The following is a 102,332-nucleotide window of genomic DNA, read 5'->3' on the forward strand; positions in this document are numbered from 1 at the left end:
AAGAAACAATTTTCACGTTCTTCATATTACATGTGCCCTATGATCTGTTCCTACGGTGAATCACCACATTCTTCCAAGAAGCACACAGTGGACTGGGGGCATGCTTGGTGTTCATTCCTTTAACAGATTTACCGGGTACCTACTATATTACAACCTCTGTTCTAAGCACCTTATAACAGGGAATAAACAAGTCTCCCTTGTCATGTAGCATGCATTCTGGTGGTACAAGACAGAAAAAAAAAAAATAAGCAACTGACATTTAGCAAGTCAGATAAACGTTACAGAGAAAAACAAGCAGTTGCTAGCTATGACAAGATTCAAAATGTGAGTGTGGGAATTAGTAGCTGAGGTAGAGTGGAAAAAAATCATCTATTAGGGAGGAAAGTAGAAACTAGGCTACTGAAATGGCTATCGGCATCCAAATGAATGAGAAAGTTGTTAAGAGTAGAAAGTAGAAAGTTGTAAGAGTCCAGATGGAAGGGAAGACTGTCAACCAGAAAATAAATCCTTAATAAATAAGAATATTTATAAAGTCAGAAGACGAATGCTAGACCAGTAGAAGAAAAGGATGATACAGCTAGTGGACTTACGTTCAAAGGAAGGTATGTTTTGATTTGTTTGTATTTTGGAAGAATTGTTTTAAGGTTTTACCAACCTCGGATGTGGTGATACGGAGTCAGAATCAAAACACCAGACCCGTCCACACGCCTGACACTGATATATTTGAGGTTAGAAATGAACAGCCTCCACTTAAGCAGGCTTCAAGGGAAATGATTCCTCCAGGGGCTTATCTGGTTCAAGTGTAGTATGATAGAAAAGGTTTCTCTTGACGAGGTAGGGCAAGCAGGTCTAGAGCTTCTGCCTGCTGGGTACATACTTAGGAAACACAGCTTAAAATATATGATTATAAGGTTCTTCAGGCAGAAGCGTGGAAAACAAACAGCAAGTGACCCCTTCTACCCACACACTTCCCCAGCCGGGCAACCCAAAGGGTTCTCATAAGCTCTTTATTTTTTTTTAAATAAATTTATTTATTTTATTTATTTTTGGCTTCATTGGGTCTTCATTGCTGCACGCGGGCTTTCTCTAGTTGTGATGAGCAGGGGCTACTCTTCGTTGCGGTGTGTAGACTTCTCATTGCGGTGGCTTCTCTTGTTGCGGAGCACAGGCTCTAGGAGCACAGGCTCTAGGCGCACAGGCTTCAGTAGTTGTGCACACGGGCTCAGTAGTTGTGGCTAGTGGGCTCTAGAGCACAGGCTCAGTAATTGTGGTGCACGGGCTTAGTTGCTCCACAGCCTGTGGGATCTTCCCGGACCAGGGTTCTAACCCGTGTCCCCTGCATTGGCAGGCGGATTCTTAACCACTGCGCCACCAGGGAAGCCCCTCATAAGCTCTTATTAGGATCATAATAATTGCTAAAATTTGTCAGATTAATTTAGTAATATTATCTAATAGTAGTGACAAAATATTTGCTCCAGAATAAAAACAACAAAAAATTATTGTCTAACTCAGAAGGTAAGTCCAATATCATTGGTTTCCCTTCCATTTGCCTCTGTTTCTATTTTTGGTTTGCACAATGTCTTGGGATTAGTTGCCTGTTATAGTTGTTCATTATACAAAGCAGAATTTCTCTTTATTTATGTCAGATATCTTATTTAAACTTTAAAATATTTGATATTTTTAAGTTTGTTAACTTTATATTATGTTATTTATATTATGTTTGTACAGAAAGATGCATAGAATTTTACTGGGTGTGAAGGAATGCTCCAAGAAAAGTCCAATGCACTAGACAATCCACTTGTAGGGTTACCTCAAAGTGTGAGCAAGAGAAGCTGGAAATCCACACATTGTCTATTAAAAATAGATCAAGGAGGGGCTTCTCTGATAGTGCAGTAGTTAAGAATCTGCTTGCCAATGCAGGGGACACAGGTTCGAGCCCTGGTCCGGGAAGATCCCACATGCTGTGGAGCAACTAAGCCCGTGCACCACAGCTACTGAGCCTGTGCTCTAGAGCCTGCAAGCCACAACTACTGAGCCCGCATGCCACAACTACTGAAGCCCGTGCGCCTAGAGCCCATGCTCCGCAACAAAGAGAAGCCACTGCAATGAGAAGCCCGCACACCACAACAAAGAGTAGCCCGCGCTCACCACAACTAGAGAAAGCCTGCACACAGCAATGAAGACACAACACAGCCAAAAATAAAAATAAATAAATTTATAAAAAAAAATAGATCAAATGGATGTCTGACTACAAAATAGCGATTAATTTTTAGGTATGATAATTGTATTGGGTTGTATTTTTTAGAAGTTCTTATCATTCAGAGACACATATGCTGATTTTTTTTGGTTAAAATGATATGATATCTGGACTACTTTTAAATTAATCTAAGGTGAGAGGGTGGGTATAGACAAAATAAAATTGGCTACATGTTGACAATAGTTGAGGCTGAGTGATGAGTACACAGGAGTTTATTATAGTTTCTTTGTATTTTTGTATATTTTTGAAATTTTTCATAACAAATGTTATGATTTAAACAAACAAACAAAATACATGTAACAAGACCTTTTCTGTGAATCATGGATGAAACATGCTGTTTCTGACATGGTTTGCACAGAACTAATGTTAGCTTAGTTCTACTTTATTCTTCTGTCCGATGCCTTGGAATGTAAAATTTGAGCCTCTTATAAATATACATGATTTCTTTTCCCTTTTCCTCATTTTTATTGTCTTTCTGACATGTGTTGTAGGGATCCTTTTTTTTTTTAAAGGAAAAGTCACTATTTTGAACAAGATCGGGTTATAAAATGAATGTTCTATGATGTAACAAAATTTTCCAAACTCCCTTTGGGAAAGAAGGTCAAACACTTCCTTCTTTCACCCCCAAACCACCCTGTCGTGCACTAGTTTTCCAAGATATGCATAACTGTTCCTCTGTCTTTGTGTCTCAAATCGCCAGAGTGGGCAAGAAATCTCGAGTGAGAAGGTATAGTGGCTCCAATCCGTTCTTTCCTAAACATCTGCGCGCACGCACACACACACACACACACACATACACACCCCTACGGCACTGTCCAGATTTGAATGCTGCAGGCTAATAATTGCCTCTCACGGCCTCCATGGGGGCAACTAGGCAAGGAGAGAGAGCAAGCTCCTAGACCTAAAGACCTGAGTTTGCCGCCTTCTCTTCCCCTCCCGCTCCTGTCCCTCCTGTTTACGACTCTTCCCCCACCCTCAGCTGCATCCCAGCTGCATCCCCGCTCTTCCTCTATTCTCCATTCCTTCCCGCTCTTGCAGTCCTCTCCCCGCTCCCCCTCCTCACCCATCCCGCTCCTCTCGCCCCCTCCCTTCCCAGGCAGCTGGTAGACGAGACACCGCAGCCGCCGCTGTCTCTGTCAACATCACCCCGCCCTCGCCCGGTCTGGAGGCCGAAGTCGTGCACCATCCTGGGGATGCGGGCGGGGGCCAGGGTGGCGTGGCTGGGAGAGGGGAGGGAGGAGTGAGAAGGACTCAAAAACAGCTTCCAGGCGGCGGGCGGAGCTCCACTGCGCATCTGGGCGGGAGGGGTCTTCGGGTCAGCGGCTGGGCAGCCGCCCCAGAAACTCTTTGCAGCCGACAGTTCGGTGGGGTCCGTTTACTGCTGAGCTGTCGTGGCCTGGGTGGCATCCGCTGGTGAGGGCCGACGCCAGCCTAGCAACACCTCCTGAGCAACCAGAGCTCAGGAAACCAGAGATCCTGGAGGAAAGAGAAGCCCAGGAGGAGAAAGGGGCTCCAAGGAGCCCAACTTCTCAGAGTTCCCTTTAGGTGCTGGTGGAGACCCGTCACCTGGTAGCAAGTAAGTGCCTTTCTCTTGCTGAGTGCCCAGTCCCGGGATAGTGATAGCTGCCATCTGCTGCCAGCCTTTCCCACCCACCCTGCCTGCCCCACCCCATACACACCCTTAGGGTCCCCAGTAGGAGATTCTGGACTTGAATTACGAGAGCTACTTCAAGAGCAGCAACTGTCTGTGCATGTTTGCTCTGCACTGTATGTATGTGTGGTCAGTTTTCTCATCCCACCAGGTAAGCTTCTGAAACCAGGATGCTCTGTTAGTGTAAAATTTCTAAAAACTCTACATGGCAATGACTTTTAGGTTACATGACACAATGATAGAACAGAAGGAATAAAAGCTTATGCAAGGTGGAGTATACTTCTTCTAAGGAATCTTATCTTCTACGCCAAGTAACTTAGTGATTTCACGATTGATGCTTTTCATGTAAGAATCAACAGATAAAATTAGCAGCACGGATGTGATGGGAAATGGTGTGCCAGTTTAAACAGTTGGGCATTTTGGTATTGTTTGGATCAACAGGTTTATGTTTTTGTTTTTGTTTTTCCATTGTTTAGTTCTGTAATATGCATACCTTCTGAAGGTTTTCTTTTAAAAGTGATGATGATGTGTTCATTGTGACTGTGGTTATATGTTGCTTCCAATACTTAGGATATCGGTCTAAGAAGGACAAATGATGAACACATGTGGAATGACACACTGATGGGTTCCTTTCATTAATGGAAATGATGGAGTCAAGTTTGGATATTGGCCAGAAAAATCTCTTGAAATGAGGAGGAGTTTGGGTGGTGCTTTTTGTGGATATTTTTCTTCCTGGCTATCGGGTACTCTATAGCAAAATGTAAGGAAGCTGGGCCCTATAATAAACAGAGTCCTGAGCACCATACCTGCTATAACCAGCCCTAATTAAAGTTTCTATAATCCAGCCTCTAGTTTTACAAGTAAAGAAGATAAGGCCCACGAGGAATAATTTGATGATGTTACCTGGCTAATCAATGATGAGCTGGAATTCCAATGAAGAAAACTTTGAATTTTATATGATAAAATGATTTCTGTTTTTGTGAAATTGAAGTTATTTAACTTTTGATTAAGCTTTATTTTTCTTATCTGTAAATGACATAAAAAACTTACAGATCCTGACAAGGACCAAATGACAGAGATTACATGAAGGGTTTTGTAAAGGTAATACCATGTGTAACTATTGCTTATATAAGGAATTGTTCTGCATTTTTATCCACTTCACTCTCTAGCTCTCATTTAAAGTCCAGTTCATTATAAGAATAAAAGGGGTTTTGACAGACCTCACTAGAATGCACTAGAGGAAGTGAAATTCAAATCCAGGTCACGATCTACTGCCACCAGTACAGTTTAAAGTATATTCTAACCTGTGAGCCTCCATCCTCACAAAATTGTGTACTTTGGCTAACAATTCATATTTAAACCTTTTGAATATTCTCAAAATATACTGTACTCTCTTTCTCTTTTTAGTTTTAAATTTTGTTTTAGGTATATGCTCTTACTTCCTTGGGATGAAACCATCAGTATATTGGGTATTGCTGAATTTATTTGATCCACTAATTAACATAGGAGAAATCAAAGTTTAGGCATAAATACGCTACTCCTGACTGCTGGGATTTATGAAAATTCTGCACTGAGAGGAGAGGTACTGTGAGCTCCCTTTTTACCATCAATGTATATAAAACAATAAGAGAAGAACCTAAAATTGGACATAGGCTCAGGAAAAGGAACCAACAGATTCCAAACATGATACACATGTTGCTGTGTGTCAGTCTCTACTGCAGAGGGGGCCGAAGAGCTAAGCCCCTAGGAACTGGGCATTCTGTCTCACAGCCTCCTGTGGAAAAGCCTCTGGGAGGGTAGTTGATTTACACTCCCACTAATTTTGCCCAGGTAGGATGAATACAGGTCTAAAGCACAATGAAAATGGAAACAACAGTATTTTGCTCAATCCCTCACTTAGGGAAGAAGTATCCCAGTATGCCCCAGGCCTAGATCTCATTATGACAGTATCTGTAACACAACTGGGGTATTCAGAGACTGACCCACAACCCTAAACCTACCACCATAGACTCTTTCTTGAAAGCTTATGGTAGAGGCATTAGCATAAGAGAGACAGTCTTGATACCTGGAAGTCTGGTCCCATTATTTCCACTAACCCATATCACGATTGGTCCATTGTGAGAGGACATCTGTAAACTCTGCCCACCCTGACTAGCTATCAGCAATGCACAGTCACCCACCATCATATGACACTAACTTGTACGGACAGATCTCATTTTTCCCTGAGTTGGTCCCCTTCTCTTCTATTAATGTGGGCTAACCAAGGCCATGCAAGCAAGGTCTCACCTCTGCAACACTGAAAAAGGGAACCTTTAAGGCTGAAGAGAAAGTTTTCATTGGAGAGCTTCTAGAGATGTTTCTTTAGCTGGTCTGTATCTCTTTGCCCAGCTGGGATCATGATTTCCGTGTGTTTGTTCATTTATTGTTATTTATAAACCAGGCTTATTCTGGTTATGCTCTATGCTGATAGGGGAACCCCCATGTCTGGCTAACAGATATCCCTGTTGTATACACAGCATTTCTGAGTGGATTGACTCAGCTTTTGCTGACTGAGGATAGCCAACTTTGTTGACAGTTTTGATTGTGGTGACAGCCAGGTGCCAGACTGACTGTATAAGCATCAAGCAGGAGCTTGACGAAAATGTTGAAGCCCCACCCAAGGAAATTCTGATTTTAAAAGTCAGAGATTAGTCCAGGGCACTTGGTTTTAAACTGGAACATAAGAGGATGCTGATTTGAGGGCCATAGTCCCTGGTTGAATATATAGTGTTGGATGGAATATCCCTTCCCTTCTGCTTTAAATGCCAGAGTGAGGCTCCCCATCCACCAGCTTCTCATTCTCTGAGTTCTCCCAGAGGCTGCATGGTCTAAGAACCTAATTATAGGCTATAATTTTGGCACTTCCATATCCTGCCTCACCCTAATATGTTTAAAGGCTCCTCTCTAGTTGCTGTTACTCTCCAATTTGAGAAAAACTTGGTGTCTATGTATTTAGTTCCACATTTGAAAAGCTAGAGTAGTTTTGGGGGTGGTACAAGTAGATCCTGGAAAAACAGACCACCTGTTTCAGATGATCAGGAGCAGAGGTAAATAGCCAATTCTAAGAGGCATCTAGGGTTCCGGTGAATATGCCAGTCCTGGAATTTTTTTAAAATTTAGCATTCCACAGATTCAGTGGTGTCTAAAGCCATAGGCCAGAAGGTCTCAGGGTTACTGATGAGTATAGAAGTTACATGCATAACAAGCTCCCTTTTGTATTATTCTAGCAGAGGCAAGAATACATTCCTCCCTCTTGAGCTCTTACATGGCTTCTGGCCAGATTCCTCTGGTCAAGGGTCTGACTGACTAGGGTCACAAGAACAGTTAGTTCTGGGAAGATTCTGGCCTTTCCCCAACATGCTTATTTTGGTGGGCTGGACAGGCACAGCTTGGAAGTTATTATCCTATCCATAGAAACAAGGGACCCTGCTTGTGAACCATGAGGTTGCCATAGAGAAGCTCAAGTGGGCATACTTAAAACCCAGGCAACTTTCCTTCATGTTCTAGAACCCTTCTCTGCCTCCATTGCCAGTCATAATGGTTCACCCTAGTGAGACTCCATCTCCCATAGACACTTACCGTCCTGCATCCTGTCAAGGCATTCAAACATGCACTGACCTTTCCTTGGGCTCATTCTTCGAAATGAATGTGAAAAGAGACCAGGTGCTAAGACTTTGTCACATGACACTCTTGTCCAGATTTATTCTCCTCAGTATAAGTCATACTACTCTGAATGTGTGACCTGAGCTCCTCCTCCCTAGAAATATGACACAAAGACCTCAGATCCTAATTATGTTAATGAACCATCACTAGAATTCAAGTTCACCAGATTTGGGGGGAGTTCAGTTCTCAAAAGACAACTTTTTACTTGGGGAAAGATAGCACCTGTCCCTTTGGATTTTTGCTGGTACTTGTTTATTTCAAAGGCTGCTTTCTGAGTTTTTGAATATAGAAGAATGCCTGGAATAAAAAAATTATTAAGAAATAAAATCAAAGTAAAATGGCAATGTATACTTATGTTTTTGAGGAAATTACTTATGTACAGTTTTCTTCTGCAGAATGACATATTCTAGGAACGTGTTGGCTGAAATTGTCACAGTGAGGGAGTTGAGTCCAGAATTAAGTGGATATATTGAAGCCAAAATTGGCTGACCTGGTTGCAGAACACAGCTGCAGGCAGAATCCAGGTCCAGGGACAAAGGAGAAAAAGTCAATTAAGCCAGGTGAGATAAACTGTATACCAGAGAGAAGTAAAAGTGTAGGAGTCAGATAATCAAAGCTAAACAGGAAGTAAACCGTTGAAGTGAAAAAATAATCCCAAAGCAGAAAACCAGGTAGGTTGAAGTCAAGGGGAGCAGACAGCTGCAAAATTCCAGGTGGATTGGCGTTATTCTGGTTAATCTGTCCTTTATTCCCAAGCCTTCAGTATGTAAATTTTCCATTTTTGGATTTTAGTAATACATGTACATGGTAAATTATGTTCAAGTGGTATAGAAATACTAAGCAGAAAGCAGCAGAGTCCTCTGACACCTTTTCAGTCCCTCTGCCTAGATATAGCAGTTTACTTCCTTTCAGAGGGAAAACACCATGCATGTGCTAGCATATAGGCTACTGTGTGTATAATCTTCATAAAACATTTTATTCAAAGCCGTTCTTTGAATGCAATGCAAGCTGTTCTCAACATTTTGTTTTTCACTAAATAATTTATTTGGAGAGTCATTCCATATGAACACAGAACTCAAACTTTAACAAAATATTCATAGGGCAGTTTAATTGCTGGGCAAAAGAGTTCATGAAACTTTATTTTAGGAAGTATTGCCAAGCAGTCCTTCAGAAAAAATGCACTTATTTACACTCTTTCCTGAACTATGAGAGAGGGCCCATTACTTCCATATCCTAGCCTGCCAAAGATTGCACCCACTGAGAAGAGTCTGAAGTATGTCTCTAGAGATTTACTGTTAAGATTATTGATTGTTTTAAACTTATTTATATCTTTCAAAATTTCGTGAGACATCTTTCCTTATGCTTCCTAAAAGAAAATGATAATATTTTTGTATCCTTCATAAGAAAAAAGCGATACGTGTAATATCATTTGAGTTCTAACCCCTGGAGAAGAAAAAATTATAGAGAACTCTTGGTGAAAAGGCTTTGCATCAGAGAATTTAGCTGTGAGTCATTACAGAATTGGGAAAGATGAAATATAAGCCATAATATATCTATGTAGTGCAGTCAAGAGGCTCCAATGAACAAAAATATAATCTAAATTGGTTACTTCACTAAAGCAGGTATGGTTCCTACATTCTCAACAATATAGATTCCAGTTAATCATCACATTAACTCTGTCTCTGTCAGTTATACATGCAGTACCTTCTAGTCTCCAAGTGTTTATCAGCCTTGTTATTACTATCATTACTTTTTTTTTTTTTTTTACAATTATCTGAATGTAATTGGTACAAGAGGCTTGTTGCATTGTCCATGTCCGATAGAGAGCATAATTGTTTCAAAATAGCTTGGAAACTAAGTGAGAAGTCATTTTACCCTTTATTTCCTATTTCCTGTCAGAGTGAAATTGACATTTGCTAAGTTATCCTTACTCTATGGATCTACTGTCCTAATTTTTGCTTCATTTTTCTTAATTTATGTTATCTTGCTCTATGGCCTACACCTTTGTAAACAACCCTAAATCTTTTGGTAAATATATTAAGAGAATAAATAAATATTTATTATCTGTTATAATAAGTGAACATGTCATAATTCTCTTTGGCAAAGCTACTCTAGCATCTGTTTCTCACACCTAAGATCAACTCCAGCTTCCCAGAAAGCATATAGGTTGATTATTTAGATGCTGTAGTTTTAATTCCTTAAGGTGGGAAAAATGAAAGTGAGAAGGCTGTGACCGCTCTGGGCAGTCACCTCCTACATGTGCAGAATCTATCTGCACAGCTTGACTGCATTACTGGCAGGCTGTGCTCTGGGAATCAAACTGAGGGACAAGGGAAGCAATAAGGAATGGGAGAAGGTGGGAGAGGAAAAACATCGACTTCCTGCATCCCCTTTCTTCCCTGCCCTTCGTTATCTCTAAGAAATGCAGCTGCAGTTGCTGATAGAGAATGCTATCTATACACACAGCCTCTTCCCGGGAACTAAATTACAGAGAGGCCGAGCGCTGGCCCACTGATTGAGTGGCTATGTCATTCATCATCTAACTCAGAGACTTTTGAAAAGGAAAGAGAATGTGGTTAATAATTAATTCTCAGCAACAGACATAAACCCAAACTGTCCCCAGAATGCTGTGACTTATGGTCCTGCTACTTAACGATGAGATTGAGTGGATTGGAAACAAAAGGTAAGAGTGGAAGGAAAAAGCTAGATTCATTATCTTGAGGGAACTGGGAGCAACAAGATAAGGTGCATATCCCAGTTGCATTTTTCATTTCAAACTTTAGACCTGTTTTGCACCAGAACCTCTGTGGCAGAATGGCAACATCTGGTAAGGTCAAGGCACCCACAGAATAAGGAAAATTCTAGAGCTGAGGGAGATAAGTTGCCCAGAGAGGTGAAAAGCATGTGATCTTTTGGAGAAGTGATATTCTAAAGCGAGTATTTGCCTCAGCAATTCCGGTATAAGCTTCGTCTCTCATACTTAGGATATCAGATAAGAAAAACAACCAAAGAAAATGTAATGATGTCTTTGCTTGCTTTTTGAAGATGGTTGAATGAAACATGGCTATCAGCCAAAGGAATCTTTCTGTCTAGCAGGCTGCATTAGATTTATCCCAAGGGACCCCAGCCGAACATACTCTGAAATTGTCTGTCTGGGTTGGGCTGCTGACTCCTAGATATTCAACATTAGTGCCAGGAGATTTCTAATATGCAGTCAAGAGCTGGTATAATTCAAATCAGGTGTACTGAGAGGGTTTTCTTTCCCTACAACTCTCAGTACCAGGATATTGATCAGGGGCCACCATCCTCTTCCCTTCTCCCTCCTCTCAGAGGCCCCAGCAAATCATAAACTGCTGATTTGACAATATCACATCTAGTCAGCTGCCCAAGGTCTGGTACAATGTTGAAGGTTTTGTGCCCATCTCAAGCTAACCCAGAGCCAGAGTAGGTGCTAATGGTTGGTCTTTTATGACAACTGGTTCAGAGCTCTTCCATCTGACTGCAGATTTAGGAAATGGTTTGTGGTTCTATGAGCTTAGTTCCACTGCTCAGAAGCTGGGCAACAGTGAAGGTCTGAGAAAATCCACAGTCTCTCTGCAGATTAAGAGGATGCTTAAGGAGGTCACCTGGTTGTGAATGGTCCCCAAGAGCTGCAAGATATAGTTCCAGTTCTGGACTTTTTAAACAGATGTTGAGATCAGGTCTTACATCTCAGGGGAACCAGTTGCATCAAGGACATTAGGACTGAAGATAACTTGTAGAATCTCATTGCGTGACAGAGCCCCTTTGCATTCCTCTGGGAAGTGGCAAAGAGTACTTTTCTTTAACTTGTTAACGCCGAATGAGGCCCCTGGCCAGAAATTTTTGGCCAATGATCTGACAGATTCTTGGGTTCACGAGAAATACAGTTCTAGGAAGATCCTTGCGCCTTTAAAACTTGTTCATGTTTTTCGGAGTAACAGGGATAATTCAGAAATCCTAGAGGCCAATTTCACAAAGCAGTAGAAGTTTTGAGAACATCTAGAGAAACTGGGAACATTGAGAGGTTTGGAATGTTGAGTTAGACCAATTTCCCAGACTCACCAGTAGGGAATCAACACATTTGTTGTCTTAGAAGATTCAAGTAGGACTATTTAAGGCAGGATCAGCTTTATCTTTTGTGTTCCTGGCAACCTGACTTTCTGCTGCCTTTATCACTGTCATAGTGGCATTTGTTAGTGAGGCGGGAGACCCTCATTGGGATCCTATCCCCAGTGATCTGCATCCCTTCTTGATATTTCAACTGCCACTAAGCTTCCTGTTCATTGTTCTTAGAAAATTTGCAATCAGATGCAGATAGACTTTGTTATCTGACACTGGTTATGATCTTCTAATCCTATTGTGTATGTTGACTGTGTCATTCTGAATCTTAATGTCCTAGACTCCTCCCTCCCTCAAGAAGAGGAGGGAAAATTTGACTAACACTGTAGAATCCAGGCCCACCAGTGTTGGAAATGATTTTAATTTCAGTCTCTGTTGCTCTTGAAACTTAATAATTTTCAGAGATGACCAAGATAACTTGGTTCTTATTTGTTTACAAGTCTGTCTTCCATTGTCCTTAAATCCAGTGACTATATTTTATTAATATTTCCAGCACTGATACCTAGCACAGTGCTTGGCACTTAATATATGCTCCACAAATGATTGCTAAATAAATGAATGTCAAAAGCAAAAACCATGGTTAAACTTATTGCCCTATATTATATATCAGACTGCAATATTTATATATATTTTAAAAATGTATCTGAAATTAAAATGCTAAAATATAGAATTATAAATAAAAATAAGTGTATATGATTATAAATAGATTTTTGAGAGACTCACTTATTTTATAACCACTTTCTGCTAGATAACATATTCCAGTAATGTGTTCCACGGGGTCTCAGATGGGTTAGGACATCTTAGGAAGGATAGAGTTGAGCAATCAGGAAATCTGAAGCCACCAGAAAGTCCAGAACAGGGACCCAAAGTAGGTCAATCCTAAGTTAGGCACACATAGTGAGGAGCGTTAGCCAAAACTGGCTAAACCCTGGGCAGAATACAATTGCAGAGAATGTAAAGACAAGAGCCAAAAATCAAAAGTCATTTAAGTCAGGAAAGAGTAAAACAATCTCAGGAGCAAGAAAAAGGGTTGGAATAAAGAAAATGTTAGCACACTGGAGTAAAGAGATGCAAATACAAGAAGAATCCAAGAATATAAATTAGTTATGTAGTAAATGGAGTGAAGCCTGAGCCAGTTTTTGGAGGCTAGAACTTATATACCCACAGGAGTACGATGGCTATTTTCATCAGATGTTTGATCTGTCCCGATAGCTGCCTTTCAATCAGTCCTTCCACATAGAAATATTTCTACCTGTGGGACTTTAAATCGTCAGGCGATAAATGTGACTTGTTTTGGATTATACTTATAATAAAGAGAAATATCATCAGCTTCTTCTAAACCTGACAGGAATCTTGGAATCTAAGAGAAGTACATTCTGCCTATTAACCCGGGAGTCATCATTCATCAATCTCAACCCTTTAAGGTATATCTCAGGACAAGAAAATAATGGTTGATTTTTTTTTTTCATTGGAGGTCTTGGACTGCCACTCGTGGCGTATTATTATAGTGTTTACACTTAGCAAGTTAGAGGCAGTTGTTAGAAGAAGAAGCAGATAGAAGCAAGCAACTTGAAAGCAGTACAAATAAAATCTAAAAGTCTGATGATATCATGGACATTTTACAAATGTGACAATCAACAAAAGCTTCTCAAGGGGGGAACTCTTTATAGATCCCTTTGTGGAATGAACTTGCACTTTGGCTCAGAAGATCCCTGGGTCCTGCAGTGCCTGTCCAGGACTCTTGTGCCCATGAGAAAACTATGCCAGGCATTTTCTCAAAGCATCAGACCTCTGCATGCTCTTCTCAGCAAGTTTCATGGCAATCACTGCAGTCCTTACCAAATATCTCTGATATGACATTGTAAATTATAAGGAATCAATATACTGGGTACATGTAAAATTTTTTTTTCCCGGGAATCAAGGTGGATGTGTGGGACAAAAATTGAGGCAATGCAAAGGTGGGTTTCACTGTAATTATTGCAGTAATGATTTTCATATTATTCAATTTCAATAAACTATCCTGTTTTAGAGAGTGGAAAAAAATAAATAAGTCTGATGATAAATGATGATATTGAAGCAAGATATTTGAAAAATAAGTAAATTTTATGATGAGCAATTGTTAGTTTTTATTAGTCTGGAAAGAGGGTTCCAAGTAGATATATGCTGACATTCCTATTCCATATTTCTCTCTTTAAAACTGCTTCACACCTATCCTTGCAACATCTCTTCAGGGTCTTGGGCATAAACTGCCATTGCTGTTGTGAAAATGTCCCTCTCTCTGGTCACAAATAGCTGAACCAAGAGGAAATAAATCCATAGGCTGGGCTAGTCAATTAGAGTATCTTTTAATTTACATTTTTGGAGGTAGAGGTTATAGGCATATGGTGGGAACTTAAACTGATCAAAGTTGAGGCAGGCGATGGCGTTTTGTTCTACGTGCATTCTTAGAAGTCAGCATAGGAAGCCATTCTTTAGATAGAATGCAGTAGAAATTAAAAGAAAAGAAAAGCCGAGAAAACTGTGATGCCATGAATGGCATAAGGAGTTATCCCAGTAATTATTTTCCATTTTTATTTTTCAGGGTACAGAAATGGACTATGTGTCCTCTCCTTGGATGTCTATGAGATTGCCATTTGTGTATTTTAAATATCTCTCACACACCTCTTATTTAACCTAGTAGGAGTCTGATTCTCACAATGATTGGTACTCCATTATGATTAACATATTTTTTCTTACTTTCCATTAATAGCAAGTAATGGATTCAACTATTAAACAACTCAATTTTACCCAGTAGTGGAAAATTCTGGATTAGCATATATGTGTGTGTACATATGTGTGTGATTTCTGTCTTAGGAAAATATTATAGAAGAAATTCAGCTAAGGCCAGCACTATTACAGACAAAATATACATATAGAAAATGCTACAGTATCAAGTACAAAATTTCTTATCCTTAATTGCAATAATAAAATTACAGAGGGGGTTAAGGAGAATGTATAAAGAATAATCAGTCAGTTGTCACTGAGCAGGATCATTTGAAGGGTAGGTTTTGACAGAAATTGGGCTGGAAAAAATCAGCAAAAGAACATAATTTTATATGAGAGGAAAGAACCAGGTTCATAAATGGAGAATTGATACATGAAATTATATTTAATGAAGACTAATTTAAGTGACCCGTAGGATGACTTGAAGTAGATAAAGACTGGAATTGAGAGAGACCTGTAAAGACTACTAGAGCAATCCAGAGATAGAATTACAAAGATGACTATCTTGATGTAAGTATATGAACAGTGGATAATGTTTAAATACCTGATGGAAAATAATTGTAAGAAAATTATTTTTTTCAGAGGAATTAATGATGAAGAAAAACATTTCATGAGTAATTTTCAAGGTAATAAGTTTATATGTGTGTTTTTGTTTTTACAATGGCTAGAAGGTAAAAGAGTGATTCTAGTCTTGGGGGAAAACAACAAACTTTGTTTTTACTTGTTAAGTTGCTGTTATTGGTGGATTGCCACATAGATGACTGAGGGAAGGGAGTGTTTTGGGAAATGTACTTGGTAAATACCCTTGTATGGTAGTTAAAACTCTGTGTTTCCCTAAGTATTTACCAAAAAGATGGATATAACTAGGGGAAAAGCAGAACTTTAAAGGATATCAAAGTTAAAATTTTGGAGGAAAAACTAAGTCAAAGGAATTAATCAGAGCTATAGGAAGAGATAAAGAAGAGGGGGGTCCCAGAGCCAATGAAAACTGAGTTTAGAGAAGGAAAGTCTAGTCAGTGGTTAAATACAGCTGAGAGTGAAATAATTAGATTTGGCCTTCCAGCAATCTCTAGCCACTTTAGAACTCTTTCATTACAAGGGAGAAACTGAAAGGCAGATTTCAGTAAAAGAAAGAGGATTCAATGGATGAATAAATGAAATAGAATGAGTTATTCATGAAATTATAAATTAAGTCTAATATTAAGTGAAACAAAACCAAGTTTAATGACTCAGATTTCTCTAAAACTCAGGAATTTTCTTTGAATGATTTTATTCAGTTTGCTATTCTCTTTTATTCATATCCTAGACTTTTATAATTTAAAATTTTTCTTTATATACACAAATCTTATCTAGAACTGAAGAAAATACTTTTCAGGTGCAAAATTGGAAATGGCTTCCCCAGAACCTAAGGGCCTTGTCCCCTTCACCAGAGAGTCTCTTGAAGTTATGGAACAGCATAATGCTAAAAAACACAGTGAAGAACACAAAGAAGATTTAAAGCCGAACACTGACTTGGAAGTTGGAAAAGAGCTGCCATTTGTTTATGGAAATCTTCCTAGAGCAATGGTGTCTGAGCCATTGGAAGATGTGGACCCATACTACAAGAATAAAATGGTAAGGATTAATTAAACTTATTATGACTATATTTTTATTCATTTTCCAGACATGTGAAAAATGTAATTGAGATAGGATGAAAGAAGATAGAAGAATAAGTGAAGAGGTAATTTTAAGTTATAGAAAACTGGGTAAGAAATTTCACACATATTTGAGATTTTTATCAAAACTGAATATTTGCCTGGTAGGTTAGTTTGTTTAGGGTTACTTTACTTTGTATGTAACAGGCTATACTATAATGCCTTAATGTAAATGATTTCTTTTATGTGAGCATAATGATTGGCTACTTAAGATTATTGATTTTAAAATAACTATCATATAAAATTTCCATGCTATGTACAGCAATTTCAACTGTTCAATTTGATGATTTTACTCAGTAGTTAGGAAAATAAAGCCAATCTATATTTCATTCATAAATTTTATTCATTCATACAGTCACAGCCTATCTATCCAGAGAATGATTTGAGGAACTTACTAAATATTTAAACAATCCAAAAAATAAGCACAAAATGATAAAAATAAAAATAATTATGCTTAGAAAAGACAGAGATCTGTGTAGACTGACAAAGCTGGAAGAGTCTCTACTAAGGAAATAGAATTTGAGTTATAGCTTGGAGAACACTTCAAATTTTTACAAGGCAAAGGGAAGATCTTCAATGAACAGTCAGTCAATAGCAGATATTAATTCTGGAATAGGGAAGAGACAGGCTGATGATAGAACTAGAACCCTGTAGATGTGTTGCAAATTGTGGGAAATAAGATGAGATAACAGAGATGACAACATGGCTTTAATGTGGTGGCCAAAGTACTGGTGTAATGAATGCAGTGTTTAAGTAAGGTTAATCTAGAGATTTCTAAATTACTATTGCATGGAAGAGATAGGGTCAGAAAGATGAAATTAGAGAGAAAACAATTGAGGCCTGAAGTCAAGAGGTCTGGATTATAGGAGTGTCTTGGAGAGAGAGGTAACACACCCGAGATGAAATAGCAGGATTTGAAGACTGATTAATAATGCCAAGGTTTCCAGCTTGAAAGAATAGAAGTGCTTCTGACAAAAATGAAGTAACTATAAAGAAAGATCAAATTTGGGAGATATGAGGATTAGTGCCGTTGTAGACAAATGTAATTTAATATTCTTGTAGAGTGTTCAGTGATTTTACCAAATGGGTGAAATGGAAATGAATCACTTTCTGGACAGAAGGCAAAGTGAGCATTATGTATAATCACAACTCTTTTGAACACTTTGCATGGTGGCAGCGTATTGACAATTTACAGTATAAATGTATATATTAACAAAAGACTCCAGTATCTCTGGTAGCCTCCATGGGCATTATGCATCATTCGCTATAAAACACCTATAAAACCTTAAGAACATTTTAGTGAAAATGTAAGTCCTCATCTCAATTATCTCTGCTTTCACTTTTGCTATGCTTAAGTCGTTAACAGTTGATATAACACAGTAACCTTAGAGGTAACTCTATTATAGCAGAGTTCTGGGTTCTTTGTAGTATTTACAAACATGGCAGACAAATCTAGGTGTGTTACTGAAGACAAAATCAAAGATTTTGAAAAAAACCCAAAAACGGTAAGGATACCTTAGTATAAAAAGTATTGTTATTAGTGATAACACAAAGATATTAAAAATTTGAATTATATTTAGTTTACTCTGTTAAAGATGGCATACAAATAAATAATTCTAAAATTAAATGAACAATTTCAGCACTTAAACATTAACTAGAAAATTATTCTATCTGGAACTTCTCATTCCTTCACAAAGAAATAAGCTGGTTGGCTAATCCTGTGTGAAGTTTGAAATTGTTTTGGAAAATACATGGAAAGCACATTTTAAACAATCAGATTTATTTTATTTGGCCCTTTTTATTTTCTTTTTGCTTTTAAAATGGAAAGAGGGACAATAACTACAATCAGGCCAAAATACACACAAATTGTATGTTGGAAAAGTGTTCCATTGAGGAGAATCAGAGCACGGTTTGTTTTCCATTTAGAATAGGTATTCATAAAATATCAATGAATATATATTTGTATATATAGACAAATATAAATACCAATGTATAGTCACATATACACCTCTGTATAATTATATATTAAATATAATATATATTTTAGTATATTTTAATATATTTTATCACATTGCATTATACACTATACATTATATACTGTTACATTATACTCTATATAATGTTTACTATGTGTAATATAGTTATGCACACACCACAACAAATGAATTTTCCAAATGGGTATGTATATATAATAAAAGTGCACATATGTATGTGTGTATATACTTATGTGTGTGTGTATATATATATAGACATACACACATACATATACACTTTTACTGTGTATCCATATTTTACACACGTATACATATACACACATATACATAAGTCCTTTTTAAAATGTTTCTGATTTTTCCCTTTTTTGGTTTAATGCTTCTATATGCCAACATATTAGTTTTACATGATATAAACTTCTGTTTTAAATATGTTTATGTCATTGATAACATACAAGTGGGGTTTTATACCGTAGGTAATTACTAATGATTAATGTAATGTTTGAGTGCATTCGGTCACTTTTACTACTATAATCCCATACCTTATTTGCTTCAAAATAAAATTAACTTATTTTACATTCATTGAATTTTAGTATGCTTAAATGCATACCCATGAGCCATCTGGATATAGATTTCTTTCTATCACATTAGTTCTACAGGAAGACTTGAGGATTGGTGTGTGGCACACGGTTTTCTTAGGTAGAACACTGGTAAAAGAAAAACTGGTAGATAAGGCTAAATATAAGTAAAAATAGTTTTAAAAAACCTTTCCATTTGATTTAGTCTGTAAAATGATATCAAAATGTAAGAAGTATAACTGTTAGACTTCATGACTGAAATGATCATTGGCAATATGCTTCATAATTGATGAGATCATAATTATCAGTTCTAATTTCACTTGATGTTCTTTTTTTTCATTTCACTTGATGTTCTTTTTTTCCTCTTACAGACTTTCATAGTATTAAATAAAAAGAGAACAATATTCAGATTCAGTGCCACCTGGTGTACATTGTCTCCTTTCAATTCAGTTAGAAGGACAACCATTAAGATTTTGGTACATCCATATCCTTTTCTGTTGGTTTTAGACTGTACTAATATCAAATGCAACTATTCTATTCAGATATTGCTGCAGTCTTTTTCTCTTTTTAATTAATATTCATTTTAGGTCATACTGAAATCTTGATTATAACTGCACTGTGTTCCATATTTGAAAGTACATTTAAAATATATTTTCTAGGGACTTCCCTGGTGGACCAGCAGTTAAGACTCCACACTTCCACTGCAGGGGGCTCAGGTTTGATCACTGGTCAGGGAACTAAGATCCCACATGCCTCGTGGCCAAAAATATATATATATATATATTTTTCTTTTCTAGTACACACAACAGTAGTAAATGTTAACAAATCTTAGTAATCCTCATTGTTTTCAATATGAGCAGTACATTTTTTTGACATTTAAGAAACTATGTGATCTCATATGTGTAAATACATATAAACAGATTATAGAAACATGTATTTCCAATATTATTTTTATTACCATTATTCCTTGACGATAACTTACCTTTTTCCGACTGTTAATTTTAATTAGCATCCTGATTGACTGCATATTTATGTCCATGACTGATTTGCCAAAATGGGGGCCAGCATTACAGTAAGTTATATAATTTTATTATGTATAATTGCATATATGATTATATTTTATATTTAATACATTGTGTTACAGTACATTATATATTACATATTATAACAAATTAATATTTTTAGTATATAATATACATCGTATGTAATATAATATTTATACACATTCCACAATTAATTGGTAGTCAAATTTCATGGTTAATGCTGTAAGACATAGCCCACTCTAGAAGCCCTAACTAAAGCCCTATCCTATGGTTGTCTGGTTGATTGGTTGGTTGCTTGCTTGGTTGCCAGATAATTATCCTCAACATAGTACTTCAGAGATGATGATGTATTAGTCTCACTTTTAATATGAAAACTTTTCTGCAGGAATACTTTGCTTGGAATTTATACATTTGAAATACTTGTAAAACTCATTGCAAGAGGCATCTGGGCAGGATCTTTTTATTTCTTTGGTGATCCATGGAACTGGCTCGATTTCAGTGTAACTTTGTTTGAGTGAGTATTTAAGTTGCAAACATCTTAATACCTTGCTAAGAAAATGCTTTTCATAAAGAAACATTGAGGATGATAAAGTTTTCTGCCTACAAAAATTCTGTGAGTAAAGAATAATTCATAAATCATAGCCATAATGAGTTCTCTCAGGCAGCTCCAACTGAACTAGTCCTCAGAATATGCATTCAGAATGAAAGGAATGGGATATTATCTCCGTAATCTACCTGAAGCAAAAACAATAGAGATTGAATTTTTGCATTTGAAGTGATTATTTTTAGTGAGCAGAAAATTTCCTGAGAGCTTAAGAGAGCATCCTGGCATATTTGATTCTTCTCTAATCTACATTGCTTAAAACCAGTAAATATTCTAGTTATCAGAATAAGATATTTTATACACACACATTTTTCTAGAATGGTACATTAAATTCTAATAATTTACACGTGTATTGATTTTTTTAATCCTTCTACTTAGTGTACTCTATTTTATGGCTAAAGAAATTGTCACTGGCATCAAACTTCTGTTAAAAATAATTTAAAATAATACTCTATTTGTGGACTTGGGGTCAATTTTTTAAAAAAAGCAATAATCTTTATAAAGAACATAATTAGTTTCTGCCATGTTGTAAGCTGTCAAAAAATAGTAGCTAATATCATTGAAATTATTATCACTACTACTTCTACTATTACTATTATTATTTCTGCTCTTGCCATTGCAATTAGCTAACACTTAGGTAACACAGCTAACATTTAGCCCTTAGTATGTGTCAGGTGCTTTGTTATGAACTTTACATATATTAACTTATTTAATCCCCCCCAAATCCTCAGAATTAGGAAGTATTATTATCCTTACTTTACATTTGAGGAAACTAAGGCAAGAAAGATTAAGTAATTTAAATAGTGGAGCCTGTATTTCTACATGGTCAGTCTGGCTACAGAGTCTATGTCCTTAACCACTATTCACCTTTACTTCTGCTGTCATCACCATCACCATTGTCATCATCATCACCACCTCATCACCATCACTATCATCACCAGAAGTTTAAATACTTAAATTTTATTCCTTTAAAAAACTATGGATTTCCTTATTTTTAACTATCTCTTCACCAATTAGATTCAAAATATTTATGAACATAATATAGAGTATTTGATATGGAATTATGACTACTCAGAGTGTCAAGCTTTTATAAACTCTCATAATTTGTTTGTAGATTAATATTTACTTGGATACCTTGCACTATAGCAGTCTTTCCCTTCCAATCAATAATAAAACTATTTGCAAAATGCAATAATGAAAGCAAGTGAAACATTTGGATATATGGTTTTAAAAATAAGTTTCAAATAGTATGAAGAGCCAAAGATAAGTAACATAAACTCAATATGACTTCTAAATGACTCCAATTTAATCCCACAGGCATATATCAAGATATTCACCTCCAAACTTCATTTCAATATTTCGAATTACAAGAAATTTGAGAATTTTGAAAATTATTCCTTTAAACCAAGGTAAGAAAAGGCATTGAGTTCTTCATTTTGTTTTATGTACTTCCGTGTATTCATCTGAACACCCCTATTATTGCTTGAAGAAATGTTAGATTGAACAGTGTTTCAGCTTTGGAATAAATGAATTATCTGATTTTCAGATTTATTTCAGTCACTCCTGGAATGGCAAGAAAAAAATATCACATTTTTTACTTATTTGAAGTGGGTTCAATGCTTTTGATAATAAAATATAGAGCTCAATCAAAATATATTATTTTTCTATTTTTTTCTTTTTTACTTATTCTTATGTCTTGAATATGAACTTATAAAATTGTCCTTAGACTTCTGAGAGACATAGCAGTTTAGACAGATATCTAATCTATCCTCTTCTTTTCCTCATTGTGTCTAAAAACCAGTTGAAATGAACAAAGCAATATAAAATAAGATAAATTCCCTTTTGCTGTCAGTGCTTGGATAGGATGCATTCCACATGCCACAAAGTTTAAGAAGGTTCTGTTAAATAAAGTAGAGCTGTGACCACACTGATGGAAGAAGCTGACAACTATTTTACACCTCTCATTCCTGAAAGTGTCTTAGAGAAGCCTACCAATACCTTCTGATTTGTTGTTCTGAATGAATAAAAACAATCAGCTAGGAAAACTTGACCCAGAGTTTTTTTGGCTGCTATGAGTCAGAAGTATTATGAAATATTTGAATGAATAAACCCACAGGCAAGTGTGATAATACCAAAAGTAAGATCTATAGGCAACTTTCATCCACTGGAACATCATGAAAAAGGCCAGATATATTGCATACTCTGTACTTGGAGAACAGGCTGGGCAAAATAGCAAAAAAAGATTGGAGAAATATGGTAATGGATGCCTAACCTTGTGGATATACTGAAACATTAAATAGTACACATTAAACAGGTGAATTGTATGGTTTATAAATTATATCTCAGTAAAGCTGTTTGATAAAAATGGTCTGTGGCATGGCAGCTTCACCAAACACAGTGAAGAAACCAGCAGTGAGAACTGCCTTGGCAGGAATTTTCACAGTCCTAGCTCTTTTACTACTCTCCGTAAATTACTAGAACATAAAATTGTATCACTTTCATCTTCATCTTAGAATCAGAGGTAAAGATTGTAGAAGAATTCAGGTAAATCCAAGTTAATACAAGAAGAATACAGTAACTAGAATTGGGAGCACACAGGCTGATAGGAACTGCTGTTTGTTTCAAAGGAGAAAATAATCAAGGCACATACCAGCAATATAGAGTGTATGAAAATATTTTGCAATACAGAAGGAAAAACATACTACTCAACAGAATGAAAATAATCCTTTTTTTTCTTTTAAAAATATGCTCTAAGGAATAGAAGCAAGCATAAGAAATCATCTGTTTTGTAGTTTTGTAGTCCCAATAGAAAAAAACCTAGACTCTCAAGTAGAAGATGAAAATGAGATCATAAAATAGACAATAAAAATACCTTTAAGACAAAAAAATAGTAAAAATTATAATATCCTTGGTGACCTTTTGATGGTAATAGAAGTAGTAAAATATACAGCATTATCTGTATAATATTATGGTGTAGTAAATAAACCACTCGTGTGAAGAAAAACTAGAGACCTAGTAGAACCAAAAATGGAATGGGTTAATGAAGGAAGACAAAACCAAGTTCCATTATATGGATAATTGGTGATCCTAAAAAAAGAGACCAGATTAAATATAAAAGACAAATTATTCAAAAATACATTAGAAATTTTCAAGTCCCTTAACCTGAGAAAGACCTTAGTCACAAATGGAAAAGGCTCATCTTATACTAGATTAAAAAAAAGTAACAGATACACTTAGACATATTATAAAATTTTGTAAATTTAAAGTATTAAAGAGAAAAAGCATTATAAAACCTACAAGCAAAAGAGCGAAGAAAAAGAGCCTATGGAAAGGTTATGCACACCTCTTGATAATATTAAACATGAGTAGGCAGTGGAGCTTCAGAGTTTAGGGGAAGTATAGATGGGAAGGTTGTGACACCAGAATTCTATACCTGTCTGCCATTCATATGGGAAATCTACACAATAATATCCTCAGCCATCCAAGAATTCTGAAATTTTACACGGATCGTTCCTGAGTATCTGCTGAAAATCGAAACTATGAAAATAAAATATTCAACAATGGGAAGATTTAGTACCAAAAGAATGGAATGAACTCTGAAATCGTTTCAACAGAGAATGAATTCCAAATTACTGTTGTTAGTGGGTTGCAAAACAGAATGCAAATATTATAAATCAGAAGTTATAACATGGACGTCTGTGGTTTATTCTTCAACTAGAGAGGTATTTTGCTTTTTTTAGAAAAATTTGAAATAGATTATAAAAATCTAATGATTTTAACATTAAATTCTAAATTAACTTGGATGAATTATCAGCATTCTTGCGTGGCAACTGCCAGCTGCAGTTGAGGAGCAGCTGCCTCTTTAAGTCAGGCATATTCATTCAAGTATCCTCCACTCCCTATTTGCATGAATTTATGTTTCCTGACAAGTCTTTGTGATGATTTGAATGTTATCTTTCCTATAAATCATGAAAGATAAGATATAATGCAAAATACATAAAATTCAACAATTATAACTAGGTTAAAAGTCCTAAATTATATAAATAAACAAAAACTGAGAAGTAGGAATAGAGAAATGTGAGGAAGTAAATATGGTTATTTCCTTATCTTATACGGTGAGACTATAGTAGATACAGTTTTATTTTAGATGTAGAGAGTACATGCTTTTTCAAAATAAGAACCTAAGTTTGATCAGGTTCTCAAAATAGATATACTTTATCTAAAATACTAGAGGGAAAAAAGAAATTAAAGTTTATTCAGAAAGGATAGGACACATAGTAAATCATAAGGGGAATATAAAAATTAAAAAAAAGTAATGATAAAGGCCAATCCAACAATAAAGCCAATTTATAAAAATGAATATAACTGGGTAAAAATTGTCTGTCAAGATGTAGAGACTTTAAAATTAAATTAAAAATAAGTTAAACTCCACAAGAGATATACCTAAACTAAAACAAAATGAAAGTTTAAAAGTAAAATAAAGGAAAAAGTTATACCAGGAAATCAAAATCAAAATTGGCATATGGCTCAGAACTTTGAATGGTAGGTAACAATGAATTGCAGATAACAATGAAAATTACTAATAAATTTGATTCTGTAAAATTTGATGCTGACTTTTTTACCTTTAATCAAAATTTCACCACTAAAATTAAAGCTCCACAAGAGACTTGGCTTTATATATATTTATAAATTATGTTAGTATTAATATTTTATATTCATATATTTATAAATATATTTTAATTTATATATTTGTAAAAATATTTTATATAATATTACTATCATTAATAAAACATATTTGCATGAATTTATACACATATACTTATTTAAGAATGTCTATTCTTAAAGATAATTTCAACAAAACAATATGAAAAAATTTTTTCAGTAAAAAATATACAGAGGACTCATGACAGTTATCAAACAAAAATACACAGTGCAACTCTACATATTTTAAAAGTTTATTATGGTGATCATGGAAATTACATCAAAGTAAAATGATCCTATTTTTCTTCTAATACATTGGCAATGATATTTTTTAAAATGTCCTAGCTTTAGTGAAGGCCTGACTATATATTGATAGTCTTTGATTTATGCATTGGTTCAACATCTCAACAATTTGAACGTATGAATCGATACTTAAATATGGTCATATATTTTGACACAGAAATTCCATTTCTAATGTAATACTTTAAAAAGACTTGCATATAGCAAAAAAAAATTAACAGTAGTATTCCAGGTGGCAAAAGTAGCTATAAATATGTATTTTGGTATGATAGCAATTAAAATTGTATATTTACTCTAGATATCACATTTCTTTAACCACAGGAATAACTTTATTTCAACCCTATTCTATTACACTCAAGAAATCTAATCTGAGGAGGTCATTTAAAAAATAGATTTTCAATTCTCACAATGATATATGAAATAGGTATCATTATACCCATTTAAAAAATAATAAAACAAGCATAGAAATGTTGGTAACTTGCTCAACGTCACAGAGCTAGTATATTCTCATCCATTGTTGAGCTGAGCAGTTATTAGGATCATAAATTTAAACAGACCAACAAATAAAAAAGGAGCAAGGGAAAAAGAGAAGAATGAAGAAAGGAGGGAACTAACGAAGGAAGGATGGAAAGAAGGAAGGAAGCAAGGGAGGAAGGAAGGCTTATAGTAGTTTCATCTATGAAATTTACTTATGGGGTTTTTGTTGTTGTATCTTCTTGTTTTCTATGTTTTCAATATTGAGCATGTATTATTTAATAATTAGAAAAATGAATGTCCTTAAATAAATCTAGCTTTAAAATTGAATTCTCGATTAGTAAGTATTCTGATATAAATACAGCCACATATAATCACAGTTATGTGTTATTCTCATTTCTAATCATTAAAAGTTTTTCATGTTTTACTTAATCAGCTCCAAATATTGAGTTCTTAAAAAGTTAATGAAAGAATGTATAGAATTCTGCTATTTCAAACTACTTCTTGTTTCAACAACATTTGCAACCCATGTTGATTTTTAACTCTACGCCTTTACCTATGCTTATAAATAATGGTGATTAGTATGAACAGCAATAGCCAAGAGAGAAGGCCTGTTCTTTATGTAGTAAAGAGAAACAAACAAATAACTAATTTAAAAACACTAAGTTATATCTAAATTATTGCCAGGTGTAATAAATTAGCAATAATACAGAAACCTCAAAGTTAAGGGTTTTATTCATTTTAGTCATTGGACCTAGATAATGGTGAATTAAATCATAAAACACAAAGCTATTGATTTCGATGGCATCTGCATTTGCCATGGGAGAAGTTTGCTAATCCTGCTTTACTAAGATATTTTATTTCATCAAAAATAAACCTTTCTCTTTTCAGGTCTGAAGTCTTTTGTAGGGATCCTGATCCATTGTTTGAAGAAACTCACTGGGGTCATTATCCTAACTCTCTTCTTTCTGAGCATATTTTCTCTAATTGGGATGGAGCTCTTCATGGGCAACCTGAAGCATAAGTGTTTGCGATGGCCCCAAGAAAATGAAACTGAAACGCTGCACAACAGAACTGGAAACCCATATTATATTCGAGGTAAGAATCCTGTGCATCTATATCAAAAAAATTAAAACTTTTCTTACTGGCAAAACATTCTTCACAGAAATGTTGAACATTCAATTTCAGAACAAATTCGACTTCAGAACAACCTTCATGTCAATGCCATAACTATGCTCAAGTACTAATTTGGATCAGTTTCCTTTATCAGGATAATAAAGTTCCAAGTCTTCAGACAGTTAAATCAGGGAAACCTAAGTTTGGAATTGCTAAAACTTGCAAATTTTATCCTTTCAAAAATAAATAAATATGACCAAAGTCTTAATTGCAATTTTATCAGAGTACAATCCTTATGATACTACCTTTCTTCGATAAAGTTGTTTAAAATTTAAATGTAAGGGTACACATTAGAAACTTTGGGATGATCATATAAATCAAAAAATGACCTACAATATAGAAATTCTAACTATTGTTTTATTTCAATTGCTGCTGCTCATTTTAAATGATTTGAGTTATACTTTGATGAATAATGAAAATATTTTAGGCTAACAGAAATAATGTCAAACAAGTATTGCTTAGCCCTTATACATAACTAATTCACATGCCTGATCACATATCTTCACCATAATCCTGCAGAGAAGACATGAATAACCCCTGTTACCAACAGGGAAACAGAAGTAAAGAGAAATTCTGTGAATGTTCTAGCGTACTATAACCACTCGGTGCAAAACTAGGATTCTAGCCAAGCTCCATCTGGCTTTAAAACCCATTCCCTTTTCACCAGACCATACTCTCTTATTAGATTTTTCCCTCATATTAAAATCATCAGTTCCTTTCTGACAGTATTTAGAAAAAATCAAAAGTATATTGTTCAACTAATAAAAATAAAATATTGATAAACCTTAAGTAGTCCTTCTACCTTAACTTTATTTATACTTTGGATTTAATAAGTTCTAAAACAAATCTTAATAAATTTTACTCTTTGGTTTACCCCATAATATGATTATGATGCAAGTAATGCAAAATTATTAGTATATATGTGAAATGTTTCCTTATTATGTAGGTCTATTTCATGGTCTTAATTCTATTGATAAGAACAATAGGAGATGGATGTTAAATCTTAGATTCCAATTGAAATCCCCTTTAGTTTCTTTGGTGTTGTAATAAAAATATGCTAATTACTAAAAAGTAAACAAATTTTGCTACTTCACTGGTTATTGCTAAGAAAACAGAGTCCAAGTTCTTTTCTTTGTTAAAGTATGTATATTATAATGAAATCATTTTAAAGATTATCACTTTAATATTTGTCCAATTATAGTCATTCTATTTTCTCAAATAACGTGTTAGGAATTGCTGGAAATATATTTGCAAAATATTATTTAACCTAATTTCCGTGTCATAGTCCTTGTATTTAGAAGAGCACTTGGGACTGCCCAGTTCTAATGTCAAATTTCATTTGGTTTTTGACTGTCACTCAAAAGTGTTGATCAATGGTTCCTAACTATGATTTTTAAATTCTTCTAAAATTATTTTAGGTGACAAAGTGACATTTTCTGAGATTGGTGTAATTCAATTTTGTATACACGCAACACACACACACACACACACACACACACACACACACACACACACTCACCAGGGCTGATCTCATGGGTTTGATTTTTGTGATTTGAATTCAGAACCTAAAAAGCAATGCTACTAAGCATGTATGTTCCCAACCCTGGTAACTGATATCTATAGATACACAATTTACATTTTGATTGATAGCAGATAAAAATACCTGTATGAATTCTATGGGCTATGACTCAGATTAGCTCAGATTATGATTGAAACTAGGTGATATCAGGACAAGTAATTAAGCGGCACTGGACGCTCATTGTAGAAAAATAAGCTGCAAAGTGAGAAGAGAATGGAAATTAAACCCAGAGACAGAAAACTCTGATCTTCTGTTCAGGAAGATCATCAGGAATAAACCCTGGAAGGAATAATCCTCAATTTTCAAATAGATTAGTCTTGGGAATTTTTCTTTCAGGGTCTGGTCATACCTGGCTGGAGTAGGTGGATTGCCAGAGGTCTTTTGGCCTGTACACTGGATGCTAGGACAGCCTCCTAGATTTGAAAAAAAAGGGGAAGAGGCAGGCTCTGTGCTCCTTCCTTCTCACTGTACAGAAGGATGCTCATCTGTACAGATTTAATTGGGTTTCAGATATGCTGTTCACTCAAGATTAGATATGGAATATCATTTCTTTCTTATTTTTCAGAAACAGAAAACTTTTATTATTTGGAAGGAGAAAGATATGCTCTTCTTTGTGGCAACAGAACAGATGCTGGGTAAGTGGTATTAATGTTTTCTTCTATTGTAACCAAAAGTGAGGTCTGGCAGTTCAACGCTCAAAAGCCGGTAAAGAGGCCAGGTTGGTGGAAAGGAAAGTTTGCTTTATTTTCGGTGCCGGCAACTGGGAGCAGCGGGGTGGGTGGGGAGAGGGCAGCAGCCTGTGTCCAAAGGCCGACTCTGACCCCACCGCCCTGACGATCAGGGAGCAAGAGCTTTTATAGACAGAGGGAGGGGGCTACAGGCAGAAACAGCGCAGTCAGCTCTGACAGTCATCTTGATATTGGTCATCGGTGGTCTGACCAGCATCATCTCGATTGTTTTAAGTGCGGTTAATCTTCAGTTCCAGGGTCAGTTTGTTCCCATTTCCTTGAGGCCAATTCTCGGAATTATGGCAGCTTATGTCATGGCTACAGTCTGGTCTTCATATACAATGGAATATTACTCAGCCATAAAAAGAAACAAAATTGAGTTATTTGTAGTGAGGTGGATGGACCTAGAGTCTGTCATACGGAGTGAAGTAAGTCAGAAAGAGAAAAACAAATACCATATGCTAACACATATATATGGAATCTAAAAAAAAAAAAAAAGGTCATGAAGAACCGAGGGGCAAGACGGGAATAAAGACACACAGACCTACTAGAGAATGGACTTAAGGATATGGGGAGGGGGAAGGGTAAGCTGTGACAAAGTGAGAGAGTGGCATGGACATATATACACTACCAAATGTAAAATAGATAGCTAGTGGGAAGCAGCCGCATAGCACAGGGAGATCAGCTCGGTGCTTTGTGACCATCTAGAGGGGTGGGATAGGGAGGGTGGGAGGGAGGGAGACACAAGAGGGAAGAGATATGGGAACATATGTGTATATGTATATGAATAACTGATTCACTTTGTTATAAAGCAGAAACTAACGCACCATTGTAAAGCAATTTACTCCAATAAAGATGTTAAAAAAAAAGGTTAATGAAAGAATGTATAGAATACTGCTATTTCAAACTATTTCTTGTTTCAACAACATTTGCAACCCATGTTGATTTTTAACTCTACGCATTTACCTATGCTTATAAATAATGGTGATTAGTATGAACAGCAGTAGCCAAGAGAGAAGGCCTGTTCTTTATGTAGTAAAAAGAAACAAACAAATAACTAATTTAAAAATACTGTTATGTCTAAATTATTGCCAGGTGTAATAAATTAGCAATAATACAGAAACCTCAAAGTTAAGGGTTTTATTCATTTTAGTCATTGGACCTAGATAATGGTGAATTAAATCATAAAACACAAAGCTATTGATTTCGATGGCATCTGCATTTGCCATGGGAGAAGTTTGCTAATCCTGCTTTACTAAGATATTTTATTTTATCTAAAACAAACCTTCTTCCACCTGCTGGGGATTTCAGTATCTATAGACAGTTCACAGGATATGGCTCAGAATATTATCTGTAGCCCTTGAGAAGGAACTAAAGGTCCTTGGCTATGTTTAATGACTAAACTATTATTATTTGGTCTCCTTTGACTGTTTTCCTCTGTTTCTACTTTTTCTCACTTCTCTGATTAAACTTATTCTTTGGTTAAAGTTTTTCCACAGACAAAAGGCAGGCTGAGGACATGGGAGAGCAAGGACCATAGCGTCCTGCTCCGTTTCAGTATCCCTGATCAATAGTATTTATTTAATGATTATTGCTTTTATTAATGGTTCCCATTTGATTACATAATCTCATTTACCATCAAAACCATGCTGAGAAGTGTACAATATGGAATACTATTAATCTGATTTTACAGAAAAAAGTATAATGGATAGACTAGCTAAATGATTTATTCAAGGTCAAGAAGTTAGTAAATGGAAGAGCTGGGACTTAAATAAGAATCTAATTTTCTGTTTTCAGTGTGCCCCAGAGCTAATAGGACTTATCAAGAAAGACAATATAATCTGTTCTTCAGCCAGAAGATTTTGAAGAAAAAAAAATTAAAGATATGATGTTATTTCACTTATTTTATGGCTTGTATGTCTTTAATGAATATAATTTACATTAATAACAAGCTGATTGCTCTTAAAAACAGTACTTATAAATAATTCTTCAGTGAGATGACAAAACTCTCAAGTTTTATTGTCCTATAATTTCAGATGAAGAGATAAGAAGGTAGAAATAGAGTGCTTCTCAGCAGTACTACGACTCAGTTCCTTATGTTACTTCCCTAAGCCGGGATGACTTGACACCCATGTGTAAACTCAGCTCTTTCTTAGAAGCTCTGGGCACAGACTGACAAAAAAGCACACGGGAGAGGGGAACATGAGTTATGCAGTTTAGTTGTATTAAGGTGATTTAGACATATTGTTGCTTACTCAACTCTTTTGCCACCCTACTGCTGGGCTTCCTTTCTGTTTTCAAGTCCAGATTGTGATTTCATCTCATCGTGTCTGCCCCATCCCACTCGAGCTAACCCTTTCAATGGACATTCCAAATTAAATTTGACCTGAAATGCATGTTGAAGATATCTGGTCATGGATAGACAGAATCACAATGATATAGTATGTCAAGGCCAGAAGAGAAAGTCATACAGCGTTTCACCTGCAACCATCATACTTTGCTGCATGGTAAACTATGCCAAAAGTTGGTGCTTTAAGACAAGAACAGAAATTCATTTGTTCAGATTCTGTAGGTCAGCAATTTAACAAGCCTCAACATACAAGTACTTTTTAAACCTCTGCATCACAATTGTTAACCATTAACAAGTATGCAAAACAAGTCACATGGCCAAAGTTCCAATAATGTAGGAGGAACTACAGAAAGGTGTGGATGGAGGAAGCATGATTTATTGGGCCACTACTGTCATAATGGACTACAACACCCAAGCCCCAGTAGGTAAAAGTATGAAGACTCCATGAAAGGAAATGAAATAAATATTTAATCATCTTTCTACCAAACTGCCAGTTCTGCTTATAAGTTATTGATAATAAATTTTTTCTCACTCTTAAATAATGGGATGTAAGGGTTTGAGGTGAGATCATTTAAAAATTAAACCCTAAACTACTACAGTTTTATTTTTATCAGCGTTATTTTCCATCAGTTATACTTTCACTTTGATACTGGGTAGTAAAGAAATCTTTAACAAAAGGCTTGGCAAAAACCATTTGTGAGGCCCTGTTGTCTTTTAATTTAATTAACACTGTTCACTTATATCAACTTAAAGTCTAACTCATATTCAGCTTTTTCCGCTGGGAATTGTTTGGAAGAAGACTACTCCCTGTGGAAGAGGGAGCCCTTTATTATTCATGGGCAGATGTTCTATATTTATGATTTGACCATAATCTGAAAGTCACCTAAGAGTAAGCAGTTTTTCTTTTCTGTGTCTTAATTAGTCAGTGTCCTGAAGGATATGTGTGTGTAAAAGCTGGTGTAAATCCTGATTATGGCTACACAAATTTTGACAGTTTTGGCTGGACCTTATTAGCCCTATTTCGGTTAATGATGCAAGATTACCCTGAAGCACTTTATCACCAGGTAAGAACACAGAGAATCTGCACTGCATGGAAAAATGGTGCCATGCTCCTCCTTTCTGAAATAATGATCAAATATAATACACTGTATTAAATTTTTATGTGAAGAAGAATTTGAGGACAGAAGAAAAGAGGACGAGAATTACCTAATGTCAAACTGTGTGTTAAAACTGAGCCCAAGTCTGTGTTCTTATGTATGGTATTGATATCTTATTTAATCTTTGAAACAATCCTACAAGGATATAAATATGTATATGAGCTTTTTTATGAAGACCCTAAGATCAGAGCATTTAGGTAATCTCCCCAAAGTTAAAACACATGTATCTGCCAGAGATCACTATACTGCTCTGTGGTCTCAGACGTTTGACATTAGCTAAGTAAAGAGCATTTCTAAGTACTAATTCTTTAGACAAAAAAATTGAACCTATGAGATTACCATGTATTAAGAAATTATTTGTTGAATGCCCACAATGTACTCTTTCTCTTTAATTCTCTATTTCTTCTCATTCTCCTTTAATATTCAATCAGGCTCCAGTTGTAATAGCAGAAAGCCTGCTGTTATGAGACTTGAAATCAAAATGCTGAGAGTCCTCCTTTATAACTGATGATTTGTGTGCCATAGTGTCTCAGAAGGATATAATACGTGCTCACTAAAATAGAGATTCAATTTTCCTTTTAAGAAAAGTTCCAGCACAGTGGAATACGCAGTGTCATTTCAGCAGCATAGTTAATATCGAAAGATATTAGATAAAATAAATAAATTACTTTAAATTCCAGAAGTATTTACAGTTGAAGAAGAACACTCTTTTTAAACACACACACACCATACTTTTTTTTTTTTACACCATACTTTTTATGATTGAATAAATTATGGTGTGTGTGTATGTGTGTTTACAGGCCATTAATAATGATAAGGGTAATATAATATATTTTTGGCACGAAGGTTCATAATATATTATTAAATGAAAATCAAGTAAACCAAACATGCTTGTAGTATAATTATATTTCCGGAAGAAGTACATAAAAATATTACAAGTGATTTTTTCTTTATGCAAACTATATTTTTCTAATTTTGTAAGAGTAGTTATATTGTTATTTCCCAAAATTTTGACAAGCATCAATGCCTGCTCCACAACACTATAAACTTCTTATTTCTAAAATGATCTCATCATGTTATTCTCCTTCTAACAATCCTTCAGTGATTTCCAAATTTCTATGGGATGAAGTTCAAAGTCCATATGCATTGTCCATAGTGCCCTTTAAAATCTAGTCTCTGCATTTGTTGCCAGATTCATTTCCCAACAATATCCCAATTATATACTCTCTGCTTTATTTGAGTCAAAAAGACTTGCTGTTTCCTAAATGACCTTTTCCCATAATTTCTTGTTTCAGTGTGTGCAAATTCAAGTTTCTTCCATCTTCTGTCTCATGCCTCAGATTTATGCCTCCAAGCTATATTTCTTGTTTGAGCTTTCCCCCAACCTCTTCTTTTAGAGCTGGACATATTCTACATCAGAATTCCATGGTACCCTGTAATTGCCTCAGGTAGTGGTTATTTTAATTGCTTGTTCAGCATTTCCTCCCATTAGGAGATACACTACCTAAGAAGAAGTATTTTGTCTTATTTTAATTTTTGTATTCTCAGCATCTAACACATAGAAATGCTTGATGAAATTTTAATAAACAAAAATATAAGTGAATATTTATGGGTTATGTTACTTTATATAATAGTGAATGTCTTGCCTTTTTTTTACAGCTTTCAAAGTACGTTAGCTAATTTTCTTGGTAACATTGGTCTAAAGGCAATCCTCTCATACAACCAGTGAAATGAGAAATCAGTCTGGGAGTGCCCTGGTGCTGGAGTCTTACAGGACCTTCATCATTATTGTACTCTAAATTTTTATTGACTAGTGTAGATAAGGTTTGCTTTGATTTGGACTGGATTTTTACTCTGAGCATTGCCCTACTGAATTAAACTGACTATGGCTAGGGAAATTTGGCAATTATTCCCAAAGAGTACAGCTCATGTTTTAGAGAATATCATTCCCCGTTAATTCAACAAATATTTATTTGACCCAAGTACTCTTTGATACAGCATCAGTACGGAAATGAACAAAGCAGATTGTCAATCCTCATGGAATGGAGTTATGTTTAGCAATGGTTAATGTTTACTGCATACTTGCCATGAGCTAAGATCTTCTCATACATTGTTTCATTTGATTTTCACAACAAATCTATGACAAAGGGGTATAATTAGCACCTATTTCCTGCTAAAATATAATAGAACTAGAATTTGTATACTTTTCCATTCTAATAAGATTGTATACTTTTATTCTCCATCAGCTTCATATAGGGGAAAGAGCAAAAGTTTTGAATTCAGGCATTCCCCCACAGTTGTGAGATCTTTGTCTATCTAATTTTCATCTCTTTTCTGTGGTAAATACCACATGAATGTTTTGCCCAGAATTAATAAAATAATAACCATAAAGTATTTATTAATGTACATGTCCTGCAGTGTACTCCATGATATCTATTACTAACTCCTGAATATACTGTAAATGACAGCCATTTAGTAGGAAAAATATTTAACCACATCCTAAATAGCTGACTCACTGGGATAATCGAGTTTATTAAAAATACCTTTAAAGAAAAACATACTATAGATTAATAAGAAATTATTTCTGACTAAATGTTAGAAGATCGTATTAATTTGTAAACATTCTTAACTCTGTTATATCAACACAGTATTTTCTGTAAATACCTGTCTATTGGTTCAAATGAATACTTAAAAATTAAAACTATTCCCATTTGTTTTCTTGAAATTTGTTCATATACTTTTAATTAATGACGATAAATCAGTGGACTATATTTTGGATTTGTAATATCTACTTATAAATTTAAAATTTTTCTGATATATCTTAGGTAATTATTATGAAATAAAAGCTAGTCAATGCGCAGTTTGGAAATCTACAGTTTTGTATTTTTCTATCCACAAATGACTTCATATAAGTGAATGATATGACTTTCCTTTGTGATTTGTCTAGAGGTTCATCAACAAAGCAGGTATTCTGACAGATATAGACATATTCCTGTTCCTCACCCCTTTGAATAGACCTGATTTTGTACCTCGTTGCGATGTTTCCATAAAGTAAAGTTCAGAGGAAAGTAATCTCCAAACAGTCATTCTTTGACTTTATTACACTTCGTATAGTTAAAGATTCTACTGCAAAGTAAATAATCTTTCATATTCAGACTGTCCAGCTTTCTTTATTGAAAGATGACAGTTTTTTCCTTTCAACATGTTTACTCTGTTAATGAAGACATAAAAGTCAGATGTTCAGCCTGAATTAATTAAATTACTAAGTTCTTCCCTGGTTTTGTACCATATATTTTGTACCTTACATATATGTCTAAATTGAAGAGCTTTAATTTACTTCTCCAGGTAGAGCCAGTACTTAAACTGTCTTGTGATTACATTCCACTTATAACTAAATTATTTTCATAACAAAATTTCATTTTTCACTTTAAAATAACAGATTGCAGGAAGACAAATAACGTTTCCTCTCTGTCTTGTTTTCCACCTCTCCTTAGGTCCTTTATGCTTCTGGGAAGGTCTACATGATATTTTTTGTTGTGATAAGTTTTTGGTTTGCCTTTTATATGGCAAGTTTGTTCTTAGGCATACTTGCTATCTCCTGTGAAGAAGAAAAGCAGAGAGCTGCTGAAAAAGCTAAGAAGATTGAGCCGGAACTTCAGCAGGCTTTAACGGAACTTCAAGAAGGAAATAAAGCAGCAGAGGTATAGCTTTTTTAAATGCTTTTTTGGAGTCAGAGTTTATCTTCTTGGAGCATATTGTCTTCTAATAGATGCTCAATATCTGTGTGTGATACATAAGATCATATGTGATTTTAATAGGAGGGCTCATTTTTGCTACATAACATTCTTTCCTGAGTGTGGTGTGGTAAGAGTGACCAACATTTTTACGATTTTGTTTTTGCTCCAAAATGCATATTACTACTGCTGATAAACTATGGATATATTATATATTTTTTTGAACTTGACTTCTCTTAATGCAGGTATAATTTATTAATTTAAACTTGCTTCAGATAGCACATAAGAATTAGCTTTGGAAAATTTCGGTGTTCAACTCAAAAGTGACAGTGCCTTCCATAATTTACAAATCAGCAAGTACTAAAAGCATGGATCGAAGTATAGTACTGAAGTTGTAAAAAGAGGAAAAAAATTTTACTTTATTGACTTTCTTACTCGTTCAAGAGGAAATGCACTGTGCATCCTGACCTAAGGAGTTATTTTACCTGTGGAATAATTAAATCCATGATCAGTAAAACTTAATACAGTTTTACTCTAATTTTCAATGACCTTAGTGTTGTGTTTGAATATATTTTCAGATGTTTAGCCTCATAGCAAAAGATTTGGCCCATGAATCTAAAAGTATTGACAGAAGTAACATTAAAGAAGTTGTAGAAAATTATCTTTAAAAATCTAAATTGTGCCATAAGTGTGCAGAAAAGAAGAACAGGACCTAGAAAAGCAACCAGAAGTAACTTTCTTATATTCCACAGGACCTAGCTATCTCACACCTCCTCTTAGGTTTAGAGAGGGATAGGTTTAGCTCAGTGTCCTAATACCCCTACCCAGAAGCTGTCAAGGTGTGCAGTGGGCAGAAGCCAAAGCAGCCTAAGGGGGACGGAACCCATGCCTCTTCTGAGGTGTTGCTCCCTTCTTCTGTTTTGGGAGGAGCCCCCCTGCCAAGGAGCTTGTTCTTTGGAGGGTGCTTGGCCCAAAGTGATCACAAGCAAGTCCAGTGCTCCCACCCCACTGGCCTAGTTACAGGACCCTCACTTGTGGGAGGGGAACCATGCCCTGCCTTCTTTTCTGTCCTTCTGGAATATTTATTTTTGCACTCTTAACACTTGCTAATAAAGATTGTCTACACGGGAAAAATACTCGAACTATATTTTCTAGTAGATGTAAAAAGGACAGATTGGGGAGCAAACAAAAGATAGAAAGGAGCTATATCCAGGGTCCTCTCATATAAAAAAGATAAAAAGAGCTGAGGAAAAGTAAAGGGCAAAAGATTCACTCTGGCACGTGTAGTATGGCTGGCTAAGAAGTTCATTAATACCGAAGGCCCTTGCTGGGCCAAAAAGGGGAAAATGTTAACTTCCCTTTTATATAACCCTTTCATTAAGTTGTCATCAGTAGAGAAGCTCTAGAAAAGTCATTCCACTAAAAAGTGGGGCCTGAATGATATGATATAGGATCATACCAAATGACAAGTTATTGATAGATATGTGTATCTATGAGGTTTCAATGCATACAATTGAAAAATGAAGCAATTACAGACCGTATGAAGAAAACATGTATAAAAAGAAGCTGTCAAATATAGCCATCATATCACCCATGAGGAAGTCACAGAAAAACAAATTACAAAAGCTTTCTGTCTCTAGAAATGAGTCTGAGGTCCTTCATGTTGAATGATTGTAGTCTGAATGATATGTTGAATGTGTAATTTGTTTTCAAGTGGCATTTCAAATGTCAAGAGCTACACACAAATGCATTCAAGAGCACAATACTTCTCTTATTCCAGATGAGATGCCCTATTAGCTCTGCTTATGAAGAACTTAGATTATTTCCTAATTTCCCAATATCTCCATTCATTTGGCTATTTGGATCACATAAAGCCTTTCTGGTTTTAATTAAAATCTTTCAATTATAAAAGATTTCTGTTCCTGGAAGAGTACTAGAACATTTTGTCATGCAAAAGTTTTCTGGGAAAATGAGAATAAAAGTTATTTTCACAAGATGTATTTTCTTTTCCTTTTTTATTTATACATAAGAAAACACTGGACAGTGAAGAATTTAAAATGGAACATACTGAGGACCCTCTAGGTGACCAACCTGATTTAACCCTAGACAGATTCTAATTCCAATGTTGGAATTACTGGGAAATTACATATGTGTTTCATATTCTCACATTATAAGAAAACAGTACATCATATTGGCTAAAATCAGAGTTTTGCAGTCAGATAAATATAGATTTAAGTCCATTTTAGCCACTTAATAGATGTATGATATTTGCCAAGTCTGTTAACCTTTCTAAACTTCAGCTTCTTCATCTGTAAGGTGTGTATTATAATATCTGTGTCATAGGTTGTTGTGAGATTCAAATTAAATAAACGTTTATAAAGCACTTAGCACTGCTTAGAATATACTAAGCAACTGAAAAAATGGTAATGTCTAATTATAGGAAAGACAAGAACACAACTGCAAGAAGGCACTGCCGTCCATATGGAGAATACTTGTCAATATAAAATTCTTTAAGTCTTTGACTATGTCTCCCTTTTAGGGATAATTAAAGTAATAATGATGGTAATAATAGTATATAATGTTTATTGAGTGTCAACTATGTGCCAGACACATAATTAGTGTCTTCACAAATTCTCAAATTTAATCTTTATTGAGAAGTTCCAGTTACAAAGTTTGATCTATATTTATTGGTAATTGATTTCTCAACACTGAGAAAGAGAACCCATTTTTCATCACTTTACCATCATTGTTCTGGAGAATCAACACTGAAACAATATTATTTCATCAGTTACACAGTTTGTAGGTGAAACTTTCCTATGAATTGTCAGTTATTGGCAAAACCTTAGAAAAGAATGATTTATACAACTGTAGGAATATAAATATTAAAAAAAAATTTGCCCATCTAAACTGACATCCTTATAGTTCACCTGTATAATTAAACATTATTGACAATATTCTGTATGTTAGACATTGTATTAAGCATTGGAGATTTTAAAATTAATAAATACAAATACAGTGTCTATCATCATGAAGCTAATGGTCTAATGGGGAGATAAACTATAAAATTACTATAAAAATAAATTGTAACTTTAGGACCACCAGACATTATGTTTCCTGATGTTATGAAATAGGAAACATAAAACACCACAATATATTCTTGCCAAAATCCACGCTAAGTCTAATATGCCTCTAGATCTAACCATCTTTTTCCAGAGACTATAGGAAAGAGAAGAATGCATTAAATTAAACTAAAAACACATAATCTGCCAAATTAAGAATGTGGAAAATTCTACAATATAAGTGATTCAGTGTCTTTAACAAATCACATAGGCTAAATAAATTTAAAATCATGATAATCAGTAGAACTGCAAACCAAAAAAAATGCATATCATTTTGTATTTTGATTGGAACAAGTCAACTATAATAGAATGTTTCTGAGCAATGAACGAAAATTGAGCATGGTCTGGGTCTTGGATAATATTAAGGAATTACTAATTTTGCTGATTGTGGTAATGGTGTTGTGACTATCTTTTTAAAAAAGCTTATTCTGAAATTTTATGATATCTGAAATTTGATTTAAAATACTTCAGGAAAAAAGTAGGGTGAGTAATACATGAAAAGTGGAAAGTATAACATCATTGATGGTTGAAGCAACCTATTGGGTACCTGGTGAGTATTATTCTCCACTAAAAAAATTAAATGAAAATACGGGAAGTGTTAAAAAAGTGAGAAACATAGTGCTTTGAAAGCCTGTAATAAAGGATTTCTCTGAGTCAGAAAGGTTTTTATTGAGGACTTGGCACTTGAACTGAGATCTGAAGAATGAGTCCATTCTCTCTGGCAGGAGGGAACAGGATGAGTCAGAGGATTAAAAAGGCCAGTGGGGTTGCAGTAGAGAGAGGAAGTCTGGGTACAAGACGAACACTTCAGGTGTTCATTGCTAAATGCCAGAAATATGACTGGGTTCTTCCTTTTTCATATCTCCCCTCCAGAGAAAATTGAAACCAGCGGTGAAAAGAATCCTAGCCCCTTCTTCCAGTTTAATTTTAATGCTGGATTGTCTAAAATTCAGGCATATGTCCTTATTAGCTCTTAAACTTCCAAAAAGGAGATTTTTGAGTCATAATCCTTTCAATTTACGTTGTAAACTAGCTATATCCTTAGGAGTTGGCCAACGTATGGGCACTTATTGAGAAGTTCAACTGAGAGAAATATATTACTAGACTGATATGTGGTTTGTTCATTTTGTATCCTAAAACATGTCCATAGTTCAAGCCAAATCACTAATGAGCACTGACTGTCTCAACAATAACGTTATTACTCTCCCCACTCCACTGCTCCCCCCATCACAGCTGATGAACTTTACTGGATTGCTCTTTGTTGTAAATTCATCAAACATTGTCACCGTCACTACCAGAAGCAGCTCTATGAGAAGTAATTCCTCGGTATTAAGAATATAGTGGAGGATATTGTTCACGATATGACAAAGTATCATCTTTATGAAGAAACACCTGGGAAATTTCTATCAGACTTTAATAACAGAAAAATTATAGTTCTGTTGGTTTTTAACTCTTAGAAATTTGGAATTATATAAATTATCACATATTTTATGTAGCCTTGTAAGTCAGCCAAGAAAATACTTTCTGGAATAAGCATTGGTTTAAATAAATAAATTAGCTTCACATCCTGAGCTTTTGCGTACTTTTTCAGTTAAAAAAAAAAAAAGTGAGGCAACAGAGATCTGTAGATAAAAAGAATCTGTCATTTTCCTGATGGAACTCAGTATGTAGTACAGTTGGTTTTTACCTCCTCTAGCTCTAGTATTTAAATTAGAAGGACTTGACTCCTATGGAGTGAGATGAATGTGATGATTCCCTTGATATCTACTCTGGGACTTCAGATAGACCTCAGCAGAACCTGCCAACTAGGGTGCTCTGGGTATGGGTTATCAGTGAGCCTCAACCACGAATCTCCTCAGTGTTAGGGCAGCAGCAGGCCCATGCCAGTTATCTCTATTCAAAAGCTGCCTCACCTATTAAAATTTATTTACTATTTATTTCACCTATTAGGCTCACCTATTTACCAAATTAATAAGCATACAAATATTATTATTCTCTGTGTGTACCAAGTGTAAAAACTGTCGGGAGCTCTATGGTGCAATATCATCTACCCATTGCCAGTTTCTTACAGTTTAAATTCAAATACAAAATTTATACATGGTCACTAGAAACATCTGGGGCCATACTTGTGATAATCATGAATGTGTAGAACTTGTAACATCTGCATCGAAGCCGAGGAGTTTTGAGTGCCTTTCCACTGCAAGGGTTCTTTTTAACTCTGTAGCCACATCAGCAAAACAGAGGATGTCTTAAAACCATTACTCAAGAGTTATGAGGGACGGAAAGATGTGATTCCTTTTTGGAATTATCAAATATGTTCGAACCAAAAATATCCTTTAAAATTCATTTTATTACCTGATATTACATGGGACATATTTCATCATCTCAACACCAAATAATTGATTTTATCAAGAGAGTTTACAAAGTCATAGTTAACATATCCCCAAGTAAAAAATGTAAGGTGTTAGAGAAATGTAAGGTGTTATTGTTCAGTAGCATGTTTGCCAACTGGATATTCCACAATAATTCTAAACTGTACACTGAATTCTTTGTCAAATATGGGTAATACCACTATCATTCTCTGGTTTTCTCCTTTTATAGTTGACCTCATAATATAAAATGATTTTGTTGAGTTGCAAGTAATACGCATTCATTTTCCAAATAATCCTAAGTCAGTTTAATAATACCTATAGTGTAAAGAGTGCCAAATTATGGAACACAGAAAGGCTTTTGGAAGTAAGAATCAGCATTTTAAAGAAGGCTATAAGCCTTCTTATAGTTATAGTCTTAGATCTACAAAGGGGAGAAGCCAGTATTAGACTCATCAAATTTCTTTTTAGACCAAGACTACAGAAATAGAAATGAAGAAAAGATCATCAACTTCTATGATTACTTCTTTGGATATGTTGGATGATACTACTATCAGACATAAAGAAGGTAAAGTAAAAAATATTTAGACACTATGGAAGGTACCATTCATATGATTCACTTTTTAAAAAATTAATTAATTAATTAATTAATTAATTAATTAATTTATTTATTTATTGGCTGTGTTGGTTCTTTGTTGCTGCCCGCGGGCTTTCTCTAGTTGCGGCGAGTGGGGGCTACTCTTCGTTGTGGTGTGTGAGCTTCTCATTGTGGTGGCTTCTCTTTGTTGCGGAGCATGGGCTCTAGGTGCGTGGGCTTCAGTAGTTGTGGCACGCGGGCTCAGTAGTTGTGGCACGCGGGCTCAGTAGTTGTGGCTCGTGGGCTCTAGGTGCGCAGGCTTCAGTAGTTTTGGCACACGGGCTTAGTTGCTCCGCGGCATGTGGGATCTTCCGAGACCAGGGCTCAAACCCGTGTCCCTGCATTGGTAGGTGGATTCTTAACCACTGCGCCACCAGGGAAGTCCCCATATGATTCACTTTTAAGGAAATCCTCCAATTTCTTCAGAATTTTAGATGATGATAACTAAAATTTAAGGAATAGCATGAGACTATTAGGATAAACAATACTTTAAAATTTCATAAGCATAGTGTTTTAAACACTGGAAAAGGAACCAAAGAGTGCCAAGGAATTTTCTTTGTTTAACACTGAAAACAACATGAAGTATTACCTTGTAACTAAAAATACAGTTTGGTGTATATAACATTAACCTATTAAGGTCCTTTTTATACTTGTCTCTGCTTTTTAAATATATATAACTAGTAATCATAGACAATATGACATATAATCATATTATAATATGATACTATAATATATACTATTATATATTACATACTATAATATATAATATTATTATATTATATAGTATTATTATATTAATACTATTATATATTACATACTATAATATAATCATAGACAATAGACAATATTGAAAGACATTATTTTGTAAAGCATGTAAATCTAAAATTATAAATATACTCTCAGTTATATTCCATATTTGTTTTTCTTGAGAGGTACTCCTATGTTTTGATTCTAATACATAATTTGTCTCATTTTCATTTGTCTAACTCGCAAGCATGAACAAAATAGAAGAAATTTACTTTACTCTGATTTTTATTAATACAAAATATTTCTATATGCTAATTCAAAATCAGAAGTCTAGTTTCAAACCTCCCTTTGCATGCAAAAGTCAAAAATTTCTACTAGTTAGAGCTTAAATAAACAATTAGCTAATACATAACTTTTCTATTCTTTCATTTCAGAACTTAGAAAATCCAGGAAGAGATGCCCATTTTGTTGGTATAGATTTGCTAAAACTTTCTTGATCTGGAATTGTTCTCCCTGTTGGTTAAAGTTGAAAGAGTTTGTCCATATGATTATACGGGACCCATTTACCGATCTTTTCCTTACCATATGCATAATTCTAAACATACATTTTTTGGCCTTAGAACACTACCCAATGAGTTTAGAAACCAACAACATTCTCAACATTGAAAACCAGGTAAGAATCTCATTGTACATTATTTTCTTTTGCAATTTCAACTTTTCTTTAGTCATCATTATCCCCGTTATTTTATTTTATAACTCCAAAATGTTGCAAATGCATTATATGAGTATTAGATGAAGTACTGTGTTCATGCTTTCTCACCTCACCGCCCCCAGCCCTGCTTTGTAAATATTCTTATCATTGAATAGATTTATAGCTAGAGTCCATTTAAATTTAATACTTCTAGCTAACTGCATGGCAGTCAGGTTAAGTAGATATTATTTATTTCCTCTCCCTTCTCAAATATCCCATCTTTTGGTAGGGTAACCCCTAGATCAAGGTAGGGCAGAGGTGAAATAACAGACACAAGTGCTTCACTGACACCTGAATTTTGAATTCTGTTACAACTGCACCTAATCTTAGACTGGAGCTTATCCTTTTGGCAAGGTATTTTTGAGATTCACCCATCTTTTTTTTCCACGTACAATACAAAAGACAAAGATTTCTATGAGTTTAAAAACAAGTCACATTCAAGCAAATATATATTGTTTAATTTCGTTTGCTTTTATTGTTGTTTAGTTGCTTGATACTAATACAAACAGCCAACTGCTGCCAATTTTGAACTGTACATTTACTTGATACCAAAACAGTAATTTAGTTATTTCTGCCAGTGTAGTTTTCAAAGGACAATTTCCATAGGTTTGCTTTTTTTCTGGATCATATATACTTTTGAAAAATTTCTTTTACAGTTTTAAAAATTAAATATCTTAATGTGTACTCTTTATCCCAAAAGGAACTATTCAAAATGAAAAGATTTTCACTCTCAAATATTCTTTTGTTTTCTTCTAGGATGACTTTTATTAAAGTAATTGAAGATTACACAATGTTTGACATTAGATTGTCAAACAAAACCTATGAGCCTGTACTTGTAATACAGACTCTGAAACTAATCAGATCTTGACAGAGGAAATACGAAGAAGGTGGCAGTGAAAATTTACAGTTTCTGCGTGTGAGGGTTCTGATAGAGCTACTGGAATCATATTCTCATCTCTATGTTTTGTTTTATTTAGGTGTTTATTGGAATTTTCACAGCAGAAATGATTTTTAAAATAATTGCCATGCATCCGTATGGGTATTTCCAAGTAGGCTGGAACATTTATGATAGCCTAATTGTGTTCCATGGTTTAGTAGAACTTTATGTAACACATTTTCATGGACTGGCTGTTTTTCGATCATTCAGGGTGGTAAGTAGAATCCAAGACCTAAATTTTATTTTATAAAAATTCATCTCAGTTTCCTCAGACATGAAGTGGGAAGAATAGTAATACCTATACTTTTGGTATATTGGAGGTAGTAAATGAATTAATTCATATGTAACAAGCTTAGAAAGTAACCCAGAAAAGAGTAAGTAGTCTCCAATGCTGTTGTTTGGCCCAGGCATTAAAGGAAATATGCCATATATACAGCAAATTTGAGATACTGTTTTAGAAAGCAGAGTCAGGGATACTGGGTCAGTTTTGAGAAGCAGGATAATAAGGAGTCCCAGAAGCTGAATGTAAGCCAGTGTGTAACTGAAGAATCAGGTGAGTATTTCTAAATGTAGGGTAGAAAACTTTGTAAAAGAAGAATGGTCAGGCCAATAAAATGTTATTAGAAAATTATCAAGTCAGAATCACTATATGCCTGCAATGTAGGTGGTGGTAAAAGCATCAGAAAACTAGGCAAAGAAATAATGTTATTAGAATGATATTTATAGAAATGTTGGGCATTTGATAAATAATATATTGTCTCATTCTTGGTAACAAGTTGAAGGAATGTAGCAGATATCAAGAACAATTAAGTAGATTTGATCTTATCCAAATAATTCTTCAGAATCCTATCTTAAATCTTTATCCATAGGCTTGTCTAATGAGTAAGAGAAAAATATAAAAGCTGTATTTTTCAAATCTATGGATGAAACAAGACTGGGAAATACAGACAATGTAATAAAAGGTAGTATCAAAATATCTGAAAGGCTAGTAAAGGACTGAATCTAAGATGATTAAGTTTTACATGGATAAATGTTAAGTCCTACCCCTGAGTCCAGAAAGCCAACTATATACCAGAAAAAGTTGAGGAAGGTATAGCACATATAAAAATAATATATGGATTTTAGATGACCCAAATATTAAGGTGATTTTGTGCCATATAAATAAAAATTTTTTAACCTGGTGAAAAGAAGTGAAATATTCGGACTAAACCTAGAATGTTATGTTTGGTCTTCCATGTTATTTTTAAAGGTAAATACACAATAGAACTGTCAATGGAATTCAGTGGAAACTGAAGACTTTTCCAGCATCATCTATATGTCAAAATGTGGGAAAATATTCAATACACTGTGAAAAACAAAACAAAGAATGGATACTTGCTTTACCAGATATTAAATCATAAAACTGGAATAATTATAATAGTGTAATATTGAATGGGAATTGACAGATCAATAGAAGAAAATATACATGGATTTACAGTAAAAAACTATAGAATATGTAAGATGTATTAACCATTGTACATAAACTGAATTTTCAGTGCTTAGTATTAATAATTCTCAAAACTGAATATTACATTAAAGACTACATATGTATACGTGTATAATGCTGATAAAAATTTTTAATGTACATTGTAATGAATAGTGACCAGATTTTTTGTTGTTTTTTTCTTATTCTGGTTTTTACATTGCTCTATCAGTTACGAATTTTCAAATTGGGGAGATATTGGCCAACTTTCAAGATTTTGATGCTGACTCTTGGTAACTCAATGATGGCCCTGAAAGACTTGGTCCTGCTGTTGTTCACATTCATATTCTTTTCTGCTGTGCTTGGCCTGAAGCTGTTTGGTTCAAATTACAAAATATACGTCTGCAACATAGATGAAGACTGTCAACTTCCACGCTGGCACATGCATGATTTCCTCCACTCCTTCCTGAATGTATTCCGGATTCTCTGTGGAGAGTGGATAGAGACTTTATGGGATTGCTTTAAGGTAGCAGGCCAATTCAGTTGTATTCCTTTTTACATGATGGTGATTTTAGTTGGAAACTTATTGGTAAGTAATCCATGCTTTAAAATTTTCCTTGAAAAACTGATGTATTGTAGTCTGGCATTTTCACAATGTGGACTTATGGAAGCCAGTGGTCTATAACTGTGCTGTCTGATATGGTGGCCTCTAGCCACATGTGGCCATTGATCAGTTAAAATACGAGTGGTCCACTTTGAGATGTGTCATAAGTGTAAAATACCCACTGAATTTGAAGTCTTACCTCCCAAAAAAGAACGTAAATGATTTCATTAATAATTTTTATATCGAATGCATTTTAATTATAATATTTTTGATACATTTAGTTGAATAAAATATATTAGTAAAATTAATTTCACCTGTTTTTGTTTACACTTTTAGTGTGCCTACTGGAAAATTGCATATGTGATATGCATCATATCTCCATTGGATAGCACTGCTTATAACCTGCTACTCAAAATAGCTTTGGCTTTATGGGAGATAGTTATTAATGACGACTCTCAGATCCCATCCCAGACCTGTGGAATCAGAATCTATATTTTAACAATATCCCCAAGTGATCTGTATGCACATTAAATTTTAAGAAGCACTTAAATGTAGCACTGGTTGTCAAATTTGACTGCACATTGGAATTACCTGGGGAACTAATAAAAATAAACTAATGTCTTGGATTCATTCCCAGAGATTCTGATTTTACTGGTATGTGGACATAGCCTGGTCATCAGGATTTTTCTTTTTAAATCCTCATTTGATTAAATTGTGCAGCAAAGTTGGAAAACCACTGATCTATAAAACTGTTATGCATTCACTAAAAGGAAATGCTTTCACTTTTAAATTTCCAGTAATTGGAGTGATATTACCTTTTACTTCTTCTAAGAAAAAAATGGCTTATAAGACAAAATTGTTCTTTTGGAAAAGAAATAGGAAAAAAGAGAGACTCAATATTTACTTTTTATTCCTAAGTCATAGAGGTCAAGCACATCTCCCAAAAGGTGGGGAAAAAAATCACAGGTTAGACTCCATTGTATCAGCACATTTCCTCATTGCTTCTATTTACCCTGGGCATACTCCTGTCATATGCACACATTGGCATTATGTTTAATTGTTCATGTACTTGTCTATCTTCCTTATTAAACTGTAAGCTCCATGAAGGAAGGGATCATGAGTCCTCCTATTAATCTTTTAAGAGACTAGGCTATTTTTAATTCAGAGCGCACTTAAACAAAGCAGTAGCATTTTACAGTGTTATAAAGTTCTTTCTTTATATCACGGTTCCAGAGCATTTTGAACTTAATTTTCAGCCTTTTAACGCTCTTATTGTATATGTATATATGCATATATATATATATATATATATATATATATATATATATATATATATATATATGGGGGAAGTGTGTGTGTCTAAGATATAAGAAATCTTACATTGTAAGCTCTTAAATATACAGTTGCTGTAGCATAATTTTTCCTTCTTCAAATCCTGGCACAAAAATCTATTCTTTCATTCATTCCATAATTAACTAATTTTTCAACAAATATTTTTTTATCATGTACTTTGTGCCTAGCATTGTGCTGGTTGTCTATTTAAGAGAAAACATGGTTTCTACTCATATGAAGCTTATAGTCATGAAATTCTTACTAAACACCCTTTTCATTTTTCTCACCGTGGACAATACTTAACCAAACAAAGGACAAAGAAACAACCAACTACCTTAAATTACACTTGGTCTTTTCCTTTGTCCTTTGAGAATGATAGAGATGCTAATAGTCTAGTTCCTACAAGGGCCATGGAGCCCCTGCCCAGATTATCTGTAAATAAGCCTTAATGTCAAAATGGGACACTAGTGGGAGAACAATCAAACTATTCTGGGGGTATTGGCATTCAATTACTGTCTTTTTAGTTTTGTTTTTTTTTTCCATTGAGATTCTGTCATTGTAGTTTATAGAAAATATATGTTAGTTGTTCAGATGCTCTTACCTGCAAGAAATTTCCAATGCTGAGCCATCTTATACCCTCCGTTTTATTGCTACACCAAAACTATGGTTACGATTATGATGATTTATTTGATGACTTTATTATCTGCAAAAATATTTTGATTTTTCCATGAGTGAGTCTCATTTGAGCTTTCTCTATTCCTAAGTGTTAAAAAGATCTGGGTATTGAGAAGTAAAAGTAATTCATTAGACATGAACACGATTTGGTGGGTACTTCATAATATTTTAGGTGTATATGTGCATGAGAAACAGTAATTATCAGAGTGCTTGAGAATTCACCTCTTCACATAGATCCAAAATTCTGAAAGATATTTTAACAAATGAATGCTGCAGATCTTCATATACTTAGCTATTTTATTTTATGTACACATAAATTGTCAGTATAAGTATTTTTAAGAGTAGATCTTAATATATGAAGAAATCAGAAATACAAGCAGGAAAATGTTATGTAAGTTAAATACATGTTATTACACATAATGTATAACATTTGAACCTTTCCCTTTAAAAATAATATGTAAAGCATAAAGTAAATTAAATCTTCAAAAGCTCAAATATCTGAAGAGAAGAGAGAAAACTGCCAGAATAGACAAAATGCTCAAATTACTACTTTAAGTCTAAGAGAATAATCAATATAAATCTCCAACACTAGAATCTAAAATTATAATCTATACCCTACAACAACAAACAAAATAAAAATCAGATTCTCTGGAAAATGTACATGCCTTGATCTTATTTCTCAGTGATAGTAAAAGTCGAAATACACACTATCCTCGAATTCAAAATAACTTGCAAATATTAGGAATGATTCTTCCATCACTCATCTCCTTCTTATTTGACCAAATTTATTATCACAGAGAATCAATTAACCTACCCAATCCCTGTGCTTGCACATCACAAGGAAAGTTAGATGTGGGCTTCAGAACCAGGGATAGCTCTCTCCCCATGAGATTCCTCATGGGTTTGCAGAACCCGTGAAGATGTCATTACACATCTTCCTGGGCTAGGGCTAAAGTGAAGTCAGCCACCTGGAGTAGCAATTCATTTTCTCACCTTGGGAAAGTTAACCTGGCTTAGTGAAAAAAAACAAACTTGGGAATAAGACAGACTTATGTTCAACCTGTGTGATCTTTGATACTTAGCATCTGTAAGCTTTGTGGTTTTCATCTGTAAAAGAGAAACAAATGATATTTCATAGAATATTGTGACCTTGAGATGAGTTCTGGCTATACAAACCACTAACACAGCACCTGGCCCACTGTAGATGAACAAAAACTGAATAGCCTAAATAGCATTGTAGTGTGTATGCTGTTTTCAAATCTCAGGTCAGCTTTTTTAACAGATTATTTTGTTGCTGTTGTTTGAAAGGAAACAAAAAAATGAGATGCATTTAACCTCATTTACTTCCTCATTCAGATACTTTACCTGTTTCTGGCATTGGTCAGCTCATTTAGTTCATACAAGGCTACAACAACTGAAGAGAATGATGAAGCAAAAAATCTCCAGCGTGCAATGGCAAGGATTAAAAAAGGAATAAATTATGTGCTTTCTAAAATATTATGCAAAAACCAAAATGTTCTAGAGGAAACAATGGACAATGTAAGTGATATATATGTTAAAGGGAATATTTCTGACCATACTCTCTCTGAATTGAGTAACACCCAAGATTTCCTCAAGGATAAGGATAAAAGCAGTGGCACAGAGAAAAACACAATGACCGAAAATGGGAGTCAGTCACTTATCCCCAGTCCCAGTGTCTCAGAAACTGTACCGATTGCGTCAGAAGAATCTGATATAGAAAATCTGGACAATAAGGAGATTCAGAGCAAGTCAGGTGATGGAAGCAGCAAAGAGGTAAGTTGTTTTAATATCATGATTTCTTATTTTTGATTGATGGCATTGTTGATAAGGAAGTGAAGCAGTGCTGAAGTTCCAGAGTTTGATTACCCATTCAATTCAATGATTCCTGATTTTCTGCTGCTGATCAAGTTTCTTAAACTTTCTAAGCTTCAGTTTCCTCGTCTGTAAATGAGGATAAACTTGTATCTATTTCTTAGAGGAGATAGAAAGATTAAGAAAAATAGTTCAATAGTGCATAGAATAATGCCCATATATAGTAAGCACTTAGTAAACATCAGATAATATAATTATAATAGTCTGTCCGTTAATAAGCAAGCAGCATGGGGTGATGAAAAGCATATTGAAGAAACCTACATTTTTTAAATCTATGTGTATTATTGGAGAAATCACCAAACTCTCCTGGGCTTTATCATGTTTAAAATATAAGATGGGACTAGAAGAGTGCTAAAAGTTACTTTCTTGCTTGCTAAAATTTTAAGATTCTTGTCAGTTCATTTCTGCAACATATTATAACCTATATAATTGAGTTGGACTAAAAGAACAAAGGAAAAAACCACCAGTTTGAATTGTGAACATTTTGCAACTTTATAAACGCGGGGTGGTGGGGGAGAAGGGTCATATTCAAAGAAGGGCAGATACTGCTATTCACTTAGCTTTTAAAATGTATAACCTACAGGATACAGTCTGTCTTCATTTGCAAGCAGCATAATGTGTTAGTAGGAGCTATCATTTAATACAAAGCTACATCTATAGAGATCACATCTGCACTGTGAGCCACTTGCATTGGACTTCACTGGAGAATCGTTTTAGTTCATTCACTGGCATGGAGAAGGGCAGAGAATATCTTTTTCCAGGTCCCCAAAGTCTCTGCCACCATCTTATCTCCCAGACCTCTTCTGGCTTGGCAGCTGCTCTCTGCAATAAATTATCAAATTGGCCTTCTAAAAGGAATTAAGTTTCAATTATTCAAAGTCCTTCTAGTTTCTAGTGCAGGCATCTTTGTTTCCGAGAATCATTTTCACTCCTTATTACACCCCATATTCTCAGGTTCATTTTCCTTTAATTAATACCATTATTAGAAAATGAAAAGTATTCTTCTCCAGCACACTTCTATATCTTCACTTAAATATTTATGAATATTTATAGAGTGCTAGCTGATTTTATTTAAATTATAACAACACTATAAGGCATGTACTACCATCCATTTCTCAGTAAAATTACTATTTATCACAGCACATCATGTGGAAATGGGAAACTTCTTGCCAATCTCATTAGAAAGTTGGAGATATGAAAATACATAGGAAAGATGGAAATTAATATAACTGTAAATGTTGAAGTTTCAGAAGTTGTCATTTAAGCTGCATAATTATTTGGTCTTGTTGATTGGTTAACTACTCAAAGAAGATTTATTCATTTATGTATTTCGTTATATATTTATAACGCTTTCCAGATTATGTAGCCCAAGAGTACTTAGGATGTTGATCTACCAAAAGCCAAAGATGAAATATAAAAATTACATGTGATCTGATAATTCAGAGATTCGTACTCTTCTTTCTTTGGTATTTAAACTTTCATATTTTATTACAAATATATAACTATATAAATTTCATAAAAATAACAAAATTTAAATCAGATTTTGAAACTTGTTTTTTTCATAATGTAGCAATATATATTGGCCATTAAATAATCTTTTACTAAAATGATTTATAATTTTGAATCTTAATTGATTTATTTATAAATTTAGAATAATAAGTACTCACACAGTTTTGGGAAAATGTCATCAAATAATTTATGTGCAAGGGTTTTAAAAACTCTAATAAAGCATTTAAATATAAAATGTATAATTTTCAATTATTGAATGCTCAAACATTATATAATATTAATTTATTTATTGTCTACTCACAAATCAGTGTGTTGCTATACCCTTATTTTATCAATAATAAAGAGAATACAAAGGGAAATGAAATAATTTTTCAAAAGATTTGCTTATTTAAGAGTAATATCCTGCTGGATATTTTATTTTTTTAATTGAGCACCATGATGTCTTACAATTGACTGTATATGGTTTAAAGCAAACAGAACTTCTAATTTTATGTCCTTGACACTTACTGTGCAAAAGACAAAGAGGTAGAACAAAATATTTATAATTTTCTTTTTTATATATTCTACCTAGATCTTTCCTTTCAGAAATTTGAGATAGCCTGCACATCTTTTAGGATAACAGTGTTATTAACTATATGTTAATTTTAATCTAAAAATTATTTTATCTTAAATTAATTTTTTAAATATTTTTTAAAACTTCAAGTCCCAGAGATATGTATGCATTTTAATATCAATTATGAAATTGGCCTGAAGTCTTTTACGCCTGACAGTAGTCTTTCTGTACATAATTTTTCTTTTTTCTGAAAATAAAATAAACTTTAACTACAGTGAGTAAATGAAACTTTAATCACAGCTTCCTTGGTGGGATTTTACTTTTCAGAAGGTAAAGCAATTTAGCTCATCTGAATGCAGTACGGTTGATATTGCTATCTCTGAAGAAGAAGAAAGGGTCTATGAACGTGGAAAGCCAAAGCGTCTTAAAAACGGTAAGAAAAAAATTAATTCCTTTGAAAATTGTATTGAAATTAGACTAAATTTCTCTTAACCTAAATAATACTATTGAATACACTTTTAATTTTAAAGAGTTTATTAATTTGACTAAGGAATACACACACATGAACATGTTTGTGTGCATGCACATGTGCACATGCCCATATGAATCCTGATAGAAACTTACAATGAATATCAAAGAAAAAGTCAGTATTTGGAAAAGAGAGAAAGGGCCTACTTCCTAGGGAGTCTAATGTAGTAGTTAAGAGTGTTGGTTCTGAAATCAGACAGCCTGAGTTCATATGCCAGCCCACCATTTACTAGCTTTTACTTACCCTCTCTCTGGCTCATTTCCTAACATGTGAAATGAGAATAATAATAAGACTTCATGGGATTATTAAAAAGATTAAATTAGTGTACGTGTGTGTGTTTTTATAACTCGTGGAATGGGGTCATTATTTAAAATACTCATAGGAAAACAAATCACGTAATGGTCATGTATTTATATATTCCACATGAATATTAAGAAATGTACAGGGCTTCTGTCAGTTGACTGACTCACTAGATATGTAGCATGCACCCCTCAATGACTTATAATTCAAATTAGTTTCCTAACAAGATTAACAAATAACTGTAGGTTCTGAATATTTGAAATCACTGGAAATCATCAAAATGGTAATTGCTAAATGTTCAAATTCCTATATTCAAAAATAAGAATCCGCTCTCGGTAGCTTGAGTTATAGCACTTGTATCATACAAGACCAGGGAGGAAACATTTTCTATATTTTTCTGACCAAAGATGTATAAATTGACTCTAGGTAAAATTCTATAAAATTCTAAAATGTGTTGACTTTAAACTCCACCCACCTCCATTCTTCATTCTCTTACCTGTTAATCATACCCTTCTCAAGCCTCACGTTTTCCTTATGCTAACTCTCTTGACGAGAAGGTAGAATTCAACCTCATACACCAGTAACCCACCCACAAATTACTCCATAATCCAAGCTTAGCTCCTTAAATAGTCTCAAGCAAAATTTCCATTCCCATGCCACCTAAGAGCTGGGATCAATTTAATTTATTTAACTGATATTATACCTCTTACTACGTCATAAATATTTGTATATTTAAATGGAAATGCTTGTTATGCCATGTGAGTCTTCAGAGAATGACTTTTCAGGCATTATACAAAAATGTAGTAATCAGAAGATGGTGTGTGTGTGTCTTGTGTGTATGTGTGTGTGTGTTTTGTAGGAGTGGAGGTGAGTTCTATTCTCAGACTCTACCCAGCAGGGTAAGAGGATGTTCTACGTCATCTCTTCCTTTCACAATTTATTTCCTCCTACTGTTACCAAACTCACAAGTTAAGTTTTTCTTTTTTTCCTCAGTGATTGCAGTGGTCACTACAATAGAGGTAAAAATCAAATATTTATGTCAGAAACCACCTATATTAGACTCTGTAAATAAATACTTGCTAAAACATTTGGAATGTTTACTTTTTCATGAATTTTCTAGATTTCTGTTCTTAATAGTTTCATTCTTGACAGGTTATGGACAAAGATCTTCATCTGCTCAAATCAGCAGAGACTCCAAGAAAGGAAAAATGTGGCAGAACATAAGGAAAACTTGCTGCAAAATAGTAGAAAACAGTTGTTTTAAGTGTTTCATTGGCCTTGTCACTCTGCTCAGCACAGGTGCTCTGGTAAGTGAGAGTTCATATTTTTATGGAAAAAAAATGCATCATGAGTCTACATTCATGAAGTCACCATGCCAAATCATTTTTCCCCAGAATACTTATTATAGCACCAAATTTCATATTCTAGGATTTTAGTTTTGGAAGACATACATTACAGTTTCTTAGAGAGTCTGTATATGCCTCATTCAATATTAAATAAATAATATAATTTCAAAATATATGAATGATAGCAGGAAAAAAGAATGTTAATAAATACCCAATTTTTCTTATTTTAATAAAGTTTAATAAAATGCACATATTAGGCTAGTACTTTGTTACCTGTTCCATTGGAAAGAGAAATATTGCATTTACTTTTTAAAATAATTAATTAATTAATTAACCAATTTTTGGCTGCTTTGGGTCTTCGTTGCTGCACGCGGGCTTTCCCTCTAGTTGAGGCAAGCAGGGGCTACTCTTCATTGCAGAGCGCGGGCTTCTCATTGCAGTGGCTTCTCTTTGTTGCGGGCTCTAGGCGCATGGGCTCAGGAGTTGTGTCTCGAGGGCTCTAGAGCACAGGCTCAGTAGTTGTGACGGACGGGCTTAGTCGCTCCGCAGCATGTGGGATCTTTCTGGACCAGGGCCCAAACCCGTGTCCCCTGCATCGGCAGGCGGATTCTTAACCACTGTGCCACCAGGGAAGTCCCTGCCCATACTTTTAAGAACCTCTGAACTACAAATATATTTACCCATTGACCCAAGAAGCTTAATTCAGGAAAATTATCTTAAAATCTTCACACATATTAAATGCATTTACAAGGCTATGCACTGAAGAATTTTTTGTAATAGCAAAAGATTGAAAAACAAAAAGAAACCGTATTAGGTGACTGTTTAAATATGCTATGGTACAGTCATCCAATGGGATACTGTGCAGTTACCTAGAAAATACAAGAGCTGTCTGCATGCTGATATTGCAATTCCCCAGGATATGGTAATAAGTGAAAAAAAGAAAGAATAAAGTGCACAGCATGCTACATTTTACGTAAGAAAGGGAGAAAAATAGAATGTATATTGATATTTGCTTGTGTTTGATTGAAGAAGATCAAAGAATGATACACAAGAAATAGTTAATCGTGAGATGCACAAAACAGAGAAGATGGAGTCATGGTTGGGAACCAGACTTTGTACTGCAAATTTTTTTTTTTTTTTAATTGGCTGTGTTGGGTCTTCGTTTCTGTGCGAGGGCTTTCTCTAGTTGCGGCGAGCGGGGGCCACTCTTCATCGCGGTGCGCGGACCTCTCACTATCGCGGCCTCTCTTGCTGCGGAGCACAGGCTCCAGACGCGCAGGCTCAGTAACTGTGGCTCACGGGCTCAGTTGCTCCGCGGCATGTGGGATCTTCCCAGACCAGGCCTCGAACCCGTGTCCCCTGCATTGGCAGGCGGACTCTCAACCACTGCACCACCAGGGAAGCCCTGCAAATATTTTTAAAGTAAACTTTATACTGACATTTAGGACACATACTGAAAAGCATGCAAATCATAAGTGTATAGCATAAAAGATTTTCACCAAGTGAATGTACCTATGTAACCATCACCTGGCTTGAGAAATAGAATGCTCCCAGGGCTCCAGAACCATACTCTGACCCCTAACAGTTATTTCTTCATTCCATGTGGATAGCCAGTATGTGGACTTCAACTGCCACAGATTGGTTTTGCCTATTTTTTAATGTTTTAATTGAAATAGAGGCTTCTGTATATCTTTTTATATTATTTCACATTATATACCTATTCAGTAAATAAATACATGTAATGAATAAAGTCCTTTAAAATAACTTTGGATGATATTTATAATCTGCTTTTATAAACTCCATAATTCGTTCAAGTCGGCAATTCTCTTATTTTATATTTACTTTTATTTAACAATAGGTTTTTAAGAATCACACCATTCTTTACCGAAGATTATTTTCATCATTGTTTAATTTTTGACCTCAAATGCACTTTGAAACAAGTCTGCCTGAGGTTATTGATACTTTATTGCCTTTTTTTCAGTGCTAAAAAAATACTGTGAAATTGCTTTGAATGACATTATCAGAATTTGCTTCCTTCACGGTAAAATTGAGGTTGATCTATTAAAACTGAGAAACTTTAGAAAAACAATATAGTTTTATTTCATATTTATGTGTTTCCAATGGTTTATCTGACAAGCTTTGTGACTTTTTCATGTAATAGCAGCATGGATTTCTGAAAACACAGGTTTGGGGGGTTTTGTTTCTTTGTTTGTTTATCTCTGCTCCTTTATTCTCAATAGCATATATCTATGAGATGGCTATGTGGAATTAGAGACAAGGACCAGGTCAGATGTGACTAAAGATTCCACCTCTTACATTTGATTAACTGATTTGAGAGAGGCTTTTCAGATCACTAATTAGAACACAATTTGGAGGTTCTGGAATCAATGAATGATGTCTGCTACAGGCATGGGATCAGAAAACGGATGTGGATTGTGTGAATAAATCCAAACCAAGTGAACAAGCCCTTGAGACTACAACCTATGACAATGCTCACCATCTAGAGATGGGATTTCATCCCCCTCTATGCCAAAAGAGCTTGTAGAAATTACATGTACACTAATCCTTAAATTTTTTACACACAGGCTTTTGAAGATATATATATTGATCAGAGGAAGACTATTAAAATCTTATTAGAATATGCTGACATGATCTTCACTTACATCTTTATTCTGGAAATGCTTCTAAAGTGGATGGCATATGGTTTTAAAGCCTATTTCACTAATGGCTGGTATCAACTAGACTTCATGGTTGTTATTGTACGTATTTTAAAGAAAAAATTTAAAGGCTATTTGATTTACTCTTCCTTCTTTACTCTGACTTACTCTTCCATTTACTTATATCTTTCTTTTCCCTCTCTCTATACATTTTCAGTCACCAACATCCCATATTTCTTCATATGTAATGCTTCACATCCATCCTTTTATTTTCATTCTAAAATTTGAACAGTTCATTACTTAGCTCCTGGATTCTTCTAATCATTGCCTATAAACCTGCTGCTAATTAGAATAGGCTTACTGCAGAATATCTTGAAAATATCAGCATTCTAAAATATTTAGATTGGCTCTACCTTTAAATCATACATTTAAAATTAGACTACTTATCATTACCTTCACCAGTACCACACTGATCCAAGCTACCAGAACTGCCCATTTGTATCACTGCAGTAGATTCCAAGCTGAGATCCTTGCTTCCACCACTGCACACCTTTGTTCTCCTCTCCACATAGCAACCACGTATGTTGTACTGTTGTAAAATGAAACTCAGTTCAAGTCACTTTTCTTGAAATACTCCAATAAACACCCCTCACACGTAGTAAAAGCTACAGTCTTTGCAATCAAAGGTTTACAAGTGTCTACATGATCCAGTCTTATTTCCTGCCACTCTCCCTTTCCCCCATCCTGGTCTATATACTGCTCCACCAGCACCGGAATTCTTGAAGTTCAAAAACCATGCCAAAATTACTTCTATCTTAGTGCCTTTGCACTTATTCTTCCTTCCACCTGAAACTTTTGCTGGCTCACCTCATTTATGTCTGCTGAAAAGAAACTTGAAGTTAGGTCTTTCTGCACTACCATATTTAAAACTGCAGCCACTACAATACTCCTTTGTGCTTTCTCTGCTTTCTTCATTTCCTATTAATATTATATTGGGTTGGCCAAAAAGTTCCTTCGGTTTTAAAGTAAAAATAAAAGACACATTTTTCATTTTCACCAAGAACTTTATTGAACAACATATTCACCCTTCTGTTCCACTACTTTCTGCCGTTTTTCAGGCAACTTCATAATTCCATCTTCCCAAAACTTTTTATCTTTTTGAGCAAAGAACTGTTCTAGGTGCCTTTTACAGTCTTCCAGGGAATTGAAATATTTTCCATTAAGAGAAATTTGTAAAGACCAAAATAAATGGAAATCCAAAGGTGCAATGTCTGGTGAATATAGCGGGTGAGTCAGAACTTCCCAGCCAAACCATAATAGTTTTTGTCTGGTCGTCAAAGAAACATGTGGTCTTGCATTAAACTCATGGAAGATTATGCGTTTTTTGTTGACTAATTCCGGATGCTTTTCGTTGAGTGCTGCTTTCAGTTGGTCTAATTGGGAGGAGTACTTGTTGGAATTAATCTTTTGGTTTCCCAGAAGGAGCTCATAATAGAGGACTCTCTTTCCAATCCCACCATATACACAACATCACCTTCTTTGGATGAAGACTGGCCTTTGGTGTGGTTGGTGGTGGTTCATTTCGCTTGCCCCACCATCTCCTCCATTCCACATTATTGTACGGTAGCCACTTTTCATCGCCTGTCACAAATTTTTTTAAAAACAGAACATCTTCATTACACTTAAGTAGAGAATCGCATGCAGAAATACGGTCAAGAAGGTTTTTTTCGCTTAACTTATGTGGAACCCAAACATCAAAGTGATTCACATAACCAAGCTGGTGCAAATGATTTTCAACGTTTGATTTGGATATTTTGAGTATGCCAGCTATCTCCCACATGGTATAACGGTGATTGTTCTCAATTAATGTCTCGATTTGATCGCTATCAACTTCAACTGGTCTACCCAACCATAGAGCATCACCCAGCAAGAAATCTCCAGCACAAAACTTCGTAAACCACTTTTGACACGTTTGACCAGTCACAGCACCTTCTTCAAAAACTACTAAATCTTTTTTTGCATTTCAGTTGCGTTTTAACCTTTCTTGAAATAATAAAGCATAATATGCTGAAAATGTTGCTTTTTTTCTTCCATCTTCAATATTAAAATGGTTACACAAAAATTCACCAATTTTGATAAGTTTTTAAAAAATGCACACAGATATGACAGCTGTCACAATACAATCTAACAAAATTGTTTCAAATGAAGTTAAAGACAACTAAGTGCTACTAGAGCCATCTTACAGAAAACAAACAAACAAACCTTTTAGCCAGCCCAATATAATTTACTCATTGATTTTGCTTACTGAAATATAAGCTCCATTAAGGCAAAATATTTTCTCAGTTTGGTTTTCTCCTTATCCTATATGCCTAGAACAATTCATGTCACATATTAGGTCCTCAATAATTTTTGTCGAATGCACAAATGTCTCCCTATTCTATAAACAATGATTGAAGCTTCTCAGTCTTTAAATAATGACTTCCAATATCTGACCTTTGTCTTCTAAATTAATTCTTGCAATTAACCTTCTACTTCAACCAAACCATACTACACCTGCAACCCACCTTCCTGTTTTCTGGTTATTGTTCTTTTGAGTCCACATCCCTCCATGCTTATATAAATGATACCCTTACTTCAAAGTCCACTTCAAGATAATCTCTTTAGAGTAGGGTAAAAGAGAGTAATTTTTTTCATTTATATTGCCTTGAAAATACAGAAAATATGAAGATACAACAAAAGTTAATCATAACTATGCCACCTTGCTCAATCTCCGTTAATTTTTTAAAATTTGAATCATATTTATACATATATGTTTAGTTTAAAAAATCACCTTAGAATCTTGCTATATTTTTTGGTAATTAGTACTTGGTCTTAACAGTATTCATTTCCTTCTTTATGCCTCTTCTCTGAAATCCTATATTTTATATCATCTTAACCATCTTCATATTTAGATTCATATGTAAATATATTCCGAATTTTGTTTTAATGAATACATTGTGTACTATTACTATATTGCAAATAATCGTGTAATTGATTCTTAATTTAATTTAAAAATAAAAAATGGATATAAATATTAAGCCTTGACAATAAAGAATCTCAAGTATACAAACTTTTGTTTATCTCGATAGCATATATTCCTGTTACCAGAAAATAGTTTTGTTTTATCTTTCTTTAAGTGATTTTAACACAGAATGATTTTCTTATATCTTTCTGTAGGTCATCATTAAGATATATTGAAATGTAAATTAAAATTTTTCATAAATTTCTTAGTAGGCTTTGTGTATCTTTTCCATAATAAAAGATTTTTTACACATTGTTTTGATTAAAGTTAAAATTAAATTCTATTCACTTTTTTTGATATACCCAGGTGTTTTGTATTAGCTTAATAGGCAAATCTCGGGAAGAACTAAAACCGCTTATTTCCATTAAATTCCTTCGAGCACTCAGAGTTCTATCTCAATTTGAAAGAATGAAGGTAAGACAAAATTTTCTAATCTATAGGCTTTTATTTAGGATTAATAAAGCTCCATAAATTAACAATCATTGTTGTCTTCACATTTGTATCTTTAACAATATTAATACAAAAGTCTTACATATTACTAATTAAAAATATAGAAGAAAGGTTTATTAGTTATGCTTATTAATATTTTGGGCCTTTATTGCTCATAAGATATGAAAAGTAATAAAGAGAAGCAAAAAATCTAATAGTTGAGAGAGAAAAAAGTAATACCATTCTAACCCACTGATAAATAGAAGTATTAATGAAATTATGTCCATGTTAAAAATATAACTGATAGAAAATGAAATGTTGATCAGTTAGCTAACTTATTTAAATTATAAGGACATTATACACACTTATTAATTTACCAAATGAAATAACAGTTTGAATTTTAAAATAAATTCACTTTTAAGTCACATGTCACAAATTATGAATTGTTGCCAGTCTTCTCTCTCTCACTCCCATGTTAAAGCTTCTTCTGAACAATGTAAGGGAAACTAATAGGTTGCACCATATAAAATGGCCAATGTTCAATCTTTGGGCCTATAATGGAAGTCCCATGTGACTCAACCTAGAAGAAAAAACAGAGTCTATGACCACCACAAGTAGTATAATTATGTCGCTATACAGTGATCAATTATATGCAGAAATGGGAGAGTCGTATTTTACCTTTTATTTTGTAATCATACATTTGTATTTCCTTGCATTTGTCATTTACATGGATTATTTAACATTAGCCTGCCTATTTGACTAATACTATGGAATGTCATATATTCAATGTAGGTGGAAACAATAAGAAATATAATTTATGTTTAAGCTGTATTGTTTTTATAGTTGATACATTGTATGTTACATTTAAACTGCCATTCATTAAGAAACTCAATACTTAAATTCTTTCCACTTGGTTAAAAAATAGATATTTATTTTTATTTCAAAATGTGAGTAATTATTATAAATCTAAACAGAAATATAAGTAATTTTAAAAATGTATTTTACCAAAAACATACTGCCAAAATTTTAATAGTACCATCTTTATATGATTCAATATAATATGATTATGTGATACACAGTTGTGTGTATATATGTTTTAAGTATGTTTATTATATTTTAATATATATGCAAATGCATGATTGACAATATTTTTGTAATTAATACGAATCTGTGACTGGTCAACCTATTCTTCAAATACATTTGATGTGCTGGTGTTGGGAAAGAAACATTTGATCATGTAGCAAATACAGAAAAATTCCAGTTATCATACACCTAGGAAACACAAATTTTGAATATTAATTGTAATTTACATTATGACTTACAAAACACTTTATTAACAACATGATGGAAGTCCACAGGTGGTGATATTCCCCAGTGCTTTTGAACCAAAATAAGGAGGAAAATAAGCTGAAAAGGAGAAAATGATTGAAAAGATCTGTAAGATTCAGGAATGACAATACAGCCAAATTTCTAGCATAAATTCAGTTTAGTGATAAGATAATTTCATAGTATATTCTAGAGTTATAAACTACATATGGCCTATTAAAACATAGGGGCTGTCGGTAAGGGAAATGGAGAAATGTTGATCAAAGTGTCCAAACTTTCATTTATAAGATGAATAAGTTCTGGGGATCTAGTGTACAGTATGGTGACTACAGTTAGTAATACTGCACTGTATACTCGAAATTTTCTAAGAGAGTAGATCTTAAATGTTTCTCAGCACATACCCAAAAAGATAATTATGTGAAGTGATGGATGTGTTAATTAGCTTGATTGTGGGAATCATTTCACAATTTATACATATATCAGGACATCACCTTGTACATCTTAAATTTACACAATTTTTGTAAATTATACCTAAATAAAGCAAAACACATGTACAGATATACACTAACACACAAAAATTAGATAATGAATGTAACTAGACTACTTTTCCTTATTTTAAAAAACATTCTGGCATAATATCAGGGTTTCTTTTTCCTAATAAATTTAGATACAAAGACGAAAAAAAAGTGTCAAAATCAGCAAATTTTCTGCCCTTGATTCACAGAAAAGTAGGAAGCGATTTGCTAGGGAAGCTGCCTCTGTCAGAAATCAAGTGCTGTACTATTTGATGCCATTCATTAATTAGAACGGCAATGAGACAGTAGCCATGGACAATTCGAGGTCAGGTAAATAATTATGTTTAGGTCAAGGTCAGATTCAGATCTTAATCTTCATCTCATCCTCTGGAAGTTCTGTAGCTGAATTAACTGAGTATATAAGGAAGCTAAGTGATTACAAAATTAATGTTTTATGTATTTAATAAGCTTCAGGTCTTCAGGTGCTCTTACTATTTAAATATTTGTTTCAACCATATCTATTGCTTTTATTCTTACATTTGTGTGTATTTTCTAATAGACATAGCATTTTTTTCATCAGAAGCATCAGTGGGCCTTTCAAAATATCTAAAAGTCAACAAAGGATCTGTGACTTAGTTTTAGAAATAAAACTAAATGTAATTAAAAGCATAATTAAAAATCAAAATATTAATTCAAGGACAGAAATCTAAGGAATATAAGAAAGAAAGTATAGGCAAAAGGCTACGTATCCAGTAATGGCTGAGGGAAGGAAAGGTTAGAATGGTAGAAAAGAGAAGGGTCCCTCAGGGAAAAAAAGAGAGAGAGAGAGAGAGAAAGAAGTGAGGTTGGGGAAAAGGAGTCAAAGTATAAATGATAAAGGAAAGATAAAGAGGTAGCAAAGATTGAAAATATTTTATTGGGTATAGCCACTGGTTTACATTCACCATAACAGCTTTAGTGGAGTGATAAGAATAAAATTCTGAATGTATCAATAATATTTAAAGAATGAAGGGAACTGAGGAAATGGAGACAGTGATCATAGATTATTGCTATTATTTAATTTTAGGTGGTAGATTCATTTCCCAAACTTCCCACTCTGGAGTAGTTTTTCTCCTTCTGACTTACATCACTCTGTAGGACAGACTCTAGGTCCATCCAGCTCACTACAAATAACTCAATTTTGTTTCTTTTTATGACTGAGTAATATTCCATCGTATATATGTGCCACATCTTCTTTATCCATTCATCTGTCGATGGACACTTAGGTTGCTTCCATGTCCTGGCTGTTGTAAATAATGCTGCAATGAACATTGTGGTACATGACTCTTTTTTGAATTTTGGTTTTCTCAGGGTATATGCCCAGTAGTGGGATTGCTGGGTCCTATGGTAGTTCTATTTTTAGTTTTTTAAGGAACCTCCATACTGTTCTCCATAGTGGCTGTATCAATTTACATTCCCACCAATAATGCAAGAGGTTGCCCTTTTCTCCACACCCTCTCCAGCCTTTATTGTTTGTAGATTTTTGATGATGGCCATTCTGATTGGTGTGAGGTGATACCTCATTGTAGTTTTGATTTGCATTTCTCTAATGATTAGTGATGTTGAGCATCCTTTCATGTGTTTGTTGGCAATCTGTGGATCTTCTTTGCAGAAATGTCTATTTAGGTCTTCTGCCCATTTTTGGATTGGGTTGTTTGTTTTTTTGATACTGAGCTGCATAAGCTGCTTGTATATTTTGGAGATTAATCCTTTGTCAGTTGCTTCGTTTGCAAATATTTTCTCCCATTCTGAGGGTTGCTTTTTGTCTTGTTTATGGTTTCCTTTGCTGTGCAAAAACTTTTGTTTCATTAGGTCCCATTTGTTTATTTTTGTTTTTATTTCCATTTCTCTAGGAGGTGGGTCAAAAAGGATCTTGCTGTGATTTATGTCATAGAGTGTTCTGCCTATGTTTTCCTCTAAGAGTTTTAGTGTCCGGCCTTACATTTAGGTCTTTAATCCATTTTGAGTTTATTTTTGTGCATGGTGTTAGGGAGTGTTCTAATTTCATTATTTTACATGTAGCTATCCAGTTTTCTCAGCACCACTTATTGAAGAGGCTGTCTTTTCTCCATTGTATATTCTTGACTCCTTTATCAAAGATAAGGTGACCCTATGTGCGTGGGTTTATCTCTGGGCTTTCTACCCTGTTCCATTGATCTATATTTCTGTTTTTGAGTCAGTACAATACTTTCTTGATTACAGTAGCTTTGTAGTATAGTCTGAAGTCTGGGAGCCTGATTCCTCCAGCTCCATTTTTCTTTCTCAAGATTGCTTTGGCTATTCGGGGTCTTTTGTGTTTCCATACAAATTGTGAAGTTTTTTGTTATCATTCTGTGAAAAATGCCATTGGTAGTTTGATAGTGTTTGCATTGAATCTGTAGATTGCTTTGGGTAGTATAGTCATTTTCACAATGTTGATTCTTCCAATTCAAGAACATGGTATGTCTCTCCATCTGTTTGTACCATCTTTAATTTCTTTCATTGGCATCTATAGTTTTCTGCATACAGGTCTTTTGTCTCCTTAAGTAGGTTTATTCCTAGGTATTTTATCTTTTTCTTGCAATGGTAAATGGGAGTGTTTCCTTAATTTCTCTTTCATATTTTTCATCATTAGTGTATAGGAATGAAAGAGATTTCTGTGCATTAATTTGGTATCCTGCTACTTTACCAAATTCATTGATTAGCTCTAGTAGTTTTCTGGTAGCATCTTTAGGATTCTCTATGTATAGTATCTTGTCATCTGCAAACAGTGACAGCTTTACTTCTTCTTTTCCGATTTGGATTCCTTTTACTTCTTTTCCTTCTCTGATTGCTGTGGCTAAAACTTCCAAAACTACGTTGAATAATAGTGGTGAGAGTGGGCAACATTGTCTTGTTCCTGAACTTAGAGGAAATGGTTCCAGTTTTTCACCATTGTGAACAATGTTTGCTGTGGGTTGGTCATATAATGGCCTTTATTATGTTGAGGTAAGTTCCCTCTATGCCTGCTTTCTGGAGGGTTTTCATCATAAATGGGTGTTGAATTTTGTCAAAAATTTTTTCTGCATCCACTGGGATTATCATATGGTTTTTCTCCTTCAATTTGTTAATATGGTGTATCACATTGATTGATTTGCATAGATTGAAAAATGCTTGCATTCTTGGGATAAACCCCACTGGATCATGGTGTATGATCCTTTTAATGTGCTGTTGGATTCTGTTTGCTGATATTTTGTTGAGGATTTTTGCATCTATATTCATCAGTGATACTGGCCTATAGTTTTCTTTTTTTGTGACTTCTTTGTCTGGTTTTGGTATCAGGGTGATGGTGGGCTTGTAGAATGAGTTTGTGAGTGTTCCTCCCTCTGCTGTATTTTGGAATAGTTTCAGAAGGATAGGTGTTAGCTCTTCTCTAAATGTTTGATAGAAGTTGCCTGTGAAACCATCTGGTCCTGGGCTTTGGTTATTGGAAGATTTTTAATCACAGTTTCAATTTCAGTGCTTGTGATTGGTCTGTTTATATTTTCTATTTCTTCCTGGTTGAGTCTCGGAAGGTTGTGCTTTTCAAAGAATTTGTCCATTTCTTCCAGGTGGTTCATTTTATTGACATATAGTTGCTTGTAGTAATCTCTCATGATCCTTTGTATTTCTGTTGTTACTTGTCCTTTTTCATTTCTAATTCTGTTGATTTGAGTCTTTTCCCTTTTTTCTTGATGAGTCTGGCTAATGGTTTATCAATTTTGTTTATCTTCTCAAAGAACCAGTTTTTAGTTTTATTGATCTTTCCTATCGTTTCCTTCATTTCTTTTTCATTTATTTCTGATCTGATCTTTATGATTTCTTTCCTTCTGCTAACTTTGGAGTCTTTTTGTTCTTCTTTCTTTAATTGCTTTAGGTGTAAGGTTAAGTTGTTTATTTGACATTTTTCTTGTTTCTTGAGGTAGGATTATATTGCTATAAACTTCCCTCTTAGAACTGCTTTTGCTGCATCCCATAGGTTTTGGGCTGTCGTGTTTTCATTGTAATTTGTTTCTGGGTATTTTTTGATTTCCTCTTAATGTCTTCACTGATCTCTTGGTTATTTAGTAGTCTATTGTTTAGCCTCCATGTTTTTGTATTTTTTACAATTTTTTTTCCTGTAATTGATATCTAGTCTCATAGCATTGTGGTTGGAAAAGATACTTGATATGATTTCAATTTTCTTGAATGTACCAAGGCTTGATTTGTGACCCAAGATATGATCTATCCTGGAGAATGTTCCATGAGCACTTGAGAAGAATGTGTATTCTATTGTTTTTGGATGGAATGTCCTATAAATATCAATTAAGTCTATGTTGTTTAATGTGTCATTTAAAGCTTGTGTTTCCTTATTTATCTTCATTTTGGATGATCTGTCCATTGGTGAAAGTGGGGTGTTAAAGTCCCCTACTATGATTGTGTTACTGTCGATTTCCCCTTTTATGGCTGTTAACATTTGCCTTGCGTATTGAGGTGCTCGTATGTTGGGTGCATAAATATTTACAATTGTTATATCTTCTTCTTGGATTGATCCCTTGATCATTATGTAGTGTCCTTCTTTGTCTCTTATAATAGTCTTTATTTTAAAGTCGATTTTGTCTGATATGAGAATTACTACTCCAGCTTTCTTTTGATTTCCATTTGAATGGAATATCTTTTTCCAACCCCTCACTTTCAGTCTGTATGTGTCCCTAGGTCTGAAGTGGGTCTCTTGTAGACAGCATATGTACAAGTCTTGTTTTTGTATCCATTCAGCCAGCCTATGTCTTCTAGTTGGAGCAGTTAATCCATTTACATTTAAGGTAATTATTGATATGTATGTTCCTATTCCCATTTTCTTAATTGTTTTAGGTTTGTTTTTGTAGGTCTTTTCCTTCTCTTGTGTTTCCTGCCTAGGGAAGTTCCTTTAGCATTTATTGTAAAGCTGGTTTGGTGATGCTGAATTCTCTTAGCTTTTGCTTATCTGTAAAAGTTTTAACTTCTCTGTTGAATCTGAATGAGATCCTTTCTCGGTAGAGTAATCTTGGTTGTAGGTTTTTCCCTTTCATCACTTGAAATATGTCCTGCCACTTCCTTCTGGCTTGCAGAGTTTCTGCTGAAAGATCAGCTGTTAACCTTATGGGGATTCCCTTGTATGTTATTTGTTGCTTTTCCATTGCTGTTTTTAATATTTTTTTCTTTGTATTTAATTTTTGATAGTTTGATTAATATGTGTCTTGGTGTGTTTCTCCTTGGATTTATCCTGTATGGTACTCTCTGCACTTCCTGGACTTGAATGACTATTTCCTTCCCTGTATTAGGGAAGTTTTCAACTATAATCTCTTCAAATATTTTCTCAGTTCCTTTCTTTTTCTGTTCTTCTTCTAGGGCCCCTATAATTCAAATGTTGTAATTTAATTTTGTCCCAGAAGTCTCTGTGACTGTCCTCAATTCTTTTCATTCTTTTTTCTTTATTCTGCTCTGTAACTATTTCCAGTATTTTATATTCCAGGTTACTTATCCATTCTTCTGCCTCAGTGATTCTGCTATTGATTCCTTCTAGAGAATTTTTAATTTCATTTATTGTGTTGTTTATCATTGTTTCTTTGCTCTTTAGTTCTTCTAGGTCCTTGTGAAATGTTTCTTGTATTTTCTCCATTCTATTTCCAAGATTTTGGATAATCTTTACTATCATTACTCTGAATTCTTTTTCAGGTAGACTGCCTATTTCCTCTTCATTTCTTTTGTCTGGTGGGTTTTTACTTTGCTCCTTCATCTGCTGAGTATTTCTCTGTCTTCTCATTTTGCTTAAATTACTGTGTTTGGGGTCTCCTTTTTACAGGCTGCAGGTTCATAGGTCCTGTTGTTTTTGATGTCTGCCCCCAGTGGGTGAGGTTGGTTCAGTGGGTTGTGTAGGCTTCCTGGTGGAGGGGACTGGTGCCCGTGTTTTGGTGGATGAGGCTGGATCTTGTCTTTCTGGTGGGCAGAAATACATCTGTTGTTTTGTTTTGGGGTGTCTGTGAACTTATTATGATTTTAGGCAGCCTCTCTGCTAATGGGTGGGGTTGTATTCCTGTCTTGCTAGTTGTTTGGCATGTAGTGTCCAGGACTGGAGCTTGCTGGTTGTTGAGTGGAGTTGGGTCTTAGCGTTGAGATGGAGATCTCTGGGAGAGCTCTCACTGTTTGATATTACATGGGTCAGGAGGTCTCTGGTGGCCCAATGTCCTGAGCTCGGCTCTCCCACCTCCAAGGCTCAGGCCTGATACCCGGCCGGAGCACCAAGACCCTGTCAGCCACACAGTATCCAAAATGTGATCTTAAGACCAGCACATGGGCATCGTGTGGCAGCTTGTTAAAACTCGAACATCTCAATCCTTCTTTTCTTTTCTTTTAGTTTCCTTTCTTCTCTTCTCTTCTCTCTCTCTCTTTCTTTCATCAACCACTCTGATTGTTTTAGTTCTACTGCAGGCATTTTATTCCTCACATTTAATAAACCAGGGCCTCGCTTCTTCCCTTCCAAGGGTCATGTTGGGTGAAGCTGTGCTGGGCTGACCTGGTTGGGGTTCAGAAGCCCTCAGGACCTATTATGTTCTTCCACCCTCTCTCTACTTATTAGAAATCAAGCGCCCTCAACCTGTCTGCCACTCCCTCAAGGCAGGCCTATCTTCTAAAGCTAAGACATTTCCTTTCTCCTCCACAGTTAAAACTTTCCAGAAAGATCAGCAACCTGGGGCTGGTCTCGTCTGATTAGCCGGCACTGAAGTTGCTCAGGCAGGAGGCAACGGGACCGTCGGGGCAGGTGTGGGTGGTGAGGTAACGGGGTGCACTGAGTCTGACACTAGAGCACAGGCTCACGGCCTTTAATATATATTTTTAACTGAAATTTGTTTTTTAGGTTATTCAAATACCAGATGTGATCTATTAAATCTTTAAAGATGGCCTTTTTGTTGTTATTTCAATATGACCTTACATTAATAAATATTTCCAATTTAATTAAAACACTTTCACATTTCTTACCTAAAGTTTACATGTTTGTTTTTTATATGCCAGGTGGTAGTGAGAGCTTTGGTAAAAACAACTTTACCCACATTGAATGTGTTTCTGGTCTGCCTTATGATCTGGCTGGCTTTTAGCATCATAGGAGTACACTTATTTGCTGGCACATTCTATGAATGCATTGACCCAACAAGTGGAGAAAGGTTTCCTGTATCTGAAGTCATGAATAGAAGTCAATGTGAAAGCCTTGTGTTTAATGAATCCATGCCATGGGAGAATGCAAAACTGAACTTTGATAATGTTGGAATCAGTTTTCTTTCACTGCTTCAAGTAGTAAGTACATGTTTGAATTTGTGAATTACATGTTCATTCATATTGTATGTGAACATAAAGGACAAAATGTGGATGCTTAATAAAGTTGGTTTTAAATTATTTTAGCAATTATTAGTTAGCAGATACATGTTATGGGACATACTATAGTAAGCTCATTTAGAAAGACAAAAGTGAAATATAGTCCTTGCTCTGTTGGGAGAAGGAAGTGGAAATAAAGGTAGGACTAACGGAGGAAATGACAGGTACTGGCCAAAGCTATTTCCTCCACCACTGATGAGATAATAGGTTCACAATTTTTGATCTAACTCAGATTACTGCTATTTTGTTTCTACTTAGTGCTTTGAGGAATGGCTACTTGGTCCCCCAATATCTAGCAGATATAAGGTGGTGAATAATTTCTGTCTTACCTCCGTCATAGTAAAGCACATATACAGCAGTTACAACTAACTATGACACTTGGGCAGCGTGTATTTACTTACCATTTATCTATCTATCTAACCAGTGCTCTCTCTCTCTCTTTTTATTAATACTATCTTAAAATATTTTAAGTTATTAACTACAATTAAGCTAAGTAGTTTTAAATAGTTGTTAATAGACAATACAAATGTAAAAATGAAAGTGGTAAAGATCTCAATTACACAGTATATTGAAGTGTGGTCAGCCTTACTAATCAAATGCTTTACTGTATTAATAACAGATTGAGTTTTAATTTTTACTTGTCACAAAACATAAGATTTCCATAAAAATTAAATACATGCCATTTTTACAGGCCACATTTAATGGATGGATCACTATTATGAATTCAGCAGTTGATTCTGTTGGTGTAAGTACAATATAATCCTAGAGCCACTGTTAAGGTTCACACAAAGTCATTTTTGCAATTCAAGGACAGGACACAAGCAATAATTGAGTAATTAACATGGTAAAAGCAAATGCTTATGCTAGATAGAAATTAAATACATTTCAGATTGAATATTTCATGAACAATGAACTCCTTCCAGGATTATATACAATGGTTGAGGCCAAATAGACCCATTTGAAGGATTATCATAAAAATGATTAAACCAATGCAATAAATTTTAAAATTCAAATAAAAGCCATGATATCTTTTCACCAAAGAACAAGGAGGAAATATTGCCTCAAGTATCACTGTTGTATTTTTTTTGTCATAAATTATTTTCTAAGTCTTAAAAGGTCAGTATAAATATTTTGCTTATTTTCTCACTTTTTATTTTATTTTTAAAAACAATTTTTTCAGAGAAATTTTAGGTCTACAGCAAAATTGAGAGGGGGGTACAGAGATTTCCCATATACCTCTGCCCTCACACATGCACACCTCCCCATTATTGACATTCCTCACCACAATGCTATATTTTTTACCAAAGACGAACCTACATTGACACATCATAATCACCCAATGTTCATAGTTCATAGGGTTCACTCAGTGTTGTACATTCTATGGGTTTGGACAAATGTATAATAACATATACCCTTCATTATAATATCATACAGAGTATTTTCACTGCCCTAAAAATCCTCTGTGCTCTGCCTTATTTTGCTTATTTTTTAATTTAACTTTTAGGTAGATATGCAGCCTAATTTTGAAGACAACATCTACATGTGTTGTTACTTTATTGACTTTATTATCATTGGATTATTTCTTCCTCTGAGTATGTTGATTGGTGCTATTATTGCTAATTTCAAGAAACATAAAGTAAAGATAAGTATAAATATTCTTTGTTCATCAATGCCCGAGGGAAAAAATATGTCCTGCTTCAAATAATTGGTTTTGGATTCAGCTTAATATTGGTTTTATTTGGTACTTATCTTTAAAAAAATGATTGATGTTCCTGCAGATTGATGGATATTGCTGAAATGTTCATCTTTACATTGTTTTCTATATTCAAATAAGCACAGACAAGTTTAAACGTTAAAAATTACAAATGTTTCTGTATATAGGTTTGTAAATAATGACATGCTGAAAAATAACATTGTTATGCATCTGCACAAATATCTGAAGATGTTCAAGAAAAATAAGCCACACTTTTTTACTCTCTGATATACTCAAAGCTTTCAGAGTCATAACCAGCAGAGACATATTTGCTGGTTGAAATAGCTTTTTCTGCTAGAAGTAGAGGGAGTCATAAATCCTAATTACATGACCTAAATAGGAGCGCTTGAAACACATAAGAGAGAATTCAGAGGCAGAATTTAACAACCCATGTTTGGTGCCATCTCCACACAAAGACTCCCTTCAGGGCTTCTGTTAATACAAATGCCTCAAAAGTCATATAAGTTCACTTATTTTAACCTCAGGGCCGTACTTCCTATTAGGTGTAGGAATGACTTATGGTAAATCAAAGAAAAGAAGAGTTTAATCTTGAAATTCCATCTTTGGCCATGTCATCAAAGTTTAACCACGTGTAGAATCTGGTAAACAAACCACTCTGAGTCTGCACTAATTAGATGGGATTAGAGAGATCAGTGGTCAAATGAAATATTCATTGAATTGGATGCTTCATCTTCCTAACGATTTCAACCTAATGGGATAATATCCTAGGATTTGCTTCTGGACTTCAAACTGATGACCCCTGTCAATTTTAAGTGAGCAAGTCCTGACATGGGCAGTAACAATTCCTAATTCCTAGATTAACACATTAAATGTTCACCTCTTATTCACTTTGCATATTCTGTATAAGATACTGAAATTAACACTAGAAACACAAAGACGAATAATCCCTAGAAGTTTCTATGAAGAGGTAAGCACTGGTGCTTTTTGAATAATACTGAAAAGTATCTTTTAATAGTATTTGGAAAATTAAGTAATGTATGAACATATAAAAACACATATATGACCAATTATTTTTTTCCTGATTATTAAAAGGTACAAACCAGCTTTACCTTTAGCTTTTTAGTTCAACTTTTCTTAGTAACCTTTCCAGATATCCTCTGCTGTTTCTCCTTTGTCTCTAACAAGAGGTAGGCCTCAGTAACTAAAAAGTTAAAATAAGGTTGACTACCCATCGGAAAGTTCATCAAAAGATAATTGATTATCAATCAGTTCCAGTGTATACTCTGTGTTTTGTATGAATTTTTGTGCAGAAGGTCAGACATGTTTAAACATGATTTAGTTCATTGCAGTTAAGCCTTTTTTAGAGGATTAAATCAATAATTGCCAAGCTTTCGAAAACACATATTAATGTAAGATGAAATTTGGATTAAATATGATTTTAACATCTTTTTCTTTCATTTCTTTACCTGGGAGGCTCAAATATCTTTATAACAGTAAAACAGAAGAAACAATGCCATGCACTGAAGAAGCTGATGTGCGAAGTCTCTCAAAAACCAGTACCTCGCCCAGAAGTAAGGAAATATCTAGATTTTTGTTTTAAGTTCTGAAAAAGTTTCCTTTATATATTCTCTCTTACAAATGAAGATGTGTTTTTAAAATTCTTAACAACAAATGCTTTTGACAAAATTTTTAAAATATAGTCTTTGAAAGAGCTTTTGATGGTCTTTCTGTTTGTTTGCTTTTACTCTGTGCTATAGTCATAGCTTGGTAAAATCTTAGTCTTCAGTTATTCTCCTATTTATGCTGGGAGGGAAGCTGTAAATCTAAAGACAATACGTCTGTATAAATATCTTATTAATAAAAATATTACACCTTTTTTCTTTACACACAGAACAAGTTCCAAGGATTTGTCTTTGACTTGGTAACAAATCAAGTTTTTGATGTCATCATCATGGTTCTTATATTTTTCCAAGCAATAACCATTATGATACAAAGTGATGAACAGAACCCCAAAATTGACATTGCTCTCTACTGGATTAACTCAGTTTTTGTTACACTGTACACTGGAGAATGTGTACTAAAGCTCGTCGTTTTCCATTACAACTATTTCACCAATGGATGGAACCTTTTTGATTTTATGGTGGTTGTTTTCTCTATTACAGGTAAGATTTTGTTTAGTCAGATTTTCATTTGTAATAATACTAATTCAGGCAAGCTCTTAGAGTAAACATCTCCTGAGATATAGTCTCTTAATAAGCAAAACAGGTAGGGATCCTTTTTATTTCCAGCAGGAATGCCTTACATTTTTACATTCATACATGTACACATGCCTGACAGATATAAGATATTTAAAATACTTTCTGAATTAATACATAGACTTGACTTCACAGACCACCAGATAAATGCTTAATTACCCCTTCAGTATATCACATACATTATTTTTCTAAGATGACACTAGACGGACCTTTATGTCTTAGCATGATATAACCTTTCAAACTCATTATTGTTCCCTTTCCTCTAATCTCTAAAACTGTTTGCTACTCTCACAACACTAGAGTTTTAGGGTTTAATGAATTTGTTACAAGTTTTCTCTTACTCTGGAGATCCCAGTCCTATATTTAACAAATATACTTGATTACCCTCTTTGTGAATATGTATTATGCTGTGTGCAAAGAATTCAGTTACAAACAAAGTAGGCATAATTCCTGTATATACATAGTTTATAATCTATCAAGGGATGCAGACAATTAAACAGTACATTTTAATGTTGTGCTATTAAGGTTATGATAAGGGAAGAAGCATGGGGTGCCACAGCAGCACAACAGAGCGAGGAGCACCTAATCAGTAAGTAGAGATCAGAGGAAACTTCACGGAAGAAGCAAAAATCTAAATAGAGACCTATTGGATAAGGAGGTAGCCAAGAATCTAGGATAAAAGTGTTTTAGGCAGAGAAAAGTTTGTTTATTGTCTGCCTCCCATAAGACACATACTAGAATGTTATCTCCATAAGAGTAGAAACAATATTTAATGTTATTGTCAAGTACTATTCTATGCAGTCAGTAGTGAAAAATGTAGATAAACTGCTCAGTTGTGCTCCCAGAAAATTCATTCATCAGCTGGTAGTAGAGGCAGTGCAGCTAATATTGATAGACAAGTACAAGAAGCTTGCTAGAAAAGTATGTAAAGTCAGGAAAGGGCTGATAGGAAGAAAACAGAGGAAAACAGAATTAAAGAGCCCCATGAGACTGAAATGAGAGTTACTGAATCAGACAGCTAGAAGGAGAGGAGATTGCAGTCCGAGATAAAGATGTTCGAATTTGAGATCTCAGAAGGTCAGGTATCCTGGGTGCAGAATGTGGCCATAGATGGGTGTGTCTACAGTAAAATGATGGAGATTATTAAAATTTAAGAAAGCCAAATACTGGAGGGCTAGCCTTTCAATGGGTTGTTGATGGTAGGTGCTGGGGTGGAAAGGGTGACAGTGAGCCATGTACCAAAGTCTCCAATGAATATGAACGAGGGGGAATGAATAAATCATAGAACCAAGGAATGGTAGGAGATGGTATAGTTGAATGTCATGGTCCACAAACTGTGAAAAATTTCTTTTTTGTTTATAAAATTAATGTGAAGGAAAAGTATCTAGAAATCACATTGGAAAGAGGGAAAGATGCTTGCTTGTTCCATCTTTCTACCCTGTGAAATGTGGAATGGGAAAGAGTGAGTTATCTGTGCTTGAGAGTGTTGCAAGGGAAATAGTGTCCTCAAGATAGAGTCAGATTTTAGATAAGAAAGGAAGTGAAGAAAATTTAGTGATGAAGAAGTAAAAATGTGTTTATAGTTAAGTAGGAAAACCTCCTGCATAATGGAAGGGTTTGAGAGATTGAGGAGAAATGAACATTTGAGTCAGAGTAGAAAGTTCACTAAAGCACTGTGGAAATGAGGGTATATGTAAGATAGAACGTCAGGGAGAATGCCATCATTGACAGTGACCAAATTAACAGAAATGTGAGACATGATCCTTCCAGATTCAGCAAACATACCATCTCATTTAGAAGTTTCATGGGATTTTCCCCTTCTCCACCTTCTCAACTCAGAATGAACCACACCCTCTCCAGTACTTTCAGAGAGCATCCCTTATGTTTTTTATGGTAATTATAATTTCACCTTGCTTTATAGTTATATATCTCCCTCTCATAGTGCCCTCATCCTCCCACCATTGCCAGAAAGAAAAGTTCTTGGCGAAGACTCATTTATTCAATTCACATTTAAAGCTCCTAAGGTCCCAGATACTATTTATGAAGTCAATAAATCAAATTATAATCTGTGATCACTGAATATGAAATATTTTTTAAACTATGTTTATCCAATAGGTCTTTCTGCCTTGCATTATAGTTAGTTTAAATGTCTACCTCTACTCCCTAGGTTATATGGTCTTTGAGGATAGGAGTCATGTCACTCATCTTCACATATTTTCTTGACACCTTTATTAGGTATCCAATAAAGGTTGGGTTGAATTAAATTTCTTGATCTAACTGCAATCAGGAAAAAAAAAATATGACTACTGTCGTATATTATGAATTCATGCCATCTGTGACTCCAGAAGTGCTTGATCTGTAATACTCTGAAAATGATGGTAGAAATAATTCTCTTCCAAATTTTGTTAGACACTCTGAGCATTGCCACAATTAGTATTTGGCTAACCCAGACTTTCAGTATGTGCTAAATGTTATACGGGAAGGATTAATTACCTTAACATATAGAAGAAAACCAAAGAAGTATAAAATAATTTATATTCCTCTAAATAATTGTATTGCCTGATTTATCTTTTTCTACACCAAGGACTATTTCTGCCTCTGATGGTGGGATATTACCTTGTACCTCCTTCCCTTGTGCAACTGATACTTCTCTCACGGACCATCCACATCCTGCGTCCTGAGAAAGGACCAAAGGTGTTCCATGATCTGCTGCTTCCTTTGATGCTGTCCCTCCCCGCATTGTTGAACATCAGTCTCCTTATCTTCCTGATCATGTTTGTCTACGCCATCTTTGGAATGTACAATTTTGCCTATGTTAAAAAGGAAGCTGGAATTAATGACATGTCCAACTTTGAAACCTTTGGCAGCAGTATGCTCTGTCTTTTCCAAGTTACAGTCTTTGCTGGTTGGGACGAGATGCTCAATGCAATTTTCAACAGTAAATGGTCTGACTGTGATCCTGATAAAATTAACCCTGGGACTCAGGTTAGAGGAGACTGTGGTAACCCCTTTGTTGGGATTGTTTATTTTGTCAGTTACATCCTCATATCGTGGCTGATCATTGTAAACATGTACATTGTTGTTGTCATGGAGTTTTTAAATATTGCTTCTAAAAAAAAAGCCAAGACATTGAGTAAAGATGATTTTAGGAAATTTTTTCAGGTATGGAAGAGGTTTGATCCTGATAGAACCCAGTATATAGACTCTAGCAAGCTTTCAGACTTCGCAGCTGCTCTTGATCCTCCTCTTCTAATGGCAAAACCAAACAAGGGCCAGATCGTTGCTATGGATCTTCCCATGGCTGTTGGGGACAGAATTCATTGCCTTGACATCTTACTCGCTTTAACAAAGAGAGTTATGAGTAAAGATGTGAGCATGGAGAAAGTTCTTTCAGAGATGGAATCTGGATTTACGTTAGCCAACCCTTTTAAGATCACATATGAGCCAATTACAACTACTCTGAAACGAAAACAAGAGGTAGTCTCAGCAACCATCATTCAGCGTGCTTATAAAAGTTACCGTTTAAGGCAAAATGACAAAAAAACATCAGATATTCGTATGATAGATGGGGACGTGGAAGTTCAGGCTATCAAAGAAGATTCATATTTTGACAAAACTGAGGGAAAGTCAACTATTTAAAGCCAGATCTAATCCCACTTACTACCTTTTCACCTTCTTTACATATTCCCCAAATGTTAAAAGTTTAGATCAGAAATAAAAGCAAAGATCAGAGAAACTAAAGATTTCACTTAAAAATGAATTGTTTACAACCCATGGAAGATAAGCTTGTGCTCACAAGATCCCATGTCCAATTCACTTTTACCCCTGTATATTCAGTCTGACCAAGACAACCCCTTGATATTACTGCAGAGTTAAGTTGGGTTAAAACTGTTGTTTAATAATCCAATACTTGTTTTCTCTATATGGCTTATATGGTGTGTGCTTCTTCTGGAGGGTTGGGGGAGGTAGTAGCAGAAATTAGTAGCCAAAGGAGCTTACTTATACATTTTATGTCTACTTTAACTTGATGGGATTCAAGTCACTACTAATGGGACTTAATTACAAATAAACAAGTACTTTCTTAAAGTGGGATGGTATTTTTAAAAAATAGTACAATGCTACAGGCCATTAAATCATAAACTTGCCTAGACCGATACCAATCAGGGGAAGAGGAAAGGCAGTTCTTAGAAAGTGTCTTTGAGATTAATCAAAGAGACTCTTGGGCTGATTCAAACCACTTTTGAAAAAGATTGATTAGAGCCTAGGTTTTGTTTTTGATTGTTTTGGTTTTATTTATTTTTGGTTTGTGAATTAATGTTTCATTGTTCTTGGATTCCTGGTTTCTCATCTTTCTGGCTAGTTCCAGCTAAGGACCATTCTCTCTTTAAGAGAATGGGTTCCTAGAACAATCAGCATAAAGGGAACTACAGTTACAGCTTACATTTTCTAATTTTTCTTATTTCTCATTGGGAAACAGTGGCCACTTTGTAGTACTTTCCACTGCACTTCATGGATTTTTATAACTTTGAGAAAGAAAATGATCACTAAAACTGTGTGGACTCTGAACTAGGAGATCAAAGTGTGAGTTTGTTGCTCATGGTGTTTTATAACATTAGTGTATGCAAGTTAGTTTCCACTTTCTCATTTATCTTTCCAAGTTTTCTGTTTTGTTTCATGTTTATTTCATCACATACATAATTACTATGTAAAATGTTTTATGTTTGAAAAACTTTAAAATCCTAAGCATTAATTTTCACTAGTAAAATTATTTTTAAAAGATAGGCACAGATAGTTGTTTTGATGTAATCATAAAATGCAGTCTCTTGCATCCCTGTAATTTGAGATTCAGATATTTATTCTATTTGTATGAAGATTGATTTCAGTGTGCCTACAAAGTCCTAAAGGATTCAGAAAGAAAATATGTATACTGATGACTTAATGACCAGCTTTAACTATGTTGTATGACATTCAATATCACTTAAATATCAGTAATCGTATTTTATTATAAATGCATGATCTTGATTGAGCCTTAACTATTATAATCTATTTCTGCTCCTCAGAAATGTATTAACCTGACCAAGATGCCTTTGGGGGATCCCCTAAGCAAATGTAATTTCAGGGTTGTTTCTTACTGTAAGTGTTCCTTCCCTCTCTCCTCCTGTTCTCCATCATGTGATGGGGACCAGTGAGGAATCAGTGTTAATTTGGTGACATGGTGACAGCTGGTGCTTTATTTAAGCTTCTCAATTTTCTATTTCTTGGAAATGCTTTAATGTGAAAACTGCTTCAAATATTTAAACTGAATCTAAGCTTGCTTTTGTAAATTCCATAAAGACTATGAACTGATTTTAGTTCGAAAATATCTTTTAATTGTAAATCATGTTTGCCACTAACCTTCCAAAAACTATGTAAAGAATTATTTTTAGCAAATATTACAATATATTTTACTTTTTAGATACTAAAGAAAATAGTAAATACAACTTGTTAACCAAGGTAAGCTTTGGTTTTTTTCTTTCGTAAATTAGGTTGGCAACTTTGTGTAATAAGAACTTTTTAAAATGAGCCTTATATTAAAGCTTATTCATTCAGGTTCAAAGTTCAAAACTGGAAATATTTTTGCTTCCTTTGGATTAATTTAATTTTGTAAAATAAATATTAGTAAGCTTGCCAGAGACCCTTACAAACTGACAAAATGTAAAAAGCACTCCTCTTAGCAAAATCCGAAGTTTACTAGATATATCTCCATATTTTTAGAAGTTGCTATATGGAAGATAATGCTGAAATTAAATTTATTGGTATGCTAATATTTATCAATACCTGCTTCTTTAAAATTTTTCTTTCTGCTTCTTTAATAAATATAATTCACTTTAAAATGGTTTTTCAAATGTTGGAAATAGCTACCATTTATTGAGCAGACTGTTAAGCCCAGCCTTGTGCTAAGTATTTATCATGCATGAACTCAGCATTCACAACTCATGAAGCAATGATAATTCTCATTTTATAGATGAAAATACTCAGGCTTAGAAGGGTTATAAGGGCTTTTATATGACACAGAACTTGTAATTAACACGGCCAGGAATGCAAACCAGGGCTAGTTTCAGAGCCTGAATAGCTAACCACTCTGTATGACAACTGTCTAGTAATAAATGACCTGGGTAAAGACAAAGGAAGTTTAAGATAAATTATATTTTTGTGCAGAGATAAGGAATCTTCTTCCCTCCCTCTCCTCTTGCCCTCTCCCCCACCCCTCTCTCTCCCTCTCTCTTTCCCTTTCTCCCTCTCTCCTTCTCTCCCCAACCTCCAGCCCCCTCCACCACCACTGCCCACACCCCACCCCCGCGGAAGGAATTTTAAAAGTTATGACCACTTCTGGAAAAAGGAAAGGCACAAGGGATAAAACTACAGAAGTTTTTTTCATTCAACATTTATTGAATGCTAGATACTAGAGATAAACCCAGAGCCTGGATAGATATACATACATATACACATAGATACATACAAAGAGAAATATGAGACTAAAGAATTTATTGGCTACCAGGGGAAACATAACTATTCAGCTGGATATATAATATATGGTAATTTTTATACTATTTCATATAACCTGTAATATATATATACAGGAAGGAATGATGGATTCTACATTAGAAATTACAGGTGATGTTAATAAAATGAGCCCCTGAAGAAAAAGAAAGATTTTATCAATTAGAGAAAAAGGTAACTGTATTCAACACAGAGACAATTTTAAGGAGAGGAGTTCATCATGGAGATGAGACCTAAGGTTCCAGCTACTAGTTATTCAAGCTAGACAATAAAGAGAGAGAGAGGAATCAACAATAGGATAAAATTTTCACAGCAGAGATGGAATAGAAACTGGAGCAGAATTACTCTGGGCACTCTGAATGCCTTCCCAGACATGCTTTATTTTGCCCTTTGGTTCTTGAACCCTCTCCTCCTTTAACTGCTCCTTTCAATAAATTCCAGGTCCACATTCTCAACTCTAACACTCAGTAACATGCCCCAGTGGATGACTGAGGCTTCACTCTACCGGTGGGGATTTTCATCTTTATGTTAGGTAACCTAAAACTGTCAGGGTCAGACACCTACTCTTCTCCTCATCTGTAAGTGAACCTCTTATCTTCACTGACTTCAGAGTTACAAATTAGCTCACAGGATTTTCTCTCAACTCCAGCTATCTACTCTATTAACCATCCAGGTGGCACAACACCCTTACTCCTGGATTCTAGTCTAGACCAAATGAAGGTAACGTCTTCAAATGACCCATAAGTTCAGGGTCCCCATTCATACACAATTTCATCACCATTCTTCCCTTCTTCTTACTATCTTTCATAAAAAACTGTTGAGCATCTCCTAGGCACAGTAATTTAGAGATAAAGTTGTCTTTATCCTTAAAAAGGTATTAGTCAAGCTTCTCCAGAGAAACAGAACTAATAGGATACATAGAGATATATGAGGAGATTTATTAGATACATAGAGATATATAAGAGGAGATTTATTATTATGGGAATTGGCTCACACAATTAGAGAATCTGAGATATGCCATGTGCAAGCTTGAGAACCAGGAAAGATGGCAGTACAGTTCTGTCCACATCCAAAGGCCTGAGAACCAGGGAAGCCATGGGGTAGCTCCCAGTCCAAGGCCAAAGGCCTAAGAACTGGGGAGGGACAATTGTGTAAGTCCCAAAATCTGAATCTAAAGGCCCTGGAACCAGGAGCTCCAGTGTCCAAGAGCAGGAGAATATAGGTGTCCCAGCTCAAGAACAGAGAGAGAATTCATCCTTCCTCCATTTTTTTGTTCTATTTGGACCTTAAATGAACTGGATGATGCCTGCCCATTGGTGAGGGAAATCTTCCTTGTTTTCATTCTTTTACTTCCAATAGACATATGTCCCTGAATTTGAAGTGGGTTTCTTATAATCATTATATGGCTGGGTCACATTTTTTAATCTACTTTTTACTGGTATATTTAGATCAATTACATTTAAGGTAATTATTGATATGTTAACATTTAAGGTTGTCATTTATTATTTGTTTTCTATTTGTTTCCTCCAGTCTCATGTCTCTGGTTCTCTTTTCTTACCTTCCTGCACAATTCTGAACATATTTTAGGATTCCATCTGGATTTATTCATAGTGCTTTTAAATATATCTCTTTGTATATTTTTGGTAGTGCTTGTTCTGAGTATTACTATATCTACTTATCTATATATCTATCAATCTACAAATTATACAGTCTAATATAAAGCGTTTTACCACTTTTAGTGAAGCATGGAAACCTCACTCTCATTTGTCTCTTTGTCTTCCCCATTTGAAAATATTATTGTCTTGGGAATCAGAAGGCACTACAATTTTTGTTCCAGTCATCAAATATGGTTTTAAAACTCATAAGGAAAAGAACAGTCCCTTGTATGAGTCCATATTTCTGCTCTTTGCATTACTTCTTCTTTCTTCCTGACGCTCCATCATTCCTTCTTTTATCAATTATTTTCTGTTTGAAGAATTTTCCTTAGCCAATCTTTAAAAGTAAGAGAGTTTATTTCTCTTTAATATTTTTATATTTAATATATATTTATTGCAAGTTGAAATGATAGCGTTTTGATATATTGAGTTAAACAGAATATATTACTAAATTTTTAGAAAGACTATGTCTGCTAGTAACAAATTCTTCTAGCTTTTCTTCCTCTGAGAATGTTTTTATTTCTCTTTCATTCCTGAAGGATAAATTCATAGGATATAGAATTTGTGGTTGACAGTTTTTTGCCTGAAGAATATTGTGCCATTTCTGGCTTCCATAACCTCACATAAGAAATCCATTGTCATTTGCATTGGTATTCATTCCACTGTAGGTAAAATGTCATCTCCTTACAGCTGCTTTCAATAATTTTTAATTTTTAGTTTTCAAATTTTTTAATTGGGTAGAGCTTTGGCATGGATTTCTTTGTGTTTATCCTGTTTGGCATCTACTCAGCTTCTTGGAACTGTAGATTTGTGTCTTTAACCAAATTTATGGCATCTTCAGCCAATACTTCTTCAAACAATTTTTCAGCCTCGCCTTTTTCTCCTTTCCTTCTGCGATAGTAATGACATGAAGGATGGCTCTTTTGTTATTGTCTCACAGGTCCCTGAGGCTCTGTTCTTTTTTTTTTTTTTTTTTTTAACAATCTTTTTTCTGTCTGTTGTTCAGATTGGGTGAATTGTATTGTTCTCTGCTTAAGTTCACTGATTTTCTCCTTCATCATCTTCACTCTACTGTTGAACCCATCTATTGAGTTTTTTATTTCTGTTATTGTATTTTTCAGTTCTATAATTCCACTGATTTTATTCTTATATAATCTATTTCTTTGCAGTGATTTTCTGGTTTTTAATTTGTTTCAAGAGAATTTGCAATTCATTGTTGAAACATTGTTATAGTTGATGTTTTAAAAATATTTCTCAGATAATTCCAGTATCTGACTCATCTCAGGATTACTGTCAACTAATTGTCTTTTGTCCTTCAACTTGTGATTTTTCTTCGTTCTTGGTATGTTGGCTGTTTTTTTAAAATCATACTCTGGATACTTTGTCTATATTAGGAGATACTGGACCCTACTTAAATCTTTCATTTTAGCAGTTAATCACACTGTTTAGGTTTAGCGTATAGGTCTTGGTCTATTTTTGCAGGCTGTGGTTCTCATGGTAGTTTAATTTTCAGAGCCTTGGAGGTGTTATTTTGGTTTTCCTTGTTTATCTGATGTGGTTTGGGCTGCCCCTGGTCCCTGCTGGACTGAAAGAGGTTTTCACAGGCCAAGCAACCTGGCTTTTCTCAGAGGGAGGTCAGGGAATGAGGAAGGATCCCTCTAACAGCTCATGAGGACAAGGAGACTTTCTGGACCGGGCTACTTGTGCCTACATCCTCCTTGCTGGCTCCTCCCATTCATTCAGGTGTCTCTGGGCAGAGAAAGAAAGTCTCTGCATCTCCCAGATTACTGGGTTTAATTTCCACTCTTTATGGCTGCAACTTCTGTAACTGACACTTTGTTATAGCTACATCTAGTCTCTAGGGAACCTCTTGTAAACATGCCTCGTGCACCCTGATCCCCAGCCCCCACCCCGCCTTCAGGCCTAGAAGCAAAGTCCCTTGACTTCCCTTTAAACTTTGCCCGTACATTTTATGAGCTCAACTCTCCACAAATTATCCCTGATCCATACACCAGCTAAACTTTTGGCCTTTTATAGTTCTTGAAACTGAAAGAACTCAAATTCTACCTCCTGTAATAATTGACCTCAAAGTAAGCTGAAATCTTATTCTCTCTCTTTTTAAAAATTTTTTTAATTTAACTTTATTTTTTTGAAAAAGTAAAGGAAGGAAAAATGGAAGGAAGAAAAGAAGGAAAGGAGGGAGGTAGGGAGAGAGGAAGGAAAGAAGGAAGGAAGGAAGAGTACATACTATGATACTTGTATTTTGCTGAGTGTTAACAAGCTTGGAACCACAGCTGAATTGACTGCTCAGAACAATAGAGAAACTATATGGCTCTGAGAACATGGGAGATAGGAGAGGAAACTTGGATATAGAAGGGCTGGGCAAGCAAAGTTTGGGAAGAAGTGACCTATGTGGTGAGACTTGTAGAGTGAATTGTTTAGATCTTTTCACCTACCTGGTGGCCCCACTTTGAAAGAAGCACTCCTGTTTTCAGTCTGGGAGAATCTTTTTTTCTAGTCTGAAGAAAGGAAATTCACCTTTCCCCTGTGCTTTTTCAAGATGTTTTGTTTCTATCTGAAACTTACCTAAAACCTATAAGTTTTCCTAAAGATCTAGGCTTTTCAAAAGCAAAGTCCAGAGTACTTAGAAGCTATTTGTCTTTTCTGCCTTGACATATAATTGGCTGGGTTTAGAAAGAACAAATCAGTTCTCTTCCTAAATGTGTGGAAATTGAGAGAGGGCAGAAACAGAGGTTAAAGGGTGAAAAAAAATCTGAACTGATATCAAATAATATCTGAAAATATGCAAAATAGAATCTCATTTTCTTTTTGTGTTAAAATTCTTGTAGCATAGACTGTCTCATATATGCCAAGAAACCAGTCTGTTCTTATTTCCAAGTAGTATATTTAGGTACAGAAACCAAGTAAAATTCAGACTCTCTGACCTCAAGAAGTTGACATCTAGGTGGGGCAACAGACCATTAATAAAATGACATAAAAATAATTAAAGGTGATATATGCTGCAACTCAGATTACTAATGGAAGTAAATGTACCACAGCTACTAAATTGATTATCACCATAGGACTTGATCTGGCCTTTGATCACACACTAGCAGTATGAACACAATTAGGAAAAACAGTATTTTCACAAGTTTCAGCCCAATTCTTCTTCCTCTCTTGCTTCAACTCCCAATTACTTGAAGTTCTTCTGCTCAGAAAATCACATCTTTGCTGCCACAACCCAGCCTGAGCACTTGAAAATCCATCACCAAGAATACTGTCTGAATTCTCTCCAAGCTTCCAGTCCCTCCAGCAGAAACAGAGATAGCAGCCTCCTTTCCAAATGGGCACCATACTCTCATCCTGATGAGAAAACTACAGAAAATTCAAGGCACGACAGTGAAAACTGTTCAATAAGAAGTTCCTTTTAATAAGTGTAAGATTTAGATAAAATCTAATTTTCTAACTAGGTCTCATGTTAAGCAGACTCTTAGTATGTTACAAAGACTCTTTGTTCCCCCAAACTTGTTCTCCCATCCTTAGGTGGTAATAGCATTCCTGATTCTTAGCTAGATAACATGGCCTTCTGGAATAAATACTATACTTTATAACCTTTTTTCTTTTTTTTCAATTAAGGCTGTCCATGTAACTAAATTCTATCCTTTTTAACTTTCTTTCCACTGACCAGAACATGGATGAAGAGGCAGGGCATCTGTTATGAAACAAGGGAGGCCAACAATCAATGAATGCTAAGCAATAAGTTAGAAGGGTCTGGTTCAGATAATCATACTTTATGATTAAAGTATAATCATATTTTATGATTAAAGTAGGGAACAGTCAGATCACATTGTGTCTCCTTTACCTAAACTATGAAGAAAAATATGAACCCTGAGGGATGACCCAAACCTCTTTCCAAAATTTCCGGGCAAAAGTCCAAATCTTTAAAAAAAAAAAATCACACCATTATAGCAGAATCATATTCTCTAGAGCTTAAAACTGAAAAATTGTTATACAGTAGTGCAGTAGAGAGCATAGCACTCTAATATAATATCCCATTATAATTGGCTCTTTGTTAGCCATATGGGTATTACGGGCAGTAGTTTCCAACCCTACACTGACTTTCACTTTTTGCTTAGGATTCTCTCCAATAATCCTAAACAAGTGAATTGGAAGGAAACTATCATAATCTCATAAAATAGTGCTTTTCAATCATTGGGTACATCATACTGTTTCAGTACATGAAAGAGCTATCTTTTTTTTTTTGCTGAATAATTATTTCTTTCGAATTGTTCTATCAACCATGCTTGACAGTTCTGGTGAAGGAAAGTATTCGTTCTCTCAACTGAGCAAAGCTTTTTTAGATCAAGGAGAAGCACTGACATATTTAGGACAAACAAGACTGCAGTAGTAGCATCAGATTGATTAAAGGAGATGTGTTGATTTATTTTCTTTTACATCCCAAAGAGTGACTAAGAATCATCTCTAAGATGTCTGTTTTTCTCCTGAACCTTAAATTATTAAATGTATTTCCGTGTCCTCACCTTGCTTTCTGCAGAAGAAAGCACTGCACCCTTCCAGTGCGCACAAAGATTCTACTGCAGTGCAACCCAAGAAAAACCAGCCAAGGTCTGCTGAGGATCTCTGCTGCTGCAGCATTTGATACACACAGGAAAAGTCTCATGAATAATGCACAGTTATAAACAGGTAGTCACATCAAGACCTCTTCACTTAATGCTATTCCCAAACACACTCCAAGGAAGGTAATTGGATACCTTCATTAACGATTGATCTGTACAGGAAGAAAGTATGATTAAAAGCTTTCAAGACATCGATTGCATGTGCATTAGCTTGCATTGACCTGCATTGTTTTCTACTGAAAACCCACGCAAATTGTAGCAATAATCAGAATTGTAGTGCTAAACAGAAATATAAAATATTTTGAAACCACAAGTATGAAAATCCAGAACAGTTCATCCACTGCAGAGTATGTAAGAAGCAAAAGCAGCTTGTCATGAGGTCACCTTGTAACTGGGTAAGTGCTCGTGAGGCAGCATGAAGTGCTACCAATGGAACAGCTTGTAGGATATGAATCCACTCTAGTCCATTTTCTTAACACCAATGACAAGAAATGTCAGGAGGCTCTAAACACCTTCCTGGAACAACCATGATTAATCTCTAATATGATCACATTACCTTTTTATTATTTTAGATGAAAAAAATAGTGAGCACTTTTTTTTTTTTGCCCAGAGACTATGTATTAAACCTACAATATAACAGCCTTTGTGCATTCACCTCAATTTGCCAGAATTATCAACACAATTGGCTGAAGTTGATTGCTGCTCTTGGTGGAGCGAGGGAGGATGGCCCCCATGGCCGAGTCATACACTACAAATATAAGGCTCTCTACTCTTTTACACAAATCTTCTTTAACAAGAAGATGGAAATGTGTTATACTATCCTAACTAGACTATAAATTATTATTATTATAGTAAGCATTTATAGGTATTTGTAAGACTGCACTCAAATAATTTCTGTATGTTTTGTTTTTCTTTATATTGTTTTATCTCAGTGGCTCTTATGTTATCAGTTGAGTCCTATATAAGGTTAACTGTATATGATTAACTTTTTCTGTTTGAAATTGTAAAGTAGAGTAATTCATCTAGGCAGTCCGGAGAGTCTATGTTTCTGACTGTGGTAGGAAGTTTTGTTTATATCGTTACTCTATTATGGTTATGTTCTCCATATCTTAGTTACTTCAAGATATCTGTGTTGATTTAATGCATGAAAATTAAGTATGCTAATGTGGGAGAGAAAAAATCAAATTCTAAGCTGTCATTAATATGAGGTGCAATCATTGGGGAAGAGTGCTTTATTTAAGGTTACTTAAAATTAAAGTCAGGATCTCCTGCCTACATTCACAAAAGATTGATGTGGGAATTGCCGTCTCACTGTAAATAACTAGAAAACTTGACAAAATGTATGAAACAAATATTTTTAGACATTGAACAATAGTCAGCACAAGATTATGAAATCTGACAGAATGGGTCCTGAGAAAACTAAGTTTCAGGATCTCTGCCCTCCATCAAAGGCTGCTCCAGTCCTGACTTAAATACACTTTAACACAAGCCTCAAAAAGGCTAAACAAATCTGAAAGGAATTTAAGTGCATGCCATACTTAAGGAATACAGTAAAATGTAGCACTCAGTACTATAAAATTTACAATGTCCAGTAACCAATCAAAACTTTCAGAAAGTGGAATAAGCAGGAAAATGTGGCTCTTAAGCAGAAGTAAAAAGAAACAGATTCAGTTACGGTATTAATTACGAAATAAGCAGAACAGGATATTAAAATAGCTATTCTGAATATTATAACCATGGACAAGGTTATAAAGGAACACATGAAGTAATAAGGAGAGAAATTAAAATTATAAACAATTATCCTAATAGAAGTCCTAGGGATGAACAAAAATCATCTGGAATGAAAAATAAACCAGATGGGTTTAACTGCAGATTAGAAACTGCAGTAGAAAAGATCAATGAACTTGAAAATGTGGAATAAAAACTATGCAAATTTAGAGAGGAAAAAAAATTACAGAGTCTCAGTAACCTATGGGCCAATATCTAACAATCTTATATATGTGTAATCTTGCCGAAACAAATACTTTTTAACACAAACAAAAGGTAAGAAAATTTATCACCAGTGTTGCTGCACTACAAGGTCAAAGGAAGTTCTTCAGGTGGAAAGCAAATGATATCAGATTGAAATGTGGATTTAAACAATGGAATGAAAAGCACTAGAAATTGTAAACATGTGGATAAATATGAAAGACATATTTTCTCATCTTTAATATTTTTAAGTTGACTGTATAAAGCAAGATAATAATGTATGTTTTTTATAATTTGTTTGTAAACATGTATAAAAAATGCCTAACACAGCAAAAAGGACAAGATTGAAGAAATAGAAGTATTTTGGAATAGGTGTTATACTGTATACATGAAGTGGTATATTATTTGAAGTTAGACTGTGATAAGTTAAAGAAGCACATTCTAAATTGTAGAATAACCGTTTAAAAATATAAAACAAAGAGAAGGTTAATAAGCCAAAAGAGGGGACAAATGGAAACTTTCAAAGTACTAAAATAATTTTTTAAAAGAATGAAAACTTGAAGGACAAACACAAACAAACAAAAGATGGAACAAATAGAAAACATAGTAAGATAGCAATATCATTGATATAAATTCAACCATATCAATAATTACATAAAGTGTAAATGATCTAAACACTCCACTTGAAAGACAAACATGTCAAATAGAATTTTAAAATTACCAAACCCAGTTTAAATATGGAGATACAAATAGGTGTTGCATATATTTTATTAAATTTATCCCTAAGTACTTCAGATTTTCATGCTTTTGCATATGGTATTGTTTACTTAAAAGCAATATGCAAAAAATTAATTAATATTACAGAGAAACCCTATTTGATTTTGTTTATTGATATTGTGCATCTTTCTAAATTCTACTTGGTGTAATAGCTTTCTAAAAATTATTTTTTAAAAAATCCATGGGATTTTTTAATGTACACAATGTTTTTGTCTCCAAATAGAGGCAGATTTACTTCATCCTTCTCTTTTGATTTTTTCTTTGATCCATGGAGTATTTAGGTGTGGCTTTCAATTTTCAAAAATTTGGAGGATTTTCCATATATTCATTTATGATTTCCAATTTAATTGTGATGGGGTCAGAGAACATATTTATATATCTAATTTAGAAAATGATATACATACACACACACACACACATATATATGTATATATGTAAACAGAAAAGATTTTTTCCTGTCAAGAACATAACTTTATTCTGAGATTATGTTCTGTGTACTCCTTTGGTGTTAAAATACAGGTTTTAAATATCATATTTGGAATTTTTAAAAATGACACTGAGTCCATACATCCAGATTTCTTCCAAAACACTTCCACTTGGATGTCCCCCAGCATCTCAAACTCAATGTGTTTAAATCCTTACTCATCAGCTTCCCATATTAGTCTATTTCTCTTATAATAGTAACTCTTTTGGAAGCAGTGGAGGTTTGTTAATAAAATTGTCATTGTCATTTGTGGTCACCCATGTCAAAAACTTTTCATCTATCCTAAATACCGCTATCCATTCTCCTACCTGAATTCAATAAATACATTTAAAAAAAAAATTCTACTTAAAGAAAAAAACAAAACAAAACCCTGTCAGTTCTGGCTATACTGCTCCATTTTTACTTCATTCGTTTCTTTAGGTCTTTATTTTTTCTCTCCTGTATTATTGTTCAAGCCACCCTTCCCCGTGTTGCCAGAGTAATGTGTATTTTTATTTTTCAATAGAAATGATGCTGATGAAAAGCAAATATGATGGTGGTAATTCATATTTTCAAAACATTTAAAATGTCACCCTTCTGGATTAAGTCCAGACAATTTATCTCTATATATTCAAGACCTTTTGTGACCACATGCCTCCTTCTCTCTTGGCTTATGTACTCTCATTTTCCCCAGTGCTTCCTGAACTTCATTCAAACTGAGACTGAAGTCATCTGCAGTTGTGCAGGGATATTCCCTCTTCCTGGAAGGTCTTTATTCTCAACCCCATCCACCTGACTAATTCATGAACGGCCTCCCAGGTCCAGCTAAAGCATCACTTTGTTGGAAGCATTTGCTGGCACCCAAACAAACAATTACAATAAAATGTGATAAATGTTTTGATAAGGGAAGTTCAGTGCGTAATGGAAGTAGGGAGGAGGGGAATTTAACCCATACTTAGCTGGCAAGCAGGGCTTAGAGAATGTGACGTCTAAGATCTGCAGAATGATAGGAGCGAGTTAAGCACAGGTGCTGGGGCAGGGTGCTCCATCAGAGGGAAGCACAAGAGCAAAAGCCTTCCTGCTAGAGGTAAAGCCTAAGTTAAGGAATTTGACTTCCATCCTGAAGGCCACTCATTAAATAGGGAGTGTAGAGAATTGGTTAGAATTGGTGACGTTGAAGCTGACAAACAATGTGGACACTGTTTTGATAACCCAGATGGAAGTTCATGCCACTCAAGTTAAGAGACTGGGAATAGTAACGGAAATAAATAAATTTTAGAGGATTTGGCATAAACTTTCCTCAAAAAAAGAAATGAAGGAAGGAAGGAAAAGAAAGAAAAAGAAAAGAAAGGAAAGAAGGAAGGAAGGAAAGAAGGAATATCAGGATAAAAATGTTTGCTCTATGCTTCTTTCCTTTCTCCTTTGCTTAGAACAAACAGCTCCTACTTTCCAAGAGACTACCAAATCTCCAATATTTTCCATTGACCGCTTCTTTTGTCAGCATGTATTAGAATTTCTTTGATTATTTCTTTGTGAACAAAAGGCATTCAAAGCCAACCCAGAAACAAAGATACGACATTCTGGAATAGTACTCTTGTTATTAATGTTTTTGCATTTCATCGAAAAAGGCAAAGATCATTGCCAGATGCCTCCCACCATCTGCCTTTACTTAGCATTACCTTTCTCTTTCTTTTCTCCTTTCCTTCAAGAGCATATACTAGTGAAAGTAGGAAAAATGAGAGGAGATATTAGGAGTAGTATTCAAGTTTGAGATCTATTTAGAAGTCTATTAGGGATTATTCAAAGCCTTGCCACACTTGGGAGTAATCCAGTTTAAGATAGGTTCAGGCCTTAGAAGACAACCAAGGCCCTGGAATTAAACAGACTTTCCTGAAGAGCTGTAGGCACATCTCCTCTGAAGAGTATGTGTCCCCCACTGATACTATAACCTTTCCTTCTTCTCTCACCCCTACACAAGCAGTGCTAAGAGGCCTTTCCCTGCTCTACTCCTTGGCTTCCTGCCCAGCCAGTGATTTTACCTGGTAACTCTAACCACCATACCTTGAATTTCCTCCAACCTATTTTATTATGATGAAAGAAGTAAAAATAAGTTGTTCATAAATTCAAATAAATTTTATTTGAGGTATTATATTTTTTAATTAAATTATGCTTCATAAAAATTTTAATTACATTTAAATTTTCAGAAAGTAAATTTTCTTAAATATCCTAATTTCTATACCTATTTCTACTAGCCCTCTGTTTTGTTTTAAGTATACAATAGAATATTACTCAGCCATAAAAAGAAATGAAATTGAGTTATTTTTCGTGAGGTGGATGGACCTAGAGTCTGTCATACAGAGTGAAGTAAGTCAGAAAGAGAAAAGCAAATACCATATGCTAACACATATATATGGAATCTAAAAAAAAAAAGGTTTTGAAAAACCTAAGGGCAGGACAGGAATAAAAATGCAGACGTAGAGAATGGAGTTCAGGACACGGGCAGGGGGAAGGGTAAGCTGGGATGAAGTGAGAGAGTGGCATGAACATATATACACTACCAAATGTAAAACAGATAGCTAGTGGGGAGCAGCCACATAGCACAGGGAGATCAGCTGGGTGCTTTGTGACCACCTAGAGGGATGGGATAGGGAGGGTGGGAGGGAGACACAAGAGGGAGGAGATATGGGGATATATGTATATGTATAGCTGATTCACTTTGTTATAAAGCAGAAACTAACACACCATTGTAAAGCAACTATACTCCAATAAAGATGTTTAAAAAAAAAAAAAGGTAATCTCTTCAACAAACAATGCTGGAATAACTGATCATTCACAGGCCAAAAAATGAATCTAGACACAGACCTTACACCCTTCACAAAAATTAACTCAAAGTTGATTACAGACTTAAATGTAAAATGCAAAATTATAAAACTTTTAGAAGATAACATAGGAGAAAACCCAGATGACCTTGGGTATGGTGATGTCTTTTTGGATACAACATCAAAGACACAGTCCATGAAAAAAAAGAATTGATAAGCTGGACTTCATTAAAAGTAAAAACTTCTACTCTGCCAAAGATAATATCAAGAGAATTAGAAGATAAGTACAGAGTGGGAGAAAATATTTGCAAAAGACCTATCTGATAAAGGACTGTTATCCAAAATATACGAAGAACTTTTAAAATGCAACAGTTAGAAAACAAACAACCCTAGTTAAAAATGAGCCGAAGACCTTAACAGCTACCTCACTGAAGAAGATATACAGATGTCTAATAAGAATATGAAAAGATGCTCTACATAATATGGCACCAGGAAAATGCAAATTAATATAACAATGAGATATCACTACACACCTATTAAGGCTAAAATCTGTAATACTGACCACACCAAATGCTAATGAGGATGTGGAACAACAGGAACTCTCATTCATTGCTGGTGGAAATGCAAAATGGTACAACCACTTTGGAAGACAGTTTGGCAGTTTCTTACAAAACAACACTTACTCTTAGCATATGATTGAGCAATTGTCCTCCTTGATATTTACCCACAAGAGCTGAAAATTTATGTTCACACAAAAGCCTGCACACAGACATTATAGCAGCTTTACTAATAATGGCCAAAACTTGGAAGCAACCAAGATATCTTTCAGCAGATGAATAAATAAACCAAGGTACATCCACACAATGGAACATTACTCAGTGCTGAAAAGAAATGAGCTATCAAGCCATGGAAAGACATGGAGAAAATTTAAATGCATATCATTAAGTGAAAGAACCAATCTGAAAAGGTACATAATACTGTATGATTCAAACTGTATGACATTCTGGAAAAGGCAAAACTATGGAGACCATAAAAAGATCAATGGTTGCCAAGGGCGGAGGGAGAGAGGGAAGAGATGAAGAAGCAGAGCATAGAAAAATTTTAGGGCAGTGAAAATACTCTGTAAGATATTTTAATGATGGACATATGTAATTATACAATTGTCCAATATCCCATAGAATGTACAACACCAAGAGTGAACTCTAAGGTAAACTATGGACTTTGAGCGATTATGATGCATTAACGTAGGTTCATCCTTGGTAAAAAATAAACCATTCGAGTAAGTGATGTTGATAATGGGGGGAGGCTGGGCATGCATGGGGGCAGGGGGTATATGAGAAAGCTCTGTACCTCCCTTTCAGATTTGTTGTAAACCCAGAACTTCCCTAAAAAAATAAAGTAAAACAAAAATAGAAGAAAAAGAAAACAGTGTAAAAGATTTTTATGACTTTCTAAAACATTTGACATATTTTGAACACCAGGTGGCAGTAGATATAGCATTTATCAAAATGAATGCGTGAGGAGGAAACAGTTTGTGTATGCAAATTAACAGTATATACAGAATGTCCACTGTATACAGGGTGCTAGAATTTGACTGAGGTACCTCTGAAGGAAAGAGTCATAATCCAGTGCTGTAAGGATAACTTCACATTTGAGTCTATGGCTTTTATTCAATTAATTCTCATTTGATTATTTCTCTTAACTTGTAACAATAGACACTTATTAGCCATTTTGATAACATCTCCCAAAAGTGGCCATCATAGAGAAAATATGAATACTGAATACATGCTGCTTACAAACAACAATTCCCCAGTAGGTAACACGTTTCAATGAAAGAATATTCGATTTAAATTTGACTTAGAAAAACTACGCATATTCATTTAAAAGAAACAAATCTAAAAGATTAGCGAAGAAAGGACCTTAAAAATAATTTAGTACAAACCTTCCTATTTACAGAGGAGAAAAGTGAAATACACAGAGATTAGGAGACTTGTGCAATGAACGACACTGTCGTAATTGGTAGGTCAGGAAATGGTTTCTGTATTCTCTCCACTATAATACAAGGCAATTGAACTTCTCTGACTTGTTTGATATCAGTTAACATGTTTATTTGTAAATAAATGAACTACTGAGAGATTTACTTTATGTTTATATTGTTCTTCTACATTACAATTACCAACTTTATTTTCAATTCATAATTATAATGTAGCCTGGCCAATTTTTCTTAATGTGTATACTGTCTTTATAAGACATAGAATAGCCATTTCCCTGTGGGGTTAGTATCTCTTGGTGCTTAAACACAGACTCCAGAGCCTGATTACCTAGGCTGACACCTTGGCCCTTCCACATATTAGCTGGGTGACCTTGGGAAAGTTGATTAACCTCTCACATTTAAATGTTCTTACCTGCAAAAATGGGGATGATAATACTACTTACTTCCAAGAGTTGTTGTATGGGTTAAATGGGTTAAACAAGTAGAGTTTTAAAAACAATGTCTATTACATATTAAAAAGTAAACAAGTGTTATTAATCTCACTGGCAAGGACAAAAATAATTTTAAGTGTGAAACCTAACTACTTTCCTGAATTTTTTTATAAAAATATACTGACCATTTTAAAAAACATAGTTTTATTTACCATTCAGTCTATCTTCACTACATTTCACATAATGATGCACTCCCAAAATATTCTTGGAATAGGTAGCTATTTTAGACATTGCTTAAACAGGATTCAAATTTAAAATTTACCATATCCTAGTCATCATAACACAAATACATTCGGTTTTAAAGAAAATCTGGTTTCCTTTTTCTTTTTTTTTTTTTTTTGATCTTTCCTCACTGCTAGAAAATTTGAGTCTATTTACTGAATTGCTTAAAACACAACAAAGTAAACCTTTTTTTTAATTGTCAAAACTCCCCACTACAATGATAATCTGATCATTTGAAAATCTGTGATTTCAAAGATAAACCTTAACTAATTAGTATTTACATGATAAAAAGTTGCAGTGTGGGAATCTTTAAACAACAAACTTAGTGCTTAGAACATGGGGTCTATAAATAGCAAACAAGTCCTTACAAATGTATCTCAGACCCTTTGAATGCTGGGCTCCTGGAGACCTCCCCAGGCTGACCCCTCTCTTAGGTCTTTCTAAATCACTCAGAACTTCTGATCCACAAACTGGGAACATTCATTCCATTGTTTCTTCTTTCTCAAATACGCCATCTCATCTTTGCTTTAACATCTCCTACTCTGGCAAAATTCAGTTATTACCACATCCTAGACTACACATTCAAATTTGCCAACAGTCTACTTCTGACAGCAATCAAAACAACCACCAAGAAAATGCCTATATAAACTCCAGTTACATAAACTCCATTTTATGTTGCATAATGGAAGTTTCAATTTAGTAAAGATACCAGAGTTAATACATTTAAATAGCTGTTACCGCCTTTAAAGTAGCAGCTTGGGAAGTTACATCTTGATTTCACTAATGATAATTGCTGAAATATTTTTAAATTTTTCTTTTGGAACTATCTTCAGGGCCTGTTTTATATATCTTTAATGGACAAAAATTTCTAAACCTTGAGAGTGAACTTAATAAATATAAATATGAATACAATATGTTAGGTAAATCTAATATATTAAAATACTTATTGTGAAGTTAAATATGGTCACAACTTTGAATTATTATAATGGCAAAAAATTATGCATTACTATTTTATTGTTTCAAATAATATTATATTTGTTTACACAGACAAATAAAAGTCTGGAAAGACAGTGGTCAACCTGTTAAAACAGTTCGTACATGAAATTCAGGATTACAGGAGTCATTACTTTTCTATTTTGCGTATACATATATATTCCTTAAATATTCTTCCAAGTGAGTATTACTTTTAAATACCATGGATTTTCATTTCTTATACTGTATTTTTCACATTTAGAGGTTCAATTTTGGGGTTTTTTTATATCTTCTATTTCCCTCTCTTCATCGTGCTCAGATTTTTCTCTACTGTCTTGGGCATTCAAAGCACACATAATATGCAATCTATTGTCCTAATCTGTTAATTCCACCATCTTTGCCATTTCTGGGTCTGTTCCCAGAAATGACCTTTAATTGACTTTTCTGCTGGCTATAGTTCATATTTTCCTTCTTCTTTGCAAGTGTGGTAATTTTTCAAAAATGGATGCCAATCAGTGATAATTTTATGTTGTTAGATCCTTCAGAAAGTGTTGAATTTTATTCTGGTTAGCATTTAAGCAAGTTGAAACCGGTTGGATTCTTTTGTCTTGCTTTTAAGCTTTGTTGCCGTAAATCCAGAGCAACTTTAAAGTTAATTTAGCCCCACTACTAAGACAATATCCTTTTAAGGATTCTACCAATATCTCACACGTGACGAGATCTTTCCACTTTGGCTGGGGGGAATACAGTTTCTAGCCCTGCGTGAGGTCCAGGAATTTTTTGACATGCTGCTTGCCATTAGTTCTTTCCCTGGTCTTAGGTATGTCTGTTCTCACACAATGGCACATCAGGATCAACCAAAAAAGATGAGGGTCTCCTCTGCAGGTCCCTGGCATACTCTCTATGCAGTTCCCTTCTCTCTGGTTCTCTAGCCCACAGATTCCAGCTGCCTCAGACTCTTAAACTCTGTTTCTGTCTTCTCAACTCAGGGAGGTTGTGGAGCTCTTTTGGGGTTTTCCTCTTTCTTTGCTTCAGTCTGAAAACCAATTTCATGTAGTAAGCTGGGACAATCACCAACTCACCTGGTTTATTTCCTTTCTCTCAGGGTTCACAGTTTTGTATATCATGTTGCCCCAATGTCTAAAAGCAAAGGTTTCATATATTGTGTAACCTTGTCTACTTTAAGGCTTCTGCAAGAAGGGGACTTGGATAATAGTGGTTTTGATCAAGAACCATTTCAAAGAAAGCACATCATCAGCAAAAGTGTTGTTCTGGTAAAGGACCCATCAGTGGGCTGTTTGACCTTGTGAGAGGAACTCTTCATGAATAACTGATCAATCAATATATTTACTGAGCATCTACTACATGCAAAACAAAACACATTTATTTCTCTTTACATGAGTTTACTGGCACAAAGGCCAAGACCATGTCAAATTAGATCAGCAAACACTCTGATGTTGATACATTTTTAGGAAACTGCTTTTCTTCTGTTGTTTCATTATGCATAATTTGTCCATCTTATCACTTCAGCTTACGTCTGATAATCTTCCTTGTTTATTGCACCATGTTTTAATTATAGTTCTAGTTCTTTTTAATCCTACTTTGAAACTCTACTTTTGAACCCTACTTTTCTTTTTTTTAAAATTAATTAATTAATTTATTTATTTTTGGTTGCGTTGGGTCTTTGTTGCTGCACGCGGCCTTTCTCTAGTTGTGGGGAGCGGGGGCTGCTCTTCGTTGCGGTGCGCAGGCTTCTCATTGCGGTGGCTTCTCTCATTGTGGAGCACGGGCTCAAGGGCGCGCAGGCTTCAGTAGTTGTGGCACATGGGCTCAGTAGTTGTGGCTCGCGGGCTCCAGAGCGCAGGCTCAGTAGTTGTGACGCACGGGCTTAGTTGCTCCGTGGCATGTGGGATCTTCCCGGAGGGCTCGAACCCGTGTGCCCTGCATTGGCAGGCGGATTCTTAACCACTGAGCAACCAGGGAAGTCCCCGAACCCTACTTTTAAAAAAAAATATTTATTTATTTATTTGGTTGCACCAGGTCTTAGTTGTGGCAGGTGGGTTCCTTAGTTGTGGCAGGTGGGTTCCTTAGTTGTGGCTCACAGGCTCCTTAGTTACGGCTCCAGGGCTCCTTAGTTGCAGCACATGGGCTCCTTAGTAGTGGCATGCGGACTCTTAGTTGTGGCATACATGTGGGGGCTAGTTCCCTGATCAGGGATCGAACCCAGGACCCCTGCATTGGGAGCATGGAGTCTTATCCACTGTGCCACCAGGGAAGTCCTGAACTCTACATTTTAGCTATGTATACACAAAAACTTATAGCTGTATTCTTCCATTTTCACAAGGGTAATTGTTTTTTCTCAAATTAGAATATTGCCATGTAGCAGATGTTAGAAGATAAATATATATTTCTAATCCTATTTAATGAGAAAACTCTGCCAGTACTGTATCGCTTAGTTTATTGTCTCATATTACTGCCTATCTACCTCTTTTCCAGAAACTTCTGTAGTTTTGAAAATTGGAGTGGCAATTGTGGAAAAGATAGATGTGTGGATTTCTATGTTACTACCAAGTAAAACAAAATTCTTCATTCTTGTTCTGGTTTTGAAGTATAATATTAGTCAATTTCAAAGTATAAACATCCCTACTTTTTTCTACCCAAATTATAGAATATCAGTTGTGAATAGTCCAAGAATTTATTGGTTGTTGGCTGGCTCAGTTGGGTTCTTCTCTGCCTCCCATAATTCAAGCCTACCCTTTAACCTTCTCAATGGCACTATCTACTTATGTCTACATGTGACACCATCACTTAGTGTTTGGTGAATTCTTAGGGGTATTTAGTGTAATATTCAATAGGAGACTCAGATAGTCTTTTTCTGAATTTAAACAGAGACAAAAAATCCCAGCACTGCCAAAAGAGCAATAAAAACACAGACAGCATAGACTAAAGGCAACAGATTACAAATTCTTGCAGGACTGAAAATGGTACATAAACTAAACAGATGGATGGTAAATAAATAGTTGGGAGATGAAAGAGAATTAGAAAAATAATGAATAATATACACCATGCTTTGCCAATGAATTCACAGGTAAAATCCCACCAGGGACCCCTCAGACAAACCAAGGAGGTTTTATTTTTGAAGACCCCCTAATAAGAACCTAGGTATATTGAACAGATTTTTAGAGTGGCAAAGCATGGTGTATATTATTTATTATTTTCTTAGTGGCAGGGGGAGAAGGATACCAAATCCCTTTCCTACCACACAGGTGGGAAAAAATTTTGGTCATTAAGAAAACCTGCTACACTTCATCAAACCAATGGATCACCCAGCCTAGTATCTCATCACTATCCCAAGTGAAGTTTTCTGGGTAGTCCTACATGATATCAACCACCAAAAGTGACGCTAATTTCCTATAATTCCATATGGTGCCATCATTTATCAATTCATCTTGACTCTATTTTTGTCTTCATATTTCATCATCTCTAGGAATAACAAATCCAATAAACTCACTCTATACTGTATTTTATAATATGGTACTTTGGTTTGTTCTTGATTGCTTCTTTAAAGCTTTGAGTATTTTGGAATTTGATCAAATCTGTGTTAATCATATTAATAAATTTTATAATTTCAGAGGCATTGATCATTTTTTCTTTGTCTTAATCAGCTAGAGCCTTAATGTTCTAATTTATCTTCTTAAGGAAAAAATAACATGGATTTGAAATTCTGTGGTTTCTAATTATTCTGAATGTCATATGGATTATTCCCTAATGAAATGGAGATCAGATGTCAGAGAGCTGTAAGAGAAAGGGTTGATTGAGCTCATCTTACATCTCAGTGACTGTGCATCAGACAATTTAGTTGAAGGGAGACTCCACTTCAAGGTGGTAAGAAAAGACAGTGGCTTTACTGCATCTAATAAAAAAGGCTGTCTCTCTTAGTTAATTCTTCTTCCTATGTCTGCAAACAATGAAGGAAGAGAAAGTGACTTGGCCATGACATAGCATTGAGAATTAGGCCCCAGTGACCCAGTTCACTCTTCAGTGGAAAGCCTCAGAAACTGACAGTTTCCTTCCTTCAATAGCACATCTTACAAATCAAGAATGTAAGGTCCAAAGCCCCAGGGCAAACCTCAGAAGCTCAGTAAGCGGCCCAGAAAGGTAAACCCTGGGACTTGGAATCCTCTGTGTTTACCACTAAGTATCATTTCCATAATAGGAGTGGAAGCAAATTACACTATAGCTGCAAATGCCCATCATTCATATTTATACAGCTAAGTGATCTGTCCATTTTATAAGGCCGGGATCCGGAAATCTACCCTGCCTCAACGTCTTAATCCTTCGATTTTTCCCCTTGGTGGAAACTTCCTGTTTCTCTTTGAGAAAGATAATTCTATCCTGTTTTCATCGCTTTCCTCCCAGCAGGCTGCTGTAGAAAACACGCGCGCGTGCACACACATCGCACAAAATGATTTATAAAGATTTCTTTTCACAGTCGCTCCTACCCAGCTCTGAAATTCAGAACCTATATGACTGATGGTGTAACCAGATGAGCGGGTCCCACGTCCGGGAAGGCAGGTCCCCTCTGCCCCAGGTCCCCCTCTCCACCCACGGCGACTTGGGATCCTCTCTCCGCCTTTGAAAGAAAATGCATTCTTTGCTTCCCTGGAAGACTTGGCAACCCGATCGATCTATCATAAAAAAAGAAAAATCGCAGCCTAGAGACAGGTCTTGCGCGCCACCAACCCAGCCTCCGTGGGCAAAGTCCCAGGGAAGGAACCGATTCCCAGTATTGAATCCTCGGAGCCCAGGGCCCAGGAGGCAATGACTGGGCCTTTGCCATCGGTCCCCACATCCTCTGCCCGTAGTTCTCTCCAGCTCCCAGTCAAGCCGCAGTAAGTGACTTCTCGGAAATCTCAGCAGATTCTGCTGAGCAGGAAGGGAGGAAGGGGTGATGGGGGCGGAGTGAGGTAAGGGAAGGGCTCTTCTGGCTCCTGGACACACACGCGCACACACACACGCGCGCGCGCGCGC

At 34.9% G+C, this 102,332-nt stretch overlaps 1 protein-coding gene across 1 annotated transcript; it reads left to right on the forward strand.

Moving 5' to 3' along the window:
- Positions 1 to 3,528: 3,528 nt before the first annotated feature.
- On the forward strand, positions 3,529 to 88,622 carry SCN7A (sodium voltage-gated channel alpha subunit 7). The gene is made up of 26 exons (XM_082395381.1): positions 3,529 to 3,833; positions 8,006 to 15,139; positions 15,889 to 16,127; positions 19,148 to 19,259; positions 19,758 to 19,848; positions 20,205 to 20,333; positions 21,741 to 21,832; positions 26,790 to 26,996; positions 29,219 to 29,288; positions 32,654 to 32,795; positions 36,383 to 36,589; positions 42,582 to 42,678; positions 43,929 to 44,167; positions 45,223 to 45,396; positions 46,877 to 47,233; positions 50,612 to 51,049; positions 53,538 to 53,643; positions 55,192 to 55,346; positions 57,971 to 58,144; positions 61,410 to 61,517; positions 70,439 to 70,717; positions 71,487 to 71,540; positions 72,300 to 72,441; positions 73,983 to 74,080; positions 74,401 to 74,671; positions 77,349 to 88,622. The coding sequence occupies exons 2-26, from the start codon at positions 15,046 to 15,048 to the stop codon at positions 78,401 to 78,403; spliced, it is 5,130 nt and encodes a 1,709-aa protein (XP_082251507.1). The 5' UTR covers positions 3,529 to 3,833; positions 8,006 to 15,045; the 3' UTR covers positions 78,404 to 88,622.
- Positions 88,623 to 102,332: the final 13,710 nt, after the last annotated feature.

Source organism: Balaenoptera borealis, assembly GCF_965194805.1.
Source record: "Balaenoptera borealis genome assembly, chromosome: 6".
Lineage (NCBI taxonomy): Eukaryota > Metazoa > Chordata > Mammalia > Artiodactyla > Balaenopteridae > Balaenoptera > Balaenoptera borealis.

Coding starts and splice junctions, on each gene's coding strand:
- SCN7A (XM_082395381.1), top strand. CDS start 15,046: ATGTTTAAATACCTGATGGAAAATAATTGTAAGAAAATTATTTTTTTC. Junction 15,140..15,888: donor TTTCATGAGTAATTTTCAAG/GTAATAAGTTTA, acceptor AATACTTTTCAG/GTGCAAAATTGGAAATGGCT. Junction 36,590..42,581: donor AAGGAAATAAAGCAGCAGAG/GTATAGCTTTTT, acceptor ATTTCTTTTTAG/ACCAAGACTACAGAAATAGA.